This window comes from Gossypium hirsutum, chromosome D06 (assembly GCF_007990345.1).
Source record: "Gossypium hirsutum isolate 1008001.06 chromosome D06, Gossypium_hirsutum_v2.1, whole genome shotgun sequence".
Classification (NCBI taxonomy): Eukaryota; Viridiplantae; Streptophyta; class Magnoliopsida; order Malvales; family Malvaceae; genus Gossypium; species Gossypium hirsutum.
Window position 1 is genome coordinate 1,008,572 of NC_053442.1, and position 141,377 is coordinate 1,149,948.

Sequence of the window (141,377 nt, forward strand, 5' to 3'; positions counted from 1 at the left end):
AAAATAACATAGGTACCACATTAGAAAAATGTATCAAACTCATATACCAAATTAAGCATTAAACCAAAATTTAAGTATAAAAACTACATTTCAATAAATATTAAAAGAACAGGGACTAATAGTAGAATTAAACCATTTTTATCTCGATTATCACCTTCTCCTGTAGGAGAAAAAGTAAGCAATATATAATACATATATATATTTAAATATTATATATATATATAGTTTTACCCACCCCACCAGTCTTTGGATTTTATGTTGTTTATTATTATTATTATTATTATTATTTGCTATAATCTCCTCTGTATACCCATTTAATCCCTCTTTCAATTTTGTTCACTGTCACTGTTTCTCATCTCTTTCTTTGAGAAAACCCAGAAAAAAAGATAAAGGAAAAAGCTTTAGAAAATTTCGTCCTTTTTAGCAGTGTTAATTAATTTACTGTTTGAAGAAAAAAAAACCCAATTCTCTATTTAGAAAGAACAATTATATTTTCCCCCATATATATTTGCTTGGGCTTCTTCAAATCGAAAGAAGCTCTGCAAATTTTGGAATTTAAAAAAAAAATCATTTTGGGCTTTCAATTTTGGGAGAGAAATGTGGAGCAAAGAGCTGTTTTTCTGGGTTTTAGAACCGATTGGAGAATCGACGGAGATTTGATGGGAATTATTATTATGAGAGTTTAATGCTTTACTTTTTGAACGGTTCATGGAGGTTATAATCCGGTTTGGTTTAAGAACCATAACCAGATTTGATTTTAAGCTTCGATTTGCTGCTGTTTTATTGCAGGTAAAGCTTCGATTTCACTGTAAATTGTATAAAAATGGCTAGCATGATTTTTGGGTTTTTAATTGTAAAAATTAAAACAAGTTGTGGAATTCTTGGGGTTACTGAGAAAATTAGAAATTTGCTGTTTTTTTTTTAATTTTCTTCATTTAAAGATGTGATTCATTGGGGGGTTCTTTATAGTTCTATTTATATTTATTGATTTTTTTTTCTTTTTGTAACCTTTTTTGGGGGGGGGGATTTCTTTCCTTTTTGGAAGCTGTTCATTAAGGGTTTTCGTTTTGGACTTTTAGTCGAATTAGTATTTAGAAATTTGAAAATTATTGCTTTTGAATTATTTGAATTTGAAACTTTTTAGGGGGTGAAGGCCATGATTTGCAAAAATTTAATCAAAGGATTTGCTACTTTTAGTTTGGTTTTTATTAGATCCATTGTTGCATATAGTTTTCTTTTTACTTTTGCCTTTTTGGTTTTAGTTTATGTGGTTTCTTGTTTGAGCTTTATTTTAATCTGTACTGCAGATTTTATTGATTTTGTTATGGTTCGAAGCTGCTACCTGTAAGCTTCGGGAGCGAAACGATCTGCAATGGGAAAGCCGAGGACGAGGAAGTAGTGAAAACATTGTTTCACATTCATGTATTCATGACCAGATAGTTGAAGAGAGGAGGCGACCGGGTCGAAAGGTTTATTCGGTTACCCCCCAAGTTTATGAGCACCCTGGTATTGGACATCACAAAGGAAGGTCTTTGCTTGGGATTCCTGAGTTGCTGAAGCATTCAAAGGATGTTAAACAACCGATAAGAATATTTTTAAATTACGATGCTGTTGGTCACTCGCAGGATAGAGATTGTCGAGGAGTTGGTGACATTGTGAAGGTCGGTGTTATTGTGTCCTTTGTGATGTCTTTAGCATTGTAGTTATGGTTATGATTGTGGGTCTAATTTCGGGTTTTTTGTTGTTTACCAGCTTGGGGAGCCGCCTTTGAGTTCTCCAACTGGCACGCCCTCATGTAATCCTCATGGTGATCCTCCAATCTATGGTGATTGTTGGTATAATTGTACTTTGGATGATATATCTGGGGAGGACAAACGTCGACGCCTTCGCAAGGTTTGAGTTAATACATTCTATAAATGAATTTGCTTTTTTGTGTTAGGGTTGGGCTGAAGCTAACTTTCGAAAGAAATTTAATGAAGGCTCTAGGGCAGACAGCTGACTGGTTCAAGAGAGCCTTGGCTGTAGAGCCTGTGAGAGGGAACTTGAGATTGAGTGGATATTCTGCGTGTGGACAAGACGGGGGCGTACAGCTTCCTCGTGAATATGTTGAAGGTATCTGTTTGCAGTTTCATAACTTGATATTAAGTTAAAAGTATCATGGAGGACTCTGTACTAGGAGTTAGATTGTATTTTTCCCTTTATACTAAAAAAATGGGCAAATTAGTTCCTATATGTTAGATCAAAGATCAAACTGGTCATTTCTGTTAAAAAATTCATCCAATAACCAGACAGTTACACGTTCATTCTGACATACAGGACCAGTTCTTAATAGTGGAAATGGATGAAATTTTCAACAGGAGGACTAGTTTGCTCTTGGATTTAATGTATAGTGACTAATTTGCCCATTTTTTAGTAGAGGGAGCAAAATGCAATTTGACTTCCATTACAAGGACCTCTATGGTACTTTTACATGATATTGGCCTCCATGAGCATTTTCCTATCGGGTTCATTCTTTTGTTACTGTTATCTTTCCCTGCAGATGGTGTTGCCGGTGCAGACTTGGTCCTTCTTGTTACTACGAGACCTACCACTGGCAACACTTTAGCATGGGCGGTAGCATGTGAGCGTGACCAATGGGGCCGTGCAATTGCTGGTAATTTCTTGTTGGCCCTTCATATGTTGCTGTTTTGTGCAGTAGAAATCTAAAATCAAAAGCAATGGTGTACTTCTGTTTTGTAGGTCATGTGAATGTAGCTCCTCGACATTTAACAGCCGAAGCAGAGACTTTACTTTCAGCTACACTTATCCACGAGGTTTGATGGTGTTAATTTTATGAATTTGGAAGAGTATAGAAGGAAATTGTGTGTCCTAAACACCACGGTTGTTTTAATCCAGGTTATGCATGTTCTTGGCTTTGACCCGCATGCTTTTGCTCATTTTAGGGATGAGAGAAAACGGAGGCGAAGTCAGGTAATTGCATGGAATGTACTGTGAACTCGTTCATTGCCTTTGAAATCGGACTTCCATAACACACTTAGTATTTTGTAATTTGTATGTGTACAAATTAGTTATCTCTGTATTTTATGAAAAGTTTTAGAGCCTCACTATCACATGGTTATCTCTTTGTGCGTTTGCAGGTTACTGTACAAACCATGGATGAAAAGCTTGGTAGGATGGTAACTCGTGTAGTGCTTCCACGTGTTGTCATGCATTCACGACATCACTATGGGGTATTGTTAACTTCTTTGTTGACCGGAGTTTCATGGCTTTAGATTATTGATAAAAACACAACGAAAAAGATTGAACAAATAGTTGATGATAGTTAAATTGACAGGCATTCTCGGAAAATTTTACTGGCTTAGAGCTAGAAGATGGGGGAGGACGTGGCACATCAGGTATTTGATTCTGTCTCTGTTATTGTTGCCACTCCCTTGTCTATCAAGGCATTGGTCCGTAGTAGTTTGGTCCTTAATGTTTCGAGTGATGACTTGGCTGCAGGATCTCATTGGGAAAAAAGGCTTTTGATGAATGAGATAATGACAGGATCAGTGGATACAAGATCGGTAGTTTCAAAAATGACTCTGGCGTTGTTGGAGGATAGTGGATGGTATCAAGCTAACTATAGCATGGCGGATCGTCTCGACTGGGGTCGTAACCAAGGAACAGATTTCGTTACTTCTCCTTGCAATCTCTGGAAGGGAGCGTATCATTGCAATACAACCAATTTATCTGGCTGTACATATAACCGGGAAGCTGAGGGTTACTGCCCTATTGTAAATTATAGTGGTGACCTACCTCAATGGGCTCGATATTTTCCTCAAGCTAACAAGGGTATGTTCTTTGTTTTCAACTTGGATTCCTTATCTACAGGGATTGAAAAATAGGTGTATTTTCGGTTTTTCTGCATGCAACTTGTCCTCGTGAGTCCTTGAACTTTGTTATCGACTTTTGCAGGTGGTCAATCTTCGTTGGCTGATTATTGCACTTACTTTGTGGCTTATTCTGATGGATCTTGTACCGATTCTAATAGTGCAAGGGCCCCAGATAGAATGTTAGGTGAAGTGAGAGGGAGTAACTCCAGGTGAGTTTTAACCCCGAAAAATCTTAAGTGGGGGCTCCATTTAAACTTTTCCGTTTTATCTTTGATATAGTTAGAACTTTTGAGACAATGGTTGATGAGTATTCTTTTCGTGATTATGTAGGTGCATGGCTTCATCATTAGTGCGTACTGGTTTTGTGCGGGGCTCCGTGACCCAAGGAAACGGTTGTTACCAGCACAGATGTGTAAATAACTCATTAGAGGTAAGTATTGGTGCTTGTGAAGCAAAGACTTCGATTTCTAACAGTAAAAGTTAAGGTTGGCGTTAATAAATTGTTCTTTTAGGTTGCTGTGGATGGTATTTGGAAAGTGTGTCCTAAATCTGGTGGACCGGTTCAGTTCCCTGGTTTTAATGGTAAATTCGATGACCCAACTTTTTAGTCAGTAGGATCTAATATATATAGACTAATAATTTTGTTTGATGTTTCTATCTGTAGGTGAACTGATTTGTCCTGCTTACCACGAACTCTGTAGCACTGGCACTGTTTCCATGTCCGGGCAATGTCCAAATTCTTGTAACTTTAACGGTGACTGTGTCAACGGAAAATGTCATTGCTTTCTGGGGTTTCATGGTCATGATTGCAGTAAAAGTGAGCTCTACGATCCTTATTGGTTTTATTATTTGGTTATGTATAAGATAAAACACGGTATGTTCAATCTCTTCCAAGCTAATTCTTTTAAATAAACTGATGTTATTTTTCTGGTCTTCGTGTTATATAATATTCAGGGTCTTGCCCCAGCAATTGTAATGAGCGTGGAAAGTGCCTGCCAAATGGGGTATGCGAATGTGAAAACAGTCGTACGGGCATTGATTGCTCCACGGGTAATATGTTTACTTGTCTTGACTATAGATACTCGCCATTTTTCTGCTAGTTTCTTTGCACCGACTCCTTTTGAAGCATCTTTTCCCGCATAGTTAAGCATGCATATATGAGATCTGTTCTTTCTATTATTTCCTCCTCTTTCAAGAAAAACAAAATGAAGCTTCGAGTGCTGTTTCAATATGCTTAAGACACTCATAGACACCTCTCGAGATTTTCATTTCATTATAAAAAATGTTGGGATAAATGCAGTTAAATAATGCCATATTTCCCCTTCATGTTTCCGCATTCTTACCATTTTACTTTGGAATTATATACCAGCCGTTTGCGATGAACAATGCAGTCTCCATGGTGGTGTCTGTGACAATGGAGTTTGTGAGTTCCGCTGCTCTGACTACGCAGGCTACACGTGCCAGAACAGCTCGACTCTTCTCTCGAGTCTTTCGGTATGCAAAGATGTATTAGAGAGGGAGTTATCCGGGCAACATTGCGCCCCAAGCGAGGCAAGTATATTACAACAGCTAGAAGAAGTCGTTGTCATGCCTAATTACCACCGTTTATTCCCTAGCGGTGCTCGAAAGTTGTTTAATAATGTCTTTGGGAGCAGCTACTGCGATGCAGCTGCCAAGCGACTGGCCTGCTGGGTAAAGTAGCTCACCCCCTAGCTCTTCTATTTCCAAGCATTTGTTTTTTTCACTAGTTGTACCATGGAGTCTCTTATACTAGAAGTCAGATTGCATTTTGTTTCCTCTACTCAAAAAATTGACAAATTAGCTCATATACGTTAAATCAAAGAGCAAATTAATCTTTCTGTTAAAATTTTCATCCATTTTCACTGTTAAAAACTGGCTCTAATTTTTAATAGTGGAAATGGATGAAATTTTTAACAGAAAAATATCAATTTGCTCTAACATATAAGGACTAATATGCCCATTTTTTTAATAGAGGTGGCAAAATGCAATCTGACTTTTAATACAGAGGCCTCCATGATACCTTTACCATTGTTATCTTATCTCCATTTCAGTTTCAGGTTCTCATCTCTTATTCATTTTCCTTAACCAGATCTCGATCCAAAAATGCGATAACGATTGGGACAACAGACTACGTGTATGCCATTCGGCATGTCAATCATATAATTTAGCATGCGGAGCATCACTAGATTGCTCGGACCAAACTCTCTTTAGTAGCGAAGAGGAAGGTGACGGCCAATGTACCGGCTTCGGCGAGACCAAGGTTTCGTGGTATAATCGGTTTCGAACTAGTTTCTTTTCAAGAAATACAGGTTTGAAAGGATTGTCTGTAAAATATAAGCAGTTTTAGCATATCCAAAGCTACCCCTTTTTTTAGGGTTTTTCAGTGTAGGAAAAGTGGCACTTAATGGTATGTGCCCTAGGCATAGAATTTCATTGTGTTCGGCCCCAAATTCAATTAGAAAAATAGGGCTTGATTTCATGTAGAGAAAATTGAAAAATGTATTAGAAAGCACCAAAAAGAAAGGAAAAAAAAATGCTCTGTTGAGCCAATGATCCATGTATGGCCGAAGGCCTTTGAAAGGAAATTTAAAAAAAAAAATTCCCATATTTTTCTGTATATTTGTTCATGCTTTTATCTTATATATATAAATATATATATATATCCCTTGTTCATGTTTGTATGGTTTAAGATGGACGAGGTTGTTTTTATAAATTTTTGTCTCTTGAAAACATGTGTTAGTAGATATTTGTAGCCATTTTACATTGTTCCTTGTCTTTTCGTTTTATTATTTTGTGTTGGATAAATATTCAAAAATTTCACGAATATCATTTTAGTAAATATAATTTATATTTTTTTAATTTTTTGTTATGTTGGTTTTACTACTAGTTGGATCGGAACCGGTTAGAATATCGGTTCACAAAATGGAATTGGATTAAAAAAATATCAACATGTTACTTTCAAAGATTACGGTTTAAGTCAAGACTTAAATTTCAAATTTGAAAAATATAAAAAATTGGAGAAAAAAATTAAATTCACTGTATATCTATTAATAGCAAAATTTAACCCAACATATTTAACTACTATTGTTTAAGTAGGATTGAAATTTAAAAATTTGAAAAATATAAAGAATTAAAATTAACCAAATAAGAGTATAAGAACTAAATCCACAATTTACATATAATACAAGGACTACTACTAAAATTAGACCAAAAACAACTAAACCAAAACAAAAATTCAAGGCAATGAATTTATATTCAAACTTCGAAGGCAATTTTTTTTTCTTTTTTATTGTAACTTGCAATTAAAAATGTCTAGTAATAACCCCCCCCCAAAAAATTAATCATCTTTTTTTCCCTTAACAAAAGGCAAAATTTCAAGAGGCATAGGGAAAATTTTACAATGAGTAATGTAAGCAAGATATAGACAAGCTAAGCTTACATATACCATACACAGCTTGTAAGAAAATGTTAGGTAAGTGAATATGGTTGTTAAGGCAATGATCACTGTAAAATTTAGCAAGGATTGCAATGTAGAGAGTTGTTCTTCGGGTTTTTGATCCGGGAATTGGCCTTGAGATTTGAAATCTGAGAGCAATTCGTCTTTCACTTTGAACCTATTGGTTAACCACGCAGCAGCCTCGGCATTGGAGGTTGGGATGTTGTTGATTGGGATACGTTGTATGTGGATGTGAACCTCCGATGGATCGACGCCAAATACATTGTCGAGGAAGAAGGGGCATTGGCGCTTGTATGCGATAGTCAAATCGTAAACTGCAAATCAATCAAGGGTATATCAAGATATATTATGTACAAACAAAGGCCAAAAATGTTTACTTGAGTTTTAAAGTGATGTGGAAAAAAAATCCGAAATTCGGTATTTTTAGAACATGATAAGAACTAAATTGTTCGCTTTTCTTTTGAAGTCACTCTAAACCATGATATAAGGAATAATTTGCTTCAAAATTAAATGTACAAGGACTAATTTGCTAAGAAGCTTTATGTTGCTCGAGTTCTTCATTTTTCTTGAAGTACTCGTATCCAACACATAGATAAAAGGACATGACCTCCAAGGATCTCTAAACACAGGAAAAAAAATTAGAAAAGTCTAGCTATACCCATGTCAGATATATAACTATGCCCGAAAAAAACGAATCCGAGTAACATAGCCTAAAGTCTATAGTACAGGGACTAATTTGCTCCTAAGCACTATATTGCTCGAACTCTTCAGAAGTACCCGTTTCTGACACATGGATATAAGGATATAACCTCCAAGGATCTCTAAATACATGAAAAAACTTAGAAAAGTCTAACTATACCCGTGTCAGATATTTAACTACGCCCGGCAAAAAACAAGTTCAGAATAACATAGCTTAAAGCCTATAGTACAGGGACTGCCAGTAATTTAACCCATTAATCATACAACATACTAACCTGCATCAAAAGAGCCCCTAAGTGTTTCTAAGCAAAGGCAGAAACCCCTTGTTTTCGGTAGCAGCACATTTGTCAACACCGGCAATCCGACTTCAGCTGCAAATTTTTTACTCTTCTCGCATTTTTCTTCACTGCAACAAATGACAAAACGAAATGTTAGTACTTGTCGTAAAGAATTCGTTTCAAGAATCATATACATGAACCGATGTAAGATGCAAGCAATGTTCTTCAGGCAAGTATTTGCAAACTTGGAACCTAAGAAATTAAAAAAGGAATGTACTGAGAAAGTTTACGTAAAATCGGTTCCTTCGGGGAAAAGAGCAAGCCATAAAGGATCTCGAGGATTCTTAAAAGTCGAAAGCATTTGATGGAGGATAGTTTCATCCGTTTCCCACTTCCTATCTACTGAAATGAACTCCAAGACATGAAATCCCCAACCAAGAACAGGTAGTTTCATCAAGCTGCTTTTAAGGATATACTTGATGTAGCCCAAGCAGCCTTTTCGCATCGCGAGATCCCATAGATACATCCAATCAACTTCGGTTCTGTGATTAACGATGATTAGAATACGTTCCTTACGAGGAACATTGTCCCCAGAGAAAACCACTTTGGTGCCATTTACTTTTTCGAAAAGAAAAGGCCACATGGATAGCCATAGGCCAAAGAAGAAGGATGTTGCTTTTCTAGAGTAGTGTATGCTGAGATATCGCAATAGGACAGCCCCGGGGCCTAAATACGCTAACAACATAAAGGCGGTAGAGAGGAACACCACTAAACATATCATACCCCTAAAAAACCGATATGGATTCAAAGGGCGGTGTTTTAATTTATCATCTGTTTTCAAAGGTCTGCATACTTCCATATCTTTGTTTCGGGCAGCTGTTCAAAGAATTCAACCCCGTCTCAGCTGCCTGCAGTAATGGTCTCGAGAGTCACTTAATGTCCCTAGAGTTTTAAGAGAAAAAAATGAACAAATAGCAAGTGAATTTCGTATCCATAATAATTCTAAACAATAAGAAAACCATCAACCAATCACTTATACTACTCGATTCAGAGTGTCAAATACGGGTATGTGTGAAACAGGGGTAATGTTAGATCTTTCCAAATATTTTGAGGAACCTTGGAGGTTATATCGCTTTATTCATACGCCCGATATGAGTGCAGAATACGATTATTTCAAGAAAAATGAAGAGTTTTAGAGCAGAATCGAGGTAACTCACATCCTCAAAGGAATGAGTCAATGCTGCACAAGAGTTACAGCTCGGTACAGCTAATAGCGCTTCCATGGTTACAACCAGAAAGACAAAGTGTATTACTCAAATACCATAAAGGACTGACAAGAAAAGGAAACGAAAAACCAAATTCTTGAATATATATATATATACGTACACATATTTTATATGCAAAAGATTTTCACCAGCAATAGTGTCAGGAGCAGTCATTGAAAGAAAAGGAGATCTACAATGAAATTGGAACTTTAAAACCTGGGTTTGTACTCAAAGTCATTGGCATTATATGCAAGAACCCTCATATTCCATCAATTCTATGGCAAATTATAAACAAGCAACAATGGGTCAACTAATCATTCATTGACATAACTGCAACATACATACATACATACATGCATGCATGCATGTAAACATACATATATATATATAGTATTTACAGCATTTAGGTGCAAGCAATCTCATATTCTATCAATTGAAAGGCAAATCATACATAAGCAACTATGGGACAACTAATTATTCATTGACATAACTGCAGTGTTTACATATACGTCTAGTATTTACAACATGTAGATGCAAGAAACCTCATATTTTATCAATTCTAAGGTAAATCATAAATCAGCAACTAGGGTCAACTTGTCATTCATTGGCATAACAGCAACATACATACATACAGATTGTATTTGCAGCATTTAGATGCAATAAAACTCAAATTCTATTAATTCTGAGGCAAATAATAAATAAGCATCTATGGGTCAATTAATCATTCAGTGACATAACTGCAATATACTTGTACAATCATATATATATACATACATACATATAAATAGTATTTACAGCATTTTGATGCAAGAAAACTCGTATTCTATCAATTCTAAGGCAAATTATAGAAAACCAACTATGGGTCAACTAACCATTCATTGACATAGCTGCAATATACATATACATGCATACATATCTACATATCTACATCCATACATATAGTATTTACAGCATTTATATGCGAGAGAACTCATATTCTGTCAGTTCTAAGGCAAATCATAAAAAACCAACTATGGGTCAACTAGTCATTCATTAACATAATTGCAATATACATATACTATACATGCATACATACACATATATAGTATTTCCAGCATTTAGATGCAAGAAATCTCATATTCTATCAATTCTAAGGCATATATAAAGAAACCAACTATGGGTCAACTAATAATTGATTGACATACATACATACATACATACATACATACATACATACATACATACATACATACATATACAGTATTCAAAGTATTTAGATGCAATAAAACTCGTATTCTATCAATTCTAAGGCTAATTATTGAAAAACCAACTATGGTCAAGTAATCATCAATTGACATAACTACATATATAGAGAATCTACAGCATTTACACCCTGACTTGGTACATTAATTATCATGTTCTTTTAATACATTAAGTGTATTTATTACAAACTAGTCCATTTTCATAAAATAAAAAAAAAACAAAGAAAATTCCAAGAATTGGAGAAATCAACACAGGCAAAGAACGACCCAAGATTAAAACATAACCAAAAAATAAAAATTCTCATCCAATAACTGGATTCAAAATAAAACATGGGAAATTGAGAACAACGAAAAAGGAATTAAAAAAATCGCATTAATTCAATAGTACCTTGTGTAATTGAAAATGAAGAAACGAGACGATAAACGAAGGAGTGTTTCTTGTATTGATAATGGAATAATAAAAGAAGAAGAAGAAGAAGAAGAAGAAGATAATTGATTGGATTTCGATTTCTTTTCTTTAAAGTCAATCAAAGATGGGATTTATGAATATGCAGATTTTTTTTTTTTGGGAGAAAATGACTACAAATCTTTTGAAAGGCGGACGAATGGAAGAGTCATTGACTTTTTTAAGGCTTCTATTGGTTCTATTTTTAGTGGAAGAAGTTTGCCAGATTGGAACACATTCAATTTGTGGCTTAATTATTATTTTAGTCCCTCGACTATGTTAAATTTTAATATTTAATCATTTATTTTAATTTGACACAATTATCTCAAGTAGTAAAGTGGTAAATTTATTATTGGTTGAACATGGCTGATCGATTTTTAAATCTTACTATGTGATTGAATAATGGTAAAAAAAATTCACATCATACAGTTTAACTGTAGCAACTAAAAGTGTTATTAATTTGGACCTATTAATAACATTATAAAAGTAGAATAACTAAATTACGAGAGAGCAGTTGATCGATTTAGTTTTAAAAAATTGAAAAATTAATTTAATGATCAATCCTATACTTTAACCAACTTAACCATCGGCTTACATCTTAGTCAACCTAATCAAACCGACTTAACATTGGTTGGTCGTTTGATTGATTAAGCCCATTCAAGTATGGGAAATAAAACACAAATAGAAATTGATTTGGGTTTCGGTTAAAATTTTATATATTATATACATTTATTGTATATTATAAATATATTTTAAAATTAAAAAAATATACATACATTATAAATCAATTAAGTTAGCCAGTTCAATTATAAAACACTCGTAACCAATTTAATAAATTTTAATTGCATATAAAACCGAATTAACGACCACATCCGACTTAATCAAAAGCTATCAGTTAAGCCAGTCTAAACCGACTCACCCTTATGCATTGTGTCGGCTACATAGAGGGATTGAATCTCAACTTTCAACATATTAGAGGGTGTTAAAGAGAAATAAACCTAAATTTATCTAAGTTGGTGGGCTTCCATTATTGAAAAATTATAAGATGCTTACTCAAGCCGCAAACATTCTCCTTGGAAAAAAGAAAAAAAACGTTTATAATTTGTGATCCGATGTGGACTGCTTTCCTTATTCTTAAAATCTTATTTATTAAGCCCATGCAAATTAAATATGTCCTTCCTGCCCTACTTCATTTAAAGCCCATTTCATTTTATAGGATAAATTGCACTCGTGGTCATTAAATTATTAGTAAATTTATTTTTAGTTATTTAACTTCTAAAAGTTACAAGATGGTCATTGAACTATTCGAAAATTTCCATTTAAGCCATTGGGTTGTTAAAATCGTTGTTGTATGGCCTTCTGTGTTTGCATTACCTGCACTAATCGGAAGCTCTCATTTCTCTTCAATTTTATAGTTCAATTTTTTTCGTGATATAGCTTTGAATGTTATGAATCTGCGAATTAAAATCTAAATGGTTTTCTTTTTTATCTTCGATATTGGCTTTCAGACCGACTTGGATCTAAAGTACGTTATTTTGCTTTTTGATGGGTATTAATCAACTGTATTGGTCATTGAAAAAAAAGAACTAACAGCCTAATGACTTAAAACATAAACTTTCAAATAATTTAGTGACAATTTTGTAAAATTTTGCAGTTGAGTGATCAAAACATAAATTTACTAATGGTTTAGTGGCTTTGGGTGTAGTTTACCCATGCATATATTTATACAATGCCTAAACCATCAACAAATCCCCTACCCGTAAATCAGAGGGGAAAACACGTTTAAATGCTCTCAAACTCAACTTTTCATTGTTGTTGCAACAAGGATGTCGATTGAGCTAAAATTTAATTGATGTATCATATATATATATTATTGTTTAAAAGTTTGACTAAGTTAGTGTCACCTATTAACTGTATCTTAACTCAATTGTGAAATTATCAAAAACCCATTATTTTTATAAAGTAATAAATGTTATTTTTGTCTTTTTATATATATTTTTATAAGATCTAGATGAAATAAAAAGTCTACGTATAATGCGATTTAGGTTCAAGTCTACGTATAAAAATTCTAATGAAAATGTATATTAGTCATTTCCTAATTAAGTTGGCAAACGAGTTAATCCATAATACCGATTCAGTATAAAATTGACCAATATTAAGATTGATACTGAGTAACTCAGTTGCTGTTTATAAATAAAGCACTCAATATTGAGTATATTAATCATTTCCTAATTAACTTGACACACAGATTAATCCGTAACTCCACGTAAAATAAATAAGTTCCTTTAAAATTTAATTGGCACATTTGTTTTGAAAAATTGTTGTTGAATGGAAAAGAAAAAGCAATGAGTCAAGGTTGGCTATCTGTATAAGATCGACGTCTTAAATGGAACACGAAAAACATTTGTGGCAATATGTTTTGGAAAAAAATAATTTGTGTTTAAAAGCATATTTTTTGAAAAATATTATTATCAGTGTATCAAATAATTATCTTTATAATAGTTATACGACAGTGTAATATCGTCAATAATCATATAATAGTTATATAATAATGTATAATTACGAAGAACCTTTTGGTCTAAACATAAACTTTTTATATTGGGTAAGTTGAGAGATTAAACTTTAATTATAATATATTGAAGTGTCTCGATCCTCTTCAATTCAGTATTGTTAGGGTATCACGATTTTCAGGCTTTGATGTCACAATACCCTCCTTCTAGGCGAGGTTTTCCTCACAGTCGGGCTTCCGATAACTCCCTACGACACTCAATCAACCATTAGGTTCTTGATGAGACATTTGGCCATTTCGGGTCTCAAAAGTAGTAAAAACATGATATTTCATTTATTAAAACCAAAAACGAAAATTAAATAAAAACATGACAAATATATATAAATTGTTCGGAGAAAAACTCGTAAAGTATAATGAGAAGTCTAATTTAACATGTCAAATTACGACAGATCATACCCAAAGTACATGAATTTTAACATGTACCTTAGAAAAAGTTGTGTAAATCTTTGACTAAATTTGATGACTCAATTACTCAAAAGTTGTAATCATTTGTCTACTTAAAAGATTTAGTTTGAAGCATTGGGTAAAGTTTTCTTCTACATTAAATTCACATCAAAATATTCAATTTAATCCCTCGGACCCTTTCAAAAAATGAAAATTGTTTGTTTAGTCCTTTTAAAAATATTTTGACTCCTTCTAAAAGAACTGCAAATATATGAATTTAAGTCTTATCATCTACTGCACAAGTTTAACCTATCAAACACTTAAAATTATCTCCTAATTTTACCGAAAACCTAAATTAATTTACAAAATGATTAATCGATTAATCGATTATGAACAGATCCACAAGCATGATTAATCGATTCGTTCCACGACATAAGAAAACGACAAGTTCATAGAACTGAAAAATCTAATTAAATACATGATAAGGCAAAAATGACCCATGAAGTGTATGATTAGACTCGAACCATTAAAGCACTTTTTACGTGGACATTAGATTTTTTGAATCCAGATTCCAGAGAATATAAGTTGGGTAGCTACCAGTCTTTTCCAAACCCTATATTCAAACACTTTTCTTTGTACTACTATTTACTATATTCACCATTGCTAATTTTGACCGGCAAACACCGGTAATCAAGGAATTTTAGTTGGGTTAAAAAAATCAATTTGCTTCTAGATAAATACATTAAAAAAATATTTTATTGATTAAATCTTAATTCGATTGGTACGAGTATTATTATTAAAATAGGAAGACGTGGGTTCGAGTGCGATGAAGCGCATTATCCTCTTATTTATGAGTTGGGGAGAGGTTATGAGTAGTTCTAAATATTATGTTAAAAATAATAAATATGATAAAAGCTTATAATGAGATATATTTTTTAAGATTTCAGGGACAACTCTCTAAGCATGAAGAGTTGAAGACAAGCTCACTAGGTTGACTCTTTATGATTTTTGGGGTGAATGTTTGTGAAAAAATTTTAGATTAATCAAGTTGACAAGTCTTATTTTATCATCCAATTTCGATTTGATATTTTTTCGAATCGAATTGAGTTAAATCGAATAGAATTGTTTAAGTTAAATTAAAAAAATTAAATATGTCATATTAAAATATCGTTACAATATAATTAATTATATATCATAGCATATAAATTTGAAACTATATATTTTTGAAGACTCTTTCAAAGTAGAATAAGAGGAAAAAAATGTTTTAGTATGATAAATTTGAATAATTAATTTACTTATTTAGGTCCTAAGAATTATTATTTTTAATTTTTTAAATTTTAAATTTTAAATTTTTTTATATATTCTTTAGCTTTTTTTGATTTTTTAAAAATATAAATTTTTAATTTTTTAATTTTTATAAATGTATTTACACCAATATGTTATTTGAGTTATTCGAATTGTAAAATTTAACTCGACTCGGACTCGAATTACTTATTTGAGTTTACTCGAAAAAGCTGAATAACTCGAAATTTGATTTTTTATTTCCGATTTTTTCGAGTCAAATCAAGTTTTGCTCACCCCTATCTGATTTATGGTTAATGTTTTGAGGTTCGTGATTGTCCCTTCTAACAATGTCATGTATAAGTTAAAACTTATATCTTCCATTGGAAATGTAATGTTCCTTACTATTGCTTTCAACATTTGTTGGTTTTGATCCTACTTAGTAGTAGGGGAGAGCATAAGTTGGTTTTAGTGATTAAATTGATTGTAGGGTTGGTTTATTTGATTATATCGATTGATTATCGGTCATTAAATTTTATAATTGAACTATGTTTAATATTTTTTAAACTATTTTAAATATATTTATATATAATATGTAAGCCGATTAAATATATTTACATTTTAATTATTTTATATACGTTTTATAATATATTTATTTTAAATATATATTTTTAATAAGTCGAATTAATTAGGTCAGTATATTATAAAAATTGATCGGGTTGATTATTTTAAATTAGTTAAGTTGAAAAGATCGGAGGAACTAAATGAAAATTTTATTTAGACGATTGATCTAATTGAAACTCTTGATATAATTATTTAGACGATTGGTGTTGTAATAATCTAAATGGTATAAAATCGAATATGTTTAAACATGTATGATCTTCTGATTTAAGGGTTTGAATATTATAAATATTTGATTGGCAACATCTGAATCGAACAAAGAATCAAATATAATATATTGAAATAAACTAGTGAAGTTATGACTTAAATTTTAAATTAATCTAAAAAACAAGATTCTTCTATCAATCTACCAATTAGTTTATACGAGCTAAATGGTAGTTTAGATAAGATATGAAACATATTTTAAAATATGATTTAACCATTAATTTATACGAGTTAAATATCAGTTTAAAATAGATAAAAAAAAACATATCTAAAACACATAAATCTAACCATTAATTTAGACGAGTTAAATGTAAGATTAGATATGAAATGAAGCATATTTTAAAACACAGTCTAACCATTAGTTTGTACGAGCTAAATACCAATTCTTATTAATTCATTTAAAAATAAATTTCAAAAATACAGTATACCATTAGTTTAAATTAATTTCAAAATTGGAGTTTTTCGATCAATCTAGTCATTAGTTTATACGAGCTAAATACTAGTTTAAATATAATATGGAACATATTTTAAAACACAATCTAACCATTAGTTTGTACAAGCTAAATACTTATTTAGCTTCGATAAGAAAAATATTTAAAACACGTAAATCAAATTATAAATAAGAACATACAATTTACAATAAAATAATGTTAATGATAATCTTTCTTCTTTATACAAACATGAAGCATATCTAAAACATCGAGCTAGGGGCGGATGTAAGGGTCAGGCAAGAGCATTGGCCCTCAAAATTGAAAAATTATATTTATAAATATTTATAAATGATCGAATTATAAATTAGTACAAGAGAAAATTATACTTTTACCCAAAAAATAAAAAATAAAAATCTATTTAATCCTTCAAAAAAATATAAAATTTGTGATTCATCCACAAGAAATGAAAAAGAGACAGAAAATCAATGAAAACACAAATATAATAACACAGTAATGTCAACAAAAATATATGAAACACAAATATAATTAATTCTCCTAATTCTTATTAATTCGTTTATAAACAATTTTCTAGTGTATACTGTATACACTTACAAATTCTTTTTTCAGAAAAAAGCAAGAAAAACGCAAAAAAAAAAAAAGAAGAAGAAAAAAGATAGAGAACTTTTTGCTTGTTAATCTCCCTAAAACTAAATGATTTATATAACAAAAATCATTAAAAAAAGGTGGGTTTAATTTGTAATTTTACTAAAAGTCATTCAAATTTTATATCAGACCTGGAACATCCATGAGCTGAAGAAGAAGAAGAAGAAGATGCTGATGATGAAGAATTGCTGTTTCCATCAATGTCTTCAACGTTCTTCTTTCTCAAATGCATTTTGACGTAGAAATTAAGGAACAGTATTAAAATGACGCCGTTTAGAACGGAGTTGAATCCCCAAGCTCCCATGCCGTTACATCCACCTTTGAGAAAATGGAGGAAAATGACACCAAAATGGGAGATTAGGTTACAGGCTAAAAGGACGACTTGACAATTGACGACGAAAGGGAAACAGGCGCTCGGAAGACCGATCGCCGTCCAAAAACGGTAGCCGTATACGACGGAGTAGAGGAGAGTGGCTAAGAGAATGGCGAGGACTTGGAATGATTGAGAGAATTCGAGCCATAAAAAGGACATCCATAAGAGGATTGATTGGTTGAATAAGTGGAAGAAGGTTAATTTCCGGTGACGGAGAATGGTGAAGAATGTACGGAAGAGGTGGAGGAAGCGGGAGAGATAAAAGACGTATGACCAGAAGAATACACGGCCGGAAGGACGAGTACCGAGTGGGAAACAAAGGAACCATTGAAATGGTGTGGAGATTGTTTTTGTACGGCGCCAGAACCAGCGTGTGTCGCGGATCTCAGCGGCGGCGGAGTAAAGGATTCCGACGAAAATGACAGCGGAGATTAATGAAACACAGAGGCTATGGATGGCTGGGATTGGCCCGAGAGGGATACGTCGGCTTTTGGAGAGGATAAGGGAAAGGAAACTGTGGAGGGTTATGACGGCGACGATGTAAACGGCGATGGCGGCGAAAAGGAATGACCACGTTGAACCAAATGATTGGGTGTGACTCCACCGGAAATTCACGATTGATGGATGCTCTGCTAACCAGTATTTCAGGCTTTGCATCCTGATCGGAAAAAAAATTCAAAAAAATCCCCAAAAAATTTCAAAAATATAGAATTTTGATTGACTCGGTTCTGTTTGGTTGCCAAGAAATTTAAGTAAACGACGAAGGAAATTTTGAAGGGCGGCGCAGGGATATTTGTACCAATTAAAGAGAGATACTGGGTTGAAGATTTTGGGAGTTTTTTTTTTTTGCCAGTTTAATTTGTTTTTTTTTTAATTTATATTTTAATTAATTAATTAATTTTCCTCTAACGACGAAACAAAGAAAAGATTACCTAGGATTGAGTTTACATTGACTTTATTTTACTAACTAAATATTGGTTTGCCCCATAAATAAAAAAGAAGCAATTTTCAGGTCTTTTTATTTTTTTATTTACTTTATTTATAATATTTTGTTATAACATAATTAAAAATTAGTAATTTGTTGTACAGTAATAATATACATAAAAAGGATAAGTTAGTTAATTATATGAGTTGATTTGGTTTTAGTTCGAATTAATTTGAATTTTTTAAGGGATTTTTTTATTTCTTGCGAGAAGTTTTGTTGGGTGTTTGAAGATGCAGGTCGTGCTCTCGCGATATTGGTAGGGTTGTTTGAATTTGATCGAGAATTGATTGGGGCATTATACAATGAAATTTAAGCCGATTCAACGAGTTGGATTGGTTTTAGGACAGATCAACTTGTATTAGATTAACTTGAATTTTTTAAGGATTTTTTTTTAGAGAAACTTTGTAGGGTGCTTGAAAATATAGGTGGTGCTCTCGCTTTGTTGAACCTACTACCTTTTCAAGCACTCAAGATCTCATGATAGTGGCAAGATTGTTTGAACCGAACCAGATGAGACTGGCTAGTCCAATTAAGAACCAATCGAGGTACTTATCTAGAGAAGGGCATTGAACTAGTTGTCCTAGAACTAGGATAGTCTGGTTGAACCGGTAAAAAATTGGTTAAACTGGGCGGTTGAATCAATTGAACCGAAATTTTAAAATTTTTTAGGAAATTTTAATAATTTATTTAATCGAGCCAGACAAACTATTCGAATCGACGAACTGATGACCTAACCGATTCGACTACTAACCCGTTTTTGAAAACCTTGGGTATTGGGAGACAATATTCTCGCCAAGAACAATGCTAACCCACATTTATAATACTTATCTCGAATGAGTAAAAAATCCCTCAACATGAATTTTAATTTTTTTTTATCGTTTTGGGTTGAGTCAAATTTTACATTCGAGTCTAACTCATTTTAACTTTTCCAATGTAAAACATTATGAGTTCGGATTATTTTAAACCGCTCAACTTCAGGTCAATTTGAATTGAATAAATTAATTTGAGAGAAATTTAAGTTTGAAATTGATTAAATCCGAATTTCTGAATTATTATTATAATTAATAATATTTTGACCGACAATATCACTTGACTTAGAATTTAGTAGTGAGTTCAACATTGAATGGCTCAAAAATTATAATTGTAATTATTTTTTTCTTAATTAAACTTTCTAGAAACTCTCTTTGGCAATAATTAATATTATATTCAAGCTGCCATTTTAGACGCATTCTACCTCGTACGAACATTGCAAACTATTAGGGATAATGTCACATTTGGTACTTGTATTTTTATAAAATGTTTAATGTGGTACTTATGCTTTGGAAATGTCCAATGTGGTATTTGAACTATCAATTGGAGGGTTATTTGATACCTTTACTTTCATAAAGTGTCTAATGTGATACCTAAATTATCAATTTATTTATTATTTAAAATTTTCTAGAATTATACTAATTAAAAAGGCGATGTCATCATTTTTATTAATGATTTAACGGAGGGTGACCAAATCAGAAACAAATGATAACATTAGTGACGAAAATAAATTTTTTTCTAATTTGGTGACCAATGCAAAAGCACACTAATAGTTGTGTAAGTAATTGTAAAATTTACCATTTTTCTAGTAAATATGGTAGCCCTTGAAATATCAATATTGCATCAATAGGGTAATTCCCTTGATTTAGCCGTCGGTCTAATTTGGACTATTTTGAAAAATTGACAAACCTTAGTGATTTTTTTAATAAGCAAAAATGGGCTTTGAACGTCAAACAAATTGGGCCCATTATTACAAGGCAACGACTCCATTTTCTTACTCGCTAATTTAACGAAAAGTCAACGGGATAGCTGTTGAATTAAGGCGGGACCGTTTTAGGCATTCACATGATTCCCACGCGGGTTCCCACTGATTTAATAACACTCGCCATCTCATTAAACGAGTTTTAGATACATAAACCACTAGGTCAGCGACACGTGGACAAGTACCCGTTTTCCACTATCAACGGACGAAGAGTCGGTTGATTTCCCCCCACGGTTAAATTTTGATATTATCCCTGTACTATGTATAATTTGTGGATTTAATCCTTACATATTAATTTGATTATATTTAGTCCCTGTATTTTTTCAAAATTTAAAATTTTAATTCTAACAAAATGGTAACTATTAAGTTCATTAAGTTATGCTATTTTTAAAACAGAAAACTGTAAACATATTATCACATATGTAATGCCATGTTGGCTTATTATTTTTAGATATTAATGAAAAAGTCGATTAATGAATTTAACTGTAGTTGTTTGCATTAAGATTAAAATTTCAAAATTGAAAAAATTATAAGGACAAATAATGATTCAATTAGAGAATAAACATGAACTAAATCTACAAATGTATGCATAATACAAGTCCATGGGTAGAGGTGAATCTATGGGGTGGCAGGGCCCGACCCCCTAAAATGAAAAATTACTATTTAGACCCTTTAAAATTTTAAATTAATAAAGATAAAATTACACTTTGTCCCCCTAAAATAATAAAAATTTGATTTAATCATTTAAAAATTATAAAGATATAGACTATTAAAAATTAAAATTTCATATCGGCCCCCTAAAAAAATTCTCTGGCTCCGCCCCTGACCATGGGTGGATCTAGAAACTTTTTAAGGGCTAAAATTGAATTGTAATTTTTTTGAGAGATCATATTGTAAATTTATCATGTATTAACTCATGATTTCATCATTTTTGAAGGGACTAAATTAAAATATTTTTATTTTGGAGGGGCAAAGTGTTATTTAATCTTATATAAACTTTTAAAAAAATGATTTTTCATTTTTGAGGGCCAAGGTCCCATGCTACTATTTGAGTATGGGCTGAATTTTAAATTTAAAAAACAACAAAGACTAAAATTAACTAAATTAAAATATAAAATCTAAATCCACAATTTATGTAAAGTACAGGGACTAATAGTAGAATTTAACCTTCACCCAACCCAAACGTAAGAAATGGAGTAAGGAAAATAATGGAACCGTGAAGGGTCAAAAGAAAAATTAAGGAAAAAAAATCCGTAGTTTCTTTAAGGCACCTCTGTATCTTCGTTGATTTTCACTTTCTTGGGCGATTGCTTTATCGATTGGTAAATTCCAATTTATCTCTGTTTTTTAAATTTTCTAGTATTTTATTTCTTTTTCTTAGTATTTTTTTCTTAATTTTTTTATTTGATTATGTTACAATTGAATCCCGATCTACGATAGTGAAATGTTCTCTTTGTTTAATCGTTATGAATGATTTTTTCTTGGAATTAGTGATGATGTTTTCTTGTATATGATATCTGGCAGTTTTTGAATTTGAGGTTATGTAGTTTCTCAAAATCAAATTAACTGTGGAAGCTTTGATCTTTACATGAATCCGTCAATTTTTAGGGATTTTTTAATTTATTTATTTTTCTTACATTGAATTAAAAATTTCCGGTGAAATTGATGTTTATAGCAAGTGAGCTTGGGGAATCAACTAGCCATTTGCCCCCAAATTAAATTAATTGTAGAGGCTTTGATCTTTACATAAATTCAGCCAATATTTAGGAAAGAATATGTAGTTCTTTTTAATTCTTATATTGAATTAAAATTTTCTGTTGAAATTTATATTTAGTGGATTGCTTATTTTAATTCTGGTTTGATTTTTATAGGAACCTGGGTTTTGGAAGTCTTTAAGTAATGGCAAGTGAGTTTGGGGAATCAGCGAGCCATTCGCCCCAAAATCCATCTTGCTCTAGTAACAATGGTAATGGTGATGCTGGTAACTTTGAGTGCAATATCTGCTTTGAATTAGCTCAAGATCCTATCGTTACTTTATGCGGGCATCTTTTCTGCTGGCCTTGCTTGTACAAATGGCTTCATATTCATTCCCGTTCTCGTGAATGTCCAATTTGTAAGGCCCTTATCGAGGAAGAACAATTGGTTCCTTTGTATGGAAGGGGGAAATCATCTACTGATCCTAGGTCTAAGTCTATCCCGGGTGTTAATATTCCAAATCGTCCAGCTGGACAGAGACCTGAGACGGCTCCTCCACCGGAACCAAATCAATTTCCCCAAAATGGTTTTGGATTCATGGGAGGGTTGGGAGGTTTTGCGCCAATGGCTACGGCTAGGTTCGGGAATTTCACACTGTCTGCAGCCTTTGGTGGTCTTATTCCATCTTTGTTTAACCTTCAAGTGCATGGATTTCCTGATGCGGCTATGTTTGGTCATGCTGCTGGGTTTCCGTATGGGTTTTCAAATTTATATCATGGTGGTCATGCTCATGGATATCATCACCACCATCACCACCACCATCATCGTCAGCGTACTGCACAAGGCCAGCAGGACCATTATCTGAAGATGCTGTTTCTGTTTATCATTGTTTGTGTTATCTTTGCAATGATCTATCAATAAACCGAATCCACAATCACAGCTTAAATTGCTAATCATGTTAGAGTGTCGATTTGATGTCATGTGTAAATCTAAGAATGCTTTTTATTTTTATTTTTTGGTGATTTGAGGAATTGTTTATATATTATTTTTGTTAATTTGATGGTTGCCATCTATACGTGGAAATGCATCATTGTGTTCTACGAGCTGCAATATCCTTTAGTTCACTAAACTGTACACAACTTCCTTTTGCAATTTGAATAGATTTTATATCTGCCTTTTAAGTTTCATGATTACAGGTTAGTTCTACGTCCATAAGAGGCTTAACTAGTGGGAGTGTAGGTAGACTTGTTTTTCTCTGCTTTAGTATATGCATTTGCCGTAAACATGCTGAAAGTTTTGTTTTCACTATACTTGCTCCTCTCATTTGAGTCTTTACGAACAACATATTTTATTTATGCAGCAATAGTTAAATACCCCCAATTCTGTTTATTTCTGTCCAGAACTGTTCGCATGTGTGTTAATCTGTTTGTCTCTTTTCTTTTACTGATTATTGTCAACAGATGGTCCAGACTACAGAATGGAGTTTTTGCAGCTCAGGTTGCTCTTCTGACTTCTAGTTCTAATTATGGATTGTATACAAGTAGTAGGAAGATAGTATGTTAGGGACACTTTTGTCAGCAGCACTTATGGCAGGCACAAGAAGTAAATCAATAAGCAAAAAATAGCATAAACAGAATGTTTATTGAATAAGGAGAATCCCAATATATTATCAGTATCCCCATGAATTAGGAGTCTTCCTTATTTATCATATTTTACTAGTTTCAAAGCTGTTAATCTATATTTAAGAGAGTTATTTTCTTATTAATGAAATAAGCAGAATTTATACTTAACCTATGATATTTGGATCTTTCACTAACGAGTACTAAGGTAACTCCCTTCGACGAGTTGAACTTTATACTGGATAGGTCGCTCAAGAAACAAGGGGGATAATCCCTCTTCTCAACATGACTTAGTTGTAAATCGTCCGGTGACTCGATCCATATCTAGGGAACATAACATAGTATGGCATTTATTGCTGGTTTTGTTTGTTCCATTGAGAGTGCAACTTTAGTTGTTGATTCCCGCTTATTATTTGTTTACTTTTTAATGATTAAATTTGAAATGAAGGGTAGTTTTCTTTTGAGTTTTTCCCTTAATGATGTACGTTAAACTGGTTCCTAGCTATATGGCATCACTAATCCCCATTATGGTTAGTCTTCATGTTGTCTTGTATTTTGTTGAAAGCTAATGTTCATTGTGCTAACATGTTGGCTTGGCTTGCTCCTTTTTTCCGCTTGTGTTTTGAACAAAGCTGTCCCTAAGAATTATTGAATTTAGAATCAGTAGTTAGCATCAATTGATGGTGTTGCATGCATTTTCCCTGTCGTCACTTGCCGGTTAGAACTTAGAACCCTGCCATTTCGAAGAGCCAACCACCTCCTTTTGTGCGTTCTCGGCTATCATGTGAAAAGACATGCTTGATACAGTTTTGTTCTAAGTTGGCTATGATCAAATGATTGTGCTGTATATATTGTTTTTGTCTTGAAGCTCCTTCCAGACAGCCATCACATGTTTTTAGTGTCCTGGATTGACAGATGCTGACATCAACTTTTATTTTGTTCCAACATACTTGTAGGCTTGAATTCTTGTATTCTTTTATGGCATGTTGTGTACTATAATGGCTCTATTTGATCAGCTTCCTTGGGTGTTTTTGATCCACCAGTTTCAAAATCTTATTGTTCGTTGTGCCCCATATGGTTTGTACTTTGTCGGACTAAGCTTTTAAGCACATGGCTGGCTCGGCCTAGAGTTGGTGCTTGGGGGGCCTAGTGAACGTGCAGATTGAAAGTTCTGTCCCCTTGTCAGGTAATTTCATTTTCCCTTCTAAAAAATTTCTGGCTGAAGGTTATTTGTGAAATTGCTTGGATGGCTTAGTTGTAGGGTCATTAAAATTTTAGGTTATGTTTCTATTAAGGTTAAAATACCCAATAAGTCTTTATACTTTAGGTTATGTTTCTATTAAGGTTAAAATACCCTATAAGTCTTTATACTTCATAAATTTGGAATTTAGTCCCTATATTTTTTTATTTCCAGGATTTTTGTGTCTCTGCTTTTCAAATCTTAAACTTCATGTCCAATTGCTAGCATCGTTTAAGCATTTTGAAATAAAATAAATACTCACATGCTGGCCATGTAACTGAAAAAATGTTTTAATGAACCTGAACTCAACAAAAGAATTTAAATAGTGTTAATGATTGAACTTGCATATTTAAATCCGCAAATTAAAGGGATTAAATTCCGAATGCATGAAGAGTACATAGATTTAGAGCATATTCTGACCTTCTATTAATATAATCATAGCTTGGTGCCACTTTCTATGTAACCCCGAAGTAGCACTGGTATGGTTACGATTTATAATGGATTCTATCATAATCAATTGTAGTAAAATATCGACACGGTAAAAAAGTCGAAATTATAGAGTAACTGCTATATGGTGTTTTATGGTAAATCTTGTATCCGTATAAAATTCTCATAATTGGTAAATGAGTGCCTGTTGAGTAGGTTGTTGACATTGTACCTCTTAGAGATCTTTGTCTTTCCCTGCTTGTTCCATGTATTGCTACTATTGAGTGGGTCGTCGGTCGTTTCGTATTTTTACGACGAATGAGCTGCGTCTGTTGCACGGACCTTGTACCGTTGTACATGGTGGTGACAGCAGACATGCCCTTCTTAATTGTAATTCCTTGGCGTGATATGTCTCAGGGCTGTTCGTTTTGCCTTTGAGAGGCGAGACTTGGCATCTCATACGCTTGGAGACCATGGGGAATTCAAGGTCAAGCACTTCGAGGCATGGAGTGGGTGAAGGGCAAGGATGTGTCTATGCCCCCTTGTGGTGTTGGTTGATAATGTGGGTAGAAGCAAGGGCAAAACCAGGAGTTATGTCTAAATAAATAAGGGAGGGGGAGGGCAAAGCTAAAAAGGTTGTATTAAAATGGCTTAAATTAAATTTTAAACTTTTGAAAAGGGTCAAAATTGCAATTGTTCTGGAGTAACTATAATCATAATTATACCATTGAGCCAAGGGACCAAATCGTGATATAAGTCTAAAAGATTAATGAGTTGCCAAAAACCAAATATCAAATTTTTTGAGGGTATAATTAATTACTATTTAATATTTAATGGTTGGGTGACTAAAATAAAAATATTCTAAAAATTGAGTGATGAACTTGCAAGAATTTTATTTATAAGCAAGTAAGTTGTCTACTTTTTATATTTTTAAGGAGAGGAGCCTTGGGGACAAAGCATGATTGTTTTGCTGGTCGCTCCACCATGCTTTTCCGGGACGGTGATCGTCCAACATACTCCAAGGGTTAATTTCTTAATAAGAGAATTAATGATTTGATATTATGAAATTGTGACCTAATTGTATTGAACTGACAATGAAAATCACAAATAAAAGTTCATAATTGACAAATCACAATTATATAAAGGTTAAAATATGTTATAAGACTTTATGCAATTCGAAAATTTAAAATTTGGTCATTGTATTTTTGTTTCCAAGAATTTAATCACTTTATTTTTCATATTCTAAAATCCAAGTTTCATTATTAAAATTCATTTGCTAAATTTAAGTTAATTACAACGTCATTTTTTAATTACATGACTACCAAGTGGGTATTTTTTTTTATTTCAAAATTTCGTGCCAATAAATTGAAAAGAAAGAAAGATTATCAGTGTCAATAGTTAAAATTGAATTTTTAAAGCTGAAAAATAAATAGACTAAATTCCTAAAAATAAAAATACAGAGATTAAATTTTAAAATTTTAAAAAGTATACGGACTTATTACATAGTTTAACCTTATATAACTCTATGCTTAATTTTTAACAATATAATAAACAATGAACAAAAATGTGATGGATTTGTTTATAAAAAAAACGATGGTTCACGCTGGATAATCAAATTAGCTTCGATTAAATCTATAGTTTAATTAAATCGTATTCTTAAACGAAAATAAAAGTTCTTCTAATGTTATTTTATTCGTACATAAAACTTGAAAAAGACATCAAACTCGTTAAAATTTGTTTACTTGATCCCAAATTTTACCTTTGGGAAACTCTATTCTTCAAGAAAATGCATGCATTTCCTCCTGGAGTGAAATGGAGGAGAATAACTTCATTGAGAATTGAGGGAAAAGGATATAGGACCAATATGTGGACCCTTTTGCATGTTTAAAATGATGATAATTCATGTATATATGTATATATATATATGCATATATATAGAATGAATGTGAATTCAACAACCCAAAATTTTCCCAATGCCTAAACCACAACTCTTACATTTCCTCCATGTGCTATCCTTCAATGTGTTCGCCATTGCTGCCGTTATCGCCACCGTTACTGCCGCCACTGTAACGCTACAACTCAAGGAAGCCCCGCAATTCTATAATTCTCCGGATTGCCCTTCAATAACTAATATCGAAGACGACCCGAATGGTGAATCTTCCATTTTCTGCTCGGACCAAGCTGTTCATGTGGCGGTCACCCTTGACTCGGCTTACATTCGTGGCTCGATGGCCGTGACCCTTTCGGTCCTTCAACACTCCTCTTGCCCTCAGAACATTGTCTTCCACTTTGTCACCTCCGCTGCCGCGAACGTGTCGTTCCTACATGCAACCATCTCTGCCTCCTTCCCTTACCTAAACTTTCAAATCTACCCTTTCGACGACGCCTCCGTTTCACGCCTTATCTCTACGTCCGTTCGTTCGGCTTTAGACTGTCCTTTGAATTACGCTCGAAGCTACTTAGCTAACCTTCTCCCTTTATGTGTCACCCGAGTCGTGTACCTCGACTCGGACTTAATCCTTGTCGACGACATAGCTAAACTCGCCGCTACACCACTCGGAGACAACTCGGTGTTAGCCGCACCACAATATTGCAATGCAAACTTCACTTCTTACTTCACCACGACATTCTGGTCGAACCCTTCATTATATTTAACGTTCGCGAACCGTAAACCATGTTATTTTAACACCGGTGTAATGGTAATGGACCTCGATCGATGGAGAAACGGAGATTACACAACGAAAATCGAAGAATGGATGGAAATTCAAAAGCAGATGAGGATCTATGAATTAGGTTCATTGCCACCATTTTTATTGGTTTTTGCCGGGAACATAGTGCCGGTCGATCATCGGTGGAACCAACATGGCCTCGGCGGAGACAATTTCCGAGGTTTATGTCGGAATTTACATCCTGGTCCGGTTAGTCTTTTACATTGGAGTGGTAAAGGGAAGCCATGGGCAAGGCTTGATGCTAATAGGCCTTGTCCTTTGGATGCTTTATGGGCGCCTTATGATCTTTTGCAAACTCCATTTGTATTGGATTCTTGATGGGAAACACTTGTTTTGTTGCTGAGAAAGTGAAAGAATCGGCGAGAAACGGTGTAGGAGCTCCGGCCCGGAGATTTAATTTGTTTCTTGTAAAATATACATCTATTGTATGTACGATATTTGGAATCAAAATCTGTATAGCAAAAGAGCTGGGTTTTTTTGGGTGAGCTGTAATTTTCATGGATCCTTATTGAATAAAATTAAATCCCCAACAGATTTTTTTGTAATTTTCACAAATTTAAATTTGTTCGGGATTTAGTCTTTCTACTTTCTAATTTCGTAATTTAGTAACTCCACAACTCTTAAAATTAAGAAATAACGTGTTTAAATATACTCGAACCCATATCCTCTTAATTGTTACAATAATAACAGTGCCAACTATATTAAGGCTCAATCTATTTGATCCGAAACTTGACAACTTTTCTTAATTTGATTCGTGAACTTAAATTTTATTAAGGTATGGTAATACGACACTTGAGAATGTTGTACACTATCACTTGAAAATTTAAAATAAGAGAATGTTGTACACTATCACTTGAAAATTTAAAATAAATATCAAATATAAAAAATCATTGCAAAATATACACAATTTTCTTTAAAAAATTAGGTGATAATGTATCACAATCTAGTTATGCCATGTCATCATACCTGAAACGAAATTCAAGTTTATATATTAAATTGGGAAAAGCTGCCAAGTTCCAAAACTAATAGGGATTAAAAAAGAGTACAAGGACCAAGGTGAAAAAAATCATCAAATTTAGGTGTGTTTGATAAATTAAAAATTTAAACGTTGAAAAATTAAATACTGAATTTTTATTGCTAAATTTTATAAGTACTGAATTTATATTAGAATATTGTGTAGTAAATTAGTAAATATATGTACGGAATATAATTTTGGATAAAAACAAAAATTAATTTTTAGATGACTATTTTTTAATTTTAATATTATTAATATAATATTTTATATTATTTTAAATAATTTTGAATGAAAGAAAGATATGTTAATTTAAAAATCTCTTATTTTTTTAATGTAATTTATTTTAAATTTTTAATAAAATTAAATTATTAAATACTTAAAGATGAAGATATTTTTGCATCAAATCAAACATCATTTCATGCCTCTATATAATAATTAATATAATATAATTTAAAAGTAAATATTATCGAATGAGTCTTAATTCGGTTAGTATTGGTGTTACTGTCAATGTAAGATGACGTGTATCCAAGCGTACTGAAACACATTTATCTTCCTATTTAAAATTACAATGGTTTGAAGCATTATATCGATTTTAAAAAATAAATTAAAAAAATAAAAGTAGATATTAAGTCTCTCTATAATTAAAAAATTAAATAAAATTAATAAAGAGTGTCGGTGGGTTTTTATATTATGGAGATGGGAACGTGAAGATCATCGGGGCTTCACTAAATGCCACGTGGCATGACTTTGAAAAGGTATGGCTGTGATTAGGGATAAAAGTCCAAGCATGTGGGGTCAAATATTCTCCTTTATTATTACCAGTAAATTATTAATTAGTTTAGAGGGGCCGAGATAAAATTTTAAAATTTTGAGGGGGTTAAAGTTGAAATATTTAATTTTAAAAGGATTTAGATTATATAATTATTTTTAAGGAGAGGCAAATATTACAAATTTTCCATTTATTTGAATAATTAAAGGATTTAAAATGGAACTATTAATGATATTTTTCCATTTGACCAAGAAGGACTAAGGCCCTTGCCTACCCCTTAGCTTTTGTCTTTGCTTTCGGCAGCATTGTGTGAATTTCCTTTCTCATTTCAATACCATTGCGTGAAGGTAATCTGTCAAGTCCCACTATCATAGGGATCTCATTAAATTAGAAATAATAAAATTGTTCAAAATCATTATTCTATTAATAAAAATATAAAAAATTTAAATTGTGGCATTTTCGATTCGATCGGATTGAAATTAGGTACAACTTTGATTTACTGAATTGGGTTTGAAATGAGTAAATTAATATTTAGTTTTGAGTCGGAACAAAAAAATCACCCTGCCCCGCCTAATTACCATCTCTAAGGGTGGGATTGGATGAACTGTGTATTTACTTTTACGGTTAGTATAAAAATAATAATGACAATAAAATTAAATACTGTAAAAATAACGGTGACAATAAAAAAAATACCGTACCGTACCGTACCGTACCGTACCGTACCGTACCGTACCGTACCGTACCGCACTTCCCAATCTATCCCATCCCGAGTCAGTAATCCTATATATGACATTAGTGTTCAAAGTCATTGATTGATATTCACCATTATTATTATTATTATATGTAAAAATGTAAATTAGTCCAAAAGTCATATAATTGGGTCCCTCTTCTATATGCGAAGAAGCTACGTATCAATTTCTTCATGCCTTCTTTTAATTAATTTTCCCAATCACGCAACTTCCTATGAATGAATCGCCCTTCTAATATGCTTACACGTTAATTTATTTGCATAGTAATGTGAAAAACTAGGCTAAGTTTTTCACCAAATAATTCCTTTTTCTTTATTATATCATATATTAATTCGGGTTTTCATTTTCGGACTTGAATATCGTGAATTCAAATTTTAAAATTACCATTCATAACAGATTTGAAACAAATACAGATAGATATCATAAATATCCATTATTTAGATTCGTATTGCTTTTTCAAATAATGGATGCGGATTCAGATTTGGATATTTGAATCTATTGGTTACAGCGATTATAGATTTAGTTATATATATATATGTCTAAAAAAAGAATGATTGGAATTTTGAAATGTTTTTTTTTGTTTGGATTCAGAGATTTGATGAATCGTAATACTCGGATAATTTGTGAAAAATAAATAGATTCGAATTTTTAGGCGGATTTATAGTTTCAGATTTAGATAATTAAAAAAAATAAAATACCCAACCCACTGCTATTCGTAAGATGAATATAAAATGACTCAAATTGATATCCTTAAATAACCAAAACTCTAATTGATCCAAACATAAAATGACTAACCTAAAAAACTCAAATAAAATCCAAGTATAATTGATTCGAACCCATTTAATTGAAATCCTAATTGACTTGAACTAAAAAACGACTTAAATTTAAAATGATCGAAACTCAAAATAAATTGAATAAAAAACCTAAAATTATTAGAACGAATAATCCAAAAATAAAATAACATGAAAGTGAAATCACTTAAACAAGTCTTTGCATGGCAATGTGAAAACTAGACCAAAAGAATTCCTTCTTAGCATCTCTCTCTCTCTCTCTATATATATATAAGTTGGCTCAAGTGAATTACCTTAATGAACATGGTTTTCATGGGAATTCCTACAATTTCAAAGCCTACCAAATGGTTTTCCAACAAGGGTTTAAGCTTAAATTTCCCTCCCTTTCTCTCAAAATCCAAGTCCTCAACCTCGTTACCGTTGTCACCGCCGGCTGTCCCTCTACCGCCACTAAATAAAACTACTAAAAAAGAAGAGCTTCGACAAGTTTTCCATCGTTTCGACCACGACGGGGATGGGAAAATTTCGAGTGAGGAACTCAGTGCTTACTTTGCTTCTATAGGAGACAACGTGTCAAGCAACGTGGTACGAAGGGTCATTAAAGATTTCGATAACGACGGAGATGAACTGTTGGGGTTTGAGGACTTCGTCGAGTTGATGGAAGGAGGTGACGATGGCGATGATATTAAGGGGGCGTTCGAGATGTACGAAGGGGACAAAGGGTGTGGGTGCATAACTCCGGTGGGGTTGCAACAAATGCTTGGTAGATTAGGGGATGTGAGATCATATGAAGAGTGTAAGGCCATGATTGGGGTGTTTGATCTTGATGGTAATGGAGTGCTTGATTTCAATGAATTTCAACATATGATGAAAGGTGTTGAAGCAAATAGAAATGAAATAGTAAGTGTAAAGTAGAGTTGCATAAGCTGGGATAAAAGATTTGTGTTGATTTTGTGTTTGAAAATCATCGTTGGGGCAACTCATTTCCCTTCTTCGGCTAGCAATAAATAATTTGTGTTGATTTCGATTGTTTATCGTATAAATTTTCTTTATGAAAAAAAAAATACATCTATACGACCAACTATCAACAAGAAATATAGATTGATTCTTAACTCAATGGATATCATTGTTGTTGCAACAATCAAGAGGATGTGAAATTCGAGCACGTTTGAGTATATATTATCTTTCTATTTAAGGGATATCAAAAATTTTCATTTAAATAATTAAAATATTCAAAAGTTTTTCTTTAAGCGACTAGACTATTAACTTTTTTTTTTAAAGTCAGGCTAGTGAGCTGTAAGCGGCTATTCGACTATTAGTACGGTGGTTTAATACCCATCGACAAGTCGATCTAATGATTAGTGTTAGAGAGATCGGAGAAGAAAGCTGTTTAGATTTTAGTTTGTAGTTTCGTAATGTTCAAAGTTGTTTCATGATAAAAAAAAAAACTAAATTGTAGAAGAGAAAGGGTAGGAGAGCTTTCGATTGGTGCAAAAGGTACGAATAAAGAAAGCCATATAACAACGATTTTAACAATCCACGATAATTTTCTATTTGTGTCCGAGTAATGAAAGAAGAAGTCGTTCCATGTTTTTGAATTTTTGTTTTTATATTTGAAAAAAAATCCTTGTCATGGGAAAGAAAATAGTACTTCAAATACAGAATAATGTCAAAAAAGTAAAGAGAAAAAAAGCCCCAATAAGAAGGAACTCGTTTGAATGTATTGATATTTAAGCAATTGAGTCATAAAGTCGTTTGCAGACCCCTGATTTAGGCAAGAAATTTGAGGGTTGGTGATGTCAAAGCTTTGAATTGCAATATAGCACACAAATTGGATATTCTATGGGGAAAGTTTATTATAAAAATTAGGCATAATGATAAATTTAACTCTTAATATTTATATATTTTGTCAATTTAATCTTTCTTTTCTTTAGTTAAATTTTGTCATTAGCCTTACAAAAAGAGTCAAATCACCTTTTTTAATGAAAATCTCGACTAAAATAATAAAATTTAACGATGTTGTCGTGAAAACTTGTATGACAATCCACGTGTGTTTCATGCTGATATGACAACTATTTGTCTTATATGCTATGTCCATAAATAATTGTAATAATATTAAAAAATTAAAAATCTCAAAATTAAAAAAGTTCATAAAAATTAAAAAAAAAAAGAGAGCTTGTAACTACACTTGAATTGCCATGTTTCAAAACTTAATGTTTTTGTCAGTATTTTCGTTAGAAAAAAAAATAATCCGACTCTTTTTTAAAATATTAATGGTCACATTCGACTTCTTTTTGGTCTAAATTTAATTTCAAAATAAATAAACAATTTAAAGGCAAAAACCTAATTGGACATACCAAAAGCTATGAATAAGGACCTAATCATGTAAACAAAAAATATGAGGGACAAAAACTGTAATTACCATGACATTCTTTTTACATATTTATATTGTTCATAGGGGTAAAAATTCTAGCTTGGAAGTTAACTACACATTTGATTTTTGACTAAATTAATTATGCAATGGTAATTGTGTGTTTTACAATTAACTTCAAAAGGTTGAGGGATATATTTTGGTCAAGGACTTTGATCACATGCTATTTGTGGACTTTGAGACAAAGGTGGGCCCTTACTGGCTTATGGTCCGAACTATAAATGTCATCAACCGACTCGTAACAATGTAAATTTGCTGTAATTTTATTTGGATCTTCGATCTTGAACAAGATTCGATCTGTCCATGCTGGAACTCGAACCTATAAAATGTAATAAAATAAATAAATGTAAAGAGAGAATCCATAGTTTAAAGATCAGATTAACTATACAATACTTCTCTAAATTATGTTTCAAATTTTAAATTAGTATCGAAACTTTAAAAATTTTTAATTGAGTCATTAAGGCATCAATATTATATAAATTAGTACCTTCTATCAGGGTGAATCTAAAAGTTTTGTTTAGGGAAAACGGAGATAAATTATTTTTTTGGGAGCTAAATTTTTGTTCTAAAGGCTTAAATTAAATTATTAATCATTCATAGAGGTCAAAATTACAAATTTTTAACTAAAAGGTTAAAAAGGTTTAGATTGAATGTTTTCATTTTTTGGAGGAGCTTAAAAGAAGTTTCCCAATTTAACCAAGGGGTGGCTAAATACTAGCTCGGATTTAACGTGGAGCATATTTAAAATATGTGGATCAAATGTTAAGCACGTGTGAATCTATTGCATGGACAACTTGAACGTGATATGTTAATCAATAAAAAATAGCGTTCATAAGTTTTAATAATATTGTTTGTTTTCTAACATGCTAGATCTAAGCTATCCATGCAGTATGTACACATGTTTAAAATTTTGTCTATATATTTTAAATATGTTCTACGGTAGATCCAAACTGATATTTAAACGATAAGCTAACATCTTGGGATGAGCTAAGCCCAAAATCATTCGAATCTAAAAATAATTTAAAAATTGAACCCTAATTTAGTATAACAAATAAAAAGAGGATTGTAGTTTATATATCACCTTGTAACTTGTATCATAATTGCTGCTGCCTATATTGTATTTATAAGTTGGTTTGAAGGCGATTGTTCCCTCACAATATCCATTGAAAATCTGCCCTCTTTCAGCCTCTTGAAGGAGCTGATCTTTGCTTCTCAGCAGCTGAAAACAGCAACAAAGCAAAGTTGATGCAAATTAGGCAAATGATTGCTGAAAAGTTGAAAACTAGTGAAAGCTCGGTAGAGAAGTCTGTGAAGTATCGTTGATAGCACACATGTCCATTGATGCCATTTAGGGCTTGGGTTCAAACCTTACTAATGACACCATTTCCGTGGTAGGTGATTGTGAACCTCACAGGACCTAATCCGACGAAGCACTCTCACTCCGTGACTCCTATGTAACTCTCAATAGTGTCAAGAGACAAAATCTCAGATTGAGGGATTTATCGATTTTATGCGAACAACACTTCAAATAGTTCTCCCTAATCAGTCAGAAATCCCTCAATAAGATTTAAGAAAAAAAAAAAAGAAGGAAAGCTGGACCGACTTTGTGAAGGTTTCTGTGTATTAAGTTCCGGGCGGGGTGGGTGTTGATGCCTTGGAGCCTGTAATTGAGGTCGCCCAACCATACGGTGATGTGTGCGGGGGTGGTGTAAGGGTTGTTGCAGTACTTGGAAAACAGAGAGTGCGATATGTGCCGGCACTGTGAATTTCTCTCTTCTACGTTCCGAGCATGAGCTGTTTAAGGACCAAATTATGAATCAAATTAAGGGGCTTTTTGAATGAACGAAAATCTTAATTGATATATAATAATTACACCTATCAATTCTCACTATTCGAATAATTTCTATCCAAATGTGATCCAATTAGCTTTGATAATAAAAAGTTAATAACTTCGATTTTCGAAATTTCTTGAATCTAAAATTATTCAAATCCAAAATATTTAAATTTATCTATACTCTAAATGACTCCAACCTAAAATAATCTGAATCCGAAATGATCTGAATTCAAGTGTCAAACCTAAATAATAATAAAAACCCAAAATGACTCGTCTAACAAACTCGAATAATCCAAAGCTTAAAACAACTCGAACTCAAAATGACTCGAACTTAAAATGACCAAAATCCAAAATGATCATAAAATTTAAAAACTTAAATTGATTTGATTCAAATTGACTCAACCCATAACTAATTCAATTTGTCCAATTAGGACTTGGAATTTTAAAACTTGAATAGATTCATCTATATTCAAATCTGATCCAACTCAAACATGAAATGATTTGAACCCAAAATAGTCTAAATTTAAAATGACCCAAACCCAAAATGTTCCGAATAAGTAGCTTGAAATGGTTCAAACTTAAGTGTCAAAATTGAATAAACATGCCCAAAATGACTTGCCTAACAAACTTAAATGATCTGAACCCAAAATAATCTAAATTTTACATGCCTCGAACACAAAATAACCTGAATATGAAATTATCCAAAAATTTTAAATTCCAAGTTAATTCGACTCAAATTGATTCAGCCACAACTAATCCAAACCATCCAATTGATATGAGGGTGGTAATAATAGCTCTGGTTTATTTGTGGGGGGCACTAAATGGAGCTTTAAATCCCATTAATGATATGAACTCAAATTTGTTTGGTTAAGGATGCCTTATAATGATGCTGATAATTGAAACAAAACGGCGCTTACCAGAGAGATGACAAGTGATAAACACCAACTTGAGTCCTTTGTAATTGATACTGATTGCCACTGCCCCTTTCTTTCTTCTCCTCATTCCTCCACACCCTCCTACACCATGCTTATCCACCTTCATTTCTACATTTTGTAATTGCCCCCACAAAAGAACACCAAAAATCAATCACCCCATCTAAGCTTAAAAAAAGTATAATGATAAATTTATCTCTTAATCAATCACCACAAACCAACTACCATGAAAATTAATGAATAAAGATCAAATTGATAAAAAATGTAAACATTGAGGACTAAATTTATCATTATGTCAAAAAAATTATCTTAATTTACCTTCGACGAACATGTACGAATTCTTCGTTCCAAACACATATAGTTGCAGAGACTGCATAGTTGCCACCCCCAACAATCTGATATTCATATACATACATGTATATAGAGAGATAAAATGGAAGTCTTAGCACAATAAAGAACACAAGATAGAGAAACCTACTCGTGAGTATCAACTAGAGCATCCTGCAATAATCTTGCAAGGTCCTTTCTAGGCACTTCTTGCAAGCCAACCACAAGTAAATCGAACCCACGGTTGTTCCCAAACAGCTCCACCAGATCTTCATACGAGACCTTAATATATATATGTTATTATACTGCAAGATGATGAATGATTTGATTAAGCTTATAACAAGAACTTGGATTTGATTCAAACCTGTCCATTCATGTTCCAAGTGACCATGCAAATGCAAAGGTCGGAATTTGTGGAGAAATTGCAGAGATTATCAGCCATTACAGACTTTATTCCATCATGGGTTGGAACTGGTTTGTTGAGAGAATCATCAATGGCTAGTTTCTTCCTCTTTGATCTTTTCACGTACCCTTTACCACCTTGTATTGTGTTGTAATTTCCCATAGCTTTTTAGCTTCTTGATTGATTAACCTTACGAGCAAGAGGTGTGGTTTTAATATAAATACGAAAGATTTTTTTGGCTTTTGCCTTTGGCGGTGAAGATTTTGAAAGAAAATTATGGGTTAATATACCAATTGGTACTTGAATTTGGTCACAATTTTCACTTTATTACTTGATCTTTTTTGTTCTAGTTAAGTACTTGAGTTTGACTTTCATGTTCAATTTTGTACTTGAGATTTTTTTTTTAGGGGTGGTTGGCTCTCTTTCGAGAGAAGACACTTTAGTGGTAGTGCTTTTACCACAAAGACCCTTTAAAGGTATGGGTTCGAACCTTATTAATGCCAAATACTAAACATTTCTTTGGTGGACTAGGTGCTCCTGTCAAACTCCGTGAACCCTTTTGGACTCTCTTCAGAGTCGGAAAACAAAAACTCAAGGCTAAAATTTAGCATAGACACTATGAGAACAATACTTTCATTAATGATTCGATACTGGCCTAGAGACTAACCCTCCTTAACAGTGCTTTTGTTTTGTTTTTTTCCTATAACACATATCAAACATTCGTTAAGCCATATATGATGTTATTTAGTTTTGATATCAAATCGAATATTGATGTCACACTTAAGTACTAAATTGGATAAAAAAAACTTAAATACCAAATTGAATATTGAAATTAAAATCAAGTACTAAACGATATATTAACCCAATAATAAAAGTCAAATAATTTGAAATCTTCTGTTAAATGATAAAATCTTATTCGAAAACTATGATTGTACTGTCTTTTTTGGTCTACGAGTTAGGTTTGGGAAATTTGACAATATTAAAGGTTATATAACAAAAGTTGAAAACGACAATGTTTAGCCATTTCCAACAAGCAAACCCTTGCAAGGATATGCATCCATTGAACAACATATTTAATGGTATTATGAGCAATGATGAGCTAAACTAGAAAATGTCGACGGGGATTCAGGATTTTGTTTGAAGTATTTATGTGGTAAGTAAGATTCGAATTGCATTTTGTTTCATAGAATAGGTAAACCAATTTATTTACGTTAAATCATCTTTCTGTTAAAAATTCTATTTATTTCAATTGTTAAAAATCGATCCCTATTTATTAACATAAGTCACTTGTATATGTTCAGTTCTTTCGTCAGTTACATCAAATTTTAACAGTAGATATGGATGAAGTTTTTAACGTAAACCTGTTTGCTTTTTGATCTAACGTACAATGACTAATTTGTCTATTTTTTTAATAAAGTGGGCAAAATACAATTTGACTCTTAGTGTAGAACAGAGACTTCCATGATATTTTTACTTATTTATGATATTTTATTCATGCTTTTACATATATGAAATTTTTAATGAAAAAATTCAAATATATTTATGTTATATATATTGAAATTGGAAGTCTCTACATTGTTTGAAAGTTGAAACCATCAATGAGAACCATAATTTTTCTTTTTGTTTGAACCATAGAAAGCATTGACAAAAATAAGTATATGATCCATTTGGTTTGCTTGTAAGTTTATCTAACTTGCAATATCGTACCAAGGTTCTAGTATTGATAAAGATGGAGGCTTACTAGGTGCGACGTATAGACTAAACTTACATCTTAAATATTTTTAGTTTTACGGGTTAAGTGATAACGAGTTCGATGTATATTAAATAAAAGGGTAAATTACATTAATAGTTATTCAATTGGTAAGTATTTTTTTATCACTCAAATATGAAAAATTACAAAATGATTACTTAATTATTCAATTTTATTTTTTTAATCACTAGCTGGTAAATAGCTAATGAAAATATGACGTAGCACCTTTTGAAGTTGGCATAATAACAACTTTAATCCTCAATTTTTATTCGTTGGGTTAGTTTAGTTTTGATTCTATAAAAAATTATAATTTATAATTTATGGACTAGGCTCAAGCTTGAGCCCGGACTGACCTATTCCGTTTTCTAATTTTATAATATATTGTTATTTTAATATATTATATAATTTATAACACATATTATTATGTAAATATTAAAAATAGTTAATTTATTTATATAATTATTAAATATTAAATTAAAAATAATATAAATATTTTTCAAAAGAATTAAAAAATATATAAACGAGATTAAAATGAGTTTAATTAATCATCTATAAATATAAAATTATAAAATGTATTAATATCATATTTAAGCTTCAAACGTATTCGGGGTTCAAGCACATGTAGGAGATAATCTAAAAGACTTTGGAAGTGCAAGATAATACGATGACGTTTTAGTAAGTAAAATGCGTAGGACATTATCGTCTATTCCTTGTACGTTATCCTCTCCCAGTCTCACAGCTGAACTCTGCTACTCTCTTTAACACCATCACAAAAAGGCCACTGTTTTTAGCTAATCACAAATCCGTATTTTCCCTCTCACAAAATAAAAAAATGGCTCTTTCAATCTCTTCCTTAACATCATCCCTTTCTTCCCTTTCATTTTCCTCTCAGATTTCCCGGAATCCAAGCAGTATCTCAATTCCCCAACCACCGAAAACCTTGCCCATTTCCCTGTCCTCTAAATCCACTCGTTCCCTTTCAATTTCCGCTACGGTGGCTGCTCCGGTTGAGACTGAACCGGTTGAGAACCTCAAGAAGCTCGTTAAGTCTAGGCTCCCTGGTGGGTTTGCTGCTCAGACTATTATAGGGACGGGACGAAGGAAATGTGCCATTGCTCGTGTGGTTCTTCAGGAAGGAACTGGGAAGTTCATTATCAATTACCGTGACGCTAAGGTAAAAAAATTGAACTATTCAGTTTCAGGGTGTATGTGTAACAGTTAAATTAGCTGTCTTTAAGATGTTTGATAAAATGTTTGTGTTGGGCCAAATCGAGTTGTAGAAGAAATATTAGTGACCCAAAGTCAAATAAGTTGCCTTTGAGATGTTTGATAATATGTTTATGTTAGACTAATTCAAGTTTTAGAAGAAAAATTAATGAAGCAAAGACAAATTAGTTGTCTTTCAGATGTTTGAGAATATATTTGTGAAGTGTGGTCTAATATGTAATTTGATACACAATTTTGATTTGGTGTAATTATACACATTAAACTTAGTTGTGGTTTATATATATATACATTAAACTTTAATTTTGATTCAATTATTTACATTTAAAGAAATGAATACATTTATTTTCGTATCGGATTAATATAATTATTTGTATGCAATATATCATCTTAAAATGGTGTTAAGTTGATAATGTTGTTAGTGATTTATAAAAATTGAATCAAATTAAATTTTCATGAATGACATTACGAATTGAATCAAATTTCATGTCTAGCTTTGATATTTATGCTTATGTTTGTGTTAGGCTAATAGGCCAATTCAAGTTTTGGGAAGAAAAATAGTTGCCTTTCAGTTGTTTGATAATCTGTTTGTTAGGCTAATTCAAGTTTGAGAAGAAAACAAATAAGACTAAAAGACAAGCTAAGAAGTATGATTAGCAATTGCCGTATAATGCTTTGAATTTCTTGGTTCAGGAGTATCTTCAAGGGAACCCATTATGGTTGCAGTACATAAAAGTTCCATTGTTGACATTGGGGTATGAAACGAGTTATGATGTATTCGTGAAAGCTCACGGAGGTGGGCTTTCGGGACAGGCACAGGCAATCTCACTCGGCATTGCTCGTGCATTGCTGAAGGTGAGTGCCGATCATAGGAGTCCGTTGAAGAAAGAAGGACTTTTGACCAGAGATTCAAGGGTGGTGGAGAGGAAGAAAGTTGGTCTCAAGAAGGCTCGTAAAGCTCCACAGTTTTCCAAACGTTAAGTGGATGGAAAACTGGGGATATATATATACATTGCTTTCATGGTTGGTTTTGTAGAAAATCTTTTCTTCTCGGTAACATTTGCTGATGAATATTTTTTACAAAATTCTAAATTGAAGAAGAACCCCTTTTGATAATGTACATCTTGTTCTTGATTGGTTGTGCTTATGAATATTTCTTTTGCATTTCATGTGAGGAATGTTGATCCTTAGTCCATTGTTACTTAAGGGTCAATGTACATCGAGGTATCTATACTATGAGGTTAAGTTGCATTTGGTTCTTTTTACTATATTAGATCAAAGAGGAAATTGATTTTTTTTTCTTGTTAAAAATTTTCTTCATTTCGATTGTTAAAAGCTATAAGTTCGAGTCAAATTTTTATCATTAAGTTCATTTATAGCTTCCACTACATGGACTTTGTGTAATGCAATTGACAAAAGAATACCATCCAAAGGGTCCTAGAAGTGAATTTCAGAAATAGTATAAGCTAATTTTCATGTGAATTATTTTTTTGAAAAAGTTAATATTTTTGGTTTTTAAATAAATCTAAGTAAAGTATTTTTTGTTGTTTGATAGATTTTTTAAAAATATTTTATAAAATTATTTTCAATATGAAAAAAATACATTTGAAATTTATGATAAGTAGTGAATTGATTACAGAGTGATATTAAGATGAAATTATGGTAAATAATAAATCTTTATGATGTTAAGAAATAAATTATAAACTTCGCGAAATTTATAATTGAAATACGACGAGATCTGTATGAAAATTTGTTATGTGAAAAAAAATATTATAATGAATTATTTTATTAAAGTACTTATATGGTGAAAAATAAATTACATGGCAATAGGGATTAAATTGAAAAATGTACAAAATTTTAAGTATGAAACAATTTAATATGTGAATAAGGAAACTATGATAAAAATTTAATGAATGTGTTACGAGATGATGAAATATGCATAAAGTATTGTAAAAGTGAAGTTATGAAAAAATATGAAATTTTTATCATGATAATGACTAAATTATTAAACTTGAGAAAATATATGGATTAAATAATAAAAGTAAAATACATAGAACTATAATACAAATTACAAATAATACATGTCCGACCAACTAAAATTAATATCAATACAAAACCACGCATAAACTTCGCACATCAAAATCCCAATACCAATGAAGCCACCAACAACATGCTTATGCACAGCAGATTGGCAATGAGGTTAACTCTGGACAGTCCTTAATTTGCAAGTCTCGGAGTGCAGTCAGATATCACACCCCCTCAGATAAAGAGGCTAATGTCTGACAATCTCCAATCTTCAGTGAACACAAGGAAGATAAGCCTTGCAATCCATTTACCGGAAGGCATACAAGGCTGTGACACTGATCTAAACGCAAAGTTTCTAAAGAGCTGAGGTTTTTTAGCCCTGCAGGCAAGCTTTCTATTGAGCAAGCATCAATATCCAAGTATTTAAGGGAGGATAGATTTATCCAGCAGATCGGATAAAGACTTTAGACTACAACAAAGAACATACAACCAATCAAGTTGCTTTTGATTTTTTAGCAGTCTATTCGGTAATTCATTGAAGTCGCTAATCTGGAGAGGGGTAAGAACAGTGGCATTCATAATCAAGGGTGTGAGTAAAGTAACATTAGTTCCTCTAATACATAGCTGTTTTAGAGATTGAATCATTGGCAGTTTAACCAACTAAGGACAAGATTCGATAGTTAATGAACTCAGGAGAGGAAAATGTTCTCTACCATTCACTGTTGTCCATATCATGCAAATCCAATGGTCCTCGAGAAGGAATAAATCCATTTGCCATCCATAGTGCTAAAAGCTTGTCCTTTGTCATGACAGAATCTTTGGGAAATATCGAGCAAAATGAAAAACATTGTCTCATATATGGTGGAAGATGTTCATAACTTAGCCTCAGCACAGCTAAGATTCTGCTTCCCTCATCTTCCAAATCCCATATCTCACTATCATTGACACATAACCATTCACTTTCTTCATTGCCAACGGTACCCCTCCACATCTCTGCACTAATTGCCTCCCAATGGTTTCCAGGTTCCCGTTGCTTCCGTTCGTTCCCATACCAAAGGCTCTTTGCTTGAATAAAGACAGCAGACCGTTGCATTAGTTAGATACCTATTCTGTAATGAAATTGAAATTCTTAAATTATTTTTGGATTTGACAAATGCATGTTTGGTCGTTTTCTAATATATATCCTATGGAGTCTTTACTAATTTTTTCATAACATATATACCCTATTCTTACCATTTACATGATCAATGAAATCCAATTCCAAATATTGAAATCCATGTACCCTACCGTGCTTAAAAGAATTCGAAAAGTCTAATAATATTAAAAAAGGGTGATAAAATAAAAAATGTCATTATAATTTTTTGTATAATTTTATTAAAAGATTATTTACGTTCTAATAAATAATTCGAAAATTGGGACATATATTTAAGTATGACTCAATATGATAATACCTAAGTCTAAAATAATCTAAAGAAAAAACTACACATGGTGTGATTCAAACTCGACGCATCAAAGCCTCAGCACCTCAACCTTTATCAACGAAGCGACCAATAACATGCCTATGCACATATATATATAATAGAGTTTAACAAAGTTACGTGTGATGAGCATAAGAAGTTAGAAACTAAAATTATTTGCCATCTATTTATTCATACCTCCTCTTATTGGGGGATAGAATTGGTCTGCGAATTTAATGCAATGTTGTCTTTTTTCTTCAAATTGCAAAATAGATCCTCGAATTTAACGAAAGTTGTCACTCACCAATCCTGAAAATGTATTTAGACAATCATATCATAAATTCATCAAATGAAAACTATTAATAATAGATATGAATGAAATGATCCTGCAGATGCAGAGATCCTTATTCACAAAAATGTAAATGTCAAATCCTTTTTACATAATTCTTGAATATGATTAAAATTAAGAATATTCTTATTTAAAATTAAATTTCAAAAGTAGAGAATCACCTGGTTAAAGATGTCAATGGACGGAATGTGGGCTATGTTGGGCCAATCCTCTCCTCTCACTTTCTTACACCGTCTTTTCAGGTGGGGGCATCCTCTGATTCTTAGTGTTTCCAGAGCATTGAGGTTACGTACCCCTTGGGGCAATGACATCAAATTAGAGCAACCATTTATATCCAATAATGAAAGCAAGGTGAGGTGTTGTATCTCATCTGGGAGAGAAATTAAACCTCTACAATTCCAAATCCGCAGGTATCGAAGAGAAGAGAGGTGTTGAATACTCCTTGGCAATGAGGTTAACCTTGGACATCCATTAATAAATAAGTCTTGGAGAGAAGTCAGATATTGCAGCCCCTCAGATAAAGAGGCTAATGAATTACCACTTAGAATATACAGTGAAGACAAGGAACATAAGCCTTGCAATCCATTTACCGGAAGGGATACAAGGCTGTCACAATCTAAATCCAAAGATTTTAAAGAGCTGAGGTTTTGTAGACCCGCAGGCAAGCTTTCAATTGAGCAACCTTGAATATTCAAGTATTTAAGGCAGGATAGATTATCCAGCAGATCGGATGAAGACTTTAGACTACAAGAAAGAACAGACAACGTATCAAGTTGCTTTTGATTTTGCAGTAGTCCATCCGGTAACTCGTTGAAGTCACTAATCTGGAGAGAGGTAAGAACAGTGGCATTCATAATCAAAGGTGTGAGTAAAGTAACATTAGTTCCTCTAATATATAGCTGTTTTAGAGATTGAATCATTGGCAGTTTAACCAACTTAGGACAAGATTCGATAGTTAATGAACTCAGGAGAGGAAAATGTTCTCTACCATTCACTGTTGTCCATTCCTCCAAACATAGCGCCTCACGTATGCTGAGAACCTCGAGTGATGGAAAAGAACTTTCCATATCACCATAGAAGGTGTCGTCAATATACTTCAGAGCACTAATTCTACAAATATTAAGGACCTTAAGGAAGCGCAATTTCCCTAGAGGTGGTAGCTGATGGCATCTTTCACAGTTTTCTAGTGAGATTTCAACAAGGTTTGGTAGAAGCAGATCCATCATCCAATACGGAAACATCAAACCTTGGTAATCAAATATGCATAACTTCTTCAAGTTTGAATGAGGTTGGAGAGCACTAAGAATCTCTTCATCATTTTGATGACGAGAGCTCTCGTTGCAGCTTACTCGCCAAGATAAGTCGCTGCTTACTGGCCAAGATAAGCTAAGTGATCTTAAATTGTGCTTCTTTATCAAATTTGCATTTTTAGCTTCCATCGAACTCTTCACGTTGTGAAGTCCTTTGATGCTCAATTCCCCCTCTAGGGCCAACCCCTTCAACTCATCAATGCCGCAACCATCTTCCTTTCCCACAATGAACGTGCTAAGCTTGCGCAAAAAAGACAGTTGTCCCAATGCAACAGGCATAGAAGTTAGTGCATCGCAATTTCTGATGTCCAAGTACCTAAGATTTTTCAAGTTCTTCGTACCTTTGGGTAACATTTGAAGATTGTAACAATCTCCTAGGTTTAGTGTCTGCAAGTTATGAAGAAAGCTTGTTGATTCAGGTAAAGTTTTCACATGAGAACCGTGAAGGCAAAGATACCTCAAGTGTTTCGAACTTTTAAATGCAATATTGCTACTATTAAAACCCATATCCAACACCTTGAGATACTTTTGTTTACTGATGTAACGGGAAAGATTAGAAAAGTTAATGTTATAGCCATTTAGGATCAAAGATTGCAGCGGTTGCAATGTGGTGAAGTCCATAACGTTTGTCGATGGACTACTATTATAAACAAACAAGTGACGAGCAGCTTTTGGAATCTGTGACCCCTCATTTGCCTCAATCACACAGCACTCTTGTCCCATAATCGATGTTGCGAGATCATGGATGAGATCATGCATTTTACATGTAACAGTTCCATCAACATCCTCTTTGATTTCTTGGAAAAAAGACCTCCAAGTTAATTCAGAGAATATTTCACAACCCATATCATGCAAATCCAATGCTCCTCGAGAAGGAATAAATCCATTTGCCATCCATAGTCCCATAAGCTCGTCCTTTGTCATGACAGAATCTTTGGGAAATATCGAGCAAAATGAAAAACATTGTCTCATATGCGGTGGAAGATGGTCATAACTTAGCCTCAGCACAGCTAAGATTCTGCTTCCCTCATCTTCCAAATCCCATATCTCACTATCTTTGACACGTAACCATTCACTTTCTTGACTTCTAAAACGCAATATGCTCCCTATGGCCTTAATTGCCAATGGTACCCCTCCACATCTCTGCACTATTTGCCTCCCAATGGTTTCCAGGTTCGCGTTGCTTCCATTCATTCCCATCCCAAAGGCTCTTTGCTTGAACAAAGACCAAGAATCATCATCCGACAAACATCCCAAGCGATAGAAAGGAGTTGTAGCCATCATAAGAGCAACTTTCTCGAGTCGTGTAGTGACAATCACCGTACTTCCTTTCCGTCCACACTGTAGAGCTTGTTTCAATCTATCCCACTTGTCATGGTACTCATTCCACACATCATCTAGTACGAGCAAAAACTGTTTCCCAACAAGCTTCTCTGCTAAACACCGCTGCAGGGTATCTAGCTCTTGGATACCACACGAGTTCCCTCCAAAGGATTCCACAATCGCTTTAGTCAACCTTTTTATATCAAAATCATCAGATACACACACCCAACCTCTCAAATCGAAGACTTTCGCCACGTTTTCGTCATTGAAAACCAATTGAGCGATTGTTGTCTTACCAAGACCCCCCATTCCGCATATTGCATAAACAGAGAGGTCATCATGGTGACTCTCATTACAAAGTAACATACTAACTATCTTTTCCTTCTCATCAGCTCTGCCAAGTACTTCCGATTCTTTCACAAGGGAGCTGGTTTTCCTATCCTCATTCCGTTCAATTTCAGCTTCTCCCACACCCTCTCTCAAGTGGAACTTACTTTTCTCCCCAGCAATGGCATCTAATTTCTCCCTTACATTCTTAAACTTACGTGCCATATCTAAGCGAAACAAGAGCGGATTCCGCAAAGAAAAGAAGGTGGTTACCTGGCTTCTTGCATCCGTATGCAGGCTACGACTTAGAGCTTCGGTGTTGAAATCTTCGAGCACAGCTTCCAGATCGTAAGCTGCTTGTTTGAGCTTCACAAGCCAGTTCTTGATAGCTTCACTCTTCCATTGCTTCTCCTCTGCATCTTGGAGCACAGCTTGGATTGTAGTAAGCGTACTTTCAAGACTCGCAACTTCTGTTTTGAGGCTCCCAGCAAGTTCCAGTTCTTTCAAGGACCACGACTTCAAGCCGTCCAAGATGGTACCGACAAGGGGTGAAAGTAATACCTCTGTCATGTCCTATCTCTCTTAAAATTTCACAACCAGCAAAGGAGCAATTGGTAACTAAGGAACCAACTATGGATATTCAAAGACAAAGAAAGAAACAATTTCACATAAATTGGGATCAGCCTGAAAGAGTAAACAAAGAAAAGCTACTGTTTCCAGTTAGGGTTAGAATGGGTTGGATTGACTTGAGCTTGCATGCATAATTGCATATGAACCAAACTTTTGACTATGGCAATAAAGTATGTGGAAAAAAATGAAAGGAAGTAGGAACCATTGAAAATAATGCATATGCGTGTAGGACCAAGTGTCAAGAATAATAAAATCCATTAAAAGATATAAGATGGTGAATGCAATTGCCAACAAAGTACAACATTTAATATTAAGTTGATAAGTTCAATGATAGAGCAAATTAAAATATTTTTCATATTTTATTATTTTTAAAATTTTAAATATAAATTTTTATGATTTTTAAAGGGTTAAAAGGGTAAGCTTATTTTTAAAAGGATTAAATTGTAAATTTCAAGGTGCTTATTTTACGGTCAAATTTGCTTCTGAATATTATCTTGGATTTTATAAATAAATCTTGTAAAATTTTATTAATATCTATCAATGGAATGAACAGCAAAGAGACGAATATTCACTAAAAAGTACAACTTTTATAAAAGCTTATCTTGTGTTGATTTTAACTCAAAATATAGGGTTAATTCTTTCAATTTATTAAAATTTGAGATTTAATCTAGTTTAAAATTTTATTATTTTTACTTTTTAAATTAAAAAATTAATTTAATGATGGATACAATTATTATTTTTCATTAAATATCATATCTTATTTCATAAAAATAACATAATCAACATAATAAAATTCTAAGTTTTGGGAAAAAAATAGTTGCCTTTCTTGTTCGATAATATGTTTGTGTTAAGCTAATTTAGAAGAAAAATAAATAAAATCCAAAGACAAGCTTAGAAGTATGATTAGCAATTGCCGTATAATGCTTTGAAATTTTTGGTTGAGGAGTATCTTCAAGGGAACCCATTATGGTTGCAGTACATAAAAGTTCCATTGGTGACGTTGGGGTATGAAACGAGTTACGATATATTCGTGAAAGCTCATGCAGGTGGGATTTCAGGATAGGCACAAGTAATCACACTCGGCATTGGTCGTGCATTGCTGAAGGTGAGTGCCGATCGTAGGAGCCCATTGAAGAAAGAAGGGCTTTTGACCAGAGATTCGAGGGTGGTGGAGAGGAAGAAAGTTGGTCTCAAGAAGGCTCGTAAAGCTCCACAATTTTCCAAACGTTAAGTGGATGGAAAACTGGGGATATATATACATTGCTTTCATGGTTGGTTTGTAGAAAATCTTTTCTTCTCACTAACATTTGTTGATGAATTTTTTTTACAAAATTCTAAATTGTAGAAGAACCCCTTTTGATAATACAGATCTTGTTCTTGATTGGTTGTGCTTATGAACATTTCTCTTGCATTTCATGTGAGGAATGTTGATCCTCAGTCTATTGTTACTTAATGGGTAAAAGTATGATTGTGGCATATTATCAATAAGTAAATTGATTTTCTTTTTATTAAAAATTTATTCGTTTCAACTGTCGAGTCAAATTTTATCATTAAGTGCATTTAAAATAACTTCACCTACATGAAACTTAAGCCTAAAACAATCTAAAAAGGAAATCAAAACCCCAACAGCTCAACCTTTGTCAACAAAACCACCACCAACATGCTTATGCACATATACATAATAGAGTTCAACAAAGTTATGTGTGATGACCATAAAAAGTTAGAAGCTATAATTATTTGCCATCTATTTATTCTTACCTACTCTTATGGGGGATAGAAGTGGTTTATGAACTTAATGCAATGTTTCTTTTTCTTTTTGAAATCGCAGAATAGATCATTGAATTTAACAAAATTCCTCACTCACCAATGTTGCTTTGTTTGAAAATGTATTTAGATAATTATATCCCAGATTCATCAAATGAAAACTATTAATAATATATATGAATGGATGATAAGTTGATAACCGCAGATGTAAAGATCCTTATTCACAAAAATGTAATGCTCAAATCCTTTTTACATAACTCTTGAATGTGATTCAAACTAAGAATATTCTTATTTAAAAGTAAAATTCAAAAGTAGAGAATCACCTAGTTAAGGATTTCAATGAATGGAATGTGGGCTATGTTGGGCCAATCTTCTCCTCTCACTTTCTTACATCGTCTTTGCAGATGGGGGCATCCATAGATCCTTAGCGCTTGTAGCGTAGTGAGGTTATGAACCCCTTGGGGCAATGACATCAAATTAGAGCAATTTATTATGGAAAATTCCGAAAGCAAGGAGAGGTGTTGCATCTCATCTGGGAGAGAAATTAAACCCCTACAACACCTAATCTGCAGATATCGAAGAGAAGAGAGGTGTTGGGTACTCCTTGGCAATGAGGTTAACTCTGGACATTCATTAATAAGTAAGTCTTGGAGTGAAGTCAGATATCGCAGTCCCTCAGATAAAGAGGCTTATGTCTTACAATGTTGAACCCGCAGTGAACACTAGGAAGATAAGCGTTGCAATCCATTTACCGGAAGCGATACAAGGCTGTCACAAAAATTTAAATCCAAAGTTTCTAAGGAGCTGAGGTTTTGAAGTCCTGCAGGCAAGCTTTCAATTGAGCAAGCTTGAATATCCAAGTATTTAAGGCAGGATAGATTATCCAGCAGATCAGATGAAGACTTTAGACTACAATAAAAAACATTCAACCTATCAAGTTGCTTTTGATTTTTTAGTAGTTCATCCGGTAACTCGTTGAAGTAGCTAATCCGGAGAGAGGTAAGAACAGTGGCATTCATAATCAAAGATGTGAGTAAAGTAACATTAGTTTCTCCAATATGTAGCTCTTTTAGAGATTGAATCATTGGCAGTTTAACCAATTTAGGACAACAATCGACAGTTAATGAACTCAGGAGAGGAAAATGTTCTCTACCATTCACTGTTGTCCATTCCTCCAAACATAGCGCCACACGTATGCTGAGAACCTCGAGTGATGGAAAAGAACTTTCCATATCACCATAGAAGGTGTCGTCAATATACTTCAGAGCACTAATTCTACAAATATTAAGGACCTTAAGGAAGCGCAATTTCCTTAGAGGTGGTAGCTGATGGCATCTTTCACAGTTTGCTAGTGAGATTTCAACAAGGTTTGGTAGAAGCAGATCCATCATCCAATACGGAAACATCAAACCTTGGTAACCAATTATGCGTAACTTCTTCAAGGTTGAATGAGGTTAGAGAGCACAAAAGAACCTCTTCATCATTTTGATGATGAGAGTTCTCGTTGCGATTTCCTTGCCAAGATAAGCTAAGTGATCTTAAATTGTGCTTCTTTATCAAATTTGCCATTTTAGCTTCCATCGCACTCTTCACGTTGGTTAGTCCTTTGATGCTCAGTTCCCCCTCTAGGGCCAACTCTTTCAACTCATCAATGCCGCAACCATCTTTCTTTCCCAAAATGAATATGCTAAGCTTGCGCAAAAAAGACAATTGTCCCAATGCAACAGGCATAGAAGTTAGTGTATGGCAACCTCTGATGTCCAAGTACCTAAGATTTTTCAAGTTCTTCGTACCTTTGGGTAACATTTTAAGACTGCCACAATCTTTGAGGCTTAGTGTCTGCAAGTTAAGAAGAGAGCTTGTTGATTCAGGTAAAGTTTTCACAGTAGAATTGTGAAGGTACAGATACCTCAATTGTTTCGAAATTTTAAATTCAATATTGCTCATATAAAAACCCAAATGCAACACCTTGAGATACTTTTGTTTACTGATGAAACGTGAAGGATTAGAGTGGTTAAAGTAACCATCGCCGCATAGGATCAAAGATTGCAGCGGTTGCAATGTGGTTAAGTCCATAATGTTTGTCGATGGACTGATATTATAATTATAAACAAACAAGTGAGGAGCAGTTTTTGGAATTTGTGACACCTCATTTGGCTCAATCACACAGCACTCGTCTCATAATCGATGTTGCAAGACCATGGATGAGATCATGCATTTTACATGTAACAGTTCCATCAACATCCTCTTCAATTTCTTGAAAAAAGGAATAAATCCATTTGCCATCCATAGTGCTAAAAGCTTGTCCTTTGTCATGACAGAATCTTCGGGAAATATCGAGCAAAATGAAAAACATTGTCTCATATACGGTGGAAGATGTTCATGACTTAGCCTCAACACAGCTATGATTCTGCTTCCCTCATCTTCCAAATCCCATATCTCACTATCTTTGACATGTAACCATTCACTTTCTTGACTTCTAAAACGCAATATGCTTCCTATGGCCTTAACTGCCAACGGTACCACTCCACATCTCTGCACTAATTCCCTCCCAGTGGTTTCCAGGTTCGCGTTGCTTCCATTCATTCCCATCCCAAAGGCTCTTTGCTTGAATAAAGACCAAGAATCATCATCAGACAAACATCCCAAGCGATAGAAAGGAGTTGTAGCCATCATAAGAGCAGCTTTCTCGAGTCGAGTAGTGACAATCACCGTACTTCCTACCGTGCATAAAAGAATTCGAGAAGTCTAATAATATTAAAAAGGGTGATAAAATAAAAAATGTCATTATAATTTTTCGTATAATTTTATTAAAAGATTATTTACGTTCCAATAAATAATTCGAAAATTGGGACATATATTTGAGTATGACTCAATATGATAATACTTAAGTCTAAAATAATCTAAAGAAAAAACTACACATGGTGTGATTCAAACTCGACGCATCAAAGCCTCAGCACCTCAACCTTTATCAACGAAGCGACCAATAACATGCCTATGCACATATATATATAATAGAGTTTAACAAAGTTACGTGTGATGAGCATAAGAAGTTAGAAACTAAAATTATTTGCCATCTATTTATTCATACCTGCTCTTATTGGGGGATAGAATTGGTCTGCGAATTTAATGCAATGTTGTCTTTTTTCTTCAAATTGCAAAATAGATCCTCGAATTTAACGAAAGTTGTCACTCACCAATCCTGAAAATGTATTTAGACAATCATATCATAAATTCATCAAATGAAAACTATTAATAATAGATATGAATGAAATGATCCTGCAGATGCAGAGATCCTTATTCACAAAATGTAAATGTCAAATCCTTTTTACATAATTCTTGAATATGATTAAAATTAAGAATATTCTTATTTAAAATTAAATTTCAAAAGTAGAGAATCACCTGGTTAAAGATGTCAATGGACGGAATGTGGGCTATGTTGGGCCAATCCTCTCCTCTCACTTTCTTACACCGTCTTTTCAGGTGGGGGCATCCTCTGATTCTTAGTGTTTCCAGAGCATTGAGGTTACGTACCCCTTGGGGCAATGACATCAAATTAGAGCAACCATTTATATCCAATAATGAAAGCAAGGTGAGGTGTTGTATCTCATCTGGGAGAGAAATTAAACCTCTACAATTCCAAATCCGCAGGTATCGAAGAGAAGAGAGGTGTTGAATACTCCTTGGCAATGAGGTTAACCTTGGACATCCATTAATAAATAAGTCTTGGAGAGAAGTCAGATATTGCAGCCCCTCAGATAAAGAGGCTAATGAATTACCACTTAGAATATACAGTGAAGACAAGGAACATAAGCCTTGCAATCCATTTACCGGAAGGGATACAAGGCTGTCACAATCTAAATCCAAAGATTTTAAAGAGCTGAGGTTTTGTAGACCCGCAGGCAAGCTTTCAATTGAGCAACCTTGAATATTCAAGTATTTAAGGCAGGATAGATTATCCAGCAGATCGGATGAAGACTTTAGACTACAAGAAAGAACAGACAACGTATCAAGTTGCTTTTGATTTTGCAGTAGTCCATCCGGTAACTCGTTGAAGTCACTAATCTGGAGAGAGGTAAGAACAGTGGCATTCATAATCAAAGGTGTGAGTAAAGTAACATTAGTTCCTCTAATATATAGCTGTTTTAGAGATTGAATCATTGGCAGTTTAACCAACTTAGGACAAGATTCGATAGTTAATGAACTCAGGAGAGGAAAATGTTCTCTACCATTCACTGTTGTCCATTCCTCCAAACATAGCGCCTCACGTATGCTGAGAACCTCGAGTGATGGAAAAGAACTTTCCATATCACCATAGAAGGTGTCGTCAATATACTTCAGAGCACTAATTCTACAAATATTAAGGACCTTAAGGAAGCGCAATTTCCCTAGAGGTGGTAGCTGATGGCATCTTTCACAGTTTTCTAGTGAGATTTCAACAAGGTTTGGTAGAAGCAGATCCATCATCCAATACGGAAACATCAAACCTTGGTAATCAAGTATGCATAACTTCTTCAAGTTTGAATGAGGTTGGAGAGCACTAAGAATCTCTTCATCATTTTGATGACGAGAGCTCTCGTTGCTGCTTATTCGCCAAGATAAGTCTCTGCTTACGGGCTAAGATAAGCTAAGTGATCTTAAATTGTGCTTCTTTATCAAATTTGCATTTTCAGCTTCCATCGAACTCTTCACGTTGTGAAGTCCTTTGATGCTCAATTCCACTCATCAATGCCGCAACCATCTTCCTTTCCCACAATGAACATGCTAAGCTTGCGCAAAAAAGACAGTTGTCCCAATGCAACAGGCATAGAAGTTAGTGCATCGCAATTTCTGATGTCCAAGTACCTAAGATTTTTCAAGTTCTTCGTATCTTTGGGTAACATTTGAAGATTGTAACAATCTCCTAGTTTTAGTGTCTGCAAGTTATGAAGGGAGCTTGTTGATTCAGGTAAAGTTTTCACATGAGCACCGTGAAGGCAAAGATATCTCAAGTGTTTCGAACTTTTAAAAGCAATATTGCTACTATTAAAACCAATATCAACACCTTGAGATACTTTTGCTTACTGATGTAACGGGAAAGATTAGAGACGTTAATGTCATAGCCATGTAGGATCAAAGATTGCAGCGGTTGCAATGTGGTGAAGTCCATAACGTTTTTCAATGGACTGCTACTATAATTATAAACAAACAAGTGACGAGCAGCTTTTGGAATCTGTGACCCCTCATTTGCCTCAATCACACAGCACTCTTGTCCCATAATCGATGTTGCGAGATCATGGATGAGATCATGCATTTTACATGTAACAGTTCCATCAACATCCTCTTTGATTTCTTGGAAAAAAGACCTCCAAGTTAATTCAGAGAATATTTCACAACCCATATCATGCAAATCCAATGCTCCTCGAGAAGGAATAAATCCATTTGCCATCCATAGTCCCATAAGCTCGTCCTTTGTCATGACAGAATCTTTGGGAAATATCGAGCAAAATGAAAAACATTGTCTCATATGCGGTGGAAGATGGTCATAACTTAGCCTCAGCACAGCTAAGATTCTGCTTCCCTCATCTTCCAAATCCCATATCTCACTATCTTTGACACGTAACCATTCACTTTCTTGACTTCTAAAACGCAATATGCTCCCTATGGCCTTAATTGCCAATGGTACCCCTCCACATCTCTGCACTATTTGCCTCCCAATGGTTTCCAGGTTCGCGTTGCTTCCATTCATTCCCATCCCAAAGGCTCTTTGCTTGAACAAAGACCAAGAATCATCATCCGACAAACATCCCAAGCGATAGAAAGGAGTTGTAGCCATCATAAGAGCAACTTTCTCGAGTCGTGTAGTGACAATCACCGTACTTCCTTTCCGTCCACACTGTAGAGCTTGTTTCAATCTATCCCACTTGTCATGGTACTCATTCCACACATCATCTAGTACGAGCAAAAACTGTTTCCCAACAAGCTTCTCTGCTAAACACCGCTGCAGGGTATCTAGCTCTTGGATACCACACGAGTTCCCTCCAAAGGATTCCACAATCGCTTTAGTCAACCTTTTTATATCAAAATCATCAGATACACACACCCAACCTCTCAAATCGAAGACTTTCGCCACGTTTTCGTCATTGAAAACAAATTGAGCGATTGTTGTCTTACCAAGACCCCCCATTCCGCATATTGCATAAACAGAGAGGTCATCATGGTGATTCACATTACAAAGTAACATACTAACTATCTTTTCCTTCTCATCAGCTCTGCCAAGTACTTCCGATTCTTTCACAAGGGAGCTGGTTTGCCTATCCTCATTCCGTTCAATTTCAGCTTCTCCCACACCTTCTCTCAAGTGGAACTTACTTTTCTCTCCAGCAATGGCATCTAATTTCTCCCTTACATTCTTAAACTTACGTGCCATATCTAAGCGAAACAAGAGCGGATTCCGCAAAGAAAAGAAGGTGGTTACCTGGCTTCTTGCATCCGTATGCAGGCTACGACTTTGAGCTTCGGTGTTGAAATCTTCGAGCACAGCTTCCAGATCGTAAGCTGCTTGTTTGAGCTTCCCAAGCCAGTTCTTGATAGCTTCACTCTTCCATTGCTTTTCCTCTGCATCTTGGAGCACAGCTTGGATTGTAGTAAGCGTACTTTCAAGACTCGCAACTTCTGTTTTGAGGCTCCCAGCAAGTTCCAGTTCTTTCAAGGACCACGACTTCAAGCCGTCCAAGATGGTACCGACAAGGGGTGAAAGTAATACCTCTGTCATGTCCTATCTCTCTTAAAATTTCACAACCAGCAAAGTAGCAATTGGTAACTAAGGAACCAACTATGGATATTCAAAGACAAAGAAAGAAACAATTTCACATAAATTGGGATCAGCCTGAAAGTGTAAACAAAGAAAAGCTACTGTTTCCAGTTAGGGTTAGCAATGGGTTGGATTGACTTGAGCTGGTATGCATACTTGCATATGAACCAAACTTTTGACTACGGCAATAAAGTACGTGGAAAAAAATGAAAGGAAGTGGGAACCATTGAAAATAATGCATATGCGTGTAGGACCAAGTGTCAAGAATTAATAAAATCCTTTAAAAGATATAAGATGGTGATTGCAATTGCCAACAAAGTGTAACATTTAATATTAAGTTGATAAGTTCAATGATAGAGCCAATTAAAATATTTTTTCATATTTTATTATTTTAAAAATTTTAAATATAAGTTTTTATGATTTTAGAGGGTTAAAAGGGTAAACTTATTTATGAAAGGATTGAACCCTCAAATTTGCTTCTGAATATTATCTTGGATTTTATAAATAAATCTTATAAAATTTTATTAATATCTATCAATGGAATAAACAGCAAAGAGAAGAATATACACAAAAAAGTACAACTTGTATAAAAGTTTATCTTGTGTTGATTTTAACTCAAAATAAAGGGTCAATTCTTTCAATTTATTAAAATTAGAGATTTAATCTAGTTTAAAAAGTTATTAATTTTACTTTTTAAATTAAAAAATTTAATTTAATGATGGATACAATTAGTATTTTTCATTAAATATCATATCTTTTTTCATAAAAATAACATAATCAACATAGTAAAGTTCAAGTTTTGGGAAGAAAAATAGTTGCCTTTCTTATTCGATAATATGTTTGTGTTAGGCTAATTTAGAAGAAAATAATAATAAGACTCAAAGACAAGCTTAGAAGTATGATTAGCAATTGCCATATAACGCTTTGAAATTTTTGGTTGAGAAGTCTCTTCAAGTGAACCCATTATGGTTGCAGTACATAAAAGTTCCATTGGTGACGTTGGGGTATGAAACGATTTACGATGTATTCGTGAAAGCTCATGCAAGTGGGGTTTCGGGACATGCATAAGTAATCACACTCGGCATTGCTCGTGCATTGCTGTAGGTGAGTGCCGATCATAGGAGCCCGTTGAAGAAAGAAGGGCTTTTGACCAGAGATTCAAGGGTGGTGAAGAGGAAGAAAGTTGGTCTCGAGAAGGCTCGTAAAGCTCCACAGTTTCCAAACGTTAAGTGGATGGAAAACTGGGGATATATACATCGCTTTCCTGGTTGGTTTGTAGAAAATCTTTTCTTCTCAATAACATTTGCTGATGAATTTTTTTTACAAAATTTCTAAAATGCAGATCTTGTTCTTGATTGGTTGTGCTTATGAACATTTCTCTTGCATTTCATGTGAGGAATGTTGATCCTCAGTCTATTGTTACTTAATGGGTAAAGGTATCATTGAGACATATGTATTATCAATAAGTAAATTGATTTTTCTTTTATTAAAAATTTATTCATTTCAACTATCGATTCAAATTTTTATCATTAAATGCATTTAAAATAGCTTCACCTACATGAAATTTGTGTAATGCAATTGACAAAACAATACTATCCAAAGGGCCATTAATTAAGAGTCACATATAATGAAACTTAAGCCTAAAACAATCTTAAAAGGAAATCAAAACCCCAACAGCTCAACCTTTGCCAACAAAGCCACCAACAACATGCTTATACACATATACATAGTAGAGTTTAACAAAGTAATGTGCGATGACTATAAGAACTTAGAAGCTAAAATTATTTGCCATCTATTTATTCTTACCTACTCTTATGGGGGATAGAATTGGTCTATGAACTTAATGCAATGTCTCTTTTTCTTTTTGAAATCGCAGAATAGATCATTGAATTTAACAAAATTCCTCACTCACCAATGTTTCTTTGCCTGAAAATGTATTTAGACAATTATATCCCAGATTCATCAAATGAAAACCATTAATAACATATATGAATGAATGATATTGCAGATGTAAATATCCTTATTCATAAAAATGTAATGCTCAAATCTTTTTTACATAACTCTTGAATGTGATTCAAACTATGAATATTCTTATTTAAAATTAAAATTCAAAAGTAGAGAATCACCTAGTTAAGGATTTCAATGAATGGAATGTGGGCTATGTTGGGCCAATCTTCTCCTCTCACTTTCTTACACCGTCTTTGCAGATGGGGGCATCCATAGATCCTTAGCGCTTGTAGCGTAGTGAGGTTATGAACCCCTTGGGGCAATGACATCAAATTAGAGCAATTTATTATGGTCAATTCCGAAATCTGGGAGAGAAATTAAACCCCTACAACACCTAATCTGCAGATATCGAAGAGAAGAGAGGTGTTGGATACTCCTTGGCAATGAGGTTAACTCTGGACATTCATTAATAAGTAAGTCTTGGAGTGAAGTCAGATATCGCACCCCCTCAGATAAAAGAGGCTAATGTCTTACAATGTTGAACCCGCAGTGAACACAAGGAAGATAACAGTTGCAATCCATTTACCGGAAGGGATACAAGGCTGTCACAAAAATTTAAATCCAAAGTTTCTAAAGAGCTGAGGTTTTGAAGTCCTGCAGGCAAGCTTTCAATTGAGCAAGCTTGAATATACAAGTATTTAAGGCAGGATATATTATCCAGCATATCAGATGAAGACTTTAGACTACAATAAAAAACATTTAACCTATCAAGTTGCTTATGATTTTTTAGTAGTTCATCCGGTAACTCATTGAAGTTGCTAATCTCGAGAGAGGTAAGAACAGTGGCATTCATAATCAAAGATGCGCGTAAAGTAACATAATATATAGCTCTTTTAGAGATTGAAGAATTGGCAGTTTAAACAACTTAGGACAACAACTGACATGTAATGAACTCAGGACAGGAAAATGTTCTGTACCATTCACTGTTGTCCATTCCTGCAAATATGGCGCCTCATGTATGCTGAGAACCTCGAGTGATGGAAAAGAACTTTCCATGTCACCATAGAAAGTGTTGTCAATATACTTCAGAGCACCCATTCCACGAATATAAAGGAACTTAAGGAAGCGCAATTTCCCTAGAGGTGGTAGTTGATGGCATCTTTTACAGTTTTCTTATGAGATTTCAACAAGGTTTGGTAGAAGCAGATCCATCATCCAGTATGGAAACATCAAACCCTGGTAATCAATTATCCATAACTTCTTCAAGTTTGAATGAGGTTGGAGAGAACTAAGAATCTCTTCATCATTTTGATGATGAGAGTTCTTGTTGCGGTTTACTCTCCAAGATAATACGAGTGTTCTTAAATTGTGCTTCTTTATCAAATTTGCATTTTTAGCTTCCAAGATAATACAAGGGAGCAGGTTTGCCTATCCTCATTTCGTTCAATTTCAGCTTCTCCCACACCCTGTCTCAAGTGGAACTTACTTTTCTCCCCAGCAATGGCATCTAATTTCTCCCTTACATTCTTAAACTTACGTGCCATATCTAAGCGAAACAAGAGCGGATTCCGCAAAGAAAAGAAGGCGATTACCTAGCTTCTTGCATCCGTATGCAGGCTACGACTTAGAGCTTCGGTGTTGAAATCATCAAGCACAACTTCTTACGTGAGCTGCTTGTTTGAGCTTCCCAAACCAGTTCTTGATAGCTTCACTCTTCCATTGCTTCTCCTCTGCATCTTGGAGCACAGCTTGGATTGTAGTAAGAGCATTTTCAAGACTCGCAACTTCTGTTTTGAGGCTCCCAGCAAGTTCCAGCCCTTTCAAGGACCATGACTTCAAGCTGTCCAACATGGTATCGACAAGGGGTGAAAGAAATGCCTCTGCCATGTCCTCTCTCTCTTAAAATTTCACAACCAGGAAAGTAGCAATTGGTAACTAAGGAACCAACTATGGATATTCAAAGACAAAGATAGAAACAATGTCACATAAATTTGGATCAGCCTGAACGAGTAAACAAAGAAAAGCTACTGTTTCCATTTAGTGTTAACAATAGATTGGACGACTTGAGCTTGTATGCATAATTGCATATGAACCTGATTAAATGCTAAAGTTACATATTTTATGTAATTGAATTGGTTAATTTATGAAGTGCACCACTAATTTTTCCATGTTTTTATTGAATTTTGTGCAGGAATGCAATTTGAGGCTAAATAGAAGAAAAAGGAAACAATTAGGCCAAATTGAAGAAAGAAGCAAAGAAGGAGGGCCAAAGAAGAATTTTTCCAAGTTTAATTAGCTGAAATTTTTGAGTTAGTGGGAGAATATTATGGGATTTATTTTATTATGGGATATTTTTCCTTAATTTCCTATGACTAGTTGGCTCCTAATTTAGTAAATCCTCTAGTATAAATAGAGCTTGTATTGTTCATCATTTCATCAATCAAAGAATATTTTAGCTTTTATCTCTCAATTCTCTTCTTTCTACGTAGCCTTTGTTGTTTCTTTTCCTTCAAATTTAATTTCCAGTACCTAATCACCATATCAAGCCATTTGCAATTCCTTTTTCAATTTTTTTCCAAATAGTCAACCACCCCACTTTAATATATTTCAACCCCCATACTCAATCACATCACCCATCTTTTCACCCATTTACCTTAATTAATTTATCAAATACTAACATGTCCCAAACCTTAGCCAACTAAACCCATTTTCAGCTTTAGGCCGAAATTAGCCTCGTCAAAACCCGTGAGTTACGAACCTGAGCCATTTAACTCCTAAAAATTTCAGTACTTATTACTTCTCCGGATTAAGAGTATGATTTTGTCAGCTCACAAAGTCAGATAAACACTAAGTAAAAAAAGACGTCGTTTGATTTAGTGTGGTTAGACGTACAGTTGGAATTCTGAAAAGAACGTTTCTAATCGGTTTTCTGTGAACACATTGGCGTGCCAAGTGGAGATTGCTGTTTGGTTCCGTCAAGGGAAGTAGTAACCGGATTTAAATGTCCCACGCGGTTGAGGGCATTGGTTCGAGCTAGGCTCTTCTAGAATGCAAAGCTGCCGGAGTTCTAAATCATGAACGTTTCGTGGTTGTTCGATCGGTAAGAGTTAGTTATTGGACGTTCCATAACTAATTTACACAAGGAAGAGTTGGTGTCCGAGGCGTCCTTGGTAGCTATAACTAGCTTATTGGAAAAGAGGAGTTCATCCAATTTTGAGGATCAGTTCAAAGACGAGGAAAATTCGCGCCTAAAGCTGAGCTCAATCTAATTAATTTATCTTAATATTTATTTCACAGTTTTTATTATTCTGTTTTCAACTTTTACTTTTTACGTTATTTTTCTGTTTATTTCAGGTTTTCAAATTTTTATCCCCCCGAACGTCTTAGGCACGACAGCTGCGCCGACATAAATCTGGTCAAGCGAGCGACAATTTACAGTAAACCAGTCTCTAAGAGATCGACCCTACTCCCTATACTGCATAATTTGTAAACTAAGGCGTAGGTTTATATTGGTGGATTCGACACCCATCAGTTTTGGCGCCGTTGCCGGGGACTGGCAACACTCACAATTGTTTAAATCATCTTCATGACCAGATTTTCATCCGAAGATCTCGAATACGATCCAGAGATCGAAAAATTAGTGCGAGCACGACGAAAAGAGACAGAAGCTCTTAAACGTGCAAGTAAAGTAGAATTTGAGCAAGGATAAGGGCTCTTAGAAACCGACATTGAAAAATTGAGACTAGCAATTCGTGTAGAGGCAATTCGACGTGGGAAACAAGTCGAAGTGGTTGATCCTGAGACCGAACCACTTCTTAAAACAAAAAAAGTAGAAGACAACCTCGGTGAACCAGAAAGGATGGTGAACCGAACCATTCGTCAACTAGCCGCAGCTCCCAACGAGCAAACACCGTTATATATCAACTATCCAGCTGGAGAAACTCCGTTCGAGTTGAAGTCAGGCCTGATTCACCTTTTGCCCACTTTTCGAGGCTTGAAGAATGAAAATCCATACACCCACTTGAGAGAATTCCACATGGTCTGCTCAAGCATGAAACCTCAGGGAGTAACCGAAGATGAAATCAAACTTCGGGCCTTTCCTTTTTCTTTAGTTGATACAGCAAGAGAATGGTTATTTTACTTACCCTTTGGTTCTATTACAACATGGGATGGCTTATCTCGTGTTTTTCTTGACAGATTTTTCCCAGCATCGCGAGCAGCTGAACTTAGGAGAGACATAGTGGGAATTCATCAAATGGAGAGTGAATCGCTCTATGACTATTGGGAGCGATACAAAAAACTGTGTGCAAGTTGTCTTCAACACGGTTTGACCGAGCAATCACTTTTTCATTATTTTTACGAGGGTTTACTCCCTATGGAAATGAAAATGATTGATGTTGCTAGTGGAGGGGCGCTTGTCAATATGACTCCTCAAAGGGCAAGAGAACTGATATCCACCATGGCGGTAAATTCTCAACAGTATCGGCCAAATTCAGAACCCACAAGACGGGTTAATGGGGTAAATGTTTCATCCTTAGAAGATAAATTGGATAATCTCACTAATATTGTTTAATCTATGCTTACAGAAAAGAAGAATCTGACCCAACTGTGTGGAATTTGTACTACATCTGAACATCCGACGGATTTGTGCCCAATCTTTAACGAAAATTCAACGGCACATGTTGACGTTATCGGAGGCTTTCAAGGACCTCCACAAAGACGCTATGATCCTTTCTCTAACACTTACAATCCCGGGTGGAAGGATCATCCCAACTTGAATTACGGAGCTAATCCCCGATATAATCCGTCATACCAACCGAGACTTTTGTAACCACCGCAACTACCACCCAAGCCGAGCACATCTCTAGAAGCTATTGTGGAAAGACTTGCCGTCGATACTGCAAAATATCAACAGAGGACAGATGCATCAATACAGGAGTTAACTAATCAAGTTAGTAAACTCTCTATGGCAGTTAATCGTTTAGAGTCTCAAGGTAAATTACCTTCCCAGACAGAGCTGAATCCTAGGCAGAATGTAAGTGCAATAGCTCTTTGTAGTGGAAAAATTTTGGAATCAGTTCCCGAAAAAAGTCATGGGCAAGACAAGGAACGGGAAAAGCAGATCTCTGATCCAAAAGTCAGAATGGAATCAGAAATCCAGAAACCGTTGGATGCTGAAATGATATACCCGATCTCCGACAGTGATTGGGTTAGCCCGGTTCATGTCGTGCCCAAGAAAACTGGTGTGACAGTGGTGAACAATTCGTCAGGAGAGCTAGTTCCTACCCGAGTCCAGAATGGATGGAGGGTCTGCATTGATTACAGGAAGTTGAATGCAACTACCCGAAAAGACCATTTTCCACTTCCCTTCATCGATCAAATGCTCGAGCGATTAGCTGGTAAGACTCATTATTGTTGTCTCGATGGATATTCAGGATTTTTCCAAATTTCGGTGGCGCCTGAGGATCAAGACAAAACAACTTTCACGTGCCCTTTCGGAACGTTTGCGTATAAACGAATGCCGTCTGGACTCTATAATGCTCTGACCACTTTCCAGAGATGCATGTCGAGCAAATTCTTCGATTATGTCAAGAAAATCATTGAATTCTTCATGAATGACTTCACGGTATACGAATCTTATAGACGATTCATAAAAGACTTCTTGAAGATCATGCAATCGCTTTGCAGTCTATTACAAAAGGATAAAGAATTTGAATAACACAGGTCGTCGAGCTAAACGACGTTAAACAAAGCGCTGTTGGGAGGCAACCCAAATTTTCTTTTCCTTTATGCAAATAAAATTTTTAGTAAAATGGAAAATGACAATGCATGTCAAGGATTAGTTCTGTCTAAGGAAAGACTTGGTACTTAAGTATGTCCATTGTGACTCACCTCTCTTTCCTGGGAACTTACTTGGTGCATTTATCACGACTGTTTTACCAAATCTCGTAATCCTGGTTTTTAATAATTTATTTCTCGAGTTTATAGCTTAGCTAATAAATTTGAAAAAAAAATTCCCTATTATTATTATTATTTATTTTTACTATTTTATTTTATTTTCATTTTTATTTTTGCAGGAAAACATTCCAAGACAAAATTAAATTCCACACAGAAATTTTTTTTATTTCAGTTAAGGCCCACTCTACCTACGAGACCGCCCTCCACGACGTTGAAATACATGGGGAGTTTCTTTTTCTTTCTTTCTCCTACTTATCTTTACTTTTATTATTTAATCTTACATTGGGACAATGTAAAATAAGTAGGGGTAGGGAAATATAAATTGGTTCTAATTTGCTTATCTGTCATCACTATTTTTGCATGTTTTCGGTAAAAGGTAAAATTTTTTATTTTGATGGTACACTTATGGTTTGACCTATATAGCTATTTAGTTTTTTACACATAAACTTTTCAATAACCTAAACTTCGTGGGTAAGAAATTTTTTGGAATTATGAGTTTGCTTGACTGCCTACTTTTTTTATCATATGTCAAATTTTTGAATGCAAAAAAAAAGAAAAAAAATAATACTCCTCTGATACGAATGTTAAGAGTGAAAAATTAGAGCTGTACACCAGACCGAGTAACCGGAATGTGGTGCTTGAATTGTCATTACATCTCACGCAAAAAGGTTTGTGTGACTTTCTAATTTCTTTGCCCTCACTCCGCTAACAAGCTATCACGAGTAAGGCGAAATAACCCGCTTAGAGATGTTCGAATTGAGTAACCGGAACATGGTGCTTGGGTTGTCATTATGTCTCGCGTAAAAAAATTCGAAAATGCCCTAAGTACAAAGAATAAAATAAAATGAAGGGTAAGTCTATCTCTGAAATATATTTACTTACTCCTTAGGCTAGGTTGTTTGAAATGTTAATGTGCTAGGATGAAATTGCTGAATTGTGCAAACCATATATTAAGTCCTATTTTGGAGAAAATTTTTTCTTTTTGCAGATACATACAAAATGCTCGAGGACTAGCATAAGCTAAGTAGGGGGATTTGATTAAATGCTAAAGTTACATATTTTATGTAATTGAATTGGTTAATTTATGAAGTGCACCACTAATTTTTCCATGTTTTTATTGAATTTTGTGCAGGAATGCAATTTTAGGCTAAATAGAAGAAAAAGGAAACAATTGGGCCAAATTGAAGAAAGAAGCAAAGAAGGAGGGCCAAAGAAGAATTTTTCCAAGTTTAATTAGTTGAAATTTTTGAGTTAGTGGGAGAATATTATGGGATTTATTTTATTATGGGATATTTTTCCTTAATTTCCTATGAGTAGTTGGCTCCTAATTTAGTAAATCCTCTAGTATAAATAGAGCTTGTATTGTTCATCATTTCATCAACCAAAGAATATTTTAGCTTTTATTTCTCAACTCTCTTCTTTCTACGTAGCCTTTGTTGTTTCTTTTCCTTCAAATTTAATTTCCAGTAGCTAATCACCATATCAAGCCATTTGCAATTCCTTTTTCAATTTTTTTCCAAATAGTCAACCACCCCACTTTAATATATTCCAACCCTCATACTCAATCACATCACCCATCTTTTCACCCATTTACCTTAATTAATTTATCAAATACCAACATGTCCCAAACCTTAGCCAACTAAACCCATTTTCAGCTTTAGGCCGAAATTAGCCTCGTCAAAACCTGTGAGTTACGAACCCGAGCCATTTAACTCCTAAAAATTTCAGTACTTATTACTTCTCCGGATTAAGAGTATGATTTTGTCAGCTCACAAAGTCAGATCAACACTAAGTAAAAAAAGACGTCGTTTGATTTAGTGTTGTTAGACGTACAGATGGAATTCTGAAAAGAACGTTTCTAATCGGTTTTCTGTGAACACATTGGCGTGCCAAGTGGAGATTGCTGTTTGGTTCCGTCAAGGGAAGTAGTAACCGGATTTAAATGTCCCACGCGGTTGAGGGCATTGGTTCGAGCTAGGCTCTTTTAGAACGCAAAGCTGCCGGAGTTCTAAATCACGAACGTTTCGTGGTTGTTCGATCGGTAAGAGTTAGTTATTGGACATTCCATAACTAATTTACACAAGGAAGAGTTGGTGTCCGAGGCGTCCTTGGTAGCTATAACTATCTTATTGGAAAAGAGGAGTTCATCCAATTTCGAGGATCGGTTCAAAGACGAGGAAAATTCGCGCCTAAAGCTGAGCTCAATCTAATTAATTTATCTTAATATTTATTTCACAGTTTTTATTATTCTGTTTTCAACTTTTACTTTTTACGTTATTTTTCTGTTTATTTCAGGTTTTCAAATTTTTATCCCCCTGAACGTCTTGGGCACGACAGCTGCCCCGACATAAATTTGGTCAAGCGAGCGACAATTTACAGTAAACCAGTCTCTGAGGGATCGACCCTACTCCCTATACTGCAGAATTTGCAAACTAAGACGTAGGTTTATATTAGTGGATTCAACACCCATCAGAACCAAACTTCTAACTATAGCAATAAAGAATGTGGAAAGAATGAAAGAAAGCAGAAAGCATTGAAAATAGTGGATATGCGTGTAGGACCAAGTGTCAAGAATTACATTGCAGTTTCCAGTTTCAAGGAAAGAAATATGATTCCAACTTGAGAGTTACAACAATGAAAAGAATTAATTTTCATGAATGCACATTTAGTTATACCAAATGCATTCACAATTACCAAAAATAATGGGTGATGGGTGAAAAATAAATAAAGAAAACAAGTTTTGAATGCGACCAGAAGAAAATAGAAGAAATTTTTAAAAAAAATTACATTCAATCATCCAAAAGTTTTTGTTTAAATTTGATCTTTCTATGGGTCTGATTGGATCCGACCATTTGATCTTTCTATGGGTCTGATTGGATTCGGGTCGGACCCGAACAAAATTCTGCGCTCGTTTCATGAGTTTGGCACAGCTATGATTCTGACTTAGCCTAAACACAGCTATGATTCTGCTTCCCTCATCTTCCAAATCCTATATCTCACTTTCTTGCCTTATAAAACGCAATATGCTTTCGTTCGTTCCCATCCCAAAGGCTCTTTGCTTGAATAAAGACAGCAGATCGTTGCATTTGTTAGATACCTATTTTGTAATGAAATTAAAATTCCTAAATTATTTTTGGATTTGACAAATGCATGTTTGATCCTTTTCTAATATATATCCTATGGAGTCTTTATTAATTTTTTCTTAACATATATACCTTATTCTTACTATTTACATGATCAATGAAATCCAATTCTAAATATTGAAATCCATGTACCCTACCGTACTTAAAAGAATTTCAAAAGTCTAATAATATTAAAAAGGGTGATAAAATAAAAAATGTCATTATAATTTTTCGTATAATTTTATTAAAAGATTATTTACGTTCTAATAAATAATTCGAAAATTGGGACATATATTTGAGTATGATTCAATAAGATAATACTTAAGTCTAAAATAATCTAAAGAAAAAACTACACACATGGTGTGATTCAAACTCGACGCATCAAAGCCTCAGCACCTCAGCCTTTATCAACGAAGCGACCAATATCATGCCTATGCACATATACGTAATAGTGTTTAACAAAGTTAAGTGTGATGAGCATAAGAAGTTAGAAACTAAAATTATTTGCCATCTATTTATTCATACCTGCTCTTATTGGGGGATAGAATTGGTCTGCGAATTTAATGCAATGTTGTCTTTTTTCTTCAAATTGCAAAATAGATCCTTGAATTTAATAAAAGTTGTCACTCACCAACCCTGAAAATGTATTTAGACAATCATATCATAAATTCATCAAATGAAAACTATTAATAATAGATATGAATTAAATGATCCTGCAGATGCAGAGATCCTTATTCACAAAAATGAAAATGTCAAATCCTTTTTACATAATTCTTGAATATGATTCAAATTAAGAATTTTCTTATTTAAAAATAAATTTCAAAAGTAGAGAATCACCTGGTTAGAGATGTCAATGGACGGAATGTGGCTATGTTGGGCTAATCCTCTCCTCTCACTTTCTTACATCGTCTTTTCAGGTGGGGGCATCCTCTGATTCTTAGTGTTTCCAGCGCATTAAGGTTACGTACCCCTTGGGGCAATGACATCAAATTAGGGCAACTCTTTATCTCCAATAATGAAAGCAAGTTGAGGTGTTGTATCTCATCTGGGAGAGAAATTAAACCTCTACAATGCCAAATACGCAGAGATTGAAGAGAAGAGAGGTGTTGGATACTCCTTGGCAATGAGGTCAACTCTGGACATCCATTAATAAGTAAGTCTTGGAGTGAAGTCAGATATCCCACACCCTCAGATAAAGAGGCTAATGTCTTACAATTTTGAATCCGTAGTAGAGATAAGGAAGGTAAGCCTTGAAATCCATTTGCCGGAAGGGATACAAGGCTGTCACAATCATTTAAATTCAAAGTTTTTAAAGAGCTGAGGTTTTGTAGTCCTGCAGGCAAGCTTTCAATTGAGCAATCTTGAATATCCAACATTGTAAGGCAGGATAGATTATCCAGCAGATCGGATGAAGACTTTAGACTACAAGAAAGAACTCTCAAACTATCAAGTTGCTTTTGATTTTGCAGTAGTCCATCCGGTAACTCGTTGAAGCCACTTATTGGGAATTATCCATATTTATGGAAAATCAAAGATATAGGTATCAAATAATGGAAAGTCAAAGATATGGGTATCAAATATTAGAAAGTCAAAGATATGGGTATCAAATATTGGAAAGTCAAAGATATGGGTATCGAGATATTGGCATAATAAAATCTGATATATTTGCAATATATGGTCCCTAAATTGTAAAGTGACTTTGCAAGTTGATCCCTGAACCTCAACTATAAATAGGCATAACCATCTTTCATTCTGTATCTCAAACTTGCCATTCTCTACTTAAGGCATTGTTTTCTCTCTCTCTCTTTGTAAATTCTCACTTGTATTTTGGAGTGAAATATATTTGGTAGTGCCCGAGGACGTAGGCAAAATTTGCTGAACCTCGTTAAATTCTTGTGTTCTTTATTGTATTATTCTGCATGAATTGTGTGTGTGATTGTAGTGATTTATTGTGCTATTAAATTACGATTGAGGGATATTCTGGCTAGGAAAGACCTGGTACTTAAGCGATCCTTGCGATCCACCTCTCTTTCCTGGGAATTGAACTTAGTGTGATTTTTTAGTATAATAATTTTACTCTTTTACACGCTTCGGCACAACAATTGGTATCAGAGCTAGATTCGTACTTGAGGAATACGATCGTTCACGGCACTGTTCACGTACTGTAGTTGGGATTGAGGAGAAAAAAAATGGAAAAGTCATCGTCAAAGACTACTGTGACCAATGCGAAATTTGAAGTAGAGAAATTTGATGGTACCAATAATTTTGGTATGTGGCAATGTGAGATCCTGGATGTCTTATGTCAGCAAGAGCTAGATATAGCCCTTGAAGAAAAACCTGACAAGATGGATGACAAGGAGTAGGCCAAGATCAATAGACAGGCATGTGAAACAATTCGCCTATGTTTGGCCAAAGAGCAGAAGTACTCTGTCATGAGGGAGACATCAGCGAAGAAGTTGTGGGATACACTGGAAGAAAAGTTTCTAACAAAAAGTCTTGAAAATAGGCTTTATATGAAAAAGAAACTTTATCGATTCACGTATGCACCCGGTATGTCGATGAATGACCATGTGAACTCATTCAATAAAATTTTAGCAGACTTGCTAAATTTGGATGAGAAATTTGAAGATGAAGACAAGGCATTATTATTGTTGAATTCCCTTCCTGATGAATATGATCATCTTACCACCATATTGCTTCATGGGAAGGACACGATCACATTTGATGCAGTCTGTAGTGCGTTGTATAGATCTGAGACTCGAAAGAAAGATAAAAGAGATCACAGAGATACAACCGCAGAAGTCTTAACAGTAAGAGGTCGTTCACGCAGCAGCAAATCTGGTAGAAGGGGAAAGTCCAAAGGGAGACCCGCCAAAGATGAATGTGCCTTTTGCCGTGAAAAAGGGCATTGGAAAAAGAATTGTCCTAAGCTACAAAAGGGCAAGGCTATTTCTAATGCATGTGTAGCGGAGCATGATGAGGAGTCAGACTTTAGCTTGGTTGGCATGGCAATGGCATGTCAAACGGATGAGTGGATTTTGGATTCAGGATGTACTTACCATATGTGTCCTAATAAGGACTGGTTTTCTAGTCTTAAAGAGCTAGAAGGTGGAATTGTTCTTATGGGAAATGATAGTGCTTGTAAGACAATGGGAGTGGGTACAGTCCAATTGAAGAATCACGACGGCTCAATCCAAGTCTTGACAGATGTTCGCTACGTACCTAGCCTGAAGAAAAATCTCATCTCATTAGGTGCCCTAGAATCTAAAGGGCTCACAATCACTTTGAGAGATGGATTACTAAAAGTAGTAGCTGGGCAACTGACGGTGATGAAAGGCACAAGAAGAAATAACTTGTATTTTTTAAATGGAAGTACAGTTATTGGATCAACATCAACAGTTTCTACAAAAGATGTAGATTCAGAGGCTACCAGATTATGGCATATGCGATTGGGACATGCTGGTGAAAAAGCTTTGCAGACATTGGTGAAGCAAGGCTTATTGAAAGGTACAAATTCTTGCAAAATGGAATTCTGTGAACATTGTGTTCTGGGCAAGCAGAAGAGGGTAAAATTTGGTCCAGCAATTCACAATACAAAAGGAATTCTGGACTACGTTCACAGTGATGTGTGGGGACCTACCAAAGTAGCTTCTTTGGGAGGTATGCACTATTTTGTTACTTTTGTTGATGATTATTCAAGAAAAGTATGGGTGTATCTAATGAAAAGAAAAAGTGAAGTTTTGGATGCATTTCTGAAATGGAAGAAGATGGTGGAGACTCAGACTGGTCGAAAAGTCAAACGACTTCGTTCAGATAATGGTACTGAGTACAAAAACGATCCATTTCTACAAGTATGCCAAGATGAGGGCATTGTGCGACACTTCACTGTTCGGGATACACCACAGCAAAATGGGATGGCAGAACGAATGAATCGAACTATACTGGAAAAAGTTCGATGTATGTTGTCCAATGCTGGATTGGGCAAAGAATTTTGGGCTGAGACAGTTACATATGCGTGCCATCTAATTAACCGTTTGCCATCAGCTGCAATAAATGGAAAAAATCCTATGGAGATGTGGACTGGTAAATCTGCTACTGATTATGATTCTTTGCATGTATTTGGTTCCACTGCATATTATCATGTAAAAGAATCTAAGTTAGACCCAAGAGCAAAGAAATCATTATTCTTGGGTATAACTGATGGAGTAAAAGGATATCGTCTCTGGTGTCCTGATACAAGGAAGAATACGGAACGAGAATACATGTTGCAAGTTCCGTATTCTAATGCAGTGGGTAGCTTGATGTATGCAATGGTGTGTACAAGACCCGACATTTCACAGGCAGTTAGTATAGTGAGCAGGTATATGCATAATCCTGGAAAAGGACATTGGCAAGCTGTGAAATGGATTTTACGGTATATTCATAAGAACATGGATATTGGATTACTGTTCAAGCAGGATACTACACTTGGTAAAGGTGTTGTTGGGTACGTTGATTCTGATTATGCCGGTGATTTGGACAAACGAAGATCAACCACTGGTTATGTGTTTACTCTTGCTGGAGGACCAATAAGTTGGAAGTCTACACTGCAGTCTACAGTTGCGTTGTCAACCACAGAAGCTGAATACATGGCTGTAACAGAGGCTGTAAAGGAAGCTATTTGGTTACAAGGTATGGTTAAAACCTTGGGATTGGTCTAGGAGCATATTAATGTGTATTGTGATAGTCAAAGTGCTATTCATTTAGCAAAGAATCAAGTCTATCATGCACGTACAAAGCATATCGATGTACGTTTCCACTTTGTGCGGGAAATTATTGATGAGGGGAAAATTCACCTTTAGAAGATTAAGACTGCAGATAATCCCGCAGATATGATGACCAAGGTGGTAACAACAATCAAGTTCGAACATTGTTTGAACTTGATCAATATTCTGCATGTTTAACAGTTGAAGAAGGCACTATCAAGTGTTGTTGACAAAGGCAGAGAGAATTGTGTGAATATAAGATTACTCGAATCAAATTTTCAAGGTGGAGATTATTGGGAATTATCCATATTTATGGAAAATCAAATATATGGGTATCAAATAATGGAAAGTCAAAGATATGGGTATCAAATATTAGAAAGTCAAAGATATGGGTATCAAATATTGGAAAGTCAAAGATATGGGTATCGAGATATTGGCATAATAAAATCTGAGATATTTGCAATATATGGTCCCTAAATTGTAAAGTGACTTTGCAAGTTGATCCCTGAACCTCAACTATAAATAGGCATAACCATCTCTCATTCTGTATCTCAAACTTGTCATTCTCTACTTAAGGCATTGTTTTCTCTCTCTCTCTTTGTAAATTCTCACTTGTATTTTGGAGTGAAATATATTTGGTAGTGCCCGAGGACGTAGGCAAAATTTGCTGAACCTCGTTAAATTCTTGTGTTCTTTATTATATTATTCTGCATGAATTGTGTGTGTGATTGTAGTGATTTATTGTGCTATTAAATTACGATTGAGGGATATTCTGGCTAGGAAAGACCTGGTACTTAAGCGATCCTTGCGATCCACCTCTCTTTCCTAGGAATTGAACTTAGTGTGATTTTTTAGTACAATAATTTTACTCTTTTACACGCTTCCGCACAACACCACTAATCACGAGAGAGGTAAGAACAGTGGCATTCATAATCAAAGGTGTGAGTAAAGTAACATTAGTTTCTCCAATATCTAGCTCTTTTAAAGATTGAATCATTGGCATTTTAACCAATTTAGGACAACAATCGACAGTTAATGAACTCAGGAGAGGAAAATGTTCTCTACCATTCACTGTTGTCCATTCCTCCAAACATAGCGCCTCACATATGCTAAGAACCTCGAGTGATGGAAAAGAACTTTCCATATCACCATAGAAGGTGTCGTCAATATACTTCAGAGCACTAATTCTACAAATATTAAGGACCTTAAGGAAGCGCAATTTCCCTAGAGGTGGTAGCTGATGGCATCTTTCACAGTTTTCTAGTGAGATTTCAACGAGGTTTGGTAGAAGCAGATCCATTATCCAATACGGAAACATCAAGCCTTGGTAATCAATTATACGTAACTTCTTCAAGTTTGAATGAGGTTGGAGAGCACTAAGAATCTCTTCATCATTTTGATAATGAGAGCTCGCATTGGTGCTTACTCGCCAAGATAAGCTAAGTGATCTTAAATTGTGCTTCTTTATCAAATTTGCATTTTTAGCTTCCATTGAACTCTTCACGTTGTGAAGTCCTTTGATGCTCAATTCCCCTTCTAGGGCTAACCCCTTCAACTCATCAATGCCGCAACCATCTTCCTTTCCCACAATGAACATGCTAAGCTTGCGCAAAAAAGACAGTTGTCCCAATGCAACAGGCATAGAAGTTAGTGCATCGCAATTTCTGATGTCCAAGTACCTAAGATTTTTCAAGTTCTTCGTACCTTTGGGTAACATTTGAAGATTATAACAATGTCTGAGGTTTAGTGTCTGCAAGTTATGAAGAGAGCTTGTTGATTCAGGTAAAGTTTCCACATGGGGAACTCCAAGGCAAAGATACCTCAAGTGTTTCGAACTTTTAAATGCAATATTGCTAAAATTAAAACCAAAATCCAACACCTTGAGATACTTTTGTTTACTGATGTAACGGGAAAGATTAGAGACATTAATGTCATGGCCATGAAGGATCAAAGATTGCAGCGGCTGCAATGTGGTGAAGTCCATAACGTTTGTCAATTGACTGGTATTATAAACACGCAAGTGACGAGCGGTTTTTGGAATCTGTGACCCCTCATTTGCCTCAATCACACAGCACTCTTGTCCCATAATCGATGTTGCGAGATCATGGAGGAGATCATGCATTTTACATGTAACAGTTCCATCAACATCCTCTTTGATTTCTTGGAAAAAAGACCTCCAAGTTAATTGAGAGAATATTTCACAACTCATATCATGCAAATCCAATGCTCCTCGAGAAGGTATAAATCCATTTGCCATCCATAGTCCTATAAGCTCGTTCTTTTCCATGAAAAAATCTTTGGGAAATATCGAGCAAAATGAAAAACATTGTCTCATATACGGTGGAAGATGTCCATAACTTAGCCTCAACGCAGCTAAGATTCTGCTTCCCTCATCTTCCAAATCCCATATCTCACTATCTTTGACACGTAACCATTCACTTTCTTGACTTCTAAAATGCAATATGCTCCCTATGGCTTTAATTGCCAATGGTACCCCTCCACATCTCTGCACTATTCGCCTCCCAATGGTTTCCAGGTTCGCGTTGCTTCCATTCATTCCCATCCCAAAGGCTCTTTGCTTGAACAAAGACCAAGAATCATCATCCGACAAACATCCCAAGCGATAGAAAGGAGTTGTAGCCATCATAAGAGCAACTTTCTCGAGTCGTGTAGTGACAATCACCGTACTTCCTTTCCGTCCACACTGTAGAGCTTGTTTCAATCTATCCCACTTGTCATGGTACTCATTCCGCACATCATCTAGTACGAGCAAAAACCGTTTCCCAACAAGCTTCTTTGCTAAACACCGCTGCAGGGGATCTAGCTCTTGGATACCACACGAGTTCCCTCCAAAGGATTCCACAATCGCTTTAGTCAACCTTTTTATATCAAAATCATCAGATACACACACCCAACCTCTCAAATCGAAGCCTTTCGCCACGTTGTCGTTATTGAAAACCAATTGAGCGATTGTTGTCTTACCAAGACCCCCCATTCCGCATATTGCATAAACAGAGAGATCATCATGGTGACTCACATTACTAAGTATCATACTAACTATCTTTTCCTTCTCATCAGCTCTGCCAAGTACTTCCGATTCTTTCACAAGGGAGCTGGTTTGCCTATCCTCATTCCATTCAATTTCAGCTTCTCCCACACCCTCTCTCAAGTGGAACTTACTTTTCTCTCCAGCAATGGCATCTAATTTCTCCCTTACATTCTTAAACTTACGTGCCATATCTAAGCGAAACAAGAGCGGATTCCGCAAAGAAAAGAAGCTGGTTACCTGGCTTCTTGCATCCGTATGCAGGCTACGACTTTGAGCTTCGGTGTTGAAATCTTCGAGCACAGCTTCCAGATCGTAAGCTGCTTGTTTGAGCTTCCCAAGCCAGTTCTTGATAGCTTCACTCTTCCATTGCTTCCCCTCTGCATCTTGGAGCACAGCTTGGATTGTAGTAAGCGTACTTTCAAGACTCGCAACTTCTGTTTTGAGGCTCCCAAGAAGTTCCAGTTCTTTCAAGGACCACGACTTCAAGCTGTCCAAGATGGTACCGACAAGGGGTGAAAGTAATACCTCTGTCATGTCCTATCTCTCTTAAAATTTCACAACCAGCAAAGTAGCAAATAGGTAACTAAGGAACCAACTATGGATATTCAAAGACAAAGAAAGAAACAATTTCACATAAATTCGGATCAGCCTGAAAGTGTAAACAAAGAAAAGCTACTGTTTCCAGTTAGGGTTAGCAATGAGCTTGTATGCATACTTGCATATGAACCAAAGTTTTGACTATGGCAATAAAGTATGTGGAAAAAATGAAAGGAAGTAGAAACCATTGAAAATAATGCAGATGCGTGTAGGACCAAGTGTCAAGAATTAATAAAATCCTTTAAAAGATGTAAGATAGTGAATGCAATTGCCAACAAAGTACAACATTTAATATTAAGTTGATAAGTTCAATGATAGAGCAAATTAAAATATTTTTCATATTTTATTATTTTTAAAATTTTAAATATAAATTTTTACGATTTTTAAAGGGTTAAAAGGGTAAACTTATTTATAAAAGGAATGAATTGTAAATTTCAAGGTCCTTACTTTACTGTCAAATTTGCTTCTGAATATTATCTTGGATTTTATAAATAAATTTTGTAAAATTTTATGAATATCTATCAATGGAATGAGCAGCAAGGAGAAGAATATACACTAAAAAATACAACTTGTATAAAAACTTATCTTGTGTTGATTTTAATTATATAGGTTTGATTCTTTCAATTTATTAAAATTTGAGATTTAATCTAGTTTAAAAAGTTATTAATTTTATTTTTTAAATTAAAAAATTTAATTTAATGATGGATACAATTAGTATTTTTCATTAAATATCAAATCTTATTTCATAAAAATAACATAATCAACATAGTAAAGTTCAAGTTTTGGGAAGAAAAATAGTTGCCTTTCTTGTTCGATAATATGTTTGTGTTAGGCTAATTTAGAAGAAAAAAAAAATAAGACCCAAAGACAAGCTTAGAAGTATGATTAGCAATTGCCATATAATGCTTTGAAATTTTTGGTGGCATCTTCAAGGGAACCCATTATGGTTGCAGTACATAAATGTTCCATTGGTGACGTTGGGGTATGAAACGAGTTACGATGTATTCGTGAAAGCTCATACAGGTGGGGTTTCGGGACAGGCACAAGCAATCACACTCGGCATTGCTCGTGCATTGCTGAAGGTGAGTGCCGATCATAAGAGCCCGTTGAAGAAAGAAGGGCTTTTGACCAGAGATTCAAAGGTGGTGGAGAGGAAGAAAGTTGGTCTCGAGAAGGCTCGTAAAGCTCCACAGTTTTCCAAACGTTAAGTGGATGGAAAACCGGGGATATATATACATCGCTTTCATGGTTGGTTTGTAGAAAATCTTTTCTTCTCAGTAACATTTGCTGATGAATTTTTTTTACAAAATTTCTAAATTGTAGAAGAACCCCTTTTGACAATGCAGATCTTGTTCTTGATTGGTTGTGCTTATGAACATTTCTCTTGCATTTCATATGAGGAATGTTGATCCTCAGTCTATTGTTAATTAAAGGGTAAAAGTACAGTTGAGGCATATGTATTATGAATTAGATTGCATTTTGCCCTATTTATTACATTAGATCAATAACTAAATTGATTTTTTTTGTTAAAAATTTATTCGAGTCAAATTTTCATCATTAAGTGCATTTAAAATAGTTTCCTCTACATGAAATTTGTGTAATGTAATTGACAAAACAATACCATCCAAAAGGACATTAATTAAGATTCACGTGTAATGAAACTTAAGCCTAAAACAATCTAAAAAGGAAATCAAAACCCCAACAGCTGAACCTTTGCCAACAAAGCCACCAACAACATGCCTATGCACAGATACATAATAGAGTTTAACAAAGTAATGTGTGATGACCATAAGAAGTTAGACGCTAAAATTATTTGCCATCTATTTATTCTTACCTACTCTTATGGGGGATAGAACTGGCCTATAAACTTAATGCAATGTTTCTTTTTCTTTTTGAAATCGCAGAATAGATCATTGAATTTAACAAAATTCTTCACTCACCAATGTTTCTTTGCCTGAAAATGTATTTAGATAATTATATCCCAGATTCATCAAATGAAAACTATTAATAACATATATGAATGAATGATACCGCAGATGTAAAGATCTTTATTCACAAAAATGTAATGCTCAAATCCTTTTTACATAACTCTTGAATGTGATTCAAACTATGAATATTCTTATTTAAAATTAAAATTCAAAAGTAGAGAATCACCTAGTTAAGGATTTCAATGAATGGAATGTGGGCTATGTTGGGCCAATCTTCTCCTCTCACTTTCTTACACCGTCTTTTCCTTCTCATCAGCTCTGCCAGGTACTTCCGATTCTTTCACAAGGGAGCTGGTTTGCCTATCCTCATTCCGTTCAATTTCGGCTTCTCCCACACCCTGTCTCAAGTGGAACTTACTTTTCTCCCCAGCAATGCCATCTAATTACTCCCTTACATCCTTAAACTTACGTGCCATATCTAAGCGAAACATGAGCGGAGTCCGCAAAGAAAAGAAGGCGGTTACCTGGCTTCTTGCATCCGTATGCAGGCTAAGGGTGAGTTTGGATGGGCGGTGCGTTTACCTGCGGTTAGTGTAAAAACAGCGGTGGCGGTGAGATTAGATACTGTAGCGATACTGTAGCGTGAGACAAAAAGTAAGCTAAACGCACCGCACCGCACCCAATCGCCCATCCAAACCCACACTAAGACTTAGAGCTTCGGTGTTGAAATCATCAAGCACAACTTCTGGATCGTAAGCTGCTTGTTTGAGCTTCCCAAGCCAGTTCTTAATAGCTTCACTCTTCCATTGCTTCTCCTCTGCATCTTGGAGCACAGCTTGGATAGTAGTAAGAGTATTTTCAAGACTCGCAACTTCTGTTTTGAGGCTCCCAGCAAGTTCCAGCCCTTTCAAGGACCACGACTTCAAGCTGTCCAACATGGTATCGACAAGGGGTGAAAGAAATGCCTCTGCCATGTCCTCTCTTTCTTAAAATTTCACAACCAGGAAAGTAGCAATTGGTAACTAAGGAACCAACTATGGATATTCAAAGACAAAGAAAGAAACAATTTCACATAAATTTGGATCAGCCTGAACGAGTAAACAAAGAAAAGCTACTGTTTCCAGTTAGTGTTAACAATGGATTGGACGACTTGAGCTTGTATGCATAATTGCATATGAACCAAACTTCTGACTATAGCAATAAAGTATGTGGAAAGAATGAAAGAAAGCTGAAAGCATTGAAAATAATGCATATGCGTGTAGGACCAAGTGTCAAGAATTACATTGCACTTTCCAGTTTCAAGGAAAGAAATATGATTCCAACTTGAGAGTTACAACAAGAATTAATTTTCATGAATGTACATTTAGTTATACCAAATGCATTCACAATTACCAAAAATAATGGGTGATGGGTGAAAAATAAATAAAGAAAATAAGTTTTGAATGCGACCAGAAGAAAATAGAAGAAATTTTTAAAAAAATTACATTCAATTATGCAAAAGTTTTTGTTTAAATTTGATCTCTCTATGGTCTGATTGATTTGGGTTGGAACCTAACAAAATTTTAAGCTCATTTGATAAGTTCGGATCCAGTTCGACCCAAAAATCGGGTCTAAATTTTTGCCCAAATTCAATCCGGATTATCTAAACTCGGACCAAGCTTGGCTCGTATTAAGTTTATTTTATTTTATTTTTTATATAAAAATATAATACGTTAAAACACTAAAAACTTAAAATAAATACTTCTCAACAAATTAAAAATAAATTTTTAAAAAAATTATACTTAAATAACAGCAGCAAAACAACATTTTTTTTTACAAATTCGAGTTAAATCTAGGCAAAAAAAACCTTATCGAAGGCCTGGTCCATAGGCCCATTTTTTAAGGCCATTTTTTTGGTTTATATTTTTTGCCTAACCCACTTTCCGTGTGGACCTTCAGGTCGAGTTGTATCATAGACAGGTCTAATTTAAATAACTGAGCTATTAAAGTCATTAACGTATGACATTTTTTATTCGTACAACTTACACCAATTGAAAGTTCTTATTCTTCTTTTTTGTTGTTTTATTTTATTTTTTTACGAAACAATTTTAGAATACCGAAGACTTACAAACCAAAATTTAAAAAATATTTTTTTTGTTATCGATACATTGATCTACCATACATATCGTTAAATTACGGCTTGAACCTGAGCTTAAATAAACTTTGACAGCCCAATTTAAATCAAGAAAGCCCAATAATAAAGAGTGTTCAGAAACACAAACAAGTTAGCAGCTGATTATAGATTCAGAGAGTTTTAAAGTTCCTGACTTTCAGCGCCAGTGATTTTGATCTCAAAATCCTTAGACCCCCCTAAACCCCAATTCCCAATTTAATTCCTATTGTTCCAATTCAAATCTCTTGAAATTTTCTTTTCAATTTTCAATCATCATTCCTCGTCAAATGTCCTCTTCAATCTTCAATAACAACAGCATTTCAATCTCGGTTTCAGATGACGATCCCGATGAGCAGGGTCGAATGCGGGTTCGGGTCCGACGGAAACGAAAGAAACATGGCGACCAGCGTGGCCAGACGGAGTGCACTCAGCTACTCATTCGTTGGTTCGTCAAGTATTGGATACTCCTCGTTTTCCTCCCGGCCGCCGCCCTTCTGATTTTCGAGGCCACCAGGATCGGTAAAAAGCCCGGTTTGGCTGTCAACTCGGGAGTTAATGAAATGAAGAAACCCGGTTCGTTGGGTAACAAAGAACCCATAAGTAAAGTTAAGGAACTAAGCAATTTGAACCGGTTAGATCCAACCACTCATGTTGTCGGTGGTGTTAGAGAACGTGAGTAGAATATCAATCAATTGAAATCCCACTTTTTTCCAGCTTTATTTATAATGAAATGTGAAATCTTTTCATTTTTTGTGTCCAAAATTGTTACCAAAGTAGGATATGTGTGTGTGTGTGTGTGTGTGTGTGTGTGTGTGTGTATAGGTCAATGAATGAATGAATGGCAATGTTTTTGGAATTTATCAGGTTGCTTGAAGCTTCTACCAGCTGAGGAACTTGAGCACGTGGAGCTTCCTTTGACTGAAGAATCAAGTAGTAATCTTGTTAAAAGACTAGTGTACCTATCGGATCAAGGAACTCCATATGGTGCCGGGGATTCTACCGACTCTTGGCAGCGTATTAACGACACACGATTTAATCTATTCACCGGACATCAAACCATGGATGAGAGAGAGAAAAGTTTTAAGGTTTTGATGTTAAACTTGCAAAAATATGGCCTTTTTTTTTATTTCCCAATGTATAGATTATGCTTATATCTGTATGGAAATTGTTTGGTCAGGTGAATGAGACTGCCGTTATACATTGCGGTTTTTATAGTGAAAATGGTGGTTTTAAAATATCTGATGAAGACAAAAGTTATATGCAAAGTTGCAAAGTTGCGGTTTCTACTTGTGCGTTTGGTGGTGGAGATGATCTTTATCAACCTATAGGAATGTCAGAGGCATCACTTAAAAAGGTGAGATCGTAAATGATGCTGAAGACTTACTTTTGGGATTAGATGTTCAAGATTTTGAATCTTTGCTTAACTTGTTCTCCTTGTTGATGTAGGTTTGCTATGTTGCATTTTGGGATGAAATTACACTTGCGGCACAAGAATTACAGGGCAATAAGATTGGTGACGATGGATTTATAGGGAAATGGCGTATCGTGATTGTGAAAAACCTTCCTTTCGTAGACCAAAGGTTGAATGGGAAAATTCCCAAGGTATGATTCATATATAGTGTAGATAAACAGGGAAATAATAGATTTTTTGTACTTTTCAATATCTTCTGTTGGAAACTTTAGATCATTATATTCATATATACATGCAGTCAGTAGTTTAAAATTAATTTTGTCCTCAAATTTCATAGACGGTCTTAGAGAAAGTATGATCAGCCTACATCATGTAATGGCTGTTTTCTTCACCGTTGTTTACTTTGATCCTTCGCATCTTTAATCTATACATATGCCGAGAATTTTCATGAAGATCATATTATCGAGTTTTTGGCTATCAGATGTTGCCGCATCGGCTCTTTCCTCATGCAAAGTATTCTATATGGGTAGACTCAAAATCCCAATTCAGGAGGGATCCTTTAGGTGTGATAGAAGCACTTCTTTTGCGTACGAATTCTGTGCTTGCCATTTCAGAGCATGGAGCTCGTAGTAGTGTCTATGACGAGGCAAAGGCTGTTGTCAGGAAACACAAAGCAACACCAGAAGAAGTTGAGGTGCAAATTACTCAGTATCGTAAGGATGGTCTTCCTGCAGACAAGAGATTTAATGGAAGGAAAGGTATTCTTCTGTCTTCTTGTTCTTAGATGTGTAAAAGATACCACAACATCAAGTAACCATTAGTATATTAGATGTCAATGGTGGAGTGATGATGCACAACTAGCATTCCTTCATAATTTCAGCCCATAAGTAATATAGGGTAAAAGTAACATGGAGGCTCTTGTATTGGGAGTCGAATTGCATTTTGTCCCCTTCACTAAAAAAATGAGCAAATTAGTCTTTGTACATTAGATAAAAAAGTAAACTGGTTCTTTTGTTAAAAGTTTCTTCCATTTTTACTATTAAAAGTTGGTCTCTGTACGTCAGCATGAAGTACACGTGGCGTGCCTCATGTGACTGTTTGGTCATTCCGTCTACTACACCAGTTTTTAATAGTAGAAATGGATGAAATTTTTAATAGAAAGGATCAATTAGCTCTTTGATCTAACGGTTAGGGGCTAGTTTGCCCCTTTTTGAGAAAATGAGGCGAAATGCAATTTGACTCCTAGTACGGGGGCATCCATGTTATTTTTACCACAATATAGCTTTCATTATTCAATCACCACTCCAGTTGACATTGTTGAGTCCACCACCACTCTCGGTGTTCAAGGGTTGCAAACTTGTTATGCATATCTAGCTTTTATCCATGCTCCATTCCAAGGGTCGATAAAATTGGGTCTTGCCTAAGGCTCTGCACCCCGGTTGAGCATGTTGGCATTAGCTATAGACCAACCTCAAATGTGAGTGAGGCCAGTAATTGGAAGGAAGCCACTAGACCATTATGACCTTTTTCTTATGTGAAGAAATATAATTGCTTGGATCCCGTCTAGATGACTGCAAATGATATGCCTTTTGCTATATTTTTGTTTCTTTCCATATGCAGCTCTAAATGAAGCCTCTGTCATTGTGAGGGAGCATACAAATCTGACAAATATGCTAATGTGCCTATGGTTTAACGAGGTTGTTCGTTTCACTTCGAGGGATCAATTAAGCTTTCCATATGTTCTCTGGCGGTTGAAAGTGGTTAAGAACATCAATGCATTCCCTGTCTGCACACGCAAAGATCTTGTTAATAGCATGGGCCACATACGCAAAGCTAAGCCTTTGACAAATTGATGTTAGCTTTTGCTATTCTCTTAGCCTTGCTGATCACTGGTAGAATATCATTAGCAAACTTGAGCAAGACAAATTCTATATTTCATTTCAAATTTAACCAAGATAACTACTAATTGCTCTGAGATCTGGATATGCAGGTCAGTAATGTTCTCTGCAGTCTGTTGGAACCATCAAAAAGCAAAAAAAGAGAGATAAGTTATATACTTCGTACAGTATGATCAGCAATTCACTGACATCTAATCTGATTTTTATGATTATTTTTTCCCATTCTTTTTACTATTTTGACATTAATATTGTCATTTTCTTGGGATCCTTCAGCTCTGTCTGTGCAAATATATATATATATCTTTCGTCATAGCTCATTTCAAGACAATATGATATAATCTTATATATGTTGTAGTATATATCATCTAGCCAATGATGTAATGACAAATGACTTGTGTTGTTTAAGTTCTTGTTTACAATAGGTCTCAACTTCAAATCGGGACAACCCCTTACACCTTTATCAAAATAAATATATGCTACAGTGAATCAAAATCAAAGAAATATATAATCCATAAATTTGATTATTAAATAGAGATTCCTTTACAATGAATCACATATTGCCCCCTACCCATGATTTTAATAGAAGGGGGTAAAAATCAACCACAAGTTGGTGTTGGCTAACCATCTCTCTCTCTCTCTCTCTCTCTCTATATATATATATATTACTTATAAAATGAATTATGATAAAAAGAATAAAAGGTATATATTTTTTTCTTCTGTGAATGTATGATCAGTATATATAGTATATGTGGGTGCCAATCTAATCTCCCATGCTGGTGCCAAGTGAAAGCTTGGACAGAAGGAATATACAAGCTGAGGAAACAAATACTGAAGCAGCAAAGCAGGCAAGGTCCAAGCTTGTAACAATTGGTATGCCCTTGAATTTCTCCAAAACTCCAACTTGAAGTATCATCATGATGGCATGCCCAATTTTTGACTTTGCTTGTGAAATTGATTTCATTTCAACCCAAGCTGGGAGTGTCTGAAAAAATGGATCATGTAAAAATGTTTAATTTTACTAGAAGTTCGCGAACTGTGGTCAAATCCTAAATAAGGTTCTCCGGTGGGAGGTGAAAATTGGGAAAGATAGTTAGTTTCCTTGATCATTTGAGGGTATCTAGGGGGTTCGGATAATGATAGCTTACTATGTATAGGGTTGTATAAGTTATGAGGATGTGAGTAAAGTATTATGGAAGTCTTATATTAGGAGTCAGATTGTATTTTGTCATTTTTACTCAAAACATGGACGAATTAATCCTTGATGCTAGATCAAGAAATAGATTGGTCCTTTGTATTAAAAATTCTATCCATTCCTATAGTTAAAAATTGGCGTGTATGATGAAATAACCAGATGGTGACATGTGGTGTGCCATGTGTATTTCATGCTAACGTACAAGGATCAATTCTTAACAATATAAATGGATAAAATTTTTAATAGAAGTATTAATTTGCTCTTTGATCTGATTTATATGGACTAATTTGATATTTTTTGAGTAAAGAGGGTAAAGTGCGATCTAATTTCTAATATAGGGGCTAGATATTTGTGTAACATGTAGGCAATCAACTTTAGTATTAAATGTCCGTTTGGGTTTGACACGGATTACTAAATTTGTTCTATAATTTGGGGGCGTGGTGCAATTAACCCGAAAAACGTATAGAAGAAAGTACCTTCCAATGGAAGAGACCAAACAAATTAGATCTTGGAAGTGGAGCACCTCCTTTCGAAGTCTTGGAACCCACAAACATGATGTAAAGCCCCATCCCAAAAATAAGCATGGCGGTTCCAACCAAGAACATATCTGCAAAAAAATTCAACAAAAATGTATATAAATAATGAAATATATATATATATATATGTATAGAGAGAGACAATATATGTATGTTATTGGTAAAAGAGAGATACCGATGGCTTCGATTAGAAGGTGGATGATATGTTCTTGATCCAACTTTTTTGATAATAAGCTATGGAAATACTGTAAATATGACTCCACAATGAGAAAGCTTCCCTGCAAAATTGATCGTCATTTTTCACAATGAAAACACCATTCTACATAAAAACTAGGGTAGGTCTAATTATGGATTTAGCCCTTCTGCTATACTTAAGTTGAGGATTTAACCCTTTTAGATTAATTACTTATAATATTATTAGCAGGTCCAGATTAAAAATAGTGGTAGTTAAAATGGTGACGTGAATCTTTTTTCTATTGTGAGTTGGAGCCATGTGAAAATCTAGTCTAACTATGATAGATGTCTAAAAAATGCTTAAGGTTATTTACAAAAAAAAAAAGCTTCACATCATCTCCTTAACAGTAGTAACTATTGGTATTAATGATTTCTACCTACTAATATTATTATAATATTAAAGGATTAATATAACTTTAGCCCCTGAACTTGGTAATTAAGTTTACTTTGGTACTTATATTTTTATTTACTTTAGTATTTGAACTTGAAAACCAAGTCCATTTTGGTCATTGAACTTGGATTCCATAAAAAATTAATGATGTGGCACTCTAAGATTGTGCCGCATCATCAAACATTTACATTTATCAAGGACTAAAGAAGACCTAATTGCCAAGTTTAGGTGCTAAAGTAGACAAAAAAAAGTACATGTGCCAAAATGGACCTAAATATCAAGATCAAGGACTCGAAATTATATTAACCCAAAAGTAAAAGATCCAAATCATATCAAACTATCAACATAGTAAAGGGGCTAAAAGTATAATTAGGCCCAAAGAGACCTTAAACCTTGAAAGCATGTAATGTAATAATTATTACCTCCATGAAACACAATATAGATCCAAGCAAAGATCCCACAACAGCAAACATGGTGAAGAATCTACAATTAAGGATACCATTTTCAATGACCATTTGAACATGAAATCTCCAAGGTCTTAGTTTCAACACCGGCTTTATAACCATCTCACGCATGCCATTCACAGCCTTCACCATGAAAGAAGTCAACTCTCTCCCCCAATCAGCTCTCTTTATGTCGGCTGCCGTTTCCACCGTCGTAGTGCCCGCCGAAGACTTGAAAACCGCCGGCGGTTTCCTCTCATTATTCCCACAAATTTTCTTATTATCAACTCTTCCCTTGCTTGTTGTGTACCTCATGGTTTTCACCGGCGATGAAGGCCATGAAGAAGAAGAGAAAACATGACCGAATGGCTTGTTTGATGTACGGAACAATCTATTGGTGGCGGTAGCCATTGTTAGCTTTTGATGAAGGTATTATGTGTGGGAATGGTGGTGGTGGGTTCTGTTCATTTTATATAGCATGTAATTTGAACAAGAAGATTCGTAGTATATTAGTTGCTATTTGTCGGTATTTGGGGAGGGTAGCCTTTCTGCACTTTTATTCTTGGAGAGGGGGGTTTTGAATTGCGTGTATCAAGATGTTGGACGGAATGGGTCAAATTTTTATTTTGGTCCTTTTACTATGCTTAATTTTGGGTTTACTTCAGTAAAAGTACTATGAAAACCTCTATACAAGAAGTCATATTACAATTTACTCCCTTTACACAACAAATGAGCAAATTAGTCATTTTTGTTAAAAATTTCATCTGCTTTTATTGTTGAAACTAGTGTGGCTAGCGACATATAAGGATTAGTTTTTAATAGGCAAAATGGATGGAATTTTTACAGAATGATCAGTATGCTCTTTGATCTAACATATAGGGATGAATTTGCCTATTTTTTTAGTAAAAGGGGCAAAATGCAATCTCGCTCTTAGTATAAGGGACTCCATGATGCTTTTACTAATTTAGTTACTATATTTTAATTATCTAATTTTTTATAATTTCATAAGTTAGTTTTGATAGTTAATACAGTGAATTGTTCTAATTGAAATGTCGGCATGTTAAAAGGGAACTTGCTCGTAAAACATGAAGAATAACAGATTAGATTCGTAGAAGTTTGTATGAAGAAACACTTATGATACCATAACTTGTCTTATCAAGCATATTATCCCATTTTAAAATTGGTTTATTTTGTAGTAGCAAATGCTCTTCACAATGAAGGTTTCAATGAAACGAGTTCATTCATTAGTTAAATCATAGTAAATGAGAGAACTACTCTAAAATAACTAAAACCTCGAGCGCTCAAGGATAGAATTATATAATAAAAGATCAATTTGTCATATAACTATTGCATTGAAAGATATTGAATTTGAACCAATTGGCTATATATATTAGACGCCCAAAACGGATGGCTAGGATGGCAACGAAAATGAGGTTGGCATATAGAGCCAGAGCTAGAGGGCAAGTAAGGAAATTGTCCCTCCTTCAAATCTTATGAAATACGGACCGATAATATGCCCTAAATGAAAACACTTAGGTGCAAACTTCTGGGTCTGTTACTGAAAACAAAGAAAGAAAGGAGAAGAATTTGGGGCTTCTGGGTTGAAACTTCAGTATGTTACAGAAAACAAAGAAAGTAGATAAAGGCGAAGCAAGAAATTGGGGCTACTGGCCGAAGGCGAAGCAAGCAATGAAGGAGATAAAGGAGAGACAAACCCAGGAAACAGAGGGCAAATTAGGGTGTGAAACTAAAACGGATGTAAACTGAGGAGGAGCCAGGGATTAGAAAACAGAGATTTTCGGGGATTAGGGCCGTAACGTATTAGGGGTGTATTAGTCAATACATTGAACCAAACAACTGCTTAAGAGGGGCTTAAGTGGGGCCCACGGATTAGGGGTGTATTGGCTAATCCAATACACCCAACCAAACATAGTGTAATATTGCTCAATCAAGGAAAGCAACACAAAGAACGAAGAAAGAAGCAAAATTTTAACTAAAATAGTTAACTGTATTAATTATTTGGACTAACTAATGATATTATAAAAGCAAAAAAGTTAAATTATATAAAATTAAAGCACAAAGACTAAATTCCAAATTTAAATAAAGTAGAAGGACTAAAATCAAATTTTGACCATAAGAAATCTATATTACATCACGTGGCGATTTTCAATTTTCTCTTGCCGTGGGCTCAGATTAACTGTGAGCCAAACACGTGTCAGCCCCTAAATTTCGGAGTATTTTATTTATTTATTTTATTTTTCATATGCATAGAACAAAAGGGCTGGCTGCTTACCATTGCCGAGGAAATTGGAGGTTAAGTCGACGGAAAATAATCGGCGGCAACACGTGTTGATTAGTGATTGGTGTTTTGACCATTTACTTCCAACTTTGTCTGTAATGAAAATCGTGGGAATTAATTACCACCGTTGTTTGAAGAGGATATTTATTTATTTCACATAAAAAAAAGAGAGATATTTATTTCTTGTTTATAATAATAATAATAATAATAACAAGACAGCTGTTTTCTACGAAACATCTTAGATTCTGTCGTGATGTTAAAAGTATTTTTCCAAGACTTTTTAAGGAAATTATTTATTTTTTTAATGTCCTTTTAACTTTAAAAATTGAGTAAATTAGTCTATATATGTTAAATTAAAGAGTAAATTAATTTTTTGTTAAAAATTTTATTCATTTTTATTGATAAAAATTAACATGATTGATAAAATAACAAGACAATGACACCTAACGTGTAACTCATGTTGATATACAAAGACCAATTTTTAATAGTAGAAATTGATGAAACTTTTAATAGAATGACTAATTTACACTTTGATCTAACATACAGAAACTAATATACCCATTTTTTAGTAGAAAGGGATAAAATACATTCTGACTCCGTATAAGAACCTCCATAGTACTTTTACCTAAAAAAGACAATTTCGTTTATGAAAAAAGAGAGTCGGTTTTGTGTCGATTTTATTTGTATTAATCTAAATATTCGTATTATTCATTGCTATCCCTAAACATTTAGGTTTCATGATGTGTTATGAAGAAAGAAGTAAAAGAAAAGAGTGAAAATAGGGAAGAAAAAAGAACAAAAAGAAGAGTATATTTGTGTTATTGTTTTAGCATGTTTAAAATTAATTGTAAAATTTTGACATATTTATTTTTATGTTACATTTTCAATGATTTTGATTCCAAATTCATTTAGAATTATACCAAAGCATCATTTGACTTAATTGTCCGAAACATATGGAGGGCATATTCTACTTTGAAATTAAAATTCTTTGAAATACACAACAAAAAACATCTATAAAATTACAATAAATTTTTTATAGAAAAAAAAACGAGATAATAGGATTATCGGAATATAATATTACTTAATATTGAGAGTACTTCTATATTCCGGAATCTTAGCACTAAGATTATCGGCTCAAAGTAATCTTCGCAACCACACGCCCCTAAAAGAATAAGTACTACAATAAAGGCCCTTGAAGAACTAGAGTAGTTCATTATGTTCAAAGCAAAAGCATTTCAAGAACATATTATATCATCTTTAGTCTTGAGAGGACTAAATCGAATATTTAAGAAATACTCTTTCGTTTATGAAAAAAGAAAAAGAAATGAAAGGCTTCCGTTACTAATGGTATCCCCATTTTCGAGGATGACCCCAAAATTTCTCAGTTATGTACTTCAAACGAACGTGCATTGATCGGAGTTTCATGGATATGCATGGAGCATTATTTGAAGATTTATAACCAACAAAGAACCATGGATATTGTAAAACCAAACTTACAAATATCAATAGTTCTCTGCAACAGGTCTAGAAGGAAAAAGCCTTAGGAGAAATGTCATCAACGACCAAAGGCAAACCACGGCAAGGGCTTGGAAAGTTCCGATCATTCCAATCAGTGCACCACCTCTCTCGAACATCTCTGGGGTTCTCGGTGAATCTTTCATCAACAACAAAAAGTGTTGAATGAATTGAGTAGCTCTTGTCAACTGATACAATCTATACACCTGCAATATTAATTAGAAAGTCATCGATCATCTTATTTGATCTTTTAGAATGAATTTGAATGAGTGAATCCAGTGAAAAACCAAATACCTCGAAAATAATAGGAACGAGGGGCCAACAGGATGACTGTCGTTTTTCGAGAGCCATCTCAAATGCAAATTGAGCGGCGCAGCCTGCTAGGAAAGGAGCCACTGCAACCAATGTTGGGAAGCCGAGCACCGGCCAAGTTACGTAGACGGCAATGAGAGGAGCAATAACCTTGAAACCCATTGACAAGAATGCTGATGTTAGGTACCCCTTGAGTCCGGTAATGAGACCCCATCTCTTGGCGCTGAATTGTAAATATGGTCTTTGAACATGATCAGTCACAAGTAGGAACATCCCAAGACCGATATAGAACATCACTTCAAAGGAAAACGATGAGACAATTTCTGCAAAGACATAATCATGCAATACAACGAAATCAGTTCTTATTCAAACAAGACACACTGAATTACCCCCTTTTTTTAAGCTAATAGCAATGGCGTGTTTTGTATTAACCCCCTTTTTTCTCTAATACTTATAGCCCAAAATGTCTACGGAAGATACTACTACCGCATAAAACAAGAAGGGGAAAAAAGGGTTGAAACTTGAAATCATGCAACCTAATTAAATCCATGAAACACTGTATCGAGCCAAGTAACGATCCCGTGACGGCAATGGCATGTTTTGTATTGACCCCCTTTTTCTCTAACACTTATAGGCCAAAACGTCTACGGAAGTTACTACTAACAAGGGAAACAAAGGGTTGAAACTTGAAATCAAGCAATGCAATTACATCAATGAAACACCGTATCAGTCCAAGTAAAGATCCTACGACAGGATAACATTTTCAATGGTTTATCTCAATGTGGAGCTCAAACAAAAACTTAAAAGCTATAGCAATGACATGTTTTCATCTCAACCTTCCTTTTTTCACTAATAACTATAGGCAAAAATATGAACAGAACGCAAAGCTGCCGAATTCAAAAAACCATCTACGTTAAAGCAAGCAAAAAAAAAAGTATTTTAAGTTGAATTGTAAAGTACCTATGAGTGTCTCATCCTTGAAGAAAGCTTCAATTGCATTGCTAAAGAAAAATTGAGGAACAATCAATGAACAAATCAATGCAACGGGTGCTAATACCCAAAGTAAAGATCCTTTTTCTTCTTGGAATGGAGCTGACATTAATTTGTTCTCTTCAACAAGCTGATGAGTTAACCCATGGAAGGAAACTGAACCGGATTTACCACGAAACGGTTCAACCCCAACAGATATTGGGTTTGAATTAGAACCAGAAGCACACACTATCTTTTTCACTTCACGTGTAAAAGACCCTGAATTTTAAAAAAAATTAACATGGTTGAAACACTAAAAAGGTAAAAACCTAGAAATAAAAACTCAAAAAGATTACATTTTGATACATGTTGAAGCCTGGGATTTCGAGTTCTTAGTGTGGGGTTGGTGATAGGGGGCTTCAAATTCTGGAAATTGGAGACGAAGAGTTAGTTTCTGCCATTGATGAAACTAATTTAAGGGTAAAAAAATCAAAAAGGGGAAATTTGGGAGAGAATTTACTTACAGATTGAAAGGGAAAGCGACGATGATTGGGGAATTTGAAATTTGGGACATGAAAGCTATGGCAAACGGATTGAAGTTCCATTTTTTAGGGTTTTAGGGGAATTGGTTGATGAAGATGGTTTGTTTTTGTTCATTTCTTAAACCCCCCACAAGGTGGGTTTTGGGGTTAAACCCCCCACGAGGTGGGTTTTGGGGTTTTAGCCCATTAGAATGTATGACATGTGGGAAATTGGGTTATTTATTATTTGCTTAACAACATGTCATGTCTTAAATCTAATTTTTTTTATAAATATCAAATATATACATGAACTTTGGTCCAATATATAATTATATATATGAAACTTGAATTACGATTTATATGTATACATAAAATTTTAATTTTGATTTAATTGTACACATTTCAAGAAATAAATACATATATTTATTTTCATATTAGATTAATATAAATATTTATGTATACAATATATCAACGTAAAATAGTGTTAGTTCGATAACTTTGTTAGTGATTCGTGAAAATTGAATCAAATCAAAATTTTATGTGTAAAATTACTCAAAATCAAAATTCATATATGATATTGCATGTTATATCAAATTTCATGTATAATCTTTTTTAAAAACCAAATTAAAATTTTTGAACTAAATTTTGGTTTCAAAGAGTGAAAACACTTATTTTTATGATGATTTTGGATCGAGCTCCTTGTTAATACAAAGTACATCAGATGAAGCACCAGATAAAACTCACACAAAACATACGCATATGATGAAAGGAAGACTCACACATCACAAATCTTAAAGGAGAGACTCAAACCCGAATCTTCAAACTTCAAGGCTGCAATTTTTACCAATAATATCGAGATTTCATTATTATAAATAATACATAATTATAATTAAAATCAAGGATTATAAAGTGGAATCGATTTAATATTTAAAAAATATCCAGAGCCAAACCAAGACCCTTATTTCTGTCAGCAGTATCAAAGTCTATATAATTCATGAAAGTTTCTCTATGATTTATATATTAAAAAAATAATAGGATAATAAAATAATGCACTGAATTTTAACAATTATTTCTGAAAAAGGCAAAAATTTAAAGCATGTTTTGTAATAAAAAAAACAAAGACAAAATACGAGTAAGCACTGGCATTTTTGGTGCCACAATACAGCCAGATTTGTATTTAGATAGACATCCAAATGGTCCTAGAAAAAGACCCCCACCACCTTTTTATTCCATATCTTTCTTAAACTTAATAGTTCAATTCAATTTAGCATTTAAACTTTTGAAATTGAAAATACTTTTTTAATTTTATCCGTAAATTTGTATTCTATTAAAGCGTGATGATGTGATATTCTAAAATTATTTCAAGTCATCATATAAAAATAAAAGATTATATTTGTTCTTTTTAACACTGTGTCTAAAACTACCCATAGCCCCTTATCAACCCATAAATAGGAGGATAATGTGCTTTAGCGCACTTGAACCCACGTCCATCTGCAATGCATATGCCAAACGAATTAAGACTCAATTGACACATATATTTTGAATTTTAGATAATAACGTGACATAACATTAAAATACCACATCGAAATATAAATTCAATAACTAAATTAAAAAATATTAAATTACATGATAAAGAACCTTAATTACTAAATTAAAAAGATAATAATATCTCTCAACAAAGTAGTTGATAATCTCAATGGTAAAACAAGTTAAAATAAATTGACATAAATACTTCTTTTATGTAATTTAACCACATTATGAAAATGATGGTGAAATTAATAAAATCCTTTAAAAGATTTAAATATAAGATGCCAACAAAGTAGATAAGTTCAATGACAGAACACATTAAAATAAACTGACATAAATATTTCTTTTAATGTAATTTACCCACATTTTGAAAATGATGGTGGAATAAATAAAATCCTTTGAAAGTAATTGTGGTAAAATTACTATGGAGGTCCTTGTGTTTTCCTTTAAAAAGATGAGTAAACTAATCATTGTATGTTAAACTAAAGAGTAAATTCGTTTTTCTATTAAAAATTTCATCCAATTTTATTATTGGAAACAGGCCTTTGTATGTTAACAAGAGGTATACGTGACACAACATATGTCACTGTTTGATTATTTTGTCAATTACATTAATTTTTAATGATAAAAATAGATAAAAATTTTAATATAAAAAATTTAATCTTATATTTATCCACAGTTTGTTGGTGTAATTGTCTTTGTTAAATGCATGTAATATATTTATATATTTTTTTCATATTACATGCTTGTAAAACGTGCCATTTTAATTTATGAATGGAAATGACGAGAGAATGATGGTTATGTCTCAAATTCGTAAAACTAGAATATATGGAAACGTCTTTCGATTGATTATTTGGGAGAATTCGTAATATTTTTTTTAGAGCAAATCGAATTTTAATTATAAATTTTGAAGGAATAGAATATAATTTTATTATTTTTAAAAGATTTAAATACAATTTTTTTATTTTTAAAAGATTAAAATGTAATTTTATTATACATTCATTTATATTTTTTATTTATAAATTCAATCTAAATTTCGATGTCCCTACTTTCCCCTCATATTTACTTCTGAATATTATTTTCGATTTTTTAAATAAATTTTGTAAAATTTTATTTAGATGAATAGAAAAGAGAAAAATATGCAATAAAAAGTACAACTGGTATACAGCTCATAATGTGTTGATTTTAATTTGTCAACAATCTTTTGATGTAGTAGTAAGAGTATTATGTTGTAGGTATCAGAGTTCGGATTCATTCTCTAGCAACCCATTCTTATCTTCCAATTATATAAAAAGAATTATTTTTAATTTTTATTTTTAAATTTAAAAATTTTAATTTAATAATTGATACAATTAGTATTTTTCTTTAATGATCATTTTGATAAAATATATTAACGTTATTGTTAGAAGTTGTATGACCTAAATTCTTGTTAAAATAAATATAAGCGACAAGATAAGGGAATCTACGAAGACAAAGGCCGCAGCCCATCGTAGATCCTCAATAAGCAAAATACTGGACTGGGGTCGCAACCGGGGGTGCAGGGGCCTCCGGGCTGCACAAGTAAAATCTGTATAGAAGTTAATTTTCTCTATTTGATGTTGATTAGAATAATGTGTTTTAATCTTACTGCATTACTTCTATTTGACTTTGATTAGAATAATGTTTTCAAACCTATAAATAGATATAATCGGGTCTCTTCTTGCATCATTTAAATTTGACATAGTGAATTTTCTTCTCCTCTACTCATGAGTTTTTCTCGAAAAGATTCACGTAAAATTTTACATGTTTTATTTTTCTTTCTTTTCTTTACGATATATTGTCATTATCGACGTTCTATTTTTTGTAATTATCAATATAATTTTTTTAATTTAATTTAATTATAAAAGTATTTGAAAGTTTCAATACTTAGAATTACCATAATCTATAGATGAACCTAAATTCTCTTATATTAGTAACAACATCAACATCAACAAAATTAATAGTTCATTGAAGTGAAAGGATTTTTTCCCCTTAAATTACGTCCATCCGAAAATAAAATTTATAATTTTGTTCTTCAATTGAAGATTTGGACCACCCCCAAAGGGTCCAAGATTTTTAGTGAACAGACAAAAGCCTCGATTTGATCAATCATGGGAAAATGTGCCCCTCATTGATAAGATTTAGGTAAGATATGAAGGTAATTATGTTTAATGAAAATGGTGTTAATGTAAAAAATAATATTAATATATTATTTCGTATTTACGTATGATATTAATATTTAATTTGAGTTTGAGTTTATTATTTAAATTGTTATTTACATTAAATAAATTAATTAATATTTAACACATATATTAGTAAAAAATACAGATACTTAATTGAGGACAAAAAAAAATTTTGAGATATTAAATTGTCAATGAAGTTAAATTTATCGCAATTTACTTTTTAAATTTACTTTCCTTTTCTAATTTGAAAGTAAATATTTTAACTAATTTAAATCTAAAAATAACAAAATAATGATGAGAAATTAGGGTTAGGATTGCAATAATATTTGAAATATCTTAAAGTAGTCTAAACTCAACATCGATAAACGTCGAGCTCAATATCTAGCATATTGTTGAAATGATAATATTTAAATGTCCAACTAAAACTATACTAAAATATTTAAATATTTCTCAATATTAAAATAAATAAAAAAACTTTTGAGTTCAAACCTTGTAGAAAGCGAAATTTAAGTATATTATAATCAATAAATTCAAATTATCTACATATTATTTGAATCAGATCTGTATTAAAATTGTGAATTCGGATATCTGAATATGTTATTTGAATAAGTAATACCGATTCAAGTAATGGATATTCGAAGGAATCCATCTAAATTCGCAGCAAATTGTAATTTTAACATATTATACGAATGAACGTTAAGTGAGACGATTTAAAATTATAACAAAATAATAGTTTAGGAATAATTTAAAATTTAAATTTTAATATCAAAATGAAAAAAATGAGTATAATTAGAAGACAAATCATAATATAATCCTTTAAAAATTCGTCCGTCCAAAAAAAATGAAATTTTAGCAGAAAAACTCCATAATTGAAGATGGGAACCAATACGGTGGCCAAGATGTTGCTATGATTCGTGGACCGAATAAAATCTTTATTGCATTTGCATTATTTTTCATGTATTTGTATATGATAATTTATTTGATGCACATTACAAAAATTATAAAATTATAAAATAATATATGATAAAATTATAATTCAATTCCGACTTCTCTTAAATTTTTTTTGAATTTACCGTAAGAAACACATTGTAGGTACGATAGAATTCCAAAAAAGGTTTAATCAAATACGATTTCCGTAACGGTAAGAATTTGAACTGGATGCGAAATAAGTCGAGTAAATTAAGTGATTTTTTAAATTTTTCTTTAAAAATACCTTTTAGAGCTATAAATAAAAAATAAATAGAAACTTGAGTATCATATAAATTAAACACAGTATAGTTCGAACATATCAACAACTACTAACACGTGCATGTGGTGTAAAAGACCTTTGTTTTTTTCCTCATCAAGATAATCAAGACACAAGTAAAATATGTCATATACTAGTATTATTATTAAAATAGAAAAATATTTTCAAAAGCTTATCATAACTTTTGGGTAAATTATACCCAAAGCCGACACTAAATTATTAGTAAATTTAAGTTTTAGTCTCTCAATTTCAAAAAGTTACAAAATGGTAAATAATCTTCTCTTTTACAATTCATTTTTTTTATAAAACAACTTTGAACGTCACAAATCTGTAAACCTGTTATGGTGTTCGCTATTATCGACCCGCTACCTGATTACTCGACTGGGGTCGACCCGTAGCCTTCATAGTTCTCATATTGGGTCCGCACTTGACGAGTTCGCATCCTCCCATGAACTCGTATGGGGTGGTTTCGCATCATTATGCAAGCAAATTTGTATGTAGAGAACATGTCTTAATCCTAGAATAAAGTACGTGTTGGCATGCTTGGGGGCCTACCTACGACATCACATCTGGAAACCATATCATATAAATAGAGAAATTAACACCCTTTAGAGACAGACAGAAATCCAAACAACTTGTTTCTATGATCTCTGGCACTAACCGTAAAATCGACTTAGATCTAAGTTACGTTCTTCTACTCATTGATGGATACTAATCTACCGTATCAATTTTCGAATTGTTGCTTGGAGTTTGTTAGCTAGACTTTTAGAAAAAAAAACCTTATAACAGTCTAGTGACTTAAATAAAAATATTCTAATATTTTAATAACCGTTTTATAACTTTATAAAATTGAATGACCAAAACGTAAATTTATTTATAATCTAATGATTTTAGATGTAATTTAGCTTAAATTCTTTTAATAATCATATATCTACGATGTAGATTTCACAATCCATCATAATTTTAACTCCAAATAATGCACACATTTCCCGAGTGATCAATGTTTTTGTCATTGCTTGGCCATGCCACTACTATAAGTACATACTAGATTTGGCTCTCTAATTGCAATTCACATCACCTTTCCTAAGCCATATTTGTTTCTTTTAGCTAATTCCATACTTCTCTTTCAAGAAATCAGTAATTCTTTAAACCCTTCTAATGGCTTCACGTGATGCCACTGTTGAGCCAATTACAAGCTCGGTTTCCGATACAATGCTCCCGTCTGAAACCGGAGAAACCAAGCTTCCGGTGAAGAAAATCCCAGGTGATTATGGGTTACCTTTCATTGGTCCAATCAAAGACCGGCTCGATTATTTCTACAACCAAGGTCGGGACAAATTTTTCAAATCCAAAATTCAAAAATACCAATCGACAGTAATCCGAACCAACATGCCACCAGGTCCATTCATCGCTTCGAACCCTAAAGTTATTGCTTTACTTGACGGAAAGAGCTTTCCAATCCTTTTCGACGTATCAAAAGTCGAAAAAGAAAACCTTTTCACTGGTACTTACATGCCATCAACCAACCTCACCGGCGGGTATCGGATTTTATCCTATCTTGATCCGTCGGAACCCACACACACTATGCTCAAACAACTACTTTTTTTTCTCTTGAAATCGAGTAGTAACCGAGTTTTCCCTGAGTTTGAAGCGTGTTACACTGAGTTATTCAAAACGGTCGAAAATGAACTCAATGAAAAAGGCCAAAGTAGTTTTGAGAAACCTAATGAACAAGCTGCATTTAATTTCTTAGGTAGAGCTTATTTCGGTTCAAACCCGGTTGATACTAAACTCGGAACCGACGGTCCGAGTTTGATCGCTAAATGGGTATTATTTCAACTTGCTCCGGTTCTTTCCCTTGGTTTACCCAAATATATAGAAGACCTTTTAATTCATACGTTTCCGTTACCATCTTTTCTTGTGAAAAAAGACTACAAAAGATTATACGATTTTTTCTACGAATCGGCCGGTTCGGTTCTTGATGAAGCTGAAAAAATGGGCATTTCACGTGAAGAAGCTTGTCATAATCTTTTATTCGCTACGTGCTTTAATACCTTCGGCGGCATGAAAATCTTCTTCCCCAACATATTGAAATGGATCGGTAATGCCGGACCGGACCTACACCGTTCATTAGCAAAAGAGATCAGGTCGGTGATCAAATCCAATGGTGGAGAACTAAGTTTGGGTGCAATGGAACAAATGCCGTTGATGAAATCGGTGGTGTACGAAGCTTTCCGTATTGAACCACCGGTGCCGGCGCAATATGCAAAAGCAAAGGAGGATTTGTTGATTGAAAGTCACGACGCCGTTTTCGAAGTGAAAAAAGGGGAGATGTTATTCGGGTACCAACCGTTTGCGACCAAAGATCCGATAATATTTGAAAGAGCTGAAGAGTTTGTACCGGAGAGGTTTATGGGTGTTGAAGGGGAGAAATTGTTGAAACATGTGTTTTGGTCGAACGGACCGGAAACGGAGCATCCGACGGTGGAGAATAAACAGTGTGCCGGTAAGGAATTTGTGGTGTTGATTTCTAGGTTGTTTGTGGTGGAACTTTTCCGACGTTACGATACGTTTGAGATTGAAGTTGGGACATCGACGTTGGGGGCCGCCATTACCATAAAGTCGTTAAATAAAACAAGCTTTTAAGTACACTGTAATTTTCGTCAATGCAAGGGCTTTGTCAAATGTGTCATGTTTTTTCTTGAATAAATAATGTATTATAATTTCGAAAAAGAATCACAGTAAAAGGATTAATTATTACTCTCGACCATAACCATCTTTGTTTCGATAATTAAAATATGTAGCCAATTCTTGTATTATTTAAATAAAATTGGTTAAATTTTATTATTAATTAATATATTCATTTAATTTGATTTGATTATTTTAAATTTCTCTATATATATTTTTTCAATTTTAAAATTTTGGGTAAACTACACTAGTAGTCATCCAATTATTAGTAAATTTTTTGTCACCTAATTAAGAAAAGTTACAAAATTATTACTCAACTATTCAATTTTGTTTTTTTTCTAGTAATTCAATTTTTTTGACACCACATGGAATATCTTAGAGATCTCTGAATTACTCTAGACTTCGTTAGAATATTGATAGTCTTGTTATTGGCTACTTAATTTGGTGGGATTAATATTGTAAATAATTTGTATTTCGACAAGTACGACAATATTTATATATGAGAGACTTGTATAAGTTAGCGAGTCACTTAATTTTATAAGTTCAGTTTTTAGAGGAAAAAATTAATGAATAGTGATTTAAATCTTCAATGCAAGTGTGAGGTTGTTACATCGACGAATAGTCGGATTTAAATCCTTCGTTGTACAAGATTAAAAATAATGCATTAACTTTCTGAATAAATTCCTGTAACAGCCCGATTTTGGCCCAAATCGGAACAGTGGTTTTGGGACCAGACATTAGAGTCTAAAAATTATTTTAATATTTTTATTCTGTGTTTATTATGTGTGAATTTACATGTGTGAAATTTTCGTGAATTAATTTTATTGTTTGTGTGCTTAATTTGAGATAATGGCTTAATCGCGTAAAATGAAAATTTAGTGGTTAAATATGAAAGTGCCTAATTGTTGTTGTCTTTATAATTTGGAGGTTCTATGATGCAATTAGCCCACTATATAAGTTAGTGGATGGCAAGAATGACCTTATATTATATGTTATATATATAAATTAATAAAGATTAACTTAGTAAAATAATAATGTTAATATAATGTTAATAAAAAAAACATAAAATAAAAGAACCATGCAATAGTTCATCCATAGCCGAAACATCAAAAAGAAAAAGAAAGAAAAGAAGAAAGCTAGGATCGGCCCTTGTGTCCTTTGATTTAGGTATGTGTTTTGTTCAGTTTTTGATAATTTTTACGTTTTTGAGATTGTTGCTTCGTGTTCTTCAAAACCCATGTCTTAATTTTGTGAATTGTGGATGATTTTGAAATGTGCCATTGATGAATGTTTGAGTTTTATGATATTAGTAGGTGAAATATGAAATATATTTGTTAGATTAACATGTTTTGTTTTTGAATTTTTGGTGAAATTGAGTAATTAGGTTCAAATTGTGAAAATAAATTTTTGAGGCAATAAAATGCTAAATAAATGAAAAATATGGAGTTGTATGGACACTAGGAATATTCGGCCCTTAAGGAGTGTAGTCAAATTTTGTGTATTTTGTGTTTTGAGCAAAAAGGATTAAATTGTAAAAAGTGTGAAATGTTAGGGGAAAAATTGTAATTTACCCATTCATGTGTTTTTAGGCTAAATTGAATAGAATGGTGTTTAAATAAGCTTAATTTGAATATGTTTAGATCAAGAATTAAAGAAATCGGAATTGGATTAGGGAAAGATAAAAGTGGTCGAGTAGCCGATTTAGCAGTCGACGACATCCTAGGTAAGTCGATAAGCATATGAATGTTGATAAATTATGATATATATTTATACTATATTATGAATGAGTTTATCATGAATTTTTCTTTGATATTGCCGAATGCATATATGATTGGGAGATTAAATTCCAAGTTCGATTCATTCGAGATTTAGTATTCGGAAGTCCCGTACGAACCCTAGGAATAGCAAGGATACTTATGTTAGGACATAGGATTTCCGATATGTGTTCTCATGTAAGACCACGTCTGGGACGTTGGCATCGACTTGTGTTTTCGTGTAAGACCCTGTCTGGGACAGTGGCATCGATCTGTATTTACATGTAAGACCACGTCTAGGACGTTGGTATTGTACAAGCTGTCTGACTATCCACGTATCCGTTTTAATTCTGAACGATTCAACGGGCAATGTTAAGTGAAAACTGAATGTGAAATTGAACTATCTGCTCAAGTATGTGTTAGTTAATTGTCTATATAAAAACGAGGTGAGTTGATTTCTTGACATTATATAAGATTTGTCAATATAAGCTGTGAAATATCATGATTTTATACAAATTTAATTTGGTTTATAGTATTATTTATGATGACAAGGGTAAAAGTTTATATGTGTTTATGAAAGACCATATTCGGCCATGTATTTTGTACATGTGAATAATGCATAATATAGTAGTGACTGATATCTCATTTCTATGAATGATGTAAATTTTAGATTTATTAATACAATGTTACAAGTCATAATTATTATACGTGTTTATGCTTATGACTTACTAAGCTTCAATTAGCTTAATGTGTGTTTATATTTGTTTACTTTGTTTTATAGATTTTAAAGTCGTTACGAGCTCGAGGATCTGTCGGTGAAGCCTATCACACTATCGACTAACTACGGTATATGATAAGATAAATTCTCTTTTGGAACTATGGCATGTATAGGTTAGCCTTGGTTTTAATTTAAAATTTGAAAATGTGTGTACTAAAGCCATGAACTATGGTATATATATATATAAAATAACAAATTAAATCTAGTTATTGTAACATTGTTGATATATGTGACTTTGTGCATATTCAGAAATAGACCTGTCCATGGGCCGGGCGGCCCGGCCCGACTCGACGGCCCGCCCGAAATATGGGAGGGTTCGGGTAAAAATATAGGCCCGAAATATGGGCTTAGGCAAAAAAATGAGGCCCGTTTAAAAAACGGGCCGGGCCTCGGGTACCACTTTTTTGGCCTGGGCCCGGCCCGAATATAATAAATATATATTTTTTATTTTTATTTTTAATTTTAAAATACTTTTAAAATAATTTTTAATGTTTATTAAAAAATGGGCCGGGCCGGGCTCGGGATTATGATATTTTCCCGGGCCGGGCCTGGGCAAAATTTCAAGCACATATTTCAGGCCGGGCCCGGGCCTATGAGGCGGGCCAAAAAATTTTTCTAGGCCCGGCCTGTCCCGACCCATGGAGAGGTCTATTCAGAAATTTATAAAAATAATATGTTTAATAGTTAGTCTATGTGATAGTTGGATTGGTATTTATTCGATGCATGAAATGTAAAGATTTTAATTAAAGCATGTTTACAGGAGGTAAATGTCAATATTTGAAGTCATTTAGTTTAATATTATTACAAACATTAAGCGCATGCAACTTGATTTGTTGCACATTTTTTATTTTGTTAATGTGAATAAATAATGGACATTGACATGTTTTAAATAAAATTTTTTAAACATGAATTGCGTATGAATATTAAGTTGTGAGGTTCATTGAACTTTAGTTAATTAAATAAAGTTATATGTTTTAGATTTATAAATTATATTATATTATTATTAAATGTTTTTATGTAAGTATAGTGATAAGATTGAATTATGAAACAAGAAAGACAGTAAATGCCTGTTTTGATTTGTGCTATGTTCAGTTATACCTTGTAACCCTAATCCGGCGACGAATGCGGGTGAAGGGGTGTTACAATTCCCCTAAACATAGATGATTATCGAACTACTTCTACCCATTAAGGTGTACAATTAAACAACTAGTTTTTGGCCATAAGATCATGGATATTTAACTATTAAAATATTACATATTAAAACTAATTTTTTACTAACACATAATGGTTAAAAAAAAATTGGTGTAACTTGACTTGACACATTCAATTTTCTTCGATTTTGGTTAATTCAATAAATTTGACTAAATCGATATAAAGTTAAGTTAAAATAGTTAAATTAGTCGATTATTTGTAAATAAAATCCAAAACGGGATTAAACGACTCAATCGACTTTGGTATATATAATTTTATATATTTTAAATTATTATTTGTGTTTAATTTAAATTTGGGGTGAGTTAGGCTGAAATAATTGGCCAAATCTAAATTTAAATTAAATTAAAAAAACTAAAATTGAAAATCATAAAATTAATTTTAACTACAAAAAATATATATCTATAATTAAGAATTATCACAATAATAAAAATAAAATTTAAGATATTATTTGGTACTTAAGAATTATCACAATTATAAATCTACCAATTTTTGGGTTAACAAATAAAAATCAATGTTGTCTACTACTGCTTTATCAAAATAAATATTTTAATTTAAAATTAAAAATATTTATCAAAATAAAAATCACTTAATATTAAATATTAATTAATTTTCATTTCTCAAGCATCAAGATATCCATCCAATCCAATAATTTGTCAAAGGGGCGAATGTAAAATTTCATTTTCGTGCTTAATGTAAATATATAAAAATATGATTTCAAATATATATATATATAATATGGTAAATTAAACTTTGTCCACTCGAATTTTTTAAATTTTCTTTTCTTTTACCCCAAAATTTTAAAATTGACTTTCATATAATATTGCCACATTCAAATATTGCCACATTCATATAATTTTTTTTTAAAATCAAGACTAATTTGGCGTAGATTATAAATGTTAATGGTTAATGTTGCTATTATTCAAATTTTAAAAGCTACCACCGATAGCCAGCTAGTGACAAAAAGACAAATTGAATGGTTGAGTGACCATTTTGTAACTTTTCATAATTGGATGACCAAAAAAAATACTAATAGTTAAATGACTACTAATATAATTTATCCTTAATTTTTTGAGGGATTCAATTGATGAAATGTATTGTGTGAAATATTCAACTGGATGCACTTTATTAATTGTTTAACTTTTTGTCATGGGTTCATTGTACCTTTAGTGTTTACATTTTTAATTGGTGTATTTAACAATTATAACTACAAATTCTTGCAAGGACCACAAACAAATAACTTATTCAATTTATTATCCTTGCAAACATATTATCATGTGTAATGATATGTCAGCTTGTTATTTCCACATATTACTCACTAAAAATTCAATTAATGGATTAATGATTGGCATTTGCATCAAGATTAAAATTTTTAAATTCGAAAAGTATAAGAACTTATAATGATCTAATTGCATAATATGGAATTAAAATTACAATTCTACGCAGAGTACAAGACTAGTAGTTGAGTTTAACCAAACGGGTTTAATTGCTACTGTTTAAATCAAGACTAAAATTTTAAAATTTGAAAAGTATAATGACTAAAAGAAGAATTTAACCAAAAAGTTTGTAATGAAGATAAAAATGAAAAGCCGCCCATATGTAGAATTCAACTCAAAGAGACTGTACAACGTTGGCGTTTGAGTAGTTTATTTGTCGTTGTCTGCCATGCCATTGTGCTATAAATAAAGAGACTTATGGCTCTCTTTTTTGCAATCCATTCCATCTTTTCAAAGCTATATTTATCTTTTGAAGAAATTTTATCACTATTAAACCCTCCTAATGGCTTCTAGTGCTACATTATCTTCTCCACGTGCTAATGTTCGAGGTCGGCTGTCAATGACGGTTTCCGAGCTTGAAAAACCCGAGCTTCCTTTGAAGTCAATTCCCGGTGATTATGGACTTCCTTTCATCGGTGCAATCAAAGACCGGCTTGATTATTTCTACAACCAAGGTCGAGACGAATTTTTCAAATTCAAAATCCAAAAATACCAATCGACTGTACTTCGAACAAACATGCCACCAGGTCCATTCATCTCTTCGAACCCAAAAGTTGTCGCTTTACTTGACGGAAAGAGCTTTTCAATTCTTTTCGACATATCGAAAGTTGAAAAGAAAGACCTTTTAACTGGCACTTACATGTCTTCAACTTACCTCACCGGCGGGTATCGGATTTTATCATATCTTGACCCATCAGAACCCAAACATGCCAAACTCAAACAACTTCTCTTTTTTCTCTTGAAATCAAGTAGAGACCGAGTGTTGCCCGAGAGCAAAGCGTGTTACACCGAGTTATTCAAAACGGTGGAAAATGAACTCGCGGAGAAAGGTAAATGTAGCTTCCAAACACCTAGTGAACAAGCTGCTTTTAATTTATTAGCTCGGGCTTTCTTTGAATCAAATCCAGTTGATTCTAAACTCGGAATTGACGGTCCAAGTTTGGCTAACAAATGGGTTTTGTTTCAACTCGGCCCAATTTTCACCCTTGGTCTACCCACATATATAGAAGATCTTTTACTCCATACATTTCCATTACCATCTTTTCTCATTAAAAAAGATTACAAAAAATTATACGATTTCTTCTACGAATCGGCCGGTTTAATTCTTGATGAAGCTGAAAAAATGGGTATTTCACGTAACGAAGCTTGTCATAATCTTGTATTCGCTACGTGCTTTAATTCTTTCGGCGGCATTAAAGTGTTCTTCCAGATTATGCTTAAATGGATTGGTTTAGCCGGAGAAAACCTACACCTTTCATTAGCAAAAGAGATCAGGTCGGTCATTAAATCAAACGGCGGAGAACTAAGCTTGTCCGCAATGGAACGAATGCCATTGATGAAATCCGTGGTGTATGAATCGTTTCGTATCGACCCTCCAGTTCAGTTTCAATACGGGAAGGCGAAGAAAGATCTTTTGATTGAAAGTCACCATGCCGTATACGAAGTGAAAGAAGGGGAGATGTTGTTCGGATACCAACCGTTTGCGACGAAGGATCCGAACATATTTGACAGAGCCGAGGAGTTTGTACCCGACTGGTTTATGGGTGTCGAGGAGGAGAAGTTGTTGAAGTATGTGCTTTGGTCTAATGGACCGGAGACTGAGCATCCTACGGTGGCAGATAAACAATGTGCGGGTAAAGATTTCGTGATGTTGGTGTCTAGGCTTTTTGTGGTGGAATTTTTCAGACGTTACGATACGTTTGAAGTCGAAGTCGGACCGGCACCGGTGGGGGTGGCCGTCACTATAACGTCGTTGAGAGCTGCAAGCTTTTAGAGACGATAAAATTTGTTAATGCAAATGCTAAAATTTAAGATATTATTATAATTTTTTTTTATCGTTCGTAAGATATTATTATTATAGGAACCCACCCACATTGTTTGAAAAGTCAAAAAGGGTGGGCACCGAAAGTAGAAAGTAAGATTGGTTGGCAAGTTGGGTTAAAAGTTGGCATGTGATAATTGCAATTTTGGTCCCTAATTGTATAGGGACATTGCAAGTTGATCCTTAAACCTCAACTATAAATAGGCCTAACCATTTCTTACTTTCTTCATCCCACACTTGCCATTCTCTACTTAAGTCAATTGTTCTCTCTCCCTATTTGTAAACTTTCACTTGTATTTTTGGAGTGAAATATATTTGGTAGTGCCCGAGGACGTAGGCAAAATTTGCTGAACCTCATTAAAATTCTAGTGTTCTTTATTTTTTGTTCTGCATATTTTGCAAGTGTCATTGTAGTGATTTATTGTGCTATTAAATTACGATAGAGGGATATTCTGGCTAGGAAAGATCTGGTATGTAAGCGATCCTCGTGATCCACCTCTCTTTCCTGGGAATTGAACTTAGTGTGATTTTTCAGTACAATAATTTTACTCTTTCACACGCTTCCGCGCAACAATTGGTACCAGAGCCAGGTTCGTACTTGGGGAATACGACCGTTTACGGTACTATTCACGTATACGGCACTATTCATGTATACGGTACTATTTACGTATATGGCACTATTCACGTATACGGTACTGTTCACGTATACAGTAGTTGGGATTGAGAAGAAAAATGGCAGCAGCATCGTCATCAGCAAGGACTACTGTGACAAATGCAAAATTTGAAGTAGAGAAATTTAACGGTACCAATAATTTTGGTATGTAGCAATGTGAGATCCTGGATGTCTTATGTCAGCAAGAGCTAGATATAGCCCTTGAAGAAAAACCTGACAAGATGGATGACAAGGAGTGGGCCAAGATCAATAGACAGGCGTGTGGTACAATCCGCCTATGTTTGGCCAAAAAGCAGAAGTACTCTGTCATGAGGGAGACATCAGCGAAGAAGTTATGGGATACACTGGAAGAAAAGTTTCTAACGAAAAGTCTTGAAAATAGGCTTTATATGAAAAAGAAACTTTATCGATTCACGTATGCACCCGGTATGTCGATGAATGACCATGTGAACTCATTCAATAAAATTTTAGCAGACTTGCTAAATTTGGATGAGAAATTTGAAGATGAAGACAAGGCATTATTGTTGTTGAATTCCCTTCCTGATGAATATGATCATCTTACCACCACATTGCTTCATGGGAAGGACACGATCACATTTGATGCAGTCTGTAGTGCGTTGTATAGATCTGAGACTCGAAAGAAAGATAAAAGAGATCACAGAGATACAACCGCAGAAGTCTTAACAGTAAGAGGTCGTTCACACAGCAGTAAATCTGGTAGAAGGGGAAAGTCCAAAGGGAGACCCGCCAAAGATGAATGTGCCTTTTGCCGTGAAAAAGGGCATTGGAAAAAGAATTGTCTTAAGCTACAAAAGGGCAAGGCTATTTCTAATGCGTGTGTAGCGGAGCATGATGAGGAGTCAGACTTTAGCTTGGTTGGCATGGCAATGGCATGTCAAACGGATGAGTGGATTTTGGATTCAGGATGTACTTACCATATGTGTCCTAATAAGGACTGGTTTTCTAGTCTTAAAGAGCTAGAAGGTGGAGTTGTTCTTATGGGCACTGATAGTGCTTGTAAGACAATGAGAGTGGGTACAGTCCAATTAAAGAATCACGACGGCTCAATCCAAGTCTTGACAGATGTTCGCTACGTACCTAGCCTGAAGACAAATCTCATCTCATTAGGTGCCCTAGAATCTAAAGGGCTCACAATCACTTTGAGAGATGGATTACTAAAAGTAGTAGCTGGGCAACTGACGGTGATGAAAGGCACAAGAAGAAATAACTTGTATTTTTTAAATAGAAGTACAATTAATGGATCAACATCAACAGTTTCTACAAAAGATGTAGATTCAGAGGCTATCAGATTATGGCATATGCGATTGGGACATGCTGATGAAAAAGCTTTGCAGACATTGGTAAAGCAAGGCTTATTGAAAGGTGCAAATTCTTGCAAAATGGAATTCTGTTGACATTGTGTTCTGGGCAAGCAGAAGAGGGTAAAATTTGGTCCAGCAATTCACAATACGAAAGGAATTCTGGACTACGTTCACAGTGATGTGTGGGGACCTACCAAAATAGCTTCTTTGGGAGGTATGCACTATTTTGTTACTTTTGTTGATGATTATTCAAGAAAAGTATGGGTGTATCTAATGAAAAGAAAAAGTGAAGTTTTGGATACATTTCTGAAATGGAAGAAGATGGTGGAGACTCAAACTGGTCGAAAGGTCAAACGACTTCGATCAGATAATGGTACTGAGTACAAAAATGATCCATTTCTACAAGTATGCCAAGATGAGGGCATTGTGCGACACTTCACTGTTCGGGATACACCACAGCAAAATGGGGTGGCAGAACGAATGAATCGAACTATACTGGAGAAAGTTCGATGTATGTTGTCCAATGCTGGATTGGGCAAAGAATTTTGGGCTGAGGCAGTTACATATGCGTGCCATCTAATTAACCGTTTGCCACCAGCTGCAATAAATGGAAAAACTCCTATGGAGATGTGGACTGGTAAATCTGCTACTGATTATGATTCTTTGCATGTATTTGGTTCCACTGCATATTATCATGTAAAAGAATCTAAGTTAGACCCAAGAGCAAAGAAAGCATTATTCTTGGGTATAATTGATGGAGTAAAAGGATATCGTCTCTGGTGTCCTGATACAAGGAAGATTGTTTTCAGTAGAGATGTGACTTTTGATGAATCAACCATGTTGAAGTACAAGGATTCACAAAAGGATGACAAAACCAGTAGTACTTTGCAGCAGGTGGAGCTTGAAAAGGTTAACGATGATCCAGCTAATATTGAAGGGACAAATGATGAAGAGGTTCCTACCCAAGAACCTCTACAGCAACAAGATTCAATTGCATATAGAAGGCCAAGAAGAGAGATTCGTAAGCCTGCTCGCTTTGATGATATAGTGGCCTATGCACTTCCAATTACAGATGATGATGTTCCTTCTACTTACACAGAAGTAATAAGTAACCCTGATGGTGTAAAGTGGAAGCAAGCAATGAATGAAGAAATGCAGTCTCTTCATAAAAATAAGACCTGGGAGTTGGTGACACTACTCAAGGGAAAGAAGGCAATTGGATGCAAATGGGTATATGCAAAGAAGGAAGGATTTCCTGATAAAAATGAAATTCGATACAAGGCTAGATTAGTAGTAAAGGGTTACGCTCAGAAAGAAGGAATAGACTACAATGAAGTGTTTTCTCCAGTTGTGAAGCATTCGTCTATTCGAATTTTGCTAGCCTTGGTTGCGCAATATGATCTTGAACTAGTTCAGCTTGATGTGAAGACCGCGTTTTTACACGGTGATTTGGAAGAGGAAATCTATATGACTCAGCCAGATGGATTCAAGGTTGCTGGAAAAGAAAATTGGGTTTGCAAACTGACAAAGTCGCTTTATGGATTGAAGCAATCTCCGAGGCAGTGGTACAAGCGATTTGATCAGTTCATGAAAGGGCAAAGGTACACAAGAAGTAAATTTGATCATTGCGTGTATTTTCAGAAGCTACAAGAAGGAACTTTCATATACTTGCTCTTATATGTTGATGATATGCTAATAGCATCTAAGAGCAAAGTTGAGATTGAAAGATTGAAGACTCAACTCAATCTCGAGTTTGAGATGAAAGATCTAGGAGAAGCTAAAAAGATTCTCGGCATGGAAATATGGAGAGATAGAGCTCATGATAGAGTTAGCTTGTCTCAGAAGCAGTATTTGAAAAAGGTACTACAGCAGTTTGGCATGAACGAGCAGACAAAACCTGTAAGTACCCCGTTGCTTCTCATTTCAAGCTTTCTGCACAACTATCTCCTTCGACGAATACGGAACGAGAATACATGTTGCAAGTTCCGTATTCTAATGCAGTGGGTAGCTTGATGTATGCAATGGTGTGTACAAGACCCGACATTTCACAGGCAGTTAGTATAGTGAGCAGGTATATGCATAATCCTGGAAAAGGACATTGGCAAGCTGTGAAATGGATTCTACAGTATATTCAGAAGACCGTGGATGTTGGATTACTGTTCAAGCAGGATAATACACTTGGTAAAGGTGTTATTGGGTACGTTGATTCTGACTATGCCGGTGATTTGGACAAGTGAAGATCAACCACCGGTTATGTGTTTACACTTGCTAGAGGACCAATAAGTTGGAAGTCTACACTACAGTCTACAGTTGCATTGTCAACCACAGAAGCCGAGTACATGGCTGTAACAAAGGCTGTAAAGGAGGCTATTTGGTTACAAGGTATGGCTAAAACCTTAGGGTTGGTTCAGGAGCATATTAACGTGTATTGTGATAGTCAAAGTGCTATTCATTTAGCAAAGAATCAAGTCTTTCATGCACGTACAAAACATATCGATGTACGATTCCATTTTGTGTGGGAAATTATTGAATAGGGGAAAATTTGTCTTCAGAAGATCAAGACTGCAGATAATCCCGCAGATATGATGACCAAGGTGGTAACAGCAACCAAGTTCGAACATTGTTTGAACTTGATTAGTATCCTGCAAGTTTAACAGTTGAATAAGGCACTATCAAGTATTGTTGTCAAAGGCAGAAAGAATTGTGTGAAGATAAGATTATCCTAATCAAATCTTCAAGGTGGAGATTATTGGAACCCACCCACATTGTTTGAAAAGTCAAAAAGGGTGGGCACCGAAAGTAGAAAGTAAGATTGGTTGGCAAGTTGGGTTAAAAGTTGGCATGTGATAATTGCAATTTTGGTCCCTAATTGTATAGGGACATTGCAAGTTGATCCTTAAACCTCAACTATAAATAGGCCTAACCATTTCTTACTTTCTTCATCCCACACTTGCCATTCTCTACTTAAGGCAATTGTTCTCTCTCCCTATTTGTAAACTTTCCCTTGTATTTTTGGAGTGAAATATATTTGGTAGTGCCCGAGGACGTAGGCAAAATTTGCTGAACCTCGTTAAAATTCTAGTGTTCTTTATTTTTTGTTCTGCATATTTTGCAAGTGTCATTGTAGTGATTTATTGTGCTATTAAATTACGATAGAGGGATATTCTGGCTAGGAAAGATCTGGTATGTAAGCGATCCTCGTGATCACCTCTCTTTCCTGGGAATTGAACTTAGTGTGATTTTTCAGTACAATAATTTTACTCTTTCACACGCTTCCGCGCAACAATTGTAATATGTCAAATCATTTCTAACGTAGATTAATTAAAAGTCAATATTATAACATAAGTTGGTTTGATTTATTATTATATTTCTTTGAATAAATTTTAAAATTACATATGAATTTTGATTTAATATGTAATTTAATATATGAACTTTAATTCGGTGTAACTATACATATGAAATTTTGATTTTGGTTCAAATGAATACATGAATTTTTTTTGGTGTAAAGAAAACAAAAGTTACACTAACTTAAAACATATGAAATCGATCGAGGGGAGGTGCAAGTAATACCAAACCCTCCTCTCTATCAAAAGCCATTTTTGTTATGTAATCAACATCATTATTTCTTTCTCTAGGGAAATGCTATAGCAGCCATTGATCAACCTTCTTCAAGAGTAAATGAATCCACGTAGTTAAAACAGAATTCGAGGATGACAAGAAAAGGTCTTGAATGGCCTTCACAACCTCCACACTATTGGTCTGAATCAACACTCTCTCATAATTCCAACTCTGTAGCATGTTCAAACCATCAAATGTTCCTCATAGTTCAGCAGAAAAAATTGAGCACTTTCCCAAGCACCTATTAAAGCCTAAAATCCACTTTCCTACATGATCTCGCAAAACTCCTCTTGAAGCAATGATTTCGGTTTCCATCTTGACAGCAATTTTTACCAATAATATCAAGATTTCATTATTATAAATAATACATAATTATAATTAAAATCAATAATTTTAAAGTGGAATCGATTTAATATTTAGAAAATATCCAGAGCCAAACCAAGACCCTTATTTATGTCAGCAGTATCAAAGTCTATATAATTCATGAAAATTTCTCTATGATTAAAATCTCTTATATTGATAATAATATCAACGTCAACTGAATTAAAATCTAACTGACAAAAAAAATCAATATAGTTAATTGAAGTAAAGGAGTTTTTTCCTCTTAAATTACGTCGATCCGAAAATAAAATTTATAATTTTGTTCTACAATTGAAGATTTGGACCCCCCCCCCAATGGGTCCAAGATGATTAGTGAACAGACAAAAGCCTCGATTTGATCAATCATGGGAAAATGTGTCCCTCATTGATAAGATTTAGGTAAGATATGAAGGTAATTATGTTTAATGGAGATGCTGTTAATGTAAAAAAATAATATTAATATATCATTTCGTATTTACGGATGATATTAAAATTTAATTTGAGTTTGAGTGTAATATTGAATTTGTTATTTACATTAAATAAATAAATTAATATTTGAGACATATATTAGTAGAAAAATACATATACTTAATTGGGATAAAAAAACTTTGAGATATTAAATTGTCATTGAAGTTAAACTTATCGCAATTTACTTTTTAAATTTACTTTCCTTTTCTAATTTGAAAGTAAATATTTTAACTAATTTAAACCTAAAAATAACAAAATAATGATGAGAAATTAGGGTTAGGATTGCAATAATATTTGAAATATCTTAAAGTAGTCTAAAAATAACAAAATAATGATGAGAAATTTAGATATCTAAATATATTATTTGAATAAGTAATACCGATTCAAATAATGGATTATTTGAAGGAATCCATCTAAATTTGTATTATATGAATGAACGTTAAGTAAGATGATTTAAAATTATGACAAAATAATAGTTTAGGAATAATTTAAAAATTAAAATTTAATATCAAAATGAAAAAAATGAGTATAATTAGAAGACAAATCATAATATAGTCCTTTTAAAAATTCGTCCGTCGAAAAAAAATGAAATTTTAGCAGAAACACTCCATAATTGAAGATGGGAACCAATACGGTGGCCAAGATGTTGCTATGATTCGTGGATCGAATAAAATCTTTATTGCATTTGCATTATTTTTCATGTATTTGTATATAATAATTTATTTTATGCTTAAAAAAATTATGAAATTATAAAATAATATATAATAAAATTATAATTTAATTCCGACCTCTCTTAAAAATTTTCTAAATTTACCGTAAGAAACACATCGTAGGTACGATGGAATTCTAAAAAAGGTTTAATCAAATACGATTTTTGTAACGGTAAGAATTTGAATTGGATGCGAAATAAGTCGAGTATATTAAATGATTTTTAAAATTTTCTTTAAAAATACCTTTTAGAGCTATAAATAAAAAATAAATAGAAACTTGAGTATCATATAAATTAAACACATGGTTCAAACATATCAACAACTACTAACACGTGAATGTGGTGTAAAAGACCTTTGTTTTTTCCTCATCAAGATAATCAAGACATATATACTAGTATTATTATTAAAATAGAAAATATTTTCAAAAGCTTATCATAAATTTTGGGTAAATTATACTCAAAGTCACTAAATTATTAGTAAATTTAAGTTTTAGTTCCTCAACTTCAAAAAGTTACAAAATGGTAAATAACATTCTCTTTTACAATTCATTTTTTTTATAAAACAACTTTGAACGTCATAAATCTGTAAACATGTTATGGTGTTCGCCATTATTGGCCCGCTACCTGATTACCCGACTGGGGTCGACCCGTAGCCTGCATAGTTCTCATATTGGGTCCGCACTTAATGAGTTCGCATCCTCCCAAGAACTCGTATGGGGTGGGTTCGCACCATTATGCAAGCAAACTTGTATGTAGAGAACATGTGTTAATCCTAGAATAGAGTACGTGTTGACATGCATAGGGGTCTAGCTACGACGTCACATATGGAAACCATATCATATAAATAGAGAAATTAACACCCTTTAGAGACAGACAGACAAAACACTCAACAAAACTAAAATCCAAACAACTTGCTTCTATGATCACCGACACTAACCGTAAAATCGACCTAGATCTAAGGTACGTTCTTCTACTCATTGATGGGTGCTAATCTACCGTTTCAATTTTCGAATCGTCGCTTGGAGTTTGTTAGCTAGGCTTTTAGAAAAAAAAAACCCTTAACAGTCTAGTGACTTAAGTAAAAATTTTCTAATATTTCAATAATCATTTTATAATGTTATAAAATTAAATTACCAAAACGTAAATTTATTTATAATCTAATGGTTTTAGATGTAATTTAGCTTAAATTCTTTTAATAATCATATATCTACGATGTAGATTTCACAATCCATCATAATTTTAACTCCAAATAATGCACACATTTCCCGAGTGATCAATGTTTTTGTCATTGCTTGGCCATGCCACTACTATAAGTACATACTAGATTTGGCTCTCTAATTGCAATTCACATCACCTTTCCTAAGCCATAATTGTTTCTTTTAGCTAATTCCATACTTCTCTTTCAAGAAATCAGTAATTCTTTAAACCCTTCTAATGGCTTCACGTGATGCCACTGTTGAGCCAATTACAAGCTCGGTTTCCGATACAATGCTCCCGTCTGAAGCCGGAGAAACCAAGCTTCCGCTGAAGAAAATCCCAGGTGATTATGGGTTACCTTTCATTGGTCCAATCAAAGACCGGCTCGATTATTTCTACAATCAAGGTCGGGACAAGTTTTTCAAATCCAAAATTCAAAAATACCAATCGACGGTAATCCGAACCAACATGCCACCAGGTCCATTCATCGCTTCGAACCCTAAAGTTATCGCTTTACTCGACGGAAAGAGCTTTCCAATCCTTTTCGACGTATCAAAAGTAGAAAAAAAAACCTTTTCACCGGTACTTACATGCCATCAACCAACCTCACCGGCAGGTATCGGATTTTATCCTATCTTGATCCGCCGGAACCCAAACACACTAAGCTCAAACAACTACTTTTTTTTCTCTTGAAATCGAGTAGTAACCGAGTTATTCAAAACGGTCGAAAATGAACTCAATGAAAAAGGCCAAAGTAGTTTTGAGAAACCTAATGAACAAGCTGCATTTAATTTCTTTGGAAGAGCTTATTTCGGTTCAAACCCGGTTAATACTAAACTCGGAACCGACGGTCCGAGTTTGATCGCTAAATGGGTATTATTTCAACTCGCTCCGGTTCTTTCCCTTGGTTTACCCAAATATATAGAAGACCTTTTAATTCATACGTTTCCAATACCATCTTTTCTTGTGAAAAAAGACTACAAAAGATTATACGATTTTTTCTACGAATCGGCCGGTTCGGTTCTTGATGAAGCTGAAAAACTGGGCATTTCACGTGAAGAAGCTTGTCATAATCTTTTATTCGCTACGTGCTTTAATACCTTCGGCGGCATGAAAATCTTCTTCCCTAACATATTGAAATGGATCGGTAATGCCGGACCGGACCTACACCGTTCATTAGCAAAAGAGATCAGGTCGGTGATCAAATCCAATGGTGGAGAATTAAGTTTGGGTGCTATGGAACAAATGCCGTTGATGAAATCGGTGGTGTACGAAGCTTTCCGTATTGAACCACCGGTGCCGGCGCAATATGCAAAAGCAAAGGTGGATTTGTTGATTGAAAGTCACGACGCCGTTTTCGAAGTGAAAAAAGGGGAGATGTTATTCGGGTACCAACCGTTTGCGACCAAAGATCCGAGAATATTTGAAAGAGCTGAAGAGTTTGTACCGGAGAGGTTTATGGGTGTTGAAGGGGAGAAATTGTTGAAACATGTGTTTTGGTCGAACGGACCGGAAACGGAGCATCCGACGGTGGAGAATAAACAGTGTGCCGGTAAGGAATTTGTGGTGTTGATTTCTAGGTTGTTTGTGGTGGAACTTTTCCGACGTTATGATACGTTTGAGATTGAAGTTGGGACATCGACGTTGGGGGCTGCCATTACCATAAAGTCGTTAAATAAAACAAGCTTTTAAGTACACTGTAATTTTCGTCAATGCAAGGGGTTTGTCAAATGTGTCATGTTTTTTCTTGAATAAATAATGTATTATCGAGTGTTGAATTTGCACCATATTTCACAATAAAAGAATTAATTATTACTCTCTGACTATAGACATCTTTTATTGGAACCCACCCATTGTTTGAAAAGTCAAAAAGGGTGGGCACCGAAAGTAGAAAGTAAAATTGGTTGGCAAGTTGGGTTAAAAGTTGGCATGGGATAATTGCAATTTTGGTCCCTAATTGTATAGGGACATTGCAAGTTGATCCTTGAACCTCAACTATAAATAGGCCTAACCATTTCTTACTTTCTTCATCCCATAATTGCCATTCTCTACTTAAGGCATTATTCTCTCTCTCTATTTGTAAATTTCACTTGTAATTTTTGGAGTGAAATATATTTGGTAGTGCCCGAGGACGTAGGCAAAATTTGCTGAACCTCGTTAAAATTCTGGTGTTCTTTATTATTTGTTTTGCATATTTTGTGAATGTGATTGTAGTGATTTATTGTGCTATTAAATTACGATAGAGGGATATTCTGGCTAGGAAAGACTTGGTATTTAAGTGATCTTCGTGATCTACCTCTCTTTCCTAGGAATTGAACTTAGTGTGATTTTTCAGTACAATAATTTTACTCTTTCACACGCTTTCGCGCAACAATTGGTACCAGAGCCAGGTTCGTACTTGGGGAATACGACCGTTTACGGTACTATTCACATATACAGCACTATTCACGTATACGGTACTATTCACGTATACGGCACTATTTACATATACGGTACTATTCACGTATACAGTAGTTGGGATTGAGGAGAAAAATGGCAGCAGCATCGTCATCAGCAAGGACTACTGTGACAAATGCAAAATTTGAAGTAGAGAAATTTGACGGTACCAATAATTTTGGTATGTGGCAATGTGAGATCCTGGATGTTTTATGTCAGCAAGAGCTAGATATAGCCCTTGAAGAAAAACCTGACAAGATGGATGACAAGGAGTGGGCCAAGATCAATAGACAGGCGTGTGGTACAATCCGCCTATGTTTGGCCAAAGAGCAGAAGTACTCTGTCATGAGGGAGACATCAGCGAAGAAGTTATGGGATACACTGGAAGAAAAGTTTCTAACGAAAAGTCTTGAAAATAGGCTTTATATGAAAAAGAAACTTTATCGATTCACGTATGCACCCGGTATGTCGATGAATGACCATGTGAACTCATTCAATAAAATTTTAGCAGACTTGCTAAATTTGGATGAGAAATTTGAAGATGAAGACAAGGCATTATTGTTGTTGAATTCCCTTCCTGATGAATATGATCATCTTACCACCACATTGCTTCATGGGAAGGACACGATCACATTTGATGCAGTCTGTAGTGCGTTGTATAGATCTGAGACTCGAAAGAAAGATAAAAGAGATCACAGAGATACAACCGCAGAAGTCTTAACAGTAAGAGGTCGTTCACACAGCAGTAAATCTGGTAGAAGGGGAAAGTCCAAAGGGAGACCCGCCAAAGATGAATGTGCCTTTTGCCGTGAAAAAGGGCATTGGAAAAAGAATTGTCCTAAGCTACAAAAGGGCAAGGCTATTTCTAATGCATGTGTAGCGGAGCATGATGAGGAGTCAGACTTTAGCTTGGTTGGCATGGCAATGGCATGTCAAACGGATGAGTGGATTTTGGATTCAGGATGTACTTACCATATGTGTCCTAATAAGGACTGGTTTTCTAGTCTTAAAGAGCTAGAAGGTGGAATTGTTCTTATGGGCAATGATAGTGCTTGTAAGACAATGGGAGTGGGTACAGTCCAATTGAAGAATCACGACGGCTCAATCCAAGTCTTGACAGATGTTCGCTACGTACCTAGCCTGAAGAAAAATCTCATCTCATTAGGTGCCCTAGAATCTAAAGGGCTCACAATCACTTTGAGAGATGGATTACTAAAAGTAGTAGCTGGGCAACTGACGGTGATGAAAGGCACAAGAAGAAATAACTTGCATTTTTTAAATGGAAGTACAGTTATTGGATCAACATCAACAGTTTCTACAAAAGATGTAGATTCAGAGGCTACCAGATTATGGCATATGCGATTGGGACATGCTGGTGAAAAAGCTTTGCAGACATTGGTGAAGCAAGGTTTATTGAAAGGTGCAAATTCTTGCAAAATGGAATTCTGTTGACATTGTGTTCTGGGCAAGCAGAAGAGGGTAAAATTTGGTCCAGCAATTCACAATACGAAAGGAATTCTGGACTACGTTCACAGTGATGTGTGGGGACCTACCAAAGTAGCTTCTTTGAGAGGTATGCACTATTTTGTTACTTTTGTTGATGATTATTCAAGAAAAGTATGGGTGTATCTAATGAAAAGAAAAAGTGAAGTTTTGGATGCATTTCTGAAATGGAAGAAGATGGTGGAGACTCAGACTGGTCGAAAGGTCAAACGACTTCGATCAGATAATGGTACTGAGTACAAAAATGATCCATTTCTACAAGTATGCCAAGATGAGGGCATTGTGTGACACTTCACTGTTCGGGATACACCACAGCAAAATGGGGTGGCAGAACGAATGAATCGAACTATACTGGAGAAAGTTCGATGTATGTTGTCCAATGCTGGATTGGGCAAAGAATTTTGGGCTGAGGCAGTTACATATGCGTGCCATCTAATTAACCGTTTGCCATCAGCTGCAATAAATGGAAAAACTCCTATGGAGATGTGGACTGGTAAATCTGCTACTGATTATGATTCTTTGCATGTATTTGGTTCCACTGCATATTATCATGTAAAAGAATCTAAGTTAGACCCAAGAGCAAAGAAAGCATTATTCTTGGGTATAACTGATGGAGTAAAAGGATATCGTCGCTGGTGTCCTGATACAAGGAAGATTGTTTTTAGTAGAGATGTGACTTTTGATGAATCAACCATGTTGAAGTATAAGGATTCACAAAAGGATGACAAAACCAGTAGTACTTTGCAGCAGGTGGAGCTTGAAAAGGTTAACGATGATCCAGCTAATATTGAAGGGACAAATGATGAAGAGGTTCCTACCCAAGAACCTCTACAGCAACAAGATTCAATTGCATATAGAAGGCCAAGAAGAGAGATTCGTAAGCCTGCTCGCTTTGATGATATAGTGGCCTATGCACTTCCAATTACAGATGATGATGTTCCTTCTACTTACACAGAAGTAATAAGTAACCCTGATGGTGTAAAGTGGAAGCAAGCAATGAATGAAGAAATGCAGTCTCTTCATAAAAAAAAAGACCTGGGAGTTGGTGACACTACCCAAGGGAAAGAAGGCAATTGGATGCAAATGGGTATATGCAAAGAAGGAAGGATTTCCTGATAAAAATGAAATTCGATACAAGGCTAGATTAGTAGCAAAGGGTTACGCTCAGAAAGAAAGAAAAGACTACAATGAAGTGTTTTCTCCAGTTGTGAAGCATTCGTCTATTCGGATTTTGCTAGCCTTGGTTGCGCAATATGATCTTGAACTAGTTCAGCTTGATGTGAAGACCGCGTTTTTACACGGTGATTTGGAAGAGGAAATCTATATGACTCAGCCAGATGGATTCAAGGTTGCTGGAAAAGAAAATTGGGTTTGCAAACTGACAAAGTCGCTTTATGGATTGAAGCAATCTCCGAGGCAGTGGTACAAGCGATTTGATCAGTTCATGAAAGGGCAAAGGTACACAAGAAATAAATTTGATCATTGCGTGTATTTTCAGAAGCTACAAGAAGGAACTTTCATATACTTGCTCTTATATGTTGATGATATGCTAATAGCATCTAAGAGCAAAGTTGAGATTGAAAGATTGAAGACTCAACTCAATCTCGAGTTTGAGATGAAAGATCTAGGAGAAGCTAAAAAGATTCTCGGCATGGAAATATGGAGAGATAGAGCTCATGATAGAGTTAGCTTGTCTCAGAAGCAGTATTTGAAAAAGGTACTACAGCAGTTTGGCATGAACGAGCAGACAAAACCTGTAAGTACCCCGTTGGCTTCTCATTTCAAGCTTTCTGCACAACTATCTCCTTCGACGAATACGGAACGAGAATACATGTTGCAAGTTCCGTATTCTAATGCAGTGGGTAGCTTGATGTATGCAATGGTGTGTACAAGACCCGACATTTCACAGGCAGTTAGTATAGTGAGCAGGTATATGCATAATCCTGGAAAAGGACATTGGCAAGCTGTGAAATGGATTCTACAGTATATTCAGAAGACCGTGGATGTTGGATTACTGTTCAAGCAGGATAATACACTTGGTAAAGGTGTTATTGGGTACGTTGATTCTGACTATGCCGGTGATTTGGACAAGCGAAGATCAACCACCGATTATGTGTTTACACTTGCTGGAGGACCAATAAGTTGGAAGTCTACACTACAGTCTACAGTTGCGTTGTCAACCACAGAAGCCGAGTACATGGCTGTAACAGAGGCTGTAAAGGAGGCTATTTGGTTACAAGGTATGGCTAAAACCTTGGGGTTGCTTCAGGAGCATATTAACGTGTATTGTGATAGTCAAAGTGCTATTCATTTAGCAAAGAATCAAGTCTATCATGCACATACAAAGCATATCGACGTACGATTCCATTTTGTGCGGGAAATTATTGAAGAGGGGAAAATTTGTCTTCAGAAGATCAAGACTGCAGATAATCCCGCAGATATGATGACCAAGGTGGTAACAGCAACCAAGTTCGAACATTGTTTGAACTTGATCAATATCCTGCAAGTTTAACAGTTGAAGAAGGCACTATCAAGTATTGTTGTCAAAGGCAGAAAGAATTGTGTGAAGATAAGATTATCCTAATCAAATCTTCAAGGTGGAGATTATTGGAACCCACCCATTGTTTGAAAAGTCAAAAAGGGTGGGCACCGAAAGTAGAAAGTAAAATTGGTTGGCAAGTTGGGTTAAAAGTTGGCATGGGATAATTGCAATTTTGGTCCCTAATTGTATAGGGACATTGCAAGTTGATCCTTGAACCTCAACTATAAATAGGCCTAACCATTTCTTACTTTCTTCATCCCATAATTGCCATTCTCTACTTAAGGCATTATTCTCTCTCTCTATTTGTAAATTTCACTTGTAATTTTTGGAGTGAAATATATTTGGTAGTGCCCGAGGACGTAGGCAAAATTTGTTGAACCTCGTTAAAATTCTGGTGTTCTTTATTATTTGTTTTGCATATTTTGTGATTGTGATTGTAGTGATTTATTGTGCTATTAAATTACGATAGAGGGATATTCTGGCTAGGAAAGACTTGGTATTTAAGTGACCTTCGTGATCTACCTCTCTTTCCTGGGAATTGAACTTAGTGTGATTTTTCAGTACAATAATTTTACTCTTTCACACGCTTCCGCGCAACATCTTTGTTTCGATAATTAAAATATGTAGCCAATTCTAGTATTATTTGAATAAAATTGGTTAAATTTTACTATTAGTTAATATATTCATTTAATTTGATTTGATTATTTTAAGTTTCTATATATATATATTTTAAAAAATTTAAAATTTTGGGTAAACTACACTAGTAGTCATCCAATTAATAGTAAATTTTTTGTCACCCAATTATGAAAAGTTACAAAATTATTACTCAACTATTCAATTTTATTTTTTTTTCTAGTAATTCAATTTTTTGGCACCACTGGTTTAATGGAATATCTTAGAGATCTCTGAATTACTCTAGACTTCATTAGAATATTGATAGTGTAACACCCCTTACCCGAAACCGTTGCCGGAATCGAGCACGAAGCGTTACCTAACTGTCTAAACCATTTTTGTGAAAACAAAATTTAGTTGTCGACTTTAAAAAAACAAAAATTGGAGTCGCCATCGATCCTTTATTAAGGTGTGATCGGCTCACCATAAAAACAATTCTGGTCTGCAAAATTTGAGAAAACAGGTTCGGAAGTCAATTACGCACGAGGAAGGGTTAGCACCCTCGTAACGCCCAAAAATCGGTACCAAATTGATTATTTGATGTCTTAATGTCGAGGGTTAAAAAGATTTTTAAAATTCAAATGATGAAATCTAAAAAGGATAATCAATTATTCAAGTCATGCGAAGAAATTGAGACCCAATACGTTAGGGTACAATTTCTCAAAATCCCTGAATTTTGAATATCACTTCTCAATAAAAATTTTTAAAGAAAATCTTCATTTTGAGAAAACAATATGTCATGCCCAATGCGTTAGGACATATCATATTGAATTCCCGAAAATGATTTTTGTTTATGCTTTAAATAACGAATATTCTCGGTTATTTGGAATTAACAAAGAAAATCGGAACCCAATACGTTAGGGCTCAATTTTCCTCGAGAATCCCTAACTTTGAATATCGTTTTGTTTTGAAAACCTTTGAATCATAAAAAATAATTTTAATGTTTTGACAAAATCAAAATGTATTTAAAAATGTATTGAAATTGTCAATGCAATATGAAACGAATATTTTTAATCTAAAATAGACATGTATATGATATATGTATATATATAAAAAATGATATACAAATGAATTTTGCAAGTATGTGTATGACCATGAAATAAATAAATAAATAAATAAAATGCATAATTATTATAAAATGTTAGTGCATGCATATATATAAATACAAAAGTCATGAAAATAAAATAAAAATAAAATACATACAAAATATATTCATACATAAAAAATGATAATAATAATAAAAGTATAATATATTAATAAATTATGATAATATGAAAATATATACATAAAAACATGCGAAAGAAAGAACAAAAAATATTTATACTAACTTGAATAATGTATAAATATGCATATTATAAAAGAAATATATATATAGGATTATAAAATACGAAAAATTTATAAATATTATAAAATATAATGTATGTAAAAAATATATAAACTATATAAAAAAATGGTATGATAATAAAATATATGCGTACTACATATGTATTTAAAACATTTATAATATATATTAAGTTATATATATAGGCTCACATATATACATACTATAATAATAACATAGTAATAATTATACTAATAAATAATATTAACAATATATAAAAAAACAAATTAAGGACTAAATTTAAAGCCAAACAGAATTTATGAGCCGAATTTGAAAATAAAAACAAGAAAAGGAGTAATTTAGAACACGCGCAGCAGGGAGAGGACTGAAAGAAATATTTACCCAACCAATCTAAAGCATTGCGCAACATTGGATTAAATTGAAACAGTTATGAAACATGTGGCCAATTTTATAAGAAATAAATAATTTAATTTAAAAGCGCTGTAAAAGGAAAGGGACCAATTGCACAAATGTCCCCTTTTGAAGAAATGCGCGGATCCTCCCCGGGTCGGATCGGGTCGCACAGGGCATGGTTAATACGGCTCCGTTTTGGTCGCTGGAATCAAAGGCTCAAAACGGCGCCGTTTTGATCCCTTATAAAACAGTAATAAATATTTTGCGAAATTTAAAAGAAATAAAAAGACAATTTTAAAGCACTGTAAAAATAAAAGGGACTAATTGCGAAAATTATCCACTTGATGCCCTATATAAGCCTATTTTAAAACCCTAAAACACCACTCCTCTGCCATTTCAAGTGTTTGCGCCGCAGCGTCCCTTCCTCTGCCGATCTCCCAACTCCGAACAGATAACGACGAATGAGGGCGCCCGACGACGGTAAGTCCTCCTTTCCTTCTTCCTTTTCGTGTTTTGTTTTTAAGAAATAAAAAAAAAGAACCAAAATAACTTAAAAAAAAGCAGTAAAAGAACAGAGAAAAATAAAACAAAATTATACCTTCCAAAATCGTTTTTTTTTTGTATTCTCTTGTTTATGTTTTTTTCTGGTATACCCCTTGGCTAACCCCTTTTACAGTCTTAAATCGGTCTCTTTATAGCCGAGATCTACCCAAAAATAATCATCAAATAATCAATAAAAAAATCCTAAACTATCCCTCCTCATTTGTTATATCTACTGCCGTTTAAATCCATTTTTTCCGCAGGTATGGAGATCGTGGAGACGAGCGCTACATGGCTGTTGAACGCATAGGCACGACGTGCGCGACATGCGGGGCGACGTGCGGGAGGCTATTGCGGCGCAAGGAAAAGATTAGGGTTTTTCTGTTTAGTGTTCAGGCTAATTAGGTTAGATTTGGGCTTGCTCGGGTATTGGGCCTGCAATTTGGGTTATTGGGTTTAGTAATGGACTTCTAATTTTAAATTTGGATCTCTGAAGTTTTAGGCTAATTTGTAACAGCTCAATTTTCTGTAATGTCAGAACAATGATTTGAGATCGCTAAATTTGATGAAAAAGTTAGAAAAATTTATTAATTAATAATTATAAGTTAAGTGTGATTTTAAAAATATTTTTGAATCAGTGAATTTTGTGATTTAAAAGAAATTATTAGGTAAATTAGGTCAAAAACGAGGTATCGAGACCTCGATATCATAAACTGAGCCGTAAATATTTTTATAAGTATTTACAGAGTGTCAATAGGATAATATTAAAGTTTCGTTAAGAAATTTTAACGTTTCGATAGTTAATTATGAAAAAGAATTAAATTGCAATAGAGATAAAAGTTTAATTATAGATTAAAGAAAAGTTAAAAGGACCAAATTGGCAATTATGCCTTTTTTCAAAGTTGAGGCGGCATAAGTATAAAAATCTGAGATTTTATGTGTTAAAAAAATATTATTATATTATAGTAATGATTATGTTTTTATATTATATTATTATTAATATATTATATTATATTATATTATTATATTATTATATATATATGACAAAGAAAGAAAGAAAAGAAACAGAGAGCAAAACAAAACAGAGAAGGGAGAAAGAAAGAAAGCAAAACGAAACAGAGAAGGAAAGAAGGAAAGAAAGAAAGAAAAAGAGAAATTTGAGGTTTTAAGGTTCAAAGTTAATTTGGTAAGTCAATTTAATCCCTTTTCTCTTAGTTTTAAAGTTTTTGGAATCCTAGAGATAAATACTACTTGATTTATGTTGATATTTTGAAAGTTAGTATATTATTAGATGATGTTCATATTGAATAAATTGAAGTGTTAGGGGGTTAAATTGATTGAATTTCAAGTTAGAAGTTAGAAAAGGATTTAATTGTAAAATAAAGTGTAAGTTTTGAATAGTAGGGACTAAATTGAGAGAATTTCGAAATTAGGGATTTATGGTGAAATTGAAGAGTTAAAATGAGTTTATAGTAAGAATTAAGAGAGAATATAGAGTTAGATTGGGAAAAATAAAATTAGTATTGATAAGGGATTAAATTAGAATTTGGGTAAAGTTTAGGTATAAAAGAAAATATTTTAATGAAATTGTGTATTAATGATTTTTAATTGTTTAATTACGTAGCTAATGTCGTGTACGAGTCATTGTCCGAGAAAGGAAAGGAGAAAGTGGACAAGGAGTGACTCGAGAGAAATTCCGGTTAGTATTACTATAATTTGAATTTAATTATTAATTGTTAAAATTTAAATTAATATACATGATGAGCAAATTGAGGTAAGCATCACGACTGAATTGAATGATAAATACGTATTGGTATTGAATTTATTAATAACAATTGTTGAATTTTGAATAATATGTTTAGTTAATAAAAAAATGAATATTGATATTGAATTGTACATGAATTTGATTGGAAAATGAATTAAAATATATATATATGAATGGAATAAAAGTGAATTAAATTGTGAATAAGTGTGATATATGTGAATTGCGGAATAAGTAGTAAATTGTAATGACGAATAAATGATAAATCTTTTTTGAAATAATTCTATAAAGTATTTAAATAAATGAGATTCATATTTAATGCCCAAGTAGATGGAATTTAGAACTACCAGGATATTAGTGGCATGCCATTAAGGAACTTATTAAGGAACTTTAGCGCGCTCTCTGATTATTAGCACGTTGGTGCTCTCTGATATTTAGCACGTCAGTGCTCTCTGTTTAGCACATTTGTGCTCTCTGTATTTGTTCCGTATATCCGGGGTGTTCTGTAAAATCTACTTTGGGCTAAGATTATAAGCTGTGGAAAAAAGTGAATCATTAATGTGTTAAGGTAAGTCTTATAAAGTTTATATGTACCGTTTTAGGCATAATGTGCCGTATTGGTGTGTTTTGGTTGGATCCGTGTATCCGCCAAGATCTGAGTCAAGTTAATAGGGGTAAATGAATAATTTTGATAATATAAATTTTTATTGAATGATCTTGAATATGAATTGAAATAGCTATTGTTAAGAAGTGAGAAGTGAAAATAAAATAATTTGAAAGAGTGAAATAATATGTGAATTTAACTGAATACAAGTTATTGAAATTTAGTTATGGATTTAATGAATAAATTGAGTGTTAAAAGATTTAAAGTACATATTGATTATAAATAGAAATGATAATGAATGAGTTGATAAATTGATTGAATTTGTATGAATTGGAATGAATTATTAGAATGAGATGTCGAAAAATCCAATAGAATTGAGATAGTGAAATAAGGTATGAATACAATTAAATACAAGAATTGAAATATTGCTTATTGTTATTAATGATCAAGTTGAGTTAAAGTATGAGATAATTAATGAATAATTGTAGACATAAATTAAATGTATATAATTTGTCAATTAATATTATTAATTTGAATTATGGTAATACCACTGAATATACCCATACTCAGCGTACGGTTGTTTCCGTGCGCAGGATTGTAGAAAACCAGTGTTTGATCCAGCATCCGAAGTAATCCCGACCTCAGAGACATTTTAGTGATGTACCTTTCTATTGATAATGTGGCATGTACCTAGGTAATGTATATACCTAAGTGATGTATAGGGGTTAGTCATTTTGAATGTTGTATCTATGATATTGCTAAAGAAAGAGGTGTATGTGATAATGTTTGGCTTTTAAAATGGTTAAGTATGAAAATCAAGAAAGAGTAAATTTTGCAAAGAAACAGAATTCAGGCAGCAACAGTGACGTAACTTTGAAAAATCACCTAGGATAGTATAAGATGAATTAGAGGGTGAATGATATATGAAATGAAATATTATTGAGTCTATTTTTATAGAAAAATAACGGTTTAGCAAAAAGAAATTTATATTTTAAGATATGTGAATTTTAGTGAGAAATGGTCAGATCTACTTCTGGAGTCCCCTGTTCCGAGTTTAGAAAATCACTAAAAATGATATAAAAATATTTATGAGTTTTAGTTTATATGTGTAGAATCCTTATTGAGTCTATTTTCTGTAGAAATAAGTGGTAATATCATATGAAAATTCTATAATGAGAAAATTTATTTTTAGTACCAAGGGGTCAGGACAGTCGAGTGAAGAAATAGGGGAGAATTTAACTAATAAACTGTACTAATTGGTCAAACCAAGAATTATGAAAATTTTATGGTAGAAAGATATATGAGTCTAGTTTCAGGAAAAATTTACTAAATTAAATTTGGAGTTCCGTAACTCGAGTTATAATCAATTTAGTAACTGCTGCGCGATTGGACAGATTACTGTAAACAGTGAAATTAATTTTTAAAACGAATTTTTATGCCCCGAATTAGTAAGATAAGCTAAGTAATGCCTCGTACTCGATTCCGACAATGGTCTCGGGTAAGGGGTGTTACATAATTGGGCCGTGTAAAGGATTTTGTGCCCCGGGCAATAATTGGGTATTACACTAACTTAACTTACTAAATCGGAGCATAAAAATTTTCTTTTAAAATTAATCCACTCACGTTCAATCAATATGTCCCTAAAAAGGCTCATCAAGACCGTAAAACATGCAATGAAAACGGTTCGGGTCCAAACTGGGAACATTAAAAAATTTTCAAATGCTTAAACAAATTAAAAATATTTTATTTCACTGTTCACAATAAAACTGTCCAACTGTGCAGTAGTCACTAAATTAATTATAACTCGAGTTACGAAACTCGAAATTTAAATACGTAAATTTTACATAAAACTAGACTCATATATCTTATTATCATAAAATTTTCAGAATTTTTGGGTTGGCCAATTAGTATAGTTTATTAGTTAAAGTCTCCCCTGTTTCACTGTTCGACAGTTCTGACCTCTCGTCACTAAAAAATGATTATCTCATTCTACATATTTCATATGGTGCTTCTGCTTGTTTCTACTGAAAATAGACTCACCAAGGAATCAAGACAAATAAATTATAACTCATAATTATTTCTGTACTATTTTTAATAGTTTTCCAAAGTCAGAACAGGAGATTCCAAAATCATTCTGACCCTATTTCACTAAAATTCAAATATCTCATAATATAAAATTCATTTGCCTATACCGTTTCTTTCATATAAAAATAGACTCGATAAGCTTTAATTCTATACATCATTCACTCTCTAATTCCATTTTTAATATCATTGGTGAATTTTTCAATATCACATCACTGCTGCTGTCCAAAAAAAAAACTATTCCATTGTAAATTTTTTTACTCTTTCATAATTTCTTTGTATTAACTGGCATTTAGGCATACATAACACTAAACATATTCTTAATTAGCCATCTTAATAGCTAATCATTATCAAATAACTTTACTTCCCTATTTCAACCTTTTTTGAAACACAATCCCAACAATTAACCACGTTATTTAATCAAGCATGAAACCATACATATCAAAATAAACAAGCCATTTTCGCATGACTCATTATATATATACATCTTTCAAAATATATTCCAAAAAGTAGTATAGACTATACATGCCATAAATTTAAGTTTAACTTTTATAGATACCGATAACGGACGATAGTGTGATTGATTTCGTTGACGATCCCCGATCCCGCAACTAACTTCCAAAATTTATAAAACCGAGGCAAACACATATGCACGGTAAGCTATCAAAGCTTAGTAAGTCATAAGCAAATAAACAATTCAATGTTATTGGCTACTTTGGAGGGATTAATATTGTAAATAATTTGTATTTCGACAAGTGCAACAATATTTATATATGAGAGGCTTGTATAAGTTAACGAGTCACTTAATTTTATAAGTTAAGTTTTTAAAGGAAAAATTTAGTGGAGAGTAATTTAAATCTTCAACGTAAGTGTGAGGTTGTTACATCGACGAATGGTCGGATTTAAATCCTTCGTTGTACGAGATTAAAAATAATGCATAAACTTTCTCAATAAATTCCCCTAAACATAGATGATTATCGAAGTACTTCTACCCATCAAGGTTTACAATTAAACAACTAGTTTTTGGCCATAAGATCATGGATATTTAACTATTAAATATTACATATTAAACTATTTCTTTACTAACACATAATGGTTAAAAAAATGGTGTAACTTGACTTGACACATTCAATTTTCTTCGATTTGGGTTAATTCAATAAATTTAACTAAATCGATATAAAGTTAAGTTAAAATGGTTAAATTGGTCGGTTATTTGTAAATAAAATCCAAAACGGGATTAAACGACTCAATCGACTTTGGCATATATAATTTTATATATTTTAAATTATTATTTGTGTTTAATTTAAATTTGGGGTGAGTTAAGTTGAAATAATTGGTCAAATCTAAATTTAAATAAAATTAAAAAAAACTAAAATTGAAAATCATAAAATTAATTTTAACTACCAAAAATATATATATATAATTAAGAATTATCACAATAATAAAAATAAAATTTAAGAAATTATTTGGTACTTAAGTTTGGTTTCAATATTCAATTTAGTACCTAAGTTTTTTATTTTTATGTTGATACTTGAACTTTTTTTGTCCCAATTAAATACCTAAGTTCGACTTCAATATTCAATTTAGTACATAAATTTTCTTTTTATCTTAATTAAGTGTTTGTGCTTTTTATTACTATAGCACACGTGTCAAACATTCATTGAACCACGTGATATTGTTTGAGCTGGATACCAAATAGAACATTGAAACCAAGTTCAACTACTAAATTAAAAAAAATATGTGTTGACACCATTTTTTTGATAAAACGGGGTCGACTTGGATTTTGAAAATGAAAACAAGAATAGGAGTCGCCACCAATCCTTTTTTGATGATGTGTGATCGGATCACCTTAAAAAGTGGTTGCTTTTAATAAATAATTTAATTTTATTAAAACAACGAGTTTGGTCCATGAAATTCAGAAAAATGGGTTCGGGAGTCGGTTACGTACGAGGAAGGATTAGCACCCTCGTAACGCCCAAAATTGGTACCTAATTGATTAGTTAATGTCTTAATGTTGAAAATTGAAAACTTTGAAGAATTTTAAAAAATACGATCCTTATATTAAAAAACGGGTATAATTTTAGAGAGAGGAGCATATTTTCACGTTATTTGAAAAAAGAATTATATCCCGTAAGTTAGGATATAATATCTATAATTCTCGATACGAGAATAAATGCCTAAAAAACAATTATTTATTTCAAAAGAGTTTGATTATCTCGAGTTTAAAAAGGGTCATGTCCCGTGAGTTAGAACACGATCTTTTGTTAATTCTCGAGAACATTTAAAAACATTTGATTGAAATGATTCGTATATTTGAATTTGTCGTGAAGATCGAAACCTCGTAAGTTAGGGCACGAACTTCTCGATTTTCAAGATATGAAATTTTGTTTATTTTGAAACCACGTTAAATAAATAAAATTAACTTATCATAAAACGGTAGGAATAAACTCAGTATTAACTTATGTAACAAAATGATAATGATAATATAAGCAATAATCCAAAAGAAATAAAATACATAAAATAACAAATCAAGTATATGAGATAGTAAATAAATAAATAGATAATTAAAGCATTTCCTAAAAATAATAACGAATACACGAATAAATAAATAAATATCAAATAGAACGACAATAGCAATACGAATAATAAGATAAAGTATTTATATATGTATATCAATATATTCATCTTGTAAGTTATAAAGTGAGTGAATGTATATATAGGTATAAATATATGTATATAAAAAAAATGAGCATATATGTATACATATATATATATATATGCGTATTAAAGTTATAAAATATATAAAAATGTAAAGGTAGGTATTTATTTCCAAGTATATAAATTTGAAATATCATACTTATATGCATGTAAAAAAAAGTATGTATATATAAAAATTATATGAAAATATAAAAACATATAGGCGTGTGTATATGTTTGAGGGAATAAAAATATGTATATAGATATAAATTATAAAGTGTAAAAATGTAAAAATACAAGTATATATGATAACACTCTAGAATAACGTATTTTTATGTATTAATTATGTATTTATTCTGAGTATGATCCTGCTAATTTGAGCTATTTATGATCTTTTATCTCATAGGAACTAAATTTGAGGCAAAAGTGAAATTAAGGGCCAAAAGCGTGAATTTAGAGATAAAATGGGCCAATGTGCGACACAAGGAAAAGTTGGTGCCAAAAGTGCAAGCATGGAGGACACAAGGGTTGAAATGCAAAAAGAAGAGATTTTATTTTATTAAACTCTATTTTAATTATATTAGGATAATTAATATTGAGATAATTATTAAGGATTATTTTTAGGATTTTATTTTATCTTTATTTATCTTTAATTAAATGTATTTATCTTTTAGGAATTTAAGTAGAATTAGAATATTTCCCCTAGCACTATAAATAGGGGGTGAAGTGACTCAAAAGGGAGCCCATCTTTTCTTTTTCTGTAAACACTCTCTCCCCAAAAGTCTAGGCTTTTGTTCTTTTCATATTTCTTTTCAATAAAATCTTTATTTTTATTTTATTTATTTTCTTTTCTACCACAACTATGAGCCACTAAACCCATCTAGCCGAAGGTTGTCAAAAATCTCCAAAAGGGTTATTGAGGCTTAGAATCCGTACTTAGCATTCTCAACGAGTATTCATCGTTTCTCCGCACTACGGGGCTGACGCTTCCGTCCATGTCCCTTAAGAAGTAAGCTTTTCAACGCATGCAAAGGCGGCCGCTTTGTATGTTTTGGGAAGGTTGCACAGTCGGTTCGTTAGCTTACTGCGTCAGAGGTTGGCGAGCCCAAGAGACAAAATGGCGTGGGATTCGCCATTGAGAATCGTTGATCTAGCATAAGACGATCCCACAGAAGCGATTGTTGGCTAGAGTCAGGTTCCACCAAATTGTAAGTCTAAATCATTGGAGCTGGTGGTTGTAGGCGTCCTCTTCCACTATAACTGGCTTATTCGGTTTGGGAAGGATCATCTAAAAGCCGAGGATTTAACCCAAGGCGGAACGAGACAACTGGAGGCTGGAATCTCTCATAAGAATTTTCTTTCTCTCAACTCTATTTTTTATTTTCTTTCTAATTTTCAATTCAATATTCTTAATTCTGTTTTTATTTTATTTTTCGTTTCTAGATCCAACAATTTAATTCTTCTATTGTTTTTATTTTTTTTAGGAACGCAGGTTGTCTTGGGCAAGACTCTGCCTGGGATATCACGAAACAAGATATTTTGCAAGTCCAGTCCCTGAGGATTTGACCCTACTTCCCTTTTACTATTCTTTTCATTATTTATTAGGGATAGGATATTTTTGGTGCTTTCAACGACCGCATCAATATGTATATATATATGTATGATAAATTTGAAATTTTAAAGGTATAAACGAGCAAATAGCAGCAATAATAATTAATAATAACAAAATAATATCAAATTTATTAATTAATGAGAAAATAAACAAAATACAAAAGGACTAAATTAAAATTTAAAACTGATTTCGGGGCCTAAATAGGTAAATATATAACAGAATGGCCCGGGACTGAAATGAAGCGCGCCGGAAGGACGAGGGACCGATCGAGAAATTTCCTCCTCTCCTCCGAAACGCGCAGTTTCATTAAGGGTCAAATAGAGAGACATAAAATTTTGTGGCAAAATTGAAAAGATAAAAAAGATAGGATCTGATTACAAACAACCTCAAAAGTGGAAGGACTAGAGGCATAAATAACCCCTTTTATCCAGAAACACGCGGATCCTAAGCTTACCGATCGGGTCGGGTATGGGTCGTGCCAAAACGGCACCGTTTTGGCCACTGATGCCAAGGCTCAAAATGGTGCTGTACAATGCCCCACATAAATGCAAAAAAAAAAAGCATTCATTCTTCATTTAAAAAAAAAACAGAGAGTTAAGCTCTCTCTCAAAAAATAGTCCATTTCTCCTGCCATTGAGGTCTCTCCGGCTTCCGACGCACCGCCGTGGCAGCCAAAGGCTAACGGTGAAAGAAACGGGCTCTTCGGCCCTTATTCCTCAGCGCACAGAGACCTGGCCTTCAAACCAAGAGACCGAGGGCTTTGGACCCCTTCTAAGGCCCAATTTTGACGACGGCGAAGGGTCTTCCGTCGACGGAGCCACAGGCGATTAGGTACCTTCTCTTACCCTTTTTTAATCTATTTATTTTATATATTTAAAAAAAACTAAATAAATAAATAAAGAAGAAATGGATCCAGAGAAAGCAAACGAATAAAAGATCACCTTTTAACTTGTTCTTTTTTATTTCTAATATTCGTGTGTTCCGAGGTAAAAAAAGAAGTTACATTTTGCTTCGACTTTTATAGCCTATTGTGTCACTATTTTCTACTGCTGTGGTTGTCCCTTCTTTCTTCTTTGCAGGCGTTTGGTGGCAGGCTACAAAGGCAGAGGGTATGGGGGGATGGGACACGACGAACAGTGGTGGCAGATAGGGTCTAAGATGCGAGGTACGGCGCCAAAAGGGGGAAGGTCTGAGGCAAGTGCGGCGCTTAGGGTTTCAGTTTCTGAAACCCTAAGTTGACTTTGATTTTTTTGGGCCTGGGCATTGGGTTTGATTGGGGTTGTGGGTTAGTTTTAGTTTGGGTTGGTTTTGGTTTTGCTGGTATGGGTTTGGGCCTGCTATTTTGTTTTTTTTTGTAATCTAGACTGTTATTGAGCCCGGGTAAAATTTGGGCTGTACAATATGTATCAAATTAAACATTAAAATTAACCCCAAATACCAAATAGGAAATTACTCAAAATAAATAAATGAATTGAATATTGTTATAACAACTAAAAATTAGTGCAAGAAATTGAAGAATTGGAATCCATGTACAGATTGGGTTCTATATTATTCTTACGTTACTTGTAAGACATTAAGACATGTGGGTTTTGTTTGGTTTGAGGCTGTCAAACTTGGACATCGGGCAAACAATGTCAACTTATAAATCTACCAATTTTTGGGTTAACAAATAAAAGTCAATGTTGTCTACTACTGCTTTATCAAAATAAATATTTTCATTTAAAATTAAAATATTTATCAAAATAAAAATCACTGAATATTAAATATTAATTAATTTTTATTTCTTAAGCATCAAGATATCCATCCAATCCATTAATTTGTCAAAGGGGCGAATGTAAAATTTAATTTTCGTGCTTAATGAAAATATATAAAAATATGGTAAATTATAATTTGTCCAGTCGAATTTTTTAAATTTTATTTCCTTTTACCCAAAATTTTAAAAATTGACTTCCATATAATATTGTCACATTCAAATATGCATGTAATTGGAATAAATTGGTGTATTAAAAATGGAATTAAATGTCATTATTTCTTGTGCGAATGTTTTGATAATTGCTGCAAAATCTCGAAATTCAGATTCAACAGCCGGATTAAGTGAGGAGTATTATAATCGACCTAACCCGATTTATAATCAACAAGAAGGTGTGTCAATTACCCCATCCATTAACAACACCTCTCCAAGTTCTTTCGTCATTAATCCAAAGCCCTCACTCTAGCTTTCAATATACATAATCCCATTAACAACAATTCTCCAAGTTCTTTCATTCTAGCTTTCAATATACCTAATCAGTTGCTTCAATCAAGACAGGTGGTTGTGATATTGAGCTCCCACTAAGTAAAAGATTACGATAAAACCAATTAAGAGTGATGTATAACCTCATGATTCTCTAAGAATATTTACTTTCCTTTTTATGATAACCCCATCATGTTAAGATTCTCTAAGAATATTTAGTTTCCTTATTATGATAAAACTAATTAAGAGTGATGTATAACCCATGATGTTAAGATTCTCTTAAGAATATTTAATTTCCTTCTACGATATAAATTAACAAGTTGTTGGATGTAATGGTAAGGTATATAGTACTCTTAAAAAGAGGACCCAAATTTGAATATTGGGTAAGCTACACTAGTAGTCACCTAGCTATTAGTAAATTTAATTTTTTGGTCATCCAACTATAAAAAGTTATAAAATGATAACTCGATTTTTCAATTTTGTCTTTTTTAGTTACCAGCTAGCTAATGGTGGTAACTTTGAAAATTGACATAAAAGTAACTTTGAGCTTCAAAATTTACACATTTTGCAAATTGGCCCTTTTGCAATTTTGTCTTTCTTTATGACCTTTTCACATAAAAAACTAAAAACTAAATTTATCAACTAAATTTGGTTTAAAATATACAAAAAAGAATCTAACACAAAAAATCCAAGATAATAATTTTCATTATTTTAAAATTAACCCTCAATGTTATACAGAGAAAAACAAAAATGCAAAAAAGAAAATGAAAAAAGAAACCAAATTGCACAATGTGTAAATATCGAGGGTCAATTTTTTTAAAAAAAATCAAGACTAATTTGGCGTAATTTATAAATGTTAATGGTTAATGTTGCTATTATTCCAATTTTAAAAGCTATCACCGATAGTCAACTAGTGACAAAAAAGACAAAATTGAATGGTTTGAGTGACCATTTTGTAACTTTTTATAATTGGATGGCCAAAAAAAATTTACTAACTACTAATATAATTTATCCTTTTTGAGGGATTCAATTGATGAAATGTATTGTGTGAAATATTCAACTGGATGCACTTTATTAATTGTTTAACTTTTTGTCATGGGTTCATTGTACCTTTAGTGGTGTATTTAACAATTATAACTACAAATTCTTGCAAGGACCACAAACAAATAACTTATTCAATTTATTATCCTTACCAAATGGAAGGCTTGGAATTTTAATCCAAATTGGGTTTTAACTTATCCTTAAATTATATTTTGCTGACATGTATTTATTTAAAGCATGGTGGTGAGAGTGTTGAAGAGAATGGGAATTTTTTTATTCAGGCTGCTATGTATTTATTTAAAGGGGTTTTGCAGAGTTGATTTTATTGGCTTTGGTAGAGTTGATTGTATGTTGCAAGCTTTTGAAATTGGGATGATATTTTATTAGTCAATTGAGTCTTAAATTAATTGATGTACATTTTTATTTATAAAGGTAAACCTAGCCAATTTGTTCTTTTAAAAGTTTCAAATTTTCAAATATAGAAAAAGGAAATTTTACAAAATTAGAAGTATGCAAATTAAGAAATTTCCCTTTAATACATGATAAGGAAATATTTTCTCATATAATTGAACCAATATTTGTACTATTCAACCCATCAAGTTTGAACAAGATAATTTCAACTCTAATTAACTATCTAACCAATAAAATTAAATAAGATCCAAGAACAACCCATACATTAATAAAGAATGCTGAAAATTTTTTAAACAAATAAGAAAAACATAAATAAAGAAAATAAAAAATTTCAAGGTAAAGGGTTGCTTATCTACTTTATGTTTTACTTTAAAATTGTAATTAAGATCGTTAATTGAGTCTTAATTTGATTGATAACGGTGTTATTGTTAATACAAAAAGATGTAGGTTCAAATATGTTAAAGTACATTATCCTCAAATTTAAAAATCAGAAAGAGACTGTAAATAATTTTAGACATTATATCTACTATATATATACTTTTGGTCGTCAAGATAAGTACTACAAGACTTCATTAAAATAATATATAAATAAAGAAAACTTACGTAACATGATTGTGCCAATACTACTAATATTTAGCTCAAAATAAATAGATGCCAAACATTAGTTAATTAAAAAGGATGAGAGCACTTGCTGTTATATAAAAAGTTTGGTTAAATTATCTATTAGTCCTTATATTTTGCAAAAGTTATAGATTTAGTCTTTGTATTTTAATTTGGTCATTTTTAATCCTCACCAATCGTTAACTATTAAATTCATTCATTCAGTTGCGTTATGTTATTTCCAACATTTGATGCGGAAAACATATTATCATTTGTGTAATGATATGTCAGCTTGTTTTTTCCACATATTACCCACTAAAAATTCGATTAATGGATTAATGATTGACATTTGCATCAAGATTAAAATCTTCAAATTCGAAAAGTATAAGAACTTATAATGATCTAATTGCATAATATGGAATTAAAATTACAATTCTACGCAGAGTACAAGACTAGTAGTTGAGTTTAACCAAATGGGTTTAATTGCTACCGTTTAAATCAAGACTAAAATTTTAAAATTTGAAAAGTATAAGGACTAAAAGAAGAATTTAACCAAAAAGTTTGTAATGAAGATAAAAATGACTGCAAATAGAGAATAAATTTCAAAAGTCCATATGTAGATTTCAACTCAAAGACATTGTACAACGTCGGCATTTGAATAGTTTATTTGTCGTTGTCGGCCGGCCATGCCATTGTGCTATAAATAAAGAGACTTATGGCTCTCTTTTTTGCAATCCATTCCATCTTTTCAAAGCTATATTTATCTTTTGAAGAAATTTTATCACTATTAAACCCTCCTAATGGCTTCTAGTGCTACATTATCTTCTCGACGTGCTAATGTTCGCAGTCGGCTGTCAGTAACGGTTTCCGAGCTTGAAAAACCCGAGCTTCCTTTGAAGTCAATTCCCGGTGATTATGGACTTCCTTTCATCGGTGCAATCAAAGACCGGCTTGATTATTTCTACAACCAAGGTCGAGACGAATTTTTCAAATTCAAAATCCAAAAATACCAATCGACTGTACTTCGAACAAACATGCCACCAGGTCCATTCATTTCTTCCAACCCAAAAGTTGTCGCTTTACTTGACGGAAAGAGCTTTCCAATTCTTTTCGACATATCGAAAGTTGAAAAGAAAGACCTTTTCACTGGCACTTACATGTCTTCAACTTACCTCACCGGCGGGTATCGAATTTTATCATATCTTGACCCATCAGAACCCAAACATGCCAAACTCAAACAACTTCTCTTTTTTCTCTTGAAATCAAGTAGAGACCGAGTGTTGCCGGAGTTCAAAGCGTGTTACACCGAGTTATTCAAAACGGTGGAATATGAACTCGCGGAGAAAGGTAAATGTAGCTTCCAAACACCTAGTGAACAAGCTGCTTTTAATTTCTTAGCTCGGGCTTTCTTTGACTCGAATCCAGTTGATTCTAAACTCGGAAGTGACGGTCCAAGTTTGGCTAACAAATGGGTTTTGTTTCAACTCGGTCCGATTTTCACCCTTGGTCTACCCAAATATATAGAAGATCTTTTACTCCATACATTTCCATTACCATCTTTTCTCGTTAAAAATGATTACAAAAAATTATACGATTTCTTCTACGAATCGGCCGGTTTAGTTCTTGATGAAGCTGAAAAAATGGGTATTTCACGTGACGAAGCTTGTCATAATCTTGTATTCGCTACGTGCTTTAATTCTTTCGGCGGCATTAAAGTGTTCTTCCCGATTATGCTTAAATGGATTGGTTTAGCCGGAGAAAACCTACACCTTTCATTAGCAAAAGAGATCAGGTCGGTCATTAAATCAAACGGCGGAGAACTAAGCTTGTCCGCAATGGAACAAATGCCATTGATGAAATCCGTGGTGTATGAATCGTTTCGTATCGACCCGCCAGTTCAGTTTCAATACGGAAAGGCGAAGAAAGATCTTTTGATTGAAAGTCACCATGCCGTATACGAAGTGAAAGAAGGGGAGATGTTATTCGGATACCAACCGTTTGCGACGAAGGATCCGAACATATTTGACAGAGCCGAGGAGTTTGTACCCGACCGGTTCATGGGTGTCGACGAGGAGAAGTTGTTGAAGTATGTGCTTTGGTCTAATGGACCGGAGACTGAGCATCCTACGGTGGCGGATAAACAATGTGCCGGTAAAGATTTCGTGATGTTGGTGTCTAGGCTTTTTGTGGTGGAATTTTTCAGACGTTACGATACGTTTGAAGTCGAAGTCGGACCGGCACCGGTGGGGGTGGCCGTCACTATAACGTCGTTGAAAGCTGCAAGCTTTTAGAGACGATAAAACTTGTTAATGCAAATGCTAACATTTAAGATATTATTGTAATTTCTTTTTATCGTTCGTATGATATTATTGTAATATGTCAAATCATTTCTAACGTAGATTTATTAAAAGTCAATATTATAACATAAGTTGGTTTGATTTATTATTACATAATATATTTCTTTGGATAAATTTTAAAATTATATATAAATTTTGATTCAATATGTAATTTAATATATGAACTTTGATTCAGTGTAACTATACATATAAAATTTTGATTTTGATTCAAATGAATACATGAATTTTTTTTGGTGTAAAGAAACACTAACTTAAAACATATGAAATCGATCTAGGGGGAGCTGCAAGTAATACCAAACCCTCCTCTCTATCAAAAGCCATTTTTGTTATGTAATCAACATCATTATTTCTTTCTCTAGGGATATGCTATAGCAGCCATTGACCAACCTTCTTCAGAATTCGAGGATGACAAGAAAATGTCTTGAATAGCCTTCATAACCTCTACACTATTGGTCTGAATCAACACTCTCTCATAATTCCAACTCTTTATCATGTTCAAACCATCAAATGTTCCTCATAGTTCAGCAGAAAAACTGAGCACTTTCCCAAACACCTATTAAAGCCTAAAATCCACTTTCCTACATGATCTCGCAAAACTCTTCTTGAAGCGGCGATTTCGGTTTCCATCTTGAAAGCACCGTCTGTATTTAATTGAACCCATCCATCCTTCCAAGGGATTGCCTCCCTTGTTGCCACATGAAATTTTAATTTTCATTCAACTATACACATTTAAAAAATAAACGCATCACTTTCTTTTCATATTAGATTAATATAATTATTTATATATGCAATATGTAAATGTAAAATAGTGTTATATTGATAATTTGTGAAAATTGAATCAAATAAAAATTTCATATATAAAATTACACAAAATCATAATTCAATATATAATTTTAAGATTTATCTTCTTTCTTATGCTGGTGGGTGAATTTTTTGACCTTCCAAACTCTCTTTAAATATAATATATTTAACTTGATGAGAAAGAAATTAAAGTTATTTAATTTATAATATTTTATTTTGAAGAGTTGGAATCTTAGCTCTATCTGCTTGTATGCAATAGAAGTAAAAGGTTTTAGTATTATATATTAAATTGTGTTTTAGTTTTTTTACTTAAAAAATAAGTAAACTATAAAATTTTAGAATCGAATTAATGGTTGAATTGATTAGATTATCAGTTTTTTATTTTACTGGTTTGTCCAGTTTAATTAAATGAATCAATAAAATTCATAAAATTTTAAAATATAAAAAAATCAGTTTAACCTATTCCGAACGATTTGTGAATCTACCAGTCGAACCCCTCTCTTTAAACTGATACTTTAACTGATTTCCTTAGGGAGACTGAAATGCAACTTGAGTATAACACAGGGACTTATAAAACATTTACCAGCCCTATTTTTTTTAAACGGGTTTAAACATGCTTCAACACCTATTTTTTTTTTAATTTAAACTTTTAATGAGAATGTATTGCTAAAAGTAAACATTGTATTAAAAACACTTAAAAATATTTATTAAAGATTGAATTGTTTAAAGATAAAATTATCGATATTTTTAGAGCGGAATTGATCAGGTCACCAGTTTGCTAGTTTGATCGGTTTGATTAAAAATATTAAAATTTAAAAAAAAAGCATGATTTGATTTTTTTAGTCGGTCCATATCAATTCTCAATTTGATCGGTTCAAAGTCATTCTCTAGACTGGTACCCCAACCGGT

At 33.7% G+C, this 141,377-nt stretch overlaps 20 protein-coding genes, 1 long non-coding RNA gene and 1 pseudogene across 24 annotated transcripts; 12 read left to right on the plus strand and 10 right to left on the minus strand.

The window, feature by feature from the left end:
* The first annotated feature begins 215 nt into the window (after positions 1-215).
* LOC107942859 (leishmanolysin-like peptidase) lies at positions 216-6,510 on the plus strand. The gene is made up of 17 exons (XM_041094903.1): positions 216-789; positions 1,308-1,661; positions 1,753-1,893; positions 1,980-2,112; positions 2,540-2,653; positions 2,740-2,813; positions 2,896-2,970; positions 3,138-3,230; positions 3,335-3,395; positions 3,499-3,831; positions 3,955-4,081; positions 4,203-4,302; positions 4,385-4,454; positions 4,537-4,689; positions 4,827-4,922; positions 5,242-5,564; positions 5,983-6,510. Exons 1-17 carry the CDS (start codon positions 709-711, stop codon positions 6,238-6,240), a joined length of 2,586 nt encoding a protein of 861 aa, XP_040950837.1. The 5' UTR covers positions 216-708; the 3' UTR covers positions 6,241-6,510.
* A 631-nt stretch (positions 6,511-7,141) lies between these two features.
* Positions 7,142-11,457, minus strand: LOC107942854 (probable 1-acyl-sn-glycerol-3-phosphate acyltransferase 4). The gene is made up of 4 exons (XM_016876582.2): positions 11,222-11,457; positions 8,618-9,269; positions 8,325-8,455; positions 7,142-7,664 (listed from the first exon to the last, which is right to left on the minus strand). The coding sequence occupies exons 2-4, from the start codon at positions 9,184-9,186 to the stop codon at positions 7,231-7,233; spliced, it is 1,134 nt and encodes a 377-aa protein (XP_016732071.1). The 5' UTR covers positions 9,187-9,269; positions 11,222-11,457; the 3' UTR covers positions 7,142-7,230.
* Positions 11,458-17,072: 5,615 nt separating this feature from the next.
* Positions 17,073-18,824, minus strand: LOC107942858 (elongation of fatty acids protein 3-like). The gene has a single exon (XM_016876585.2). The coding sequence runs from the start codon at positions 18,519-18,521 to the stop codon at positions 17,601-17,603; it is 921 nt and encodes a 306-aa protein (XP_016732074.2). The 5' UTR covers positions 18,522-18,824; the 3' UTR covers positions 17,073-17,600.
* A 2,984-nt stretch (positions 18,825-21,808) lies between these two features.
* LOC107942867 (E3 ubiquitin-protein ligase RNF185) lies at positions 21,809-23,391 on the plus strand. The gene is made up of 2 exons (XM_041094904.1): positions 21,809-21,963; positions 22,513-23,391. The coding sequence occupies exon 2, from the start codon at positions 22,541-22,543 to the stop codon at positions 23,255-23,257; it is 717 nt and encodes a 238-aa protein (XP_040950838.1). The 5' UTR covers positions 21,809-21,963; positions 22,513-22,540; the 3' UTR covers positions 23,258-23,391.
* Positions 23,392-27,462: 4,071 nt separating this feature from the next.
* On the plus strand, positions 27,463-28,905 carry LOC107942855 (probable galacturonosyltransferase-like 1). Its single transcript, XM_016876583.2, has one exon. It carries the CDS (start codon positions 27,595-27,597, stop codon positions 28,666-28,668), a length of 1,074 nt encoding a protein of 357 aa, XP_016732072.1. The 5' UTR covers positions 27,463-27,594; the 3' UTR covers positions 28,669-28,905.
* Positions 28,906-31,962: 3,057 nt separating this feature from the next.
* On the plus strand, positions 31,963-32,695 carry LOC107942856 (probable calcium-binding protein CML41). Its single transcript, XM_016876584.2, has one exon. The coding sequence runs from the start codon at positions 31,972-31,974 to the stop codon at positions 32,587-32,589; it is 618 nt and encodes a 205-aa protein (XP_016732073.1). The 5' UTR covers positions 31,963-31,971; the 3' UTR covers positions 32,590-32,695.
* Positions 32,696-34,060: 1,365 nt separating this feature from the next.
* LOC107942863 (type IV inositol polyphosphate 5-phosphatase 11) lies at positions 34,061-37,793 on the minus strand. The gene is made up of 7 exons (XM_016876591.2): positions 37,563-37,793; positions 37,350-37,480; positions 37,190-37,266; positions 36,857-36,982; positions 35,709-35,899; positions 35,187-35,324; positions 34,061-34,424 (listed from the first exon to the last, which is right to left on the minus strand). Exons 1-7 carry the CDS (start codon positions 37,761-37,763, stop codon positions 34,269-34,271), a joined length of 1,020 nt encoding a protein of 339 aa, XP_016732080.1. The 5' UTR covers positions 37,764-37,793; the 3' UTR covers positions 34,061-34,268.
* Positions 37,794-39,970: 2,177 nt separating this feature from the next.
* On the plus strand, positions 39,971-41,691 carry LOC107942860 (30S ribosomal protein S9, chloroplastic). Its single transcript, XM_016876587.2, has 2 exons — positions 39,971-40,525; positions 41,269-41,691. Exons 1-2 carry the CDS (start codon positions 40,184-40,186, stop codon positions 41,554-41,556), a joined length of 630 nt encoding a protein of 209 aa, XP_016732076.2. The 5' UTR covers positions 39,971-40,183; the 3' UTR covers positions 41,557-41,691.
* Positions 41,692-42,603: 912 nt separating this feature from the next.
* LOC107942866 (disease resistance protein RGA2) lies at positions 42,604-48,215 on the minus strand. Of its 2 annotated transcripts, none has more exons than XM_041094907.1 (3): positions 44,568-48,215; positions 44,256-44,366; positions 42,604-43,709 (listed from the first exon to the last, which is right to left on the minus strand). In XM_041094907.1, the coding sequence occupies exons 1-2, from the start codon at positions 47,934-47,936 to the stop codon at positions 44,358-44,360; spliced, it is 3,378 nt and encodes a 1,125-aa protein (XP_040950841.1). In that variant the 5' UTR covers positions 47,937-48,215; the 3' UTR covers positions 42,604-43,709; positions 44,256-44,357. The 2 variants fall into 2 exon arrangements, with proteins under 2 accessions (XP_040950841.1, XP_040950840.1); XM_041094906.1 differs by having other exon boundaries at positions 42,604-43,665; positions 44,568-48,165.
* Positions 42,604-56,746, minus strand: LOC107942865 (putative disease resistance protein RGA3). Of its 3 annotated transcripts, none has more exons than XM_016876593.2 (3): positions 53,163-56,746; positions 52,852-52,962; positions 51,675-52,480 (listed from the first exon to the last, which is right to left on the minus strand). In XM_016876593.2, the coding sequence occupies exon 1, from the start codon at positions 56,512-56,514 to the stop codon at positions 54,748-54,750; it is 1,767 nt and encodes a 588-aa protein (XP_016732082.2). In that variant the 5' UTR covers positions 56,515-56,746; the 3' UTR covers positions 51,675-52,480; positions 52,852-52,962; positions 53,163-54,747. The 3 variants fall into 3 exon arrangements, with proteins under 3 accessions (XP_040950842.1, XP_016732082.2, XP_016732083.2); XM_016876594.2 differs by lacking the exon at positions 51,675-52,480 and adding an exon at positions 52,545-52,755; XM_041094908.1 differs by lacking the exons at positions 51,675-52,480; positions 52,852-52,962 and adding an exon at positions 42,604-43,531 and having other exon boundaries at positions 55,342-56,744.
* Positions 56,747-67,946: 11,200 nt separating this feature from the next.
* LOC121218711 (disease resistance protein RGA2-like) lies at positions 67,947-75,302 on the minus strand. Its single transcript, XM_041096396.1, has 3 exons — positions 73,207-75,302; positions 68,418-69,077; positions 67,947-68,216 (listed from the first exon to the last, which is right to left on the minus strand). The coding sequence occupies exons 1-2, from the start codon at positions 74,970-74,972 to the stop codon at positions 68,459-68,461; spliced, it is 2,385 nt and encodes a 794-aa protein (XP_040952330.1). The 5' UTR covers positions 74,973-75,302; the 3' UTR covers positions 67,947-68,216; positions 68,418-68,458.
* An 80-nt stretch (positions 75,303-75,382) lies between these two features.
* Positions 75,383-75,908, minus strand: LOC107935579 (putative disease resistance protein RGA3). Its single transcript, XM_041096397.1, has 2 exons — positions 75,506-75,908; positions 75,383-75,405 (listed from the first exon to the last, which is right to left on the minus strand). The coding sequence occupies exons 1-2, from the start codon at positions 75,906-75,908 to the stop codon at positions 75,383-75,385; spliced, it is 426 nt and encodes a 141-aa protein (XP_040952331.1).
* A 63-nt stretch (positions 75,909-75,971) lies between these two features.
* On the plus strand, positions 75,972-77,179 carry LOC107935580 (30S ribosomal protein S9, chloroplastic). Its single transcript, XM_041096399.1, has 2 exons — positions 75,972-76,079; positions 76,925-77,179. Exons 1-2 carry the CDS (start codon positions 75,972-75,974, stop codon positions 77,177-77,179), a joined length of 363 nt encoding a protein of 120 aa, XP_040952333.1.
* A 1,010-nt stretch (positions 77,180-78,189) lies between these two features.
* Positions 78,190-78,873, minus strand: LOC107935581 (putative disease resistance protein RGA3). The gene is made up of 2 exons (XM_016868206.1): positions 78,579-78,873; positions 78,190-78,338 (listed from the first exon to the last, which is right to left on the minus strand). The coding sequence occupies exons 1-2, from the start codon at positions 78,871-78,873 to the stop codon at positions 78,190-78,192; spliced, it is 444 nt and encodes a 147-aa protein (XP_016723695.1).
* A 1,273-nt stretch (positions 78,874-80,146) lies between these two features.
* LOC107935605 (probable hexosyltransferase MUCI70) lies at positions 80,147-83,765 on the plus strand. The gene is made up of 7 exons (XM_016868231.2): positions 80,147-80,723; positions 80,916-81,136; positions 81,229-81,405; positions 81,498-81,653; positions 81,944-82,220; positions 83,083-83,354; positions 83,453-83,765. The coding sequence occupies exons 1-6, from the start codon at positions 80,339-80,341 to the stop codon at positions 83,313-83,315; spliced, it is 1,449 nt and encodes a 482-aa protein (XP_016723720.1). The 5' UTR covers positions 80,147-80,338; the 3' UTR covers positions 83,316-83,354; positions 83,453-83,765.
* Positions 83,766-83,861: 96 nt separating this feature from the next.
* On the minus strand, positions 83,862-86,678 carry LOC107935606 (uncharacterized). The gene is made up of 4 exons (XM_016868232.2): positions 86,136-86,678; positions 85,264-85,366; positions 85,029-85,159; positions 83,862-84,342 (listed from the first exon to the last, which is right to left on the minus strand). The coding sequence occupies exons 1-4, from the start codon at positions 86,565-86,567 to the stop codon at positions 84,121-84,123; spliced, it is 888 nt and encodes a 295-aa protein (XP_016723721.1). The 5' UTR covers positions 86,568-86,678; the 3' UTR covers positions 83,862-84,120.
* Positions 86,679-89,647: 2,969 nt separating this feature from the next.
* On the minus strand, positions 89,648-91,984 carry LOC107935562 (uncharacterized). The gene is made up of 5 exons (XM_016868190.2): positions 91,776-91,984; positions 91,608-91,677; positions 91,243-91,530; positions 90,265-90,605; positions 89,648-90,176 (listed from the first exon to the last, which is right to left on the minus strand). Exons 1-5 carry the CDS (start codon positions 91,854-91,856, stop codon positions 89,958-89,960), a joined length of 999 nt encoding a protein of 332 aa, XP_016723679.1. The 5' UTR covers positions 91,857-91,984; the 3' UTR covers positions 89,648-89,957.
* A 5,811-nt stretch (positions 91,985-97,795) lies between these two features.
* Positions 97,796-99,506, plus strand: LOC121218155 (allene oxide synthase 1, chloroplastic). The gene has a single exon (XM_041094909.1). It carries the CDS (start codon positions 97,905-97,907, stop codon positions 99,390-99,392), a length of 1,488 nt encoding a protein of 495 aa, XP_040950843.1. The 5' UTR covers positions 97,796-97,904; the 3' UTR covers positions 99,393-99,506.
* A 5,487-nt stretch (positions 99,507-104,993) lies between these two features.
* LOC121218157 (allene oxide synthase 1, chloroplastic) lies at positions 104,994-106,445 on the plus strand. Its single transcript, XM_041094910.1, has one exon. The coding sequence runs from the start codon at positions 105,012-105,014 to the stop codon at positions 106,443-106,445; it is 1,434 nt and encodes a 477-aa protein (XP_040950844.1). The 5' UTR covers positions 104,994-105,011.
* An 8,527-nt stretch (positions 106,446-114,972) lies between these two features.
* LOC121218156 (allene oxide synthase 1, chloroplastic-like) lies at positions 114,973-116,655 on the plus strand (annotated as a pseudogene).
* Positions 116,656-125,401: 8,746 nt separating this feature from the next.
* Positions 125,402-127,495, plus strand: LOC107935592 (uncharacterized). The gene is made up of 3 exons (XR_001694227.2): positions 125,402-125,454; positions 125,893-125,967; positions 127,228-127,495. It is a non-coding gene; the product is annotated as an uncharacterized lncRNA (long non-coding RNA).
* A 10,535-nt stretch (positions 127,496-138,030) lies between these two features.
* On the plus strand, positions 138,031-139,758 carry LOC107935572 (allene oxide synthase 1, chloroplastic). Its single transcript, XM_016868196.2, has one exon. It carries the CDS (start codon positions 138,111-138,113, stop codon positions 139,599-139,601), a length of 1,491 nt encoding a protein of 496 aa, XP_016723685.1. The 5' UTR covers positions 138,031-138,110; the 3' UTR covers positions 139,602-139,758.
* The last annotated feature ends 1,619 nt before the right edge of the window (positions 139,759-141,377 follow it).

Bases quoted from the DNA above. Each gene is read 5' to 3' on its own strand.
- LOC107942860 (XM_016876587.2), top strand. From the start codon at position 40,184: ATGGCTCTTTCAATCTCTTCCTTAACATCATCCCTTTCTTCCCTTTCA. The intron at 40,526-41,268 runs GTAAAAAAATTG...TTCTTGGTTCAG, and splicing joins TCAATTACCGTGACGCTAAG to GAGTATCTTCAAGGGAACCC.
- LOC121218155 (XM_041094909.1), top strand. From the start codon at position 97,905: ATGGCTTCACGTGATGCCACTGTTGAGCCAATTACAAGCTCGGTTTCC.
- LOC107942854 (XM_016876582.2), bottom strand. From the start codon at position 9,186: ATGGAAGTATGCAGACCTTTGAAAACAGATGATAAATTAAAACACCGC. The intron at 8,456-8,617 runs GTAAACTTTCTC...CATTTGTTGCAG, and splicing joins CCCGAAGGAACCGATTTTAC to TGAAGAAAAATGCGAGAAGA. The intron at 7,665-8,324 runs GTTAGTATGTTG...ATTGATTTGCAG, and splicing joins TAGGGGCTCTTTTGATGCAG to TTTACGATTTGACTATCGCA.
- LOC107942858 (XM_016876585.2), bottom strand. From the start codon at position 18,521: ATGCAAAGCCTGAAATACTGGTTAGCAGAGCATCCATCAATCGTGAAT.
- LOC107942867 (XM_041094904.1), top strand. From the start codon at position 22,541: ATGGCAAGTGAGTTTGGGGAATCAGCGAGCCATTCGCCCCAAAATCCA.
- LOC107942863 (XM_016876591.2), bottom strand. From the start codon at position 37,763: ATGGGAAATTACAACACAATACAAGGTGGTAAAGGGTACGTGAAAAGA. The intron at 37,267-37,349 runs GTAGGTTTCTCT...TATGAATATCAG, and splicing joins GCTCTAGTTGATACTCACGA to ATTGTTGGGGGTGGCAACTA. The intron at 35,900-36,856 runs GTAAGCGCCGTT...GTCCTTAAACAG, and splicing joins TATCACTTGTCATCTCTCTG to CTCATGCTCGGAACGTAGAA.
- LOC107942865 (XM_016876593.2), bottom strand. From the start codon at position 56,514: ATGACAGAGGTATTACTTTCACCCCTTGTCGGTACCATCTTGGACGGC.
- LOC121218711 (XM_041096396.1), bottom strand. From the start codon at position 74,972: ATGATGGCTACAACTCCTTTCTATCGCTTGGGATGTTTGTCGGATGAT. The intron at 69,078-73,206 runs GCGTGTAAAAGA...ATTCCCAATAAG, and splicing joins ATTAGTGGTGTTGTGCGGAA to TGGCTTCAACGAGTTACCGG.
- LOC107935581 (XM_016868206.1), bottom strand. From the start codon at position 78,873: ATGGCAGAGGCATTTCTTTCACCCCTTGTCGATACCATGTTGGACAGC. The intron at 78,339-78,578 runs GTGCGGTGCGGT...GGGAGTAATTAG, and splicing joins GGGTTTGGATGGGCGATTGG to ATGGCATTGCTGGGGAGAAA.
- LOC121218157 (XM_041094910.1), top strand. From the start codon at position 105,012: ATGACGGTTTCCGAGCTTGAAAAACCCGAGCTTCCTTTGAAGTCAATT.
- LOC107935562 (XM_016868190.2), bottom strand. From the start codon at position 91,856: ATGGAACTTCAATCCGTTTGCCATAGCTTTCATGTCCCAAATTTCAAA. The intron at 91,531-91,607 runs GTAATCTTTTTG...TTTAAAATTCAG, and splicing joins GCTTCAACATGTATCAAAAT to GGTCTTTTACACGTGAAGTG. The intron at 90,606-91,242 runs GTACTTTACAAT...ATGTCTTTGCAG, and splicing joins CAAGGATGAGACACTCATAG to AAATTGTCTCATCGTTTTCC.
- LOC107942866 (XM_041094907.1), bottom strand. From the start codon at position 47,936: ATGACAGAGGTATTACTTTCACCCCTTGTCGGTACCATCTTGGACGGC.
- LOC107935580 (XM_041096399.1), top strand. From the start codon at position 75,972: ATGGATATTCAAAGACAAAGAAAGAAACAATTTCACATAAATTCGGAT. The intron at 76,080-76,924 runs GTATGCATACTT...TTATGGTTGCAG, and splicing joins TTAGGGTTAGCAATGAGCTT to TACATAAATGTTCCATTGGT.
- LOC107935606 (XM_016868232.2), bottom strand. From the start codon at position 86,567: ATGGCTACCGCCACCAATAGATTGTTCCGTACATCAAACAAGCCATTC. The intron at 85,367-86,135 runs GTAATAATTATT...TCAATTTTGCAG, and splicing joins CTATATTGTGTTTCATGGAG to GGAAGCTTTCTCATTGTGGA. The intron at 85,160-85,263 runs GTATCTCTCTTT...ATTTTTTTGCAG, and splicing joins CCTTCTAATCGAAGCCATCG to ATATGTTCTTGGTTGGAACC.
- LOC107935572 (XM_016868196.2), top strand. From the start codon at position 138,111: ATGGCTTCTAGTGCTACATTATCTTCTCGACGTGCTAATGTTCGCAGT.
- LOC107942855 (XM_016876583.2), top strand. From the start codon at position 27,595: ATGCCTAAACCACAACTCTTACATTTCCTCCATGTGCTATCCTTCAAT.
- LOC107942859 (XM_041094903.1), top strand. From the start codon at position 709: ATGGAGGTTATAATCCGGTTTGGTTTAAGAACCATAACCAGATTTGAT. The intron at 1,662-1,752 runs GTCGGTGTTATT...GTTGTTTACCAG, and splicing joins GAGTTGGTGACATTGTGAAG to CTTGGGGAGCCGCCTTTGAG. The intron at 2,113-2,539 runs GTATCTGTTTGC...CTTTCCCTGCAG, and splicing joins TCCTCGTGAATATGTTGAAG to ATGGTGTTGCCGGTGCAGAC.
- LOC107935579 (XM_041096397.1), bottom strand. From the start codon at position 75,908: ATGACAGAGGTATTACTTTCACCCCTTGTCGGTACCATCTTGGACAGC. The intron at 75,406-75,505 runs GTAAGTTCCACT...AGTACTTGGCAG, and splicing joins TGCCATTGCTGGAGAGAAAA to AGCTGATGAGAAGGAAAAGA.
- LOC107935605 (XM_016868231.2), top strand. From the start codon at position 80,339: ATGTCCTCTTCAATCTTCAATAACAACAGCATTTCAATCTCGGTTTCA. The intron at 81,406-81,497 runs GTGAGATCGTAA...TTGTTGATGTAG, and splicing joins CAGAGGCATCACTTAAAAAG to GTTTGCTATGTTGCATTTTG. The intron at 82,221-83,082 runs GTATTCTTCTGT...TTCCATATGCAG, and splicing joins GAGATTTAATGGAAGGAAAG to CTCTAAATGAAGCCTCTGTC.
- LOC107942856 (XM_016876584.2), top strand. From the start codon at position 31,972: ATGAACATGGTTTTCATGGGAATTCCTACAATTTCAAAGCCTACCAAA.